The 141,894-nt window shown below is 38.7% G+C and overlaps 12 protein-coding genes, 1 long non-coding RNA gene and 2 pseudogenes across 16 annotated transcripts in view; 9 read left to right on the plus strand and 6 right to left on the minus strand.

Annotated features, from left to right (window-relative positions):
- Positions 1-1,146: 1,146 nt before the first annotated feature.
- LOC144639296 (uncharacterized) lies at positions 1,147-2,501 on the plus strand. The gene is made up of 2 exons (XM_078498591.1): positions 1,147-1,206; positions 1,843-2,501. The coding sequence occupies exon 2, from the start codon at positions 1,860-1,862 to the stop codon at positions 2,361-2,363; it is 504 nt and encodes a 167-aa protein (XP_078354717.1). The 5' UTR covers positions 1,147-1,206; positions 1,843-1,859; the 3' UTR covers positions 2,364-2,501.
- Positions 2,502-4,379: 1,878 nt separating this feature from the next.
- On the plus strand, positions 4,380-5,753 carry LOC144639437 (uncharacterized). Its single transcript, XM_078498767.1, has 2 exons — positions 4,380-4,456; positions 5,096-5,753. The coding sequence occupies exon 2, from the start codon at positions 5,113-5,115 to the stop codon at positions 5,614-5,616; it is 504 nt and encodes a 167-aa protein (XP_078354893.1). The 5' UTR covers positions 4,380-4,456; positions 5,096-5,112; the 3' UTR covers positions 5,617-5,753.
- A 10,274-nt stretch (positions 5,754-16,027) lies between these two features.
- LOC144639374 (uncharacterized) lies at positions 16,028-26,246 on the plus strand. Its single transcript, XM_078498683.1, has 2 exons — positions 16,028-16,113; positions 25,594-26,246. Exon 2 carries the CDS (start codon positions 25,611-25,613, stop codon positions 26,109-26,111), a length of 501 nt encoding a protein of 166 aa, XP_078354809.1. The 5' UTR covers positions 16,028-16,113; positions 25,594-25,610; the 3' UTR covers positions 26,112-26,246.
- An 11,766-nt stretch (positions 26,247-38,012) lies between these two features.
- LOC144637651 (spermatogenesis-associated protein 6-like) lies at positions 38,013-49,308 on the plus strand. Of its 3 annotated transcripts, none has more exons than XR_013567747.1 (12): positions 38,013-38,418; positions 38,556-38,696; positions 38,853-38,901; positions 39,008-39,055; positions 39,244-39,365; positions 40,052-40,171; positions 42,782-43,091; positions 43,771-44,117; positions 46,395-46,477; positions 47,172-47,261; positions 48,100-48,320; positions 48,397-49,308. XR_013567747.1 is itself a non-coding variant. In XM_078496711.1 (12 exons), exons 1-11 carry the CDS (start codon positions 38,371-38,373, stop codon positions 47,797-47,799), a joined length of 1,374 nt encoding a protein of 457 aa, XP_078352837.1. In that variant the 5' UTR covers positions 38,016-38,370; the 3' UTR covers positions 47,800-47,840; positions 48,100-48,238. The 3 variants fall into 3 exon arrangements, 2 of the variants coding, with proteins under 2 accessions (XP_078352836.1, XP_078352837.1); XM_078496711.1 differs by lacking the exon at positions 48,397-49,308 and adding an exon at positions 47,784-47,840 and having other exon boundaries at positions 38,016-38,418; positions 48,100-48,238; XM_078496710.1 differs by having other exon boundaries at positions 48,100-49,308.
- A 2,921-nt stretch (positions 49,309-52,229) lies between these two features.
- On the minus strand, positions 52,230-61,689 carry LOC144637655 (delta(3,5)-Delta(2,4)-dienoyl-CoA isomerase, mitochondrial-like). The gene is made up of 8 exons (XM_078496717.1): positions 61,551-61,689; positions 59,478-59,682; positions 56,071-56,159; positions 54,589-54,824; positions 53,918-53,988; positions 53,331-53,402; positions 52,621-52,771; positions 52,230-52,466 (listed from the first exon to the last, which is right to left on the minus strand). Exons 1-8 carry the CDS (start codon positions 61,576-61,578, stop codon positions 52,371-52,373), a joined length of 948 nt encoding a protein of 315 aa, XP_078352843.1. The 5' UTR covers positions 61,579-61,689; the 3' UTR covers positions 52,230-52,370.
- Positions 61,690-61,717: 28 nt separating this feature from the next.
- On the plus strand, positions 61,718-64,834 carry LOC144639128 (uncharacterized). The gene is made up of 2 exons (XM_078498378.1): positions 61,718-61,744; positions 64,074-64,834. The coding sequence occupies exons 1-2, from the start codon at positions 61,718-61,720 to the stop codon at positions 64,722-64,724; spliced, it is 678 nt and encodes a 225-aa protein (XP_078354504.1). The 3' UTR covers positions 64,725-64,834.
- A 1,906-nt stretch (positions 64,835-66,740) lies between these two features.
- Positions 66,741-67,921, plus strand: LOC144637657 (uncharacterized). Its single transcript, XM_078496718.1, has one exon. The coding sequence runs from the start codon at positions 66,869-66,871 to the stop codon at positions 67,538-67,540; it is 672 nt and encodes a 223-aa protein (XP_078352844.1). The 5' UTR covers positions 66,741-66,868; the 3' UTR covers positions 67,541-67,921.
- Positions 67,846-74,152, minus strand: LOC144637652 (F-box only protein 4-like). Its single transcript, XM_078496712.1, has 7 exons — positions 73,653-74,152; positions 72,814-73,025; positions 72,079-72,311; positions 71,673-71,745; positions 70,352-70,560; positions 68,703-68,869; positions 67,846-68,232 (listed from the first exon to the last, which is right to left on the minus strand). Exons 1-7 carry the CDS (start codon positions 73,893-73,895, stop codon positions 68,158-68,160), a joined length of 1,212 nt encoding a protein of 403 aa, XP_078352838.1. The 5' UTR covers positions 73,896-74,152; the 3' UTR covers positions 67,846-68,157.
- An 886-nt stretch (positions 74,153-75,038) lies between these two features.
- Positions 75,039-88,030, minus strand: LOC144637658 (uncharacterized). Its single transcript, XM_078496719.1, has 9 exons — positions 87,959-88,030; positions 87,846-87,880; positions 87,019-87,093; positions 85,968-86,059; positions 84,384-84,531; positions 83,647-83,754; positions 81,548-81,588; positions 79,752-79,855; positions 75,039-75,213 (listed from the first exon to the last, which is right to left on the minus strand). Exons 1-8 carry the CDS (start codon positions 88,023-88,025, stop codon positions 79,807-79,809), a joined length of 615 nt encoding a protein of 204 aa, XP_078352845.1. The 5' UTR covers positions 88,026-88,030; the 3' UTR covers positions 75,039-75,213; positions 79,752-79,806.
- Positions 88,026-93,007, plus strand: LOC144637660 (large ribosomal subunit protein eL37A-like). Its single transcript, XM_078496722.1, has 3 exons — positions 88,026-88,152; positions 91,267-91,402; positions 92,794-93,007. Exons 1-3 carry the CDS (start codon positions 88,150-88,152, stop codon positions 92,961-92,963), a joined length of 309 nt encoding a protein of 102 aa, XP_078352848.1. The 5' UTR covers positions 88,026-88,149; the 3' UTR covers positions 92,964-93,007.
- Positions 93,008-93,953: 946 nt separating this feature from the next.
- LOC144637798 (retinol dehydrogenase 13 pseudogene) lies at positions 93,954-96,216 on the minus strand (annotated as a pseudogene).
- A 5,382-nt stretch (positions 96,217-101,598) lies between these two features.
- On the minus strand, positions 101,599-108,557 carry LOC144638981 (uncharacterized). The gene is made up of 5 exons (XM_078498250.1): positions 108,188-108,557; positions 107,914-108,044; positions 105,471-106,053; positions 104,728-104,778; positions 101,599-102,792 (listed from the first exon to the last, which is right to left on the minus strand). Exons 1-5 carry the CDS (start codon positions 108,260-108,262, stop codon positions 101,635-101,637), a joined length of 1,998 nt encoding a protein of 665 aa, XP_078354376.1. The 5' UTR covers positions 108,263-108,557; the 3' UTR covers positions 101,599-101,634.
- Positions 108,558-108,657: 100 nt separating this feature from the next.
- Positions 108,658-125,795, plus strand: LOC144638980 (mitogen-activated protein kinase kinase kinase 1-like). Its single transcript, XM_078498248.1, has 17 exons — positions 108,658-108,901; positions 109,007-109,109; positions 110,836-110,910; positions 111,469-111,711; positions 112,439-112,552; positions 113,066-113,342; positions 114,061-114,148; positions 114,836-114,965; positions 115,225-115,428; positions 117,514-117,635; positions 118,126-119,134; positions 119,569-119,712; positions 120,335-120,497; positions 121,584-121,715; positions 122,616-122,758; positions 123,582-123,713; positions 124,600-125,795. Exons 1-17 carry the CDS (start codon positions 108,774-108,776, stop codon positions 124,744-124,746), a joined length of 3,354 nt encoding a protein of 1,117 aa, XP_078354374.1. The 5' UTR covers positions 108,658-108,773; the 3' UTR covers positions 124,747-125,795.
- A 2,251-nt stretch (positions 125,796-128,046) lies between these two features.
- Positions 128,047-133,559, plus strand: LOC144637663 (uncharacterized). The gene is made up of 4 exons (XR_013567750.1): positions 128,047-128,301; positions 129,277-129,351; positions 130,309-130,373; positions 132,500-133,559. It is a non-coding gene; the product is annotated as an uncharacterized LOC144637663 (long non-coding RNA).
- A 7-nt stretch (positions 133,560-133,566) lies between these two features.
- LOC144639129 (uncharacterized) overlaps positions 133,567-141,894 on the minus strand; it is a 12,266-nt pseudogene continuing 3,938 nt past the window's right edge. The window contains exons 4-9 of the transcript XR_013568064.1: positions 141,644-141,879; positions 139,068-139,177; positions 138,639-138,713; positions 137,003-137,106; positions 135,071-135,146; positions 133,567-134,250 (exon numbers count right to left, since the gene is read on the minus strand). The product of XR_013568064.1 is annotated as an uncharacterized LOC144639129 (transcript). The remainder of the gene's footprint in view (positions 134,251-135,070; positions 135,147-137,002; positions 137,107-138,638; positions 138,714-139,067; positions 139,178-141,643; positions 141,880-141,894) is intronic.

Here is a 141,894-nt window from a genome sequence, read left to right on the forward strand (position 1 = left end):
TAGTTAACTCGCAACTGCCAGATAGTCCGCATTTTTAGCAATTCAGTTTATATATAAATGTCTTTTGTCAGGAGTCATGGCCTCCTGCATTTTCCCAGTCAAAATCTGCCCAAATCCCAGTTCCCGTTTACTCTTTCAGGCCCCTCTGCCCTATTCTAAACTTTTTACTTGAGGTACCCCTTAAAATTCTTGGTTTTCACGTGACGTAATCAAAATTACAAAATCGCAAGAACCCTGAGTTTTTATCCTTCACTGGATATTAGACATTTCTTTTGATGATATATATTTTGTTGAACATTACACTGACTACACTGTAACGCAGTTTCAATCATAAAACGAAGATATGCTTAAAAAAATAAAAGATTTGCAAAAAAACAGCGACGAAAACAAAGTTTACGTGTACCCATAGAGAGACACATGTATTGTTAAGCGTGCACGTCTTTGGGCGACAGATACTTAGAAGTGCCAACTTCTCGAAACTTGAAACTGGCTTTAAGCAGCTGTTTTCCAACTCAAAGAAGCCGTTGAACAGTTAGCTAACTTCTGCTTTGACTGAAATGTCGTCATCCGATCCACTTTACAGTCTGACTGTGAAAAGACCACGCAGCCTGAGGGATCAATATTTGTCTTGAATCACAATAGCTGGCTAATAAAACCCCACCCGATGGACACGTTTTGTACTCTTTAAACTCAAATGCTAACAAAGGCATTCTGATCTTTAACAAACACCTTCCTACCTAACAAAAAACAAATCTGTTTCGTCATCCCTTTTCGTAGCCTCTGTCGTCTTTTGTTTTAAATTGGCATAGAATTGAGCGTTATTTTGGTATTCAGCATTAGCCCTATACGAGTTCTAAAACAGAAGACTCATTGTTAGTATTACACTCTCTCTGACTGTTTTTACTTTTGTTAAAGTTCACGGCATAACAAGTGAAAGTTTGCTCTGTTTTAACTAGGCGAAAATTCACATTAACGTTAATGTTTAGAAGCCACGTTACCCAAGATGAATGCAACGGGGCATGCTCTGTCTGCAGGTTCTTCTGTCATTTTTCCAACTTGATAGATGTCAATTTGATATCTTAGCGTTTCTAATTACAACCTTAGTAAAGCACAAAAAGCCACCGATCACATTCAGTTCTTCACAGAGAGCTTACCAGTAACGAAGTCTTATACTTGAAGATCAAGAAACAAGAAACCCACATTACGGTGAGTCATTTTTGAAGCTAGTTTGCATTTTTAACAGCAGAGTTATAAAGTAGCTCGCTTTTTCGTGGATAATGCGAAGCGAATACACGAGCCGGGTAAGTAATGAAAGCCGTCCGTTTTTCTGGCGAAAATTCCTACTGATTTTCTATTTTTGTTTCGCAATTTTATTCCTTCAAGACGGTCCATATAAACGACATAGAAATCCTTATAGAGACTCTTATTGAAGATCGTAAATTCCACAGGCGTCAAACATCATAAATCATTACTGTAGTCAAGATGCGCAATTTCGTGTACTCCTTTGCGTGCGTCTCTTACTCCTCGTTCTGGGATACAATTCGTTTTTTTTAACTTGTTTCATCTTGATATCACAGCCTGTGTATTTAACAACCGCTTGTTGGACTGAAAAAAGGAAAGGACAGGGAACGGTGTAAAACTTTGACGCCTTCTGTAAGCTAGATACATAATGCGAGAAAAAAGAAAGAAATATTCGTATAAACAAGCCCTTCTACTAATGTTCGACTATTCAATTGCTAAACATCAGCAGGACAAAGTTCGTCGCGATTTCTGAGGCGCAATAGCGAAGAGGAGCCCCATAACATCATGTCTTATAATCTTCTCATTTTTCTTCTGTCTCAGATCAAAACGAAGTGATCATGTTGTTCAAATTCCTTTTGATGTCCTTGATGGCCACCGTGCTGATGTCCGACGAAGCTTCAGCAAATACCTGTCCTAAACACTGGGTGAAACTCAACGAGTATCCAGTTTGCTTCGGAACCCGAGATAGCCAGTTCGGTAAGTTTACCGTCAAGACAAACATCGCCGTGAGCTCCCTGATGCTCGTGCACCGCTTAGGTGCGGTAAATTGTCAACATACCACTAAAGCCCGTGACAGCAACTGGGGATGTAATCGTACTAGCATTGGTGTCGTCCTAACAGACCATCAAAACAGCATACTGGCTCCACCTTCAATCGACAATGAAGGATGGTACCTTCTGCCAGGTTACACCTCCAACTCGCCAGTCCTCGAGTTCTGTCAATCGTTCTCTTTCTCCGCTAGCGACGAGCTGCGTCTGTGGTATGGAGAGGATTTACGTGGATCCACCGAGAGCAACAACGCTGGTACATCGTGCGCAGACGTGTATGGTCTTGTGGCTTAAACCAGCAGCCAACACTACGCTGACCCGATGCAGCGGCAAACCTCGAACAGTAAAATAAAATGGTGATTTTCAGTAGAGGGGACAGTTTTGTAGTTACTTGTTTGAAGGCATTAATAAAGGTACTCGAGGTGAAAAAAAGTTGTGTTAGTTCAGTGTCGTCTCCGAATACATTTTTTCCCTTCACAAAAACTTAAGCTTGCTTCTCTATTTAAGCACTCGCATGCAGCAAAACTCTGCAATCTGTCGTTTGGATGCGTTTGGAGGCGAATTACAAAGTAAAGCCATTTTGAAAGCAATTCAACAGCACCTGATGCATAGAAGTACAATTCTTTGTAAATATTCCCAAAATATTGAAATTAAACTATCGATCAAACTTTGCCAGAGATGACGTCGAAATATGCAGGAATTTCTCTCAAGCGTTCGTGACAAGAATTACTCTAACATGCATTGATCATAGAGTTTCAATTTAAATTCCATTGGTTAAGTATAAAAAAAAACACATTTATTTTCCAGCTGAAAGAAAGAGGGTAAAGAATCAACAAAAATTAAGAAATAAACAAAGAAAGAAAATGGAAGGTGTGTAAAAGTCGTAAAAATGTGTCCTAATTTTGGACTGTGTATATGCTTGAGAATGATAGTTAACTCGCAACTGCTAAATATTCCGCATTTTTAGCAATTCAGTTTCTATATAAATGCCTTTTGTCAGGAGTCATGGCCTCCTACATTTTCCCAGTCAAAATCTGCCCAAATCCCAGTTCCAGTTTACTCTTTCAGGCCCCTCTGCCCTATTCTAAACTTTTTACTTGAGGTACCCCTTAAAATTCTTGGTTTTCACGTGACGTAATCAAAATTCCAAAATCCAGAATCGCAAGACCCCTGAGCTTTTATCCTTCACTGGCTATTAGATGTTTTTAATATATATTTTGTTGAACATTACACTGACTACACTGTAAAGCAGTTTAAATCATAAAACGAAGATATGCTTAAAAAAATAAAAGATTTGCAAAAAAAAGCGACGAAAACAAAGTTTACGTGTACCCATAGAGAGCCACATGTATTGTTAAGCGTGCACGTCTTTGGGCGACAGATACTTAGAAGTGCCAACTTCTCGAAACTTGAAACTGGCTTTAAGCAGCTGTTTTCCAACTCATAGAAGCCGTTGAAAAGTTAGCTAATTTCTGCTTTGACTAAAATGTCGTCATCCGATCCACTTTACAGTCTGACTGTGAAAAGACCACGCGGGGGATCAATATTTGTCTTGAATCACAATAGCTGGCTAATAGAAAACCCGACCCGACGGTCACGTTTTGTACTCTTTAAACTCAAATGTCACTGAACAAATCCATTGTGATTTTTTCTCAAAACTTGCACGGCATTAAGCAGCTGTTTTCCAACTCACAGAAGCCGTTGAACAGTTAGCTAACTTCTGCTTTGACAGAAATGTCGATCGTAACCGTATCCACTTTACAGTCTGACTGTGAAAAGACCACGCAGCCTGAGGGATCAATATTTGTCTTGAATCACAATAGCTGGCTAATAAAACCCCACCCGATGAACACGTTCTGTACTCTTAAACTCAAATGCTAACAAAGGCATTCTGATCTTTAACAAACACCTTCCTACGTAACAAAAAACAAATCTGTTTCGTCATCCCTTTTCACAGCCTCTGTCGTCTTCTGTTTTAAAATTGGCATAGAATTGAGCGTTATTTTGGTATTCAGCATTAGCCCTATACGAGTTCTAAAACGGAAGACTCATTGTTAGTATTACACTCTCTCTGACTGTTTTTACTTTTGTTGAAGTTCACGGCACAACAAGTGAAAGTTTGCCCTGTTTTAACTAGGCGAAAATTCACATTAACGTTAATGTTTAGAAGCCACGTCACCCAAGATGAATGCAACGGGATATGCTCTGTCTGCAGGTTCTTCTGACATTTTTCCAACTTGATAGATGTCAATTTGATATCTTAGCGTTTCTAATTACAACCTTAGTAAAGCACAAAAAGCCACCGATCACATTCAGTTCTTCACAGAGAGCTAACCAGTAACGAAGTCTTAGACTTGAAGATAAAGAAACAAGAAACCCACATTACGGTGAGTCATTTTTGAAGCTACTTTGCATTTTTAACAGCAGAGTAATAAAGTAGCTCGCTTTTTCGTGGATTATGCGAAGCGAATACACGAGCCGGGTAAGTAATGAAAGCCGTCCGTTTTTCTGGCAAAAATTCCTACTGATTTTCTATTTTTGTTTCGCAATTTTATTCCTTCAAGACGGTCCATATAAACGACATAGAAATCCTTATAGAGACTCTTATTGAAGATCGTAAATTCCACAGGCGTCAAACATCATAAATCATTACTGTAGTCAAGATGCGCAATTTCGTGTACTCCTTTGCGTGCGTCTCTTACTCCTCGTTTTGGGATCAAATTCGTTTTTTTTAACTTGTTTCATCTTGATATCACAGCCTGTGTATTTAACAACCGCTTGTTGGACTAAGAAAAGGGTAGGACAGGGTACGGTGTAAAACTTTGACGCCTTCTGTAAGCTAGATACATAATGCGAGAAAAAAGAAAGAAATCAGTATTCGTATAAACAACCCCTTCTACTAATGTTCGACTATTCAATTGCTAAACATCAGCAGGACAAAGTTCGTCGCGATTTCTGAGCGCAATAGCGAAGAGGAGCCCCATAACATCATGTCTTATAATCTTCTCATTTTTCTTCTGTCTCAGATCAAAACGAAGTGATCATGTTGTTCAAATTCCTTTTGATCTCCATGATGGCCACCGTGCTGATGTCCGACGAAGCTTCAGCAAATACCTGTCCTAAACACTGGGTGAAACTCAACGAGTATCCAGTTTGCTTCGGAACCCGAGATAGCCAGTTCGGTAAGTTTACCGTCAAGACAAACATCGCCGTGAGCTCCCTGATGCTCGTGCACCGCTTAGGTGCGGTAAATTGTCAACATACCACTAAAGCCCGTGACAGCAACTGGGGATGTAATCGTACTAGCATTGGTGTCGTCCTAACAGACCATCAAAACAGCATACTGGCTCCACCTTCAATCGACAATGAAGGATGGTACCTTCTGCCAGGTTACACCTCCAACTCGCCAGTCCTCGAGTTCTGTCAATCGTTCTCTTTCTCCGCTAGCGACGAGCTGCGTCTGTGGTATGGAGAGGATTTACGTGGATCCACCGAGAGCAACAACGCTGGTACATCGTGCGCAGACGTGTATGGTCTTGTGGCTTAAACCAGCAGCCATTACTAAGTTCACCGGATGCAGCCGCAAACCTCGCACAGTACAATAAAATAGTAATTTTCAGTAGATGGGACAGTTTTGTAGTTACTTGATTGAAGGCATTAATAAAGGTACTCGAGGTGAAAAAAGTTGTGTTTGTTCAGTGTCGTCTCCGAATACTTTTTTCCCTTCACAAAAACTTAAGCTTGCTTCTCTATTTAAGCACTCGCATGCAGCAAATACTCTGCAATCTATCGTTTGGATGCGTTTGGAGGCGAATTACAAAGTAAAGCTATTTTGAAAGCAATTGAACAGCACCTGATGCATAGAAGTACAATTCGTTGGAAATATTCCCAAAATATTGAAATTAAACTATCGATCAAACTTTGCCAGAGATGTCATCGAAATATGCAGGAATTTCTCTCAAGCGTTCGTGACAAAAATTACTCTAACATGCATATTGATCATAGAGTTTCAATTTAAATTTCCATTGGTTAGGTAAAAAAAAAACATATATTTTCCAGCTGAAAGAAAGAGGGTAAAGAATCAGCAAAAAGTAAGAAATAAACAAAGAAAGAAAATGGAAGGTGTGAAAAAGTTGTAAAAATGTGTCCTAATTTTGGGCTGTGTATATGCTTGAGAATGATAGTTAACTCGCAACTGCCAGATAGTCCGCATTTTTAGCAATTCTAGTTTATATATAAATGCCTTTTGTCAGGAGTCATGGCCTCCTACATTTTCCCAGTGAAAAACTGCCCAAATCCCAGTTCCCGTTTACTCAGGCCCCTCTGCCCTTCTAAACTTTTTCTTTGAGGTACCCCTTAAAATTCTTGGTTTTCACGTGACGTAATCAAAATTCCAAAATCCAGAATCACAAGACCCCTGAGTTTTTATCCTTCACTGGCTATTAGACGTTTTTAGCGGAGCTCCTTAGCGTAGCCCCATAACCATAGAAAATTACAAGTAGAGGAACCATGTAGCTGAGTTTTCATGGTCATCATGGCTAGCGGCATGGTCCGCGGGCGCGTGCGCCGTACGACGAACAACGTACGTCTTGCAACATGGCGGCCATGGTCATCCGAGATTTTTAAAGGTCTTAAACGACGATTGGGGACAAGACAAATATAGACAACGGGTAGAATTACTCAGCGACACTACACAGCAAAACATCTGAGAGATTTATTATCCAACTGCTCTATTTTGTTTGTCTTTTTTCATGTATGAGTGTTTCGAAACCTCTATGCGCCTTTACGCAAAAAAATGTGGCTCTCATTCGATCGCTACACATGCCTTGGTCTTTGGTCGCATTCATTGATACACGATACACATAACCCGAGCAATTGACTTTATGGTCCTTTATCTTCTATCGAATGGATGATGTAGACGTTTCAGTTAGATATAAACAAAGTTATAGTGATTTGAAAACGCGGGAAAATTTGTTGCGCGGTGTTCACTGTGTAGGCTGAATGAAATCGCCAGTAAATGGAGAACTTTCTTACCGAAATATTTCTCGCACGATGTCCTAAAAAGTCATGAAATTGTGAAAACGAAAAAGGTTTACGAGGAGACCCGAAATAATATGGGTATGATATTCCTTGTGCAAGTCAAGTTTGCTGGTTTCTGTTGCTTGCAGTTGAATCTGCGGCTATCATGCATCATCAAGAATACAATAACTTTAGCTTAAATGATTGTGGTGAAACGAAGCTAACTACTGCATGGATCATGTCAGCTGAAGAAAGAGACAGGACCCTGATGCAAGGTAACAAACTGTACTGAATTGCTGAGCCTGCTTTTATGACAGAAAATGTTTTTTCTTTCTGAACGCAGTTTCGAGAGATTCTGTGTCGGCAAGGATTAGATCTTTCCGTAAAATACTTTGCCGCTTTCAGTCGCTTTAATTAACAAATAAAGAAGCCTCGACTGTGCTCTGTTCTCCCGTTCTCCTTCCCCTTTGAACGCCGGCCACGCAGGCTAGTAACATCACTACTCTTGTTTACAGCGGTCTCAAGGTCTATTGAGGATAATAACTCGTTTTCTTCTGGGATGTCTAGGTTAAACAGACAATTTTGCTCTAATACCTCAGAAAAACTGAAAGAAAAATTCGGAAAATCGTCCGCCATTTTTTAACCTTGCGGATGATGGCGTGAGCACCGAGCTTTGTACTCTCATAAAGCACGCTGTTTAGACCAATGGTAACGCTTGTTAGATTGGCACTTTATTATTGCGTTCGACGAAGGAGAGCGCAAGCCTAATTTTGTTTTTGCGTCCTGTGTCTTTTGAGTTGGTATGCTTTGTGTACTGTTATGCGGGATGAATCGAGCTGTAATGCGCGCGCAGATGTATGGACTCCAGATTGGCCGCCCCGATTAATTTTTGCAGGGGCCATTTCTCGGCCGGGAAACTGGTAGCCACAGATTGCCTCGATTTTATGCAAATTAAGATGGCGTCCCAAACGGAGCTTAGAAACATTATTTTGCTTGAAAAAAAGGGTTAAACACGTGTTTCCAAAATTGTATTTTTGCCAATTTTGCCATGGAGAACATTAGAAGGTTATCATCCAAGGTAACAGAGTTGTCTTCAGCCACCGAACGTCATAAAAAGAGTGGAAATCGAGTAAGTCGATGCGTAGTTTCGTACGGAGTTCGTTCGTAGGTAAACCAGCGTATTTTCCTGCAATTATATGTTGCACAAAACTACAAATTGTTAGAATTAAATGCATCGAGAGTGGGTATAGTACGGATCGAAATTGTTTTATCACTTCTTTCAATTTGTGATATATCGTTATTCCTAGAAACACTAGACGTTTTGACGAGGAAATCGTTGTGTGAATGTAATATGCGTGTAATGGATTAATAATAATAATAATAATAATAATAATAATAATAATAATAATAATAATAATAATAATAATAATAATAATGTTATTTATCCAGGGAGCTCACATCACCAAAGGTGTTATTCAGTGAGGCCCTGCAAAATAATAGTTCAAAATTAAAATTAAAAGATTAAAAAATAGTTAAAGAATTAAAAAAGTTACAAGATAAAAAATGTATAGTATTAAAGTTCACAATAAAAGGCATAGGATTACTGTGTGAATTATCTGTATTTTTAAGTACTTTGTGGAATTTTTTTTAAATCGAAGTAAAACTATTTCCAGAAGTTTGTGGAAGTTTAAATCTCGTTAGTGCCAAACGATAACAGGTCAAGTGAAATAAATAATTATTTTTGTGTAAATATTATATTTCATTCATTCTATGTTCTTTTGGCTCGTCACATCTTTCTCACACTTATCCTCCTCGCGTTTAGTGAGGTATAAGCATGGAAACTAACTTTGACATAAGGCATACTACTAGTAGGCCGATCATGTCGGTTTTTTTGCCACTGCCTGCTTACCTTGGGTCTATATTTTACCTATAGGTGGAACGCACTCCCCTAATCTCTGATTACTACTAGTAATATGTAATACATTTATGCTTACATGTCAGCTCGTGTTTGTTCCGCTGAGTTGGTTTTATTTTAGACTTATTTTGCTATGGATTTACTGATTATCTATAGGTGTAAGTTGATTTTCATCGGCCGCGCGGCCGTATAGAGTCGATTTCTAATCCCTTGAAGTGATGTTCTGTCAGATGAGAGTTTATTTCTTTATATTGCTGTGAGTTCATTTCGACTTTAAGCCGTAAATTCTCCCGGCAGAAGAAATTGTACAGTATAAGTGACGTTTTTCGAAGTGCTGAACGACGACAAAACAGAAAGCTCGAGCAAAATTTATTTAGTTAAACTAAACTTGTTCTGAAAATCATGTTTACCCCATCTAGCTCGAGAGCGCGAACTGTGAATACAACCTGACTTATATTTTTCTTAAAGTAGTTCAAACAATTTTTTGCTTTAGTGAAGTTCACTTTTCTGACTTTTACACTGAATGATTACACTGAATGAAGATGATTTAGTGTACGTTAAAATTTGTTTAAACTGTGCACACGGTAAGAAATAAAAAGCTAAAAAATGACCAACGATTTGATCAGTGTACCGATGTTTAATAAGACAAGAAAAGCAAGACGGGAATATTTGTGCACGAAATATATTGACGTCTCTTTTGTAGAAAGCAAAAAGATAAGAGGATCGCGAAACTATTTTCTATTCTTAGAAAGCAGAGAATTAACTCTTAAATAATTTTTAGGCCATGAGCTGTTCTGCCTCGAGATTATTATTTTTTTTGTACCGTATAAAAACATTCATTTTAACCATGATCGATTTAAATTTGTCTTACACCAATGGGCCAGTGTATACATTTTAATGTATGGTTCAAATTAGTGCCACTGAAACTTTTATTTAAAAAAAAACAACCCAGCCACTAGTAGTTTATGCGCTGACTCAATTCTCGGTTGTCTTTTGACAGCTTGTATTGCTGTGCCGTTATTGAAAATTGAACATCGGCTGCAGGCAAAAAATTGATTGAAATGTATATTGCGTAGAAAACCGTTTTTTTTGACTGAATCTTTCAAGGTAGAGTGCTAAAATTGGCTTGTAAGCTATTTAGATTAGCTGAACACTGCTAAACCCAACTTTGTTATAATATTTGTTCCGTGAGTACTAGTTTTCTCCTCTCTCGAACCAAATTGTTAACTAAATATTCCATTACCCCCACTGTTTTTGTTTCATGGGCCTTTAGTGTGAAAAATTAACATTGAAAACTGAACTAAACTCACTTAATTCTCATACGCAACTGTCGTGAGTGAAAAGCAATTGTTGTGTCTTATCACATAAAGATTTGAAAATAGCAAAAAAAAATGACGACAGAGTGGCTGTAAATGGAAAGAAAAGTTTTTTTTTTAAATGGGCAGGGAATATTTCATGTAGGTCGCACTAAAAATTATATCTAAATTTATTCCATTTTTACAGTCAGACAACGGATTGTACATTGGCATGCATAAATATTCTTTCCAATGTTTTCGGCAATTAAGTAGAAATAACAGAAAAACAATGAAAATCACAGAAACCAAGATCGGGGAAAAAATTTACCCAATCTTTAAAGTGAGTCAATATTTATAAGATCGGCTCCTTATCTTCATAAAGAAGATGTTATGATTTTTTTTTTTATCGAGCAGCATCTTGTTATTCAAATTTTGCTTTAGTTCTGTATAAAGACAAAGTCATTCCAACGTTTCTTTGCTCGAGAAAGTGGCGTTTGTTAAGGTGCTGGTGCAAAAGCACGTCATCCAGGGGGGAAGAACTCGAAAAAGTTTTGTACGGGGAGGCTCCGCCCGAAGATCCAACCCCTTACCCTTTTATATACCATTTTGATAGAAAAGGTACCCCTTTTGTATACCTTTTATTGCAAAAAGGCACCCCTTTCATATACGTACACGACATCACATTTACCTAAAACGGGAGTTTTCTTGTCATTTTTATGTAGCGCTTAATAAATTAAGACGATACATCCAAAAGTTGCATCTGCTCGAAATATTTAATGTAAAGGCCTTTTAAAATATCATTATGGAAGATTTCTCTACCCTTTCATATACCTAAATTTGTGAAATCCCTACCCTTTTATATACCTGGAGCCTGAAAAAGGTACCCCTTTCGGGCGGAGCCTCCCCGTATAGGCCATTATAGGGAGTACCCCCCCCCCCCCCCGGGCACGTCATACACAGAACTAACCATGCAAACCCTTAAGGTCTCCGCACGCGTGGGGACAAGACGCAGAGACAAGTCGCAGCAACAAATGGCAGGGGACGTTGAGAGGGGACATGTAGCAGCAACAAAATAACAATGTGTGCACACACAAGAAAATGTAGCGGGGATATGTTCCAGGAACATGTCGCAGCGACCCGTCCTCTCGTGTGTGCTGATTGTTTTTGGCACGCGCATAATGAACTTTGAAGCTGTTTTGTCCCTGCGACGTGTTGGGAGACCTTTACGTAGCACACTGATAGTACGCTTTGGTAATGAAATGAATTTATTCGAGATAAGTTCTCACTGTTTTTTAGTTTCACATTAAGCAGCATCGGCTGGAAAATAGGAAACCTCCTAGATAAACGCCGTTTAGGATCGTTGCGTGTTCCTCCCCCGTGTTCTAGTGGGAAGAAAAATTGAGTAAAGATCCCTGCGTAGGATGTTTGCGTAGGACACTAGAAAAAGGTCCCTCTTCAAATATGGACCATGGTCATCGCATCCTTGCAGTAGAACGCTGAAATGAGGAGTATGTTTTAGTGAGAGGAAAAATTTAAGTTTAAGCGACTATTTGCAATTGTTTGAGCTAGTGGTGTTCGTAATTTGGCCTAACTGTGTTCTTATTTCGTCTGCCAAATTTAAATTTGGCCGAAAGCAAAAAGTGTGCATGATGAAAATGTATCTTGCATGCAGAACTTGTGTTGGCGACTGCATCTTTTGAAGTGGTAATAGCTGACGAGTTTAAATAAATAACATATGTATTTTCTACTGGTATGCAGTCAATACAGTTCATTAACAGGTTTTTGGTTATTTATTTCGCTGTGTATGACACGCCGCTTGGGCGTGTCCCTTGGGTATCTCTGATTGGTTTGATAAGGTATTTATAGACTGTTCAGAGTTGTTCAGTCCTCTCGCTTTCGCATTCCATGCTGACATTGAAGTTGTAAACCCGCCCGCCCGCCCGCCCGCCCGCCCGCCCATTTCGTTTTTGTTATCTTGTCTTATTGATTGCTTGTCAATTTTATACATGTTTTTTTGTCCGAACAGAATGTGTTGCAGGTGTTAGTTTTTATTTCAAACAGCGGACAGTGGGCTAAGGACTGCAGGTTCGGAAACTTTTGCAGACTGCAGTAAAACTAAAGTAGTTGAACTTCCCATTAATTACTGGAGCAGCGCCGCTTCCACTAAGCCCGCCGGCATCAGGAGCACGCAATGATGGGGCATCGAAATGATATTGGTAATGTCGATCTGTTTGACGAATTGAATGAGGTAACACAAAAATCAGATATGAGCGTGAAGTTTCTACTAGACCAGGTGTGTTGCAAGTTATTAAAGGGCAGTCTGGGAAGAAATATTCATTTCTGTTATTTTTAGGCGCCTCAGAGATTATTGTATCAGTTGTTTTAGATGGTTTTCGTCTTCCTTTCAAGAAGATTCCCTCAGAAATTTTTCAAAAGCTATGTGTCATCTTTGCATCATTCTGTATTTGTAGATAAGCTATTTAGTGCCTTTACATTTTACCGGGTTGGCAGAAGTTAAGGCTCCTTCTTATATGGTTTACCCTTTAGTGTTTCGAATTAACCCTATGGAAGAAGAGATAAACATTTTTATGAACAAGGATTTAGTGCGTAAACGGGAATATCACTTTGCCCTATTCTAAAAGGGAGTATTTATGGTTTTGTTTGGTCCAAGTGGCTATTACCTATCACCTATATAGCTATTCACACCCTGATCATCGCACATTTATATTGTTAGGTTTTCGCTTGCTTTTCGTTAGGTGACGCTTAGTTTAGGTGTTTTTCTGTTTACTTTATTTCCATTTGGGTTGGATCTTTATTCCATGCCTCAAGTCGCTCGAACTGAATATTGAAGGATTTTAAGGGGGTCAACATTGTTCTATTCCTGGACGAGGAGAAGTTGATCCATATTGATTATTACTCTTGTGCAGTCTTAGATCCAGTTTACGGAAGTTCAGATTTATTTTTTAGCTATGGCGGGAAGTTTTAGTGGACCCTTGTTAATTTTCGAATGGTATAGTATAGAACACTATCTATAGAACAATTCCTATTTCGGATAGACGGTTATTTTTACTTCGCATTTCTGTATGTCTTCATAATTGTTTCAGAAAAAAGTTTATGGGGAATTGTTTAGCCTGGCTTGGGGGAAATTTGTTTCCATTGGTGTAGTATTTGAGGACATTTCCCGAATTATGACTAGTTATTACAACAAGGACATTGAGGCTGCGCAGGATTACGATTTCACTAGACGTTTACTTTGGCCCAATTTATTCTCTAAGAAAACATGTTGAGTATTGAAGTGGACTGGACAGGATGAATTTGAAAAGTCATTATGGATTGGCCCGTCTTATTGTATTGTTAGCTCAGATGCTAGTGCCACAGAATGTGGCGTCCATTTAGGTAACAGTGAACAAGTGCGCCATAATGATAACTGGGTGCATGTATACACGTTTGTGGTATGACTTGTCTGGAAAAGTTTTTGTCATTTCAGCAAGGCTCTTATGTTAAGTTGGTTTTAGATGGTTGTTCGTTTGCAGAGTATTACATTCGAGTAGCACGAAGTTGAAGTTTACATGTTATATAGCCCAAAATTTTCAGCTCCTATTGACAGCGGTGTCAAATTGTATGCTATGGTTTCCCGTACGGAGCTCGTTGTGAGGATTATAAAGTCGCATTATTTATACATAAATGGTTGACTAATTACAACTCATCATGTTTTCAAGCATTGAATATGGGTGGGAATCCCATATAGTGGTCTACTTTGTCAGTTTGGCAACAACTAGGTATGTTTTCACTTTAGTTTTTGAAATCCATGCAGGACTTACGGAGTGGATTTATTAATTCACTAGGTATTCACTGCTCGTATACATGCGAGGCCATTACCACATTTATCGTCCTGTTCTGGACCTCGTCTCGTTTTTTCCTAAGCTTTCAGAATAATTGCTCGTTTTGCAATAGATGGCAAGCTGTTTATAGTCTTTATAGCAAGAGTGTACTGGAACATCGGCGAAATACTGTTTTACTTCGAGCAGATTCTTTCATTTCAACATTGGAAGCTGTTTGTATAAAGTTTTCGCTGATTACAAGACCGCTGGGCCAGTTTCTATTTATGTTTGGTTAAGATTGATTGACGTTATCAGAAAGGAGGCGCTGGCCTGACTTTGGGACGCTTGTCCATTCACTCATCAGAAGGAGGCGCTGGCCTGTTTTTTGGACGCTTGTCCATTCACTCACCAGCAAGGAGGCGCTGGCCTCATTTTGGGTCACTTGTCCGTTCACCTTTCAGAAAGGAGGCGCTGGCCTGATTTTGCAGAGCAATTTGTCTGCATTCAGCTTATGTTAATTTATTTCAGTTTATGTGATCGCTCGCTTCCATGTAGGTTTATATGGATACAAATGCCTGTCACTTCTCTTTTTTCTTCATTATAGATGTTAACTATTCAAGGTTATCAGAGGAGCCCCCAGCTAGCAAGAAACCAAGCACGAAGGACGTCCTGAAGTTGTTTATGAAGGTTACTTCACAGCAAAAAGATATTAAAAAAAACTGAAAAAAAAATCGTCAAGTTCTTTATAAGATGCGGTATCTTGTCCTCATACTGTCTCAGTTTAGGTTGTATCGCTTTACAAGCCGCATGCGCATCTTACGTAGTTTCAAGTCTTATGCTGCTTTTATTTTGATTCATGTCCGCATTATCATTAATCATTTGGCCGGGTAGCTCAATTTGAAATAGTTTTTTAATAGCGGTTCAGCGTTTGTTAGGGTGTTTATCTCTGCTAATAAAATCATCGATAAGTATGCTGCTCCATCAACAAGCCTGAAGGACTTGCGCTTAGCTTGCATATGTTTGTTAGGTAGCGAAAGATTCTTCGAAATGATGTATTGAATAGTTTGTTACCTTAAGCTTAGCTTTTGGCATTTTGGCTGTTCATTCTAGTTATTTGTTCCTTACGTACATGTGGAAATCTACTGATGTTTACAGTGAAGGGACTAATGTTTAAATTAAGAGGTTAAAAACTTATGTAACTATATTATCTCGTCTCAACAACAGCCTAACATTATTGGATCAATAAGTTTTTTGTGGTTTTTCAATACCGTCTAGCAGAATGGTACCAAGCTGTTATGCGCAAGATGTAGGGAGCTATTGAAGAACTGTAAAGGATCTTACTCTGAGTATTTTATTGTCATTGATAGCATAAGCTCGAAGAAGCTACATCCGTGGTTAGAAGTAGCGCCAATTTATCACAACGATTACTTTTATTACATTGTACATATAATTATTTTGAAATAACTGCTCACCTTATCCTAACTGATTTAATAAGTATTTTGGCACTTCTATTTTTTCTGGTAGGCGTCAACATTAGCTCTAAACGTTCCTTTTTCACTGTATGAAATGTATCAATAAATGTCAGCTTGGATTGCCTGAGCATCCAACCATCATTCCCTTGGTGTGTATTTTTTGCAGTATTGAAGAAGAAAATAATTTACGTTCGTTTGAGCGTAGCGAATTAGAACGTAAGTACAACTTCAGTGGGAATAAATAACAATTTAAAATGGCACTGAAGTAACTTGATTCTCACATAAAACATTCGTGAGTCGAATTTAATTGTTTAATGTTCACCTTAAGGCATGAGACAAAATGGCTCCACATTGAACAATAACTGAAGCTTTTTTTGAGTATGGAGAGGGTGTTTCGCAACGACTGCCTGCTCATCCATAATTTTACAAGGTTTATAGCGTGTATCCGAGATAAGCTCTCATCATTCATCTGGACAAAGCGTTTCTGCTCGGGTATTATTTCAAAGTTCCAGTTTAGGAAAGGTAAAAGCTTCTTTTATATCGTTTTAAGTCTAAGTTTTAACAGTTAGACTTTGTTACAGGTTATAAATTGGTATAAACATTCCGTTTTTCAATATTTTCCATAATTTGCTAGAAAGGTAAACTGACTTGTGTTGGTGACTGCATCTTTCGAAGTGGCAATAGCCAACGAGTGTAAATAAATAATGTGTTCAACTTCAGTGAGAATAAATAACAACTTAAAACGGTACTGAAGTCACTTGATTCTCACATAAAACTTGCGTGAGTCGAGTACAATATTGTTTACTGTTTACCTGAAGGCATGAGACAAAATGGCACCACATTGAACAATAACTGAAGCTTTTTAGCATGAAAAGGGAGTTTTTCCAGACGCTGCCGACTCATACATAATTTTACAAGGCTTATAGCTTGTACTGGAGATAAGCTCTCGTCATTCATCTGGACAAAGCGTTTCTGCTGGGTCTCATTTTAACGTTTCACTTCAAGAAAGGTAAGGGCTTCTTTTAAATTGTATGAAGTCTTACTTTTAACAGTCGGAATATGTTACAGGTTATTTATTGGTATAAACATTCTGGTGTTTTTAATTTTCTGTAATTTGCCAGTAAAGGTAAACTGGGACCTTTTAGAAGCTAGCATGAATAGCAGAATATAAAATAAGTCGATCTTTCAATGGATTTCAGTCAAAGTATCTTCTCCACATCTTTAAGGAGAAGATCGTCCATTTTTAGCCTCTCAATACAAAACATGCAGAATTTTGGGGCGCATAAATCAAGAACAACGTGTCGTTCTAACAGCTACTAAAATATGTACAAATCTAGATGTGATTCTAATTTGTACCACTGAAATTTCTGGTAGATTCTACTTGCCTACTTGCATTTTATGCGCTGATTTTTGGATATCTTTCAACGGCTTTTCCCGCTATCAGTGAGTCGCAATTAAAAATTGACTTGAGGCGAAAATTGATTGAAATGTATATTGCATGGAAACTCGTATCATTGAATCAGTGTTTAAGAGTCATAAAATAACCCATTGAAGCCATCTAAATAAGACTAAAAATGTTAAACCGACCTTTGTTGTCTTATCTTTATTTTTTGAAACAGCACCGTTTTACGCCATCTAAATAAGACTAAAAATGTTAAACCGACCTTTGTTGTCTTATCTTTATTTTTTGAAACAGCACCGTTTCACGACAAATAGGTAGCAAGAAGTATTGTGTGCGCACCCTTGATTTGAGTTGCTTCGATCGCTTTACTGTGAATAAGTAAAGGCTAAAAAAATAACACAAGTCACCTTACCATATGCCCGGGCATATGCAACAAGCGTGAGAAGAGAACAATTGTTAACTGTTTAGCTGAGGGTTTTCAAAAGACCAAAACATCAGGATAAAATCGGCTACATATAGAACAATGAAAATAATAAATACTTTGTAGATAAGGATAGCAAATATTAATTTTTATGCGGCTGTTCATCACTCCTTAATTCGTATTAAAGGACGATAGACTGAAATCTAAGTTTTCTTTTTGATACAGTGCATTGGCAAGCAGTCAGGCTGTGAGAATGGCGATATTTACTTGAAAGCTATGCAACGCAATTTTCAGCGGTAAACATTGGAAGGAATAGTGTGACTGAAATGAGTGATAATAATAAATATGCAGATAGGGAGTCGTCCACAGACTGCCAACTCACCAATTAATTATACAAGGTTACAGCATTTGTGCGGAATAAGCTCTCACCAGTTATAAGATTAAATAGTTTTTTTTAAAGTTTCCGCAAAGGTACGAACTGCGGCTTACTTCAGTGAGAATAAATAACAACTTAAAACGGTACTGAAGTCACTTGATTCTCACATAAAACTTGCGTGAGTCGAGTACAATATTGTTTACTGTTCACCTGAAGGCATGAGACAAAATGGCACCACATTGAACAATAACTGAAGCTTTTTAGCATGAAAAGGGAGTTTTTCTAGACGCTGCCAACTCATACATAATTTTGCAAGGCTTATATAGCTTGTACTCGAGAAAAGCTCTCGTCATTCATCTGGACAAAGCGTTTCTGCTGGGTCTCATTTTAACGTTTCACTTCAAGAAAGGTAAGGGCTTCTTTTAAATTGTATGAAGTCTCACTTTTTAACAGTCGGAATATGTTACAGGTTATTTATTGGTATAAACATGCTGGTGTTTTTAATTTTCTGTAATTTGCCAGTAAAGGTAAACTGGGACCTTTTAGAAGCTAGCATGAATAGCAGAATATAAAATAAGTCGATCTTTCAGTGGATTTCAGTCAAAGTATCTTCTCCACATCTTTAAGGAGAAGATCGTCCATTTTTAGCCTCTCAATACAAAACATGCAGAATTTTGGGGCGCATAAATCAAGAACAACGTGTCGTTCTAACAGCTACTAAAATATGTACAAATCTAGATGTGATTCTAATTTGTACCACTGAAATTTCTGGTAGATTCTACTTGCCTACTTGCATTTTATGCGCTGATTTTTGGATATCTTTCAACGGCTTTTCCCGCTATCAGTGAGTCGCAATTAAAAATTGACTTGAGGCGAAAATTGATTGAAATGTATATTGCATGGAAACTCGTATCATTGAATCAGTGTTTAAGAGTCATAAAATAACCCATTGAAGCCATCTAAATAAGACTAAAAATGTTAAACCGACCTTTGTTGTCTTATCTTTATTTTTTGAAACAGCACCGTTTTACGCCATCTAAATAAGACTAAAAATGTTTAACCGACCTTTGTTGTCTTACATAGGCGTACGGGCCGGGGGGGGCAGGGGGGCTGCAGCCCCCCCCCCAAATTTTGGGCAACTCAGATTTTTTGGGCAGCAAGAGAAATTTGGGCAAAGCCAGTTTTTAAAGAAGTTTTTTTCTTCGAAGGGATAGATTATTCACACAAGACAGTGGTTGCTTAGCACCTGACGAGTTTCTGGTTAAAAGTGAAGGGGGTCATTTGTTGATATTCATATTTGTAAATTTTTACTGTTGGGCACTGTAATGCAAATATCTGTCACAGTTAAACACCTGATAAAGAAAGCTTCTCCGTGTTGCTAAATTTTACAAAATCGACGGCGAGATTCTGGAAGCAGAAAATGTGCCCAAGTTTTCGTCGTTTTCGCGGATTAGGCTACATGACTGTTTCATAAATACTTTTTAAATTCTAGCGACAATGCAAGAGAATGATCTATTTGATAAGTTTCAGAGTTTTCTTACGTGGTTCATATCCATGCAGTGATACCTGATACGTACATCGTGTTCTGCACAACGATCATTCAGTGCGTTTCACAGATTGAAAACTTACCTCTGCAGCACCTGATGGGACGACAACGTAAAAAAAACCCAAATGTTTCTCGTCCCCGCCTGCTTCATTTTTTGGGGCCGCCACTCTTTTTTTATTTTTTTTGTTTTTGGAAAAGTTAGAAAGAACAAAAACCAACCATGTTTACTTTCACTTTGTACGGAGTAAGACATGACTTTTGTCTGCGTTTTAATGCAAACTAAGGCCAAAACTTTAAATCCTCGTTACGCTAGGTCCGTACTGGATAGGTCAATTACCTTGCAGGATTTAATTATAAAGTTCGCTTCTGGCCAGGAGAATTTGACGATGGAGGAAAAAACCATCGATATTTGAACAACACGGGTATGAAATGCAACAAAATAATAAATAATTAAAAAGAACAAAAAATATGCGCCGGCCCGCTCTCTTTTTTATAGAAATCCGGACGAAAAACATTTATTTATTATTACTTGTCATCGCATGGGCATATTCCAACTTTGTAGTCAACAATGACATGGATCGTATTGTTAATAACTTCAGCCGTCGAAATGGTAGAGTTATATGAGCTCATATGATAGATTCTTATGTAAGAATTTTTTTCACTTCATTTGTAAGACTATGTTAGTGCATCGTTTGACCCTCGTTTCTTCTCGACTGTTTCGTAAAAATTTGGGCAACAAGCGAAAATTTTTTGGGCAAATGTCTCGCCGCCCCCCCCTGGCAAAAAATTGCCCGTACGCCTATGTTGTCTTATCTTTATTTTTTGAAATAGCACCGTATCACGAAAATATGTAGCAAGAAGTATTGTGTGCGCACCCTTGATTTGAGTTGCTTCGATCGCTTTACTGTGAATAAGTAAAGGCTAAAAAAATAACACAAGTCACCTTACCATATGCCCGGGCATATGCAACAAGCGTGAGAAGAGAACAATTGTTAACTGTTTAGCTGAGGGTTTTTAAAAGACCAAAACATCAGGATAAAATCGGCTACATATAGAACAATGAAAATAATAAATACTTTGTAGATAAGGATAGCAAATATTAATTTTTATGTGGCTGTTCATCACTCCTTAATTCGTATTAAAGGACGATAGACTGAAATCTAAGTTTTCTTTTTGATACAGTGCATTGGCAAGCAGTCAGGCTGTGAGAATGGCGATATTTACTTGAAAGCTATGCAACGCAATTTTCAGCGGTAAAAATTGGAAGGAATAGTGTGACTGAAATAAGTGATAATAATAAATATGCAGATAGGGAGTCGTCCACAGACTGCCAACTCACCAATTAATTATACAAGGTTACAGCATTTGTGCGGAATAAGCTCTCACCAGTTATAAGATTAAATAGTTTTTTTTTAAAGTTTCCGCAAAGGTACGAACTGCGGCTTACTTCAGTGAGAATAAATAACAACTTAAAACGGTACTGAAGTCACTTGATTCTCACATAAAACTTGCGTGAGTCGAGAACAATATTGTTTACTGTTCACCTGAAGGCATGAGACAAAATGGCACCACATTGAACAATAACTGAAGCTTTTTAGCATGAAAAGGGAGTTTTTCCAGACGCTGCCAACTCATACATAATTTTACAAGGCTTATATAGCTTGTACTGGAGAAAAGCTCTCGTCATTCATCTGGACAAAGCGTTTCTGCTGGGTCTCATTTTAACGTTTCACTTCAAGAAAGGTAAGGGCTTCTTTTAAATTGTATGAAGTCTTACTTTTTAACAGTCGGAATATGTTACAGGTTATTTATTGGTATAAACATGCTGGTGTTTTTAATTTTCTGTAATTTGCCAGTAAAGGTAAACTGGGACCTTTTAGAAGCTAGCATGAATAGCAGAATATAAAATAAGTCGATCTTTCAATGGATTTCAGTCAAAGTATCTTCTCCACATCTTTAAGGAGAAGATCGTCCATTTTTAGCCTCTCAATACAAAACATGCAGAATTTTGGGGCGCATAAATCAAGAACAACGTGTCGTTCTAACAGCTACTAAAATATGTACAAATCTAGATGTGATTCTAATTTGTACCACTGAAATTTCTGGTAGATTCTACTTGCCTACTTGCATTTTATGCGCTGATTTTTGGATATCTTTCAACGGCTTTTCCCGCTATCAGTGAGTCGCAATTAAAAATTGACTTGAGGCGAAAATTGATTGAAATGTATATTGCATGGAAACTCGTATCATTGAATCAGTGTTTAAGAGTCATAAAATAACCCATTGAAGCCATCTAAATAAGACTAAAAATGTTAAACCGACCTTTGTTGTCTTATCTTTATTTTTTGAAACAGCACCGTTTTACGCCATCTAAATAAGACTAAAAATGTTTAACCGACCTTTGTTGTCTTACATAGGCGTACGGGCCGGGGGGGCAGGGGGGCTGCAGCCCCCCCAAATTTTGGGCAACTCAGATTTTTTGGGCAGCAAGAGAAATTTGGGCAAAGCCAGTTTTTAAAGAAGTTTTTTTCTTCGAAGGGATAGATTATTCACACAAGACAGTGGTTGCTTAGCACCTGACGAGTTTCTGGTTAAAAGTGAAGGGGGTCATTTGTTGATATTCATATTTGTAAATTTTTACTGTTGGGCACTGTAATGCAAATATCTGTCACAGTTAAACACCTGATAAAGAAAGCTTCTCCGTGTTGCTAAATTTTACAAAATCGACGGCGAGATTCTGGAAGCAGAAAATGTGCCCAAGTTTTCGTCGTTTTCGCGGATTAGGCTACATGACTGTTTCATAAATACTTTTTAAATTCTAGCGACAATGCAAGAGAATGATCTATTTGATAAGTTTCAGAGTTTTCTTACGTGGTTCATATCCATGCAGTGATACCTGATACGTACATTGTGTTCTGCACAACGATCATTCAGTGCGATTTACAGATTGAAAACTTACCTCTGCAGCACCTGATGGGACGACAACGTAAAAAAAACCCAAATGTTTCTCGTCCCCGCCTGCTTCATTTTTTGGGGCCGCCACTCTTTTTTTATTTTTTTTGTTTTTGGAAAAGTTAGAAAGAACAAAAACCAACCATGTTTACTTTCACTTTGTACGGAGTAAGACATGACTTTTGTCTGCGTTTTAATGCAAACTAAGGCCAAAACTTTAAATCCTCGTTACGCTAGGTCCGTACTGGATAGGTCAATTACCTTGCAGGATTTAATTATAAAGTTCGCTTCTGGCCAGGAGAATTTGACGATGGAGGAAAAAAACATCGATATTTGAACAACACGGGTATGAAATGCAACAAAATAATAAATAATTAAAAAGAACAAAAAATATGCGCCGGCCCGCTCTCTTTTTTATAGAAATCCGGACGAAAAACATTTATTTATTATTACTTGTCATCGCATGGGCATATTCCAACTTTGTAGTCAACAATGACATGGATCGTATTGTTAATAACTTCGGCCGTCGAAATGGTAGAGTTATATGAGCTCATATGATAGATTCTTATGTAAGAATTTTTTTCACTTCATTTGTAAGACTATGTTAGTGCATCGTTTGACCCTCGTTTCTTCTCGACTGTTTCGTAAAAATTTGGGCAACAAGCGAAAATTTTTTGGGCAAATGTCTCGCCGCCCCCCCCTGGCAAAAAATTGCCCGTACGCCTATGTTGTCTTATCTTTATTTTTTGAAATAGCACCGTTTCACGAAAGTATGTAGCAAGAAGTATTGTGTGCGCACCCTTGATTTGAGTTGCTTCGATCGCTTTACTGTGAATAAGTAAAGGCTAAAAAAATAACACAAGTCACCTTACCATATGCCCGGGCATATGCAACAAGCGTGAGAAGAGAACAATTGTTAACTGTTTAGCTGAGGGTTTTTAAAAGACCAAAACATCAGGATAAAATCGGCTACATATAGAACAATGAAAATAATAAATACTTTGTAGATAAGGATAGCAAATATTAATTTTTATGTGGCTGTTCATCACTCCTTAATTCGTATTAAAGGACGATAGACTGAAATCTAAGTTTTCTTTTTGATACAGTGCATTGGCAAGCAGTCAGGCTGTGAGAATGGCGATATTTACTTGAAAGCTATGCAACGCAATTTTCAGCGGTAAAAATTGGAAGGAATAGTGTCACTGAAATAAGTGATAATAATAAATATGCAGATAGGGAGTCGTCCACAGACTGCCAACTCACCAATTAATTAATTATACAAGGTTACAGCATTTGTGCGGAATAAGCTCTCACCAGTTATAAGATTAAATAGTTTTTTTTTAAAGTTTCCGCAAAGGTACGAACTGCGGCTTACTTCAGTGAGAATAAATAACAACTTAAAACGGTACTGAAGTCACTTGATTCTCACATAAAACTTGCGTGAGTCGAGAACAATATTGTTTACTGTTTACCTGAAGGCATGAGACAAAATGGCACCACATTGAACAATAACTGAAGCTTTTTAGCATGAAAAGGGAGTTTTTCCAGACGCTGCCAACTCATACATAATTTTACAAGGCTTATAGCTTGTACTGGAGATAAGCTCTCGTCATTCATCTGGACAAAGCGTTTCTGCTGGGTCTCATTTTAACGTTTCACTTCAAGAAAGGTAACGGCTTCTTTTAAATTGTATGAAGTCTTACTTTTAACAGTCGGAATATGTTACAGGTTATTTATTGGTATAAACATTCTGGTGTTTTTAATTTTCTGTAATTTGCCAGTAAAGGTAAACTGGGACCTTTTAGAAGCTAGCATGAATAGCAGAATATAAAATAAGTCGATCTTTCAATGGATTTCAGTCAAAGTATCTTCTCCGCATCTTTAAGGAGAAGATCGTCCATTTTTAGCCTCTCAATACAAAACATGCAGAATTTTGGGGCGCATAAATCAAGAACAACGTGTCGTTCTAACAGCTATTAAAATATGTACAAATCTAGATGTGATTCTAATTTGTACCACTGAAATTTCTGGTAGATTCTACTTGCCTACTTGCATTTTATGCGCTGATTTTTGGATATCTTTCAACGGCTTTTCCCGCTATCAGTGAGTCGCAATTAAAAATTGACTTGAGGCGAAAATTGATTGAAATGTATATTGCATGGAAACTCGTATCATTGAATCAGTGTTTAAGAGTCATAAAATAACCCATTGAAGCCATCTAAATAAGACTAAAAATGTTAAACCGACCTTTGTTGTCTTATCTTTATTTTTTGAAACAGCACCGTCACGCCATCTAAATAAGACTAAAAATGTTAAACCGATTTGTTGTCTTATCTTTATTTTTTGAAACAGCACCGTTTCACGCCATCTAAATAAGACTAAAAATGTTAAATTGACCTTTGTTGTCTTATCTTTATTTTTTGAAACAGCACCGTTTCACGCCATCTAAATAAGACTAAAAATGTTAAATTGACCTTTGTTGTCTTATCTTTATTTTTTGAAACATTGAGCGAAATAACTATTCAAGCAGAGTGTCTGCTAAGGACTTCTGATGTAAACTTGCAAGATTGTGATGTCAATTGTGTGTGTAGAACATCACGTCATTCTAACTTAATAGCTTTTAAACAAGGTCCTTTTTATCGACTTCCGCTAGTTTTATCGTCCTAACTTACGAACTGTGTTTACATGTTAGAAGCCCCCTATATGGGTATTTCTGAAAAAAGACGCGACGATTACCGCGAAAAAAGATCGAAGCGAGGATTTTTAAAGCTTCGAGCCTGTGGGATCGTATAAGAGTAAACTTGAAAAACAATAAAACCAGACAAGAAACCCACTAAATGCAGTGAATTTGGTTGGTTTTTTTTTGTCTGCAGGCACGCTTGTTTACGAAACATTTCACGGGCGGGCATATAACGATCTCATATCCAACAAGCGCGAGTGGAATAATTGTTTTATTAAAAACGCCCAAAGAATTGCAATATTTAAACTCTTTAGCTGTTTTCGTTGACGCGTTTCAGTTACCATATTTGTGGTCAATGGTATATTAGTTCATATATTATTGCCTGTTAACCAATCAAAACGCAGGAATTGCAATATACCATTGCTAGTTTTTAATGAGGGCTGATAGCGCCCTTTGCAGATGAACACTATCGCGTCACGTGATCAATTAAAACCAATCAGAATCGGAAAAAATTTAGTGGTGAGCTATAATACATAGTGGTTTAATATTTAGTGGTGAGCTCCCATTCGGCGCGCGCGAGAGGAGCACCATAACATCATTTCTTGTAAATTTTCTTCCGTCTCAGATCAAAACCAAGTGATCATGTTGTTCAAGTTCCTTTTCGTCTCCATGATGGCCACCGTGCTATTGTTCGAAGAAGCTTCGGCTGACTGGGTTTCTCAATGGGTGAAGCTCAACCAGGATCCAGTTTGCTTTGGAGCCAAAGATAACCGGTACGGTAGCTTTAAAGTCAGTACAAACATCACCGTGGCCTCCTTGATGCTCGTGCACCAGTCAGGTGCTGTAAGGTGTAATGATGAATCACCCAATGATAGCAACTGGGGATGCGGTGATGACAGAATTAATGTCTACCTAACAGACCATTCCATTCTGGTTCCAGCAACTTCAGTCCCAACGGACGAGTACCAATTTTACACTATGGCAGGTTACACCTCCAACTCACCGGTCCTCGTCTTCTGTCAAGATTTCTCTTTCTCCACTACCGACGAACTGCATCTGTGGTATGGAGAGGATTTATTTGACAATGGCGAGTCCGACAACGTTGGTACATCGTGCGCAGACGTGTATGGTCTTAAGGCTTAAACCCGCAGCCAACACTAAGCTGACCCGATGCAGCCGCAAACCTCGCACAGTACAATAAAATAGTAATTTTCAGTAGAGGGGACAGTTTTGTAGTTACTTGATTGTTGAAGGCATTAATAAAGGTACTCGAGGTGAAAAAAAGTTGTGTTAGTTCAGTGTCGTCTCCGAATACATTTTTTCCCTGCACACAAAAAAGCTTGCTTCTCTATTTAAGCACTCGCATGCAGCAAAACTCTGCAATCTGTCGTTTGGATGCGTTTGGAGGTGAATTACAAAGAAAAGCCATTTTGAAAGCAATTAAACAGCACCTGATGCATAGAAGTACAATTCTTTGTAAATATTCCTAAAATATTGAAATTAAACTATCGATCAAATTTTGCCAGAGATGATGTAAAAATATGCAAGTATTTCTCTCAAGCGTTCGTGACAAAAATTACTCTAACACGCATTATTCATAGAGTTTCAATTCAAATTCCATTGGTTAGGTAAAAAAAACATTTATTTTCCAGCTGAAAGAAAGAGGGTAAAGAATCAACGAAAATTAAGAAATAAACAAAGAAAGAAAATAGAAGATGTGAAAAAGTCGTAAAAATTTGCCCTAATTTGGGCTATGTATATGCCTGAGAATGATAGTTAACTCGCAACTGCCAGATAATCCGCATTTTTAGCAATTCAGTTTATATATAAATGCCTTTTGTCAGGAATCATGGGCTCCTGCATTTTCCCAGTCAAAATTTCCTCAAATCCCAGTTCCCATTTACCCCCTTCAGGCCGCTCTTCCCTTTTTTAAACGTTTTACTTGAGTTTAATAGGCCCAGCCTAGTCCCTAGGCGTCCTCTCTTGTCCTGTAATCCGCGCGAAGTCTTGGATTGGAACGCACGAGAGAACGCCGTTCTCGGCGAGTCTCTCTCGGTGACGTAATGGCTCACAATAGGGTCCAGGGTTGACCGAGCCGAGAACGCCAAGGGACTAGGCTGAGTTAATTAGACCTTATTAAAAAAACTCAGTTGAATATCTCGTTAGTGGGTCTGTTGGAGATTTTGTGAAAGGCCCTTTTAAATACCTAAATAATATTTTCCCCTTCAGTTTCCTTTCCTATACTCCAACTCATGAAATCCTTAACTACGTATGGCCCTAAGGGTATGGTATTAAGCCGTGTTGGTATACGTTTTGTTTTCTGGCCTGAAATTTGGGTTTGCTGTTTAGAAAAAACTATTTTTCCCATTGACATCGGGGACTCTGGAGACTTTCTCAAATTTTTACCCAAACGGAAGCCATCTCTAGTTTGCTGAAAGCATGTTTTAGAAAAGTGTACTGATTGTAATCTTGAAATATAATGGCCGCTATTTGTTTTGTTTTTGTGTCACGTCCGAAATTACATATTTTGTTCTGAAATAGGCCGGGAGTCGGAGCGGGGGGCGGGGGGGGGGGGGGGGGGGGGGGGGGGGGGGGGGAGGGGTTTCAAGAAGCTACCAAAGGTAAACGTTTAGGAGAACGAGAAATGCTTTGGGAACAAAAACTTTCATGATTGTTTCTATAACTCCATAAAAGCACGGAGAAAATGTTCTCTAAATCTTTTAGAAAATAAAGTAAGCACCAAGAGGAGAAACAGCTGTCCACTGCTAGGCTGGGGCCCAGGGAGATGAGAAAGTGCACATACCGAGCGTAGGAGTCCAGCACTAATAAAATAATTATCTTTTAGAAAACACTGTGAGAATAAATAGAAATTAATCGTTTATTTCGATTATCAAAACGTAAATTCTCTTTACTCGCGCCTTCATTAAGGCTTGAAAATGTGCTGATCGATTGCTGGAAGAATCAGTCATTTTACAGTGAAATTGTTAATCTCTAAAAATTTGATGAATTGGGATACCAGTGAGTCACAGATTAGATCGCTAAGGTAAATTTCGGTGAATGAGAACCTAACTGCATTTTGTGTAATTTAAGCGATTTTACTTGAACCGGTATCTGCAGGCACGGCGGAGCCGGGGGGCTTTAGCCCCCTCAGAATTTCCCTCAGAATTAAGCCCGCGGATGGACTCGACTGGTCATGCGACTCGTCAAAAGTGACCATGATTTGAAACTATTGAAGAACTCTTCAATAGAACAATTCTGTGCAAGAAGCTTGCCTGAGCGAGGTCTGGTTTCCAAAACATAACGTTTAAATAGAAATCTCTCTTAACAATACATTTGTAGTTAAGAACGTCCCTTTAAGGGTTGGGACGGGATGAATTGTAGCCACGCCTCAAGACGAAAGTCTGATACCTTTCAAGGGTTTCTTTTCTAAATAGCCGACGTTCTTCCCGGTCACTTATATTTTTCATCCACTCCAGGTATCATAGATTAATTTATTTTGTGATTTTCTTTTTTCTCACTTCCTTGCAGATGCAGTTAGACCAAACACATGCTTCTAACGAGGCAGCAGTACATCCCATGGAACAAATTTGTTACAATCAAGCGATGCTCCAAAATTGCCCATTTTTTCCCTTCGCACGGGACACACTGACCACACACTGATGCTGAGAGAATTGGACAGTGTGGAACAATTTCAGCAAGAGACCGTGCAAATTGTGCCTTTCCTGTATTCTTGTACTAATCCAATATCACGAGGAGCGTTTAAGGTCGCGCGGGACACTTGCTCATTAATAAATTCATTAGCCAAATTTCTTGACGGAGTGCTATCTTGTAAAGATTTAATTCACTACATTTTGAACATCGATTCCTCTAAAATTTAACAAGGATATTCGGGGATGATGGAATTGCATCATGATTGTCCTTTTACTGAGAGATGACCGTTGTCTATGATGGTACAAGCCCTTAAAAGTTTAACTTCAGATAATGCGATTTTGTGTCCAAGTTTTCAGCTAGAACAGCGCACCAAATTAAAGGTGAAAGTTTTCGTTTTTGTTATATTTTTGCCCATGCGTTTATTAAGAGCCAAATAAACATATCCCAATTCAAAGCAACGGCAACACGCAGAGATATTGCAAGTTAAAAAATGCTTTTTTAGCTGTCATTCGAAGTGCCGGAAAAATGCGAAAATTGTCGGAAAAATCGTGACGTATATTGTGAGCCGCCGACCCCAAAATATTCGCATCGTTCTTTCTCTTCAGTATATACCAAAATAGAAGCAAAAGCCCAGAAGCCGGACATCAGCCATTTCTCCCAGCACTCCTTTTGTTAGTGCAGCGCAGGGACAGATGCGGTCCCCGAAAAAAGAAGAGGACAAGAGACGGGGGATCACAGAGGAAAATTCCTCTCCATCCCCGCACCCTCATTCCTTTTCCAGGCCCCAAACCAATTTTTTCACCCCCCCCCCCCCCTCCAAAAAAAATAATGTCCCCCCTAAAAAAAATTAAAAGGAAAGTTGTGATTTTTTGGGAGACCGAGATAGTGGGAAAAATGGAGAGTGGAGAATTGGGAAAAAAAGAAGCACCCGATGCACGTGCGATGACACAAGCCCCGCAGCCGATGTGCGGAGGAAGAGAGAAGCGCGAGACCAGAGTGTATGTCGCGGCGGCGAACGGCGCACCACACTCGTTCCATCCTCCGGATAAGCCCCCCGTTTAGGCCGAGAAAAATTTCAACATTGGAGTTTTAGCGTGCTTGTTAAAATGGCATTTTAAATTTCTGTTCATTTGACCTTTAAATGATTATATGCCATATGACTTCTAAGAGAGCAAAAGTGTGAAATCTAAACTTTGAAACGTGCTATCTTCATTTTAAGAAGGAAATTTAAAAATTCGCTCTAGACATAGCACAATAGAGTACACCAAGTTTATGTTCCTCGCGAATCAACTTTTGAAATTCTATATCGGCGGAGAAAACTTGGACACAAAATTGCAGGTTTTGAGGATTCCGAAGACCTTCCGAGTCATTCTTTACAACAACGTGTGATATATTCAAAGCTGTGAATCTAATTATGATAGTTCCCTATGTTCCAGCACACATGCACAAAGCTGAGAACAATTACTAGTAATTACTTCGTTGTACAAAAGAGTTTAAAAACAAACATTCTCATGAATATTTCGTTTGTTGTCGGCTTTAGTCGTCCGGCAGTTCGTGCATACTCTTTAAATAAATACATACGTACTAATGATTGCAAGGGTCCTGCGCGACCTTAACGTGCTTCGCAGCGTCATACCTGATTACTATTCCGAGAGAGGGCCAGGAGAAAGGCTCTGAAGAATCGAGACTCTCAGACTGGCAAAGCAGTACATTGCTGCATAACATGAATTATTAGCGACGAGTTAGAGCAGTTTTCAATTGAGTGTCGTAAAACCAGAACCAAAGTAATTACTCCGGCCAATCACAAAGAACACAGAAAATCCAGTGAACCAATCAAAACTCGAAGCAAATACATGTACCTGGCACGAAGCGCGGGAAAACGTGCGCGAGCAAGTCACGATTGGTTTTGGTTTTAGTTCTGATTGGCTGAAAAAGTGGCGCGAGTTTTTTAAGCCAATCACTGAGCGTAGTAATGCAAAACCAAAGCAAACGCAATTTACTTTCTACACTCAAGTAAAAACCGCTCTAACACTTCGCTTACGTACTATGCGCTGTTTCGAAGAACTCACAGTTACACAAGAACCGTTAGTGATAGAAAAAGGACTTTTATCAAGCAAGATTACACATTGTTTTAATTCATTTTTTTTTCTAGTCTCCAAAATTTCAATAAATGATAAATAAACAATAAATGGAAATTTACAGTGGCATCTTCCACATAGTGCAATTCTTCTTGAACCCACCGTTCCCAGATCGACCTGGAATTTAGTAGTGTTGGTTTTGTGGAGGGAGGAAAACCGGAAGACCCGGAGAAAAACCCTCGGAGCAAGGACGAGAACCAACACCAAACTCAACCCACATATGAATCGAACCCGGGCCACATACCCTGTAATCATTGAAAGCTAACTGCAAACAAAAAGGAAGCGACTCAAAAATTGTTTCAAAAGTATTTCGAATTTCGTGGCCGAACGCGCGCGTGCTCGTTTAGAGCGCGCAATTATCTTTTAGAATGCTGACGTTTTTCTCCATTATGACCATTTAGTAACCAAGGGAACAGTTTCATAAATCAAAAAGAGCGTTGTCTAGTTTGCTGAACTTCATTGCAGTCGCGATACCATTCTTTTTAAGGTATCAAAAGTGAGAAAACATGGCGAGGGTTCGACCTTTTGTGAGAGTTCGGCCACAGCAGGCGCGGCCAACTGCCAGGTACAATTTGAAGAATCTTCTCCTACGTTTGCGCGCTAAGTGAATACACGTTCACACCAGCTAAAAAGTGTTGACTCGACCACCAGAAAAACTCGTCATCCTCATCCTTCTTGAAAAATCGAGCACCATTCCACAGTTATTATTTTTTTACTTAGTCGAGTTTGCAATTCTTGTGTTAACGGCTTTCGTAACTTGTAGTGGCATGGCGCGACACTATATTGGGATAAACCTAAACTGTCTAAACTACCAGATTGTCGTTACTTTTACTTGAAAAAAATGTTCTTGATTCAAACTACTCTAGCTTCACTAATTTAGCTGTTTTGTAGGATTTTTCAGTTGTAACGTTTGTGGCATTTTGTACTGTAGACTGCGAGCGGTATATTGTTCGCTCTAAAATCAGTGGAAAAAACGCAAAAATAGCGAGCCAGCGCGACGTACGAGGGGCGAAAGCGTGAGCTGCAAGTAATCATTACATGGCATGTAATCATAATAATTTTTCTTGGACAATTCTGTCCAAGGGGGAAAGGCGCAATGAAGTTAACCCTATGTGAAGCACCAACCCGTGAAACAAGGCCAGACCATGACACCGGGAACTCCGTGCCCTTCTCTGTGCGATGTGTGTGGGTTCTTTAACGTCCCCTGCTGTCTGACCATACACTGAGTGGAGGAGCGGGGCCTCGGTTTTCCTTTCCGGTACCTCTTTCCCCCCCCCCGCCCCGGGGGGGGGGCGCTTCTTTCCCCCCCATCCCCCCCCTCCTTTCCTTTCCCTTTTTAAGTGATTTGACTGTTTTACCGTCGATTTTTATCAGAAGTTTTCCAGTTTGAAGTGTTTTGGCACAATTGCAAGTTCTTCAAAACAAAACAAACGGTCGCAAAGCATATCGGTCGAAGGTGGGCCTTTAAAACGAATAGATATTTCATGGTGACATGGAGGAGTACAATAGCATATACACAGGAGCCATAATTCCTCGTTATGGCTCCTAATATACATGATTAATTTTGTTTTGTTCTTCTCAAAGAAATAACGTTGTTGTAGACTTGGATTCGTTGGACGATATACTTCTACCCACTCCTCCCCCTGTGGAAGAGGAAGGAATATGGAAATTGGAGAGGAAATTTGTCAAAGACAAGAAGACCAATACTGTGACCACTTACATGGTCTGGGTGGTACGTAGTTTCAAATTCACTCATTCGTTTTTTCATTCGTTCGTTCTGTCTGTCGGTCGGTCGTTCGCTCGTTCCGTTCGTTCGTCGTTCGTTCGTTCGTTCGTTCGGTCGGTCGGTCGGTCGGTCGGTCGGTCGGTGGGCGTTCGTCGTTCGTTCGTTCTTTCGTTCGTTCTTTCGTTCGTTCGTTCGTTCGTTCGGTCGGTCGGTCGGTCGGTCGGTCGGTCGGTCGTTAATCTTCGTTCGTTCGTTTGTACTTTCGTTCGTTCATTTCCTCGTCCAATACAGAGGGCGCGCGGGTCGTACTGGGACAATGTCACCTCTAAAGATCAAGAAAATACGCGGATCGTGCGCAGCGGGGTACATACAGAAAAGACTGAGGGTCAATATTCTACCGAGCACGCTTGGGTGATAAGGGATTTATTACACGACTTTATGGTCTTTAAAAGATCTATCGAAACTTAACATACACGGCCCAATACTTACTTAAAAATATTGCACCAGCAATGAAGCATTCGGTTTGGATAATTTTAGTTATTGACTGTCATCTGTACATGACAAATATCTTGTGTTATTACCCGTAAATTTTTCTCGCGTGTGATTGGTCTTAATTAACACGATTTCGATTGATCTCAATTTTGCTCGTCTTCTTTTGTATTTCCAAAACAGAACGTGTTAGAAGACCAAGCAGTTCTCCCGGATGTCATCACAGATCCGGCGGCTCGAGAGAGAGAACAACTAAGGGAGGGTGAGTAGTTTGATGGTTAACAAAAAATTATGGCTTTATTTTTTGGTGGAAACAGGTGGAAAAAATATGTCTAGATAAAAGATGAACTAAACAAAAGTACATCATCTGAAAAATGAAAGAATGGTCCGGAAAAAAGCATTCCATTCAGTTGTATTTCTCTTTTTTACAATAATGAGGGACCTGAAAGGGTAAATGGGAACTGGCATTTGAAAAAAATTTTCACTGGAAAAATAGGATTATTTGGTCGCTGGGACTGGGAATCACAAACAAATAAACAATAGAACTGGGAAATGGGATTTGGACAAAATTTGGGGGCCCCCCTCAGGACCCTCAATGATCAAAATAGATTTGCAATTCTCTTTTGAATTCTCCACAACAGAGCGCATTGAAAACCCGTTCGAAGAAGAGCAACACAGAATACAAAAAGAAAAGGAGATGTGGAACCTTAAACAAGAGAAACGACTGTGTTCTGCGTGAGTACCAGATCAGGCCACTTAACATTAAGCTAAAGTAACTTAAAAGGCAGGAAATTTTATAAACACATTTTTCGTCAAAATGACGAAAATGAGTTTTCGAAAGCATTATTACACTTCTCTGATCTGAGAAGAAGGTTGTGGCCGATAATTTTTCATCCTCTTCGCTTTTATCGAAAATGCATCACGTGCTACATTGGCTGTACCACCTGATTACAATTTTTACATCACGTGATTCGGTCGACTGTAGCATACCTAACAAAAATCGGTCAAGAACTTTCTTAATTAAAACAATCAGTTCCTTTACGCCGCTTTCCCGCGCTTGTCAACGGCTACGTATTTTTCCGTGCTTCAGTTATGGCGCTCTATTTCTGATTGTCTCATGATAGGCTGGTAGTCCCTACTTTTTTCGCGCCTTGACTCGCCCTGCCTCGTCCCCATTTTTCGCGCGGTCATTTTTTTACCGCTTTACGCTCGACGGACTCCGCGAACGCTCGATGGATTCTGCGAAAAAATAGGGACTGCTCGTAGTTTATTTACGCGAAAAAGTCAATGTGTACGCTGTAAATACCGCCTTTAAAATAGTGGTAATAGTAGGCTGAGTAATATTTGAGTAACCTTAGAACTCAATTAAAATTAGCGTTTTTGTGTTATTTTTTCCACAGATTGAAGAGAAAGAGACATGACTTTTCTAAAGCGGCTAAATCAATGCCAAATAAGGTAATTGGTGTGATTAACAGCAGGATACATCAGTGTAGTAATACGAATTAGCCACTGTTACAATAAGCGTACAGGAAGAAATTCAGCAGATAAAAACTGTGGGTACCGTAAATGATCTAATAAACGCCCACCCTCAAATAAACGCCTCGTATCTAATAAAAGCCTCCGGCTGACGTGTAAAATTGGAATTAGACGCCACCTCTAATAAACGCGCCTGTGTCTAATAGACGCCCCCTCTCCCTGCAAGTATCGCCACAAAAACATAGCAAACGCTCCACAGAGTAAAATAACGCAATTTATTTAGTTTCTTGTTTAACTCGGACATTGAAGAGACCAACGATACCAATTGCAGCATGGTTGAACTTGATGACGATGAAGACACCAATATCGAACTATGAGCGGCATCTCTAGGCTTTGTATTAGTTTCCTACTCACAAGCTCTAAGCGTATTATTTGATTGTTGACGTTGTTACAGTTAAAGTGAAGTAACTAACATCTCTCTTAATAAACGCCTCGTGTATCTATTTAACGCCCTCTCTAGGACCCCTAAAATTTAATAGATGCCCCGGGTATTAACTTGATCATTTTTTGTAAACAGTCGCCTTTTCTAGTCGAACATCAATTTGTTTTAAAATTACAGTGATGAATATTACAGGAGTTTCATCATAATAATTTGAACCAGTCAATTCCGTTTTCTATGGCCGATGGCACACAATGGGTTCTCGTATTTAAGGCATTCCACTGTACTACCTGTACAACTCGACCGCGGTCAAACGACAGAAATATGCAAAAAATAAGAAAAGTACTGCAAAGATAAGGTTTTAATTTTCACAGTTTAAAGTTCGATACATTACCGGTATCCTAAGGGTTTACTAAGTTTTTTTGAGCTTTACTAAAAAAGTTCTACGTGTTTGAAAATAGCGATATGCGGACTTGTCGGCGCCATTTGTCAAAGCACTTTGGTTCGGATGCGAAACATTTAAAAAGTAAAACACTCGTTTACTTGAGGAAATGGGATTATGCTTACACTCAGCAACTATTTTTATCTATCCTTGATTCATACTAACACTTCAATATGAACAAAAAACGCCGAAATGGAAAGAAAAGCTGCCTGAGACGTTTGACCTCGGTGAACTGTACAACAACCCTACTATGGTTTGATGAGTCAATCTTGTTGCTCTCGTTTCAGACGTCCGGTGACTGTGTGTCGCATTGGTATCAGTACAAAAAGGATGAAAGCCACATTAAGGTCAGATGTAAAACTGTTCACTACACTCCCTGTTTCCCATCTTCTGCCCATGGCCTTTTCCCTATCAAACCTCGTCCCCAGGGTCTTCTCCGCGATATGCTGCGAAGGCAGTCGTATTTCCAGCCGTCGCTGCTTTCCGCGCGACGGTCGGAAATACGACTGCATTTGCATACTATCTCAGCCACATTTGATTACTTTTGAGACCGCTGATCAAGGGAAGTTAAGGCTTTGGGCATAAGGTTTACGTTGGTGCCATTTTAAAGGGGCTTTGTTACGGATTGTACCTGAGTTTTGAACAGCCCAAATTATTATTTGTGTCGCAGGAAACCTAAAAATAATAGTCGAGGTTTATTAAAAATTGCTATACAGTAAACACCCGCGTGTAAGAACCTACAATTTTCTAAGTTTGGCAAAATAGGTTCTTGTATTTGGGGGTAGTAATTGGTAATTTAGGCTAAGTATGTTCTTAATAAGGTTCTTAATTTCTAAGGAGGAGCCATAGTTTTTGATTGTACGAGAAGAAAAAAAAATGGGTTTGGTCCTTTATTATGCAGCATTTATTCATAACTGTATTGCTTCAAGCCTCATGCAAGGTCCAAAGAAGACAATTACAGTCTATGTGAATCTGTCTTTTCTTTATTTGTAAATACAGTTTGGGATGTTTTGTTAAAAATGTTCATAAAAATTTTCTATAACCCACATATTAGAACCTGCTGAAATTTGCTTGGCTAAACAGGTTCTTATATTTTGGGGTATTAAAATGGCAAATTTCTGCCAGCAGGTTCTTAAACCACTAGGTTCTTACACGCGGGTGTTTACTGTATTAGAGCACTGAAACTAGCGGTAGCTTGATTTCTATCCGCAACTTAAGGTGACCGTCTTTCTTTAGATTTTAATAATAATGTTTTTCATGGGTTAAGTTGCCTACCACTAATTTTAACAGTTTAGACCAAAAATCTGCAAAATCCCCCTGACGCAGCTCCTTTAACGTCATTAGTCTTAGGGACGGACCATTATTTTCTTGGAGGGGGGGGGGGATGAAAAATTTTCCTCTGCAAACTTTTTTTTTAGTTTATGCACCTCTGCAAACATTTTTTTTCGAAATTCTTACTATTTTTTGTTATACATATCGTGTTCGCAAACAATTTATTTTGTCTTTCCAGGCCCTGCAAACAATTTTTTTCAATATTTTTCACCCCCCACCCCTCCAAAAAAATAATGGTCCGTCCCTTACTCCGATCGGAAGGCCTCTAATAAAAGAATTAGTACCTCTTAAAAGGCTGTGTTCACACTCAAAAAATAGCGTCGTGTTGACACACAGAAAACCAAAGTACCCAAGTACCATTGAGTGCCCCAGTACAAGGTGTTGACCTTGTACTCGGGCTCGGGCATCGTGCCTGAATTATGGCGTGGGCACTTGAAAAATAGTATGTTCACATTTGTGCCCAGCGAGAATCGTACTCGAGCCCCGTGCCCAGACACCAAGTGTGAACACAGCCTTAAAGGTGGACCACAGAGAGCAGGGCTTCCTTTGAAAATTTCCGATGCCTCGAGGTCAGAGTAATCAGTCAGGAAAAGAGAAGTACGTTATATTTTTCAATTTTTGTGGTTGATAGGTTCGATAGCCTTTACCTTAATGCTTAGAAGAAATGAAATGTTGTTGTTGAAGTCGTTGTCAGCATTCATGCTTATCGAAAATGGATAGCTTTTGTTGAAAACATGCTTTAATTTTTAATAGGCATGTAACACTTGCATCAAGCGAAGAAACGACAAAAGAAAGCGAAAGCGGGCCAAGGAACTACAGGAAGATGAAGAGACTGCCTCACCACCAAAAAGATCCAAGATGGGAAGGACCATTAAAGTCCCTCGACGGTTCTGTAAAGGACCCGAGGGACGTCAGCTCTGAGGGCCCGTTATAGGGGCTCATTGGGGGGGGGGGGGGGGGGAGATTTTTCTTGCCGGAAACTGGACAAAACAGAAATGGTAAGTGCATGTAACATACAAAATTTAGTGACGTAACAAATAAAGAGAAAGTGTTTTATCGCATTTCCAAACACCGAAAAGGGAGTTAAAAATTACGACCTGCAGAGAAATTTTTGACAAACTTCGTGGCGTTTGGAAAAGTAAATTTTCCAACGCTTTTTCATTTCAGCTTTCTAATTAACAATTTGACTACGAGCCGGTTTTTTTATGAGCAAAATTATATAAGGATTGGTTCAATTTTTTGAATAGGGCGCCCGGGGGCACCCCCAAACCCAAAACTAACGAGCGTTAAGGTTAGCTTGCCAAAAGTTACTCGGCGGTAGAGGGGTGGGGGAGGTTTTGGGTTTAGGAGTTGTTGTTACAGCGTTTGCAGCGTTTTTTTTTTTTTGTTTCGTTTGTAAACTAAACTTATGATGCTGCAGTGTTATGTAATGTAAAATGTAAGTTAAAGTAGTGTGATAATGTAGCTTTTGTTGTATATTTTGAGTGATTCAATAAAGTTTTTCAAAACAATAAATCAATAAAAAGTTTTGGTCGGGGGATCGGACGGGAAATACGGGACGAGGATGTTTGTCAGTATTCGGTCAGCGGTAGTCTTCATAAGTTTAGCGAGAGGCCTGGTGACTACCGCATTTTGGCGTCCTTGGCAGCAAATCTCTTCGAAGTTTGTGTAGCTTCTCCGTTAGTTTTTGCACATTTCCTTCCTCAAATATGCCACGAAAAGCTCTTACTTGCACTGTAGAATTAAATATCTATCAGGTAGGTTGCAGATCAAGGTAAATTTCATTCAAAATACGAAATATAAGGGATATGTTATTGTTTACATTCTTGTAATTGGTGTAGTAAATTGTAAGCCTGCCGTTACAACTGCTTTTAATTTATGATTTCTTTTACAGATAACATGTCCAGGGACACGGCATTTAAACGACAGAAACATGCTTTTTCTGTCGGTTTGTATTCTGGGACAGACGAAGCGAACGAAATCAGTGTTCGCTTCGTTTCCTCTTGCATTGAACGAAAGGATGTATTTTGAAAGGGTGAGTGAAGCGATTGATCGATTTAATGCTCGGATGCATCTAAAGCTTCATCTCAGCTGTTCCGCGTATAAATTATTAAACATCTAATTTAAAATTTCCTTAGCTTAATGATTCATCGTGTAGATTCCTAACGAAATTCTGTTTCGTCTTTCCCAGACGTTTGTAAATGCAAGAGAACCGACACATGTAATGGGTATCTTAGAAGGTAAGGAAATATTTTTGTTGTTCAAATTATTAATTAATCTGATTTTTGAGGTGCCTTAATGCTTCCATGAAAAATTGTTTTATTGTTGTGTTTTGCTGATTTGCAGATGAGCATGTGTTATTTGAACTTGTACAGTACTCTGATGTTTACAGAGGTTAGTTTATTATTAAATTCAACTGTTGAAACCTTTTATTTAAAATATCCTTGCTTTATATTCCCCTAGCTGATTTTCACATTTATCTTGTAACGTAGGTTTTGAGAGTTTAATGGTATATCAAGATAACCATAGTTTTTTCTTCAAATTTATTTTTTTGTGTTTTTTATTTTTATTTTATCTGGAAGGTGGGAAAGTTTTGGCTCGTTATGAGCAATCTGCTAGAGAATTTCTTTATCCGACGCCAACTTTGACAGGCAAAGATGGTATGGACAGGGAACTGTTACTGAGCCGAACAGTTCACTTCACTGTAAGTCTGTGAGAGTCTGTTAAGAAAAAGAGGATGTAGTTTTAGCATGCATAGACAATGAAATGGGTCCCGATTTCTCAAACTCTTGATTTCTCAAGCCTCCCAAAAATTTGAACGAGAGGCTGACTGGTCCCCAGTCATCTTTTGAGTCCGTCATGCGTCTAGGAGCCTGGAGCAGGGCTGCAAATAACAGTTGGTCATCATACATTGGCCGACCAAAATTTGCTCATGTCCAACGGAATCAAGTGTGGTCATTCATGATGTCCGGACAATTTTTTATCATAAATCATTTTATGGCAACAATGAATAAAATTCAACCTTTGTTTTTGGTGTTGTCCGACCAAAATTTTTTGTCTGACCAAGATGGGGTCTTAGTAGGACATACAGTGTATGCCCTTTCAAGTGAAAAAAATTATTTGTAGCCCTGCTGGAGGGAATCATGTAAAGGAAGAAGCGTCTTGTAATTTTCGCATAAGAGACGACTGGGGATGGGTCAGAACCAGAAGTTATTTCCCTTGGCTTTGCTTCCCATAATCAATCACTGCAATTTTATTTTCGATTTTTTGAACTCTCCAATTTCTTGAACTTATTTTTGTTTCCCTTAGAGGTTCCAGAAATCGGGATTCCACTGTAACTTGCATCAAATTTAATGTACTTGTTTTAACTTTTGTTATTTCAAATTCCAGGGAATTGATCCAAAGTTAGAATTTTCCTCAAATTCTACAATTCAAGAGACAACTGTTCCTGGAACTTATGCTGAGCTAACTAGTGTTCGGCATAATGAAGAATCTGCATCTGATTCTGAGGTAAGATAATGTGTACTCTATTAAGTCTTGATGAAGAAAGAGAGGCACGGTTGCCTAATACCGTATTTATTCGATTAAGTGCCCTGGGCACTTATTAAATTTTTGGACCTTGAGACTGGGCGCTTATTTGAGGTGGGCGCTTATTCGAGGCTGGGTGCTTATTAAATTTTCACCATTTTTTGCAAGCAGTACACATATTTTCCACAGTATTCTATCTGTTGCGGAGGGGAAATTTAGAGACACTTTTATTGTTGTGGTTAATAGGTCTTTATCTGTTACTTCTGATTATCTATTTAGGGTTTAAGTCTACAAGAAAGCTTTCTTTGCTGCTGCCCTGTTTTTTTCTAAAATATACATCACAGAGCCTCGAAAGAGGGCTGTTGCGGAGGGGAACAGAGAAAATGGCGTTTTTTGTTTTTAAATTTCATTCTCAAAATTCTCTGAATTCTGAAATTCTTTTCTGTGCCTAATAGGTTTTTGATTTTCCTCATTGTATGTTTATTAGAAAGATCACAAAAACAAACTCAAATGTTTAGTGTTTTTCCAGTGATGCAGAATTTAAGAACATTGTTCGCTGTTGCGGAGGGGAAAATTTGTCCTTTTCAGTATTCACAATAAATGAGCAGTTAAAAGATGGTGATAACCCTCACATTTTGATAATTATTATTACAATTTCACAAATATCTTCAGCTTTAAAACATTTTTTGGCAGTTATGGGTTAACATGTGCTTTCTATGAATTTTACGAAGTAAAATAAAAAAACAGGTATGAAAATACAACTGATTCATACGCGTAACAAAGTAGTGTCAATGTTTAACAGCAAACACCCATTGATAATTGAACGCTTCTGGAAAACAAAAACAGATATGAGCCTGGTATGTTCCTGCTCATGATCATTCCAAAATTGTACGTAAAAGGGCAATTGCCTTTTAACTAAACTGGCCCTTAAATACAGCTTACATGTTGAATGCGTGTAACAATGCAATGCCTGTTAGTGCATATGCACCTGTAAGATACTGTAAGGTTGTAAACTTTGGTGAGAACATGCTTTCTCTTGCTAATATGAACACCATTGTTAGTTAAATCTCTCTCAAAAAAGATTTTGTTCCCACAACAGAATTCCCCTCCGCAACAAAATTTCCCCTCCGCAACAGTATTTCCCCTCCGCAACGGTATTTAATCATTTCTCTTAACTACAGCTTAAAACATAAAATCTCTTTGACAGTAATAAAACGTAACCTTAGCCCCAAATTAGAAGATGTGAAAACATGAAGTTGATTTTGTAAATTACAAGCTGACAAACAAAACTTTTAGGCCTTAAAATGTTGCGGAGGGGAAAACAGCATACCGATTGTTGTCTGCTGCTGACACACTGAGAGAAATATCAATTTTGGGTAATGCTAAAGTTACTTTGTCTTAAGTAGTTTGTCTCCCATACCATTTCAGCAAAATTCCTGTTTTCTATTTTTTACCAGTAAAACATATTACTTTCCCCTCTGCAACAGCAATTATCACTATCAATGGTAATTAATGATAATTTATGCACAAACAACAATTGACAATAAAAAATATTTATCATTTTAATAAATTCTAGCTAATATGCTATCAATTTGCCTGGAATTTGAGTAAGTTAAACAAATTTGATTTTTCAAATTTTTTGTCCATAATACTGTGGAATGACCCTGAAAGTTTCTGTGAATAATCAAGAAAGCTCAGTCTTCGGGATAGTCTGTTGGTAGTAACTTAGTCAATTTCACTTCTCTTATTTTACTTCTCTTGTGCACTTCACTTTTTTTAGGGGGAGGGGTGGGCACGAGGCTGGATGCTTATTAACTTTTCCTTCCTACAGGGTAGGCGCTTATTCGAGGTGGGCGCTTATTTGAGGTTGGGCGCTTAATCGAATAAATAGGGTAGTTATATGGTGTACTGAACTACCGGTATATAACTATAGTGCACTGTAAGTACTGAACTCTGGATCAAGCTGTCCAGGTTTGAGCACAGGCAGGGGTCATTGTGTTGTGTTCAAGATTGGGCAAGACACTTTTATACTCTCACAAATATGCCTCTCCATTACAATAGGTTTATAAATGTATATATGGGTACCAGCAAAATGGATGCTCAGGTGTAACCCTGACAATGGGCTAGCATCTCATTCAGGAGCGTAGATTGAAATACTTCAATAATGCATTGTGTGGTTCCAAAAAATAACCATACCCTCCCCATGGAGCATCATTGGAAATTCCGAGGGGGGCAGGGTGTCTTAAAGACAATAATTTTAAAGGGAAATATGATCCTAAACTTGAATTTCCAGAAGGGTGGAGGGGTTTTTAAAAACCAACAAAGCCTCTGTGGGGGAAGTATGGGTATTTTCTGAAACAAGCACATTCAGTGAAAGTTATGACTGAATGCTTTTGTTTATTCAGTTAAACATTCAAATAATATTTGCAAGTCAAAGAGGTGAAACTGCTCTGGAGTAGCATAAAATTAGTAATCAAAGTAATAAAATAACTTGTTTTAGTGAAACCCTTCAGCCAATTTGATTGTAAGGGAAATAATAACTAGATTATGATGAAATTAAGACTTGCTTTGACTAGTGCTGTTCTTTCTCAGACTGACACCAGCTCAGAGACAGAAGAAGAACTTATTGTCACCCCTACTCCAAGACACCATAATCACAGTCTCCATGCTAAGGAGTACCACTGCATCTGTGAATGCCCCAGGCGACCAGAAAATTCCGGGAGAGTTACCTTAAGGTCAAGGTCACTGTCACCGACACGCAGACCAAAGTCAGCCACACCTTCTGTAAGACCTCCATTTAAGGCTGGGAAGGCAGATGAGAGGATCATCTCTCGCCGGCAGTTTTTAAACCCTGGTCGGTCGAGGTCGCGGAGCAGAGCAATTCCTTTGGAGGGGGACCCTGGTAAGAACGGTCCTTTCTATGCTAGAGATGCATATATATACTCTATCCAGATAAATTATGCATCAGCTCTTTTATGCATCTGGGTTAAAAATGGAATGGAACTATCAGAGGCACTACATACAAACTGTACGACGTGTTTTAGTGTATCTTTTAAAGTGATGAAGTCAAAGAGATGAACTTGTCTATTCTTGATGGATAATCCATCTGCCCATATAAAGACCAGCATCAGAGGAATTGTGTGTCTAAATGGTTATTCATCTTAGCATAAAGATGGGCGCAAGATGGATAATTCTATCTAACTATTTGCAAATAAGTTCACTTTGAATGACAAATTCAGTTTGTCTTGATGCATAATGTTGGGGCTTTCTTAATATTAAGATGCATATTAACTGGACAGTCATACTAAAAAAAAATTGTCCAAGTTTGTCCAGACAGATTATATATATCCCTGGCATAAAATTGACCAATGCTTGAATCTGAAACAGAGAAAATTAACTGGTGATTGTGTAAATTGATTGCGACTGACTTCAAACTGGGAAACAAAGGTAAGCTGTCAGTTGGTTACCCCAGATGAGCAATATGACCTAGTTTCAGGCTACCAGTCCCATCAGTCAATAATAATATTATTAAAGAAAGTTTTCTTAAAAAATACTTATATCTGAAGTTTTTCTGTGTGTAGCACCTTGTCCAGACTGCAGAGTCCCTCACAAGGATTGCGTTGTCTGCCAAGCATACCTAAAAGTCTATGGCAAAGACTTTCTGAAGTATCGATTTGGTCGTGTACCACACAGGAGAACTACCTCAACACCAGCTTACACTTCGTTTGCATCTGAGCCACCAAGGGTCCGTGCTCGTCTTCCTGATGACGATCTACTGAATGAATCAAGGGCTTACAGTGAGCCTTTACCAAGGAGCAGGAGAATATTTCCTCGAGAATCCAGTCGATATGGCTCTTATCTTGCACCTTCCAGCCAAGAGATTCAGGACCGGGTGGAGAGACTAGTGAGAAGGCATTCTCCAGTTCCTGTAAGTAGTCAGAACTTGTTATATAATTCATCTTAATTGCAACTAAAGAGAAACATCATTTATTAATAAATAAATACACTTGAAACAATGTGAGGCGCGGTGGCCAAATGGTTAGCGCGCTCGACTCCGAGTCGAACGGCCTGGGTTCAAGGCCTGGCCGGGGTGCTGCGTTGTGTTCTTGGACAAGACACTTTATTCTAATAGTGTGTCTCCCCACCCAGATGTATAAATGGGTACCGGCGAATTTACTGCTGGGGGGTAACCCTGAGATGGACTAGCATCCCATCCAGGGGGGAGTAGCAATACCGTATTTACTTAAATAAGCGCCGCCTCCGAATAAGCGCTGCCCTCAAATAAGCGCCGCATTAAGGACAAAAAAGTTAATAAGCGCCACCCCCGAATAAGCACCGCAGTCCCAATGCGGCGCTTATTTGAAGAATTTCGTTTAGCTTAAAACGGCACTACAAAGCTACTCTAAAACAAGCTTGAACATTTCTTTGCATCAAAAGCGATGTTTTGCAGTTATGAGTGATTGTTTTATCGCTCGCCAATTAGTTTTTCTATTCAACACTCTTGCAATACGTAGTTCAGTGTAAATGTTGCGAAGGCCGCAAACTTTGCCACGACAGCTAGCGCCACTTCTGTCTCAGCAAGAGACAAATACTGACAATCAAAAGACGCTCTTTTCAGTAACTGTAAACGATAAGATTCATTGTGGCGTCCAAATTTTTAATAAGTGCCGCCCTCAAATAAGCGCCGCCCTCGAATAAGCGCCGCACTAACTTGAGACGCGAAAAATTTAATAAGCGCCGCGGCGCTTATTCAAGTAAATACGGTACTCCTAGTCGCTTAAAGTGTATATGACATGAAAAATATTTTCTGCTTATTTAAAAGACCTTTCGAAATACAGAAGAATGGTGTTTTTCTTTTCGAAATATCTTTTTTCGTTTCAGAGATATTGACATTTTTGTATTATGCAAATTAGATCAGTGATGACGTCATAAGATTTGCAACTAAAAAATGGTAAAATACTGAATAAAAAATATCTCTGGAAATATTGAAGCAGTGTTCTTGAAACTTGGCACCACAAATGTGCATCACAAAAGGAACAAAATGACACCCTTAGTATTGTTGCCATAGCAACTCTTTCAGCTCCAGTCTCTCTCTGTCAAAAAGACAAATATCCCCATTTCTGACCTCTAAAGGGAGACAAAGGGTCCTGCTTAGAACAGACATAGTTCCCATATTGTCTTAATTCCCATCATCGGATTGGCTGCACTAGATGGTTCTTGGTTTAAGACAAAAACTGGGAATTTCAGTTTTTATTGAGACAGCACCAGCGGCAAAACTGTTGTCATGGCAACAGCCCTAAGAGTGTCATTTTGTTTCTTTTGTGATGCACATTTGTGGTGCCAAGTTCCAAGAACACTGCTTTGATAGTTTTAGAGATATTGTTTATTCAGTATTTTACCAATTTTTTAGTTGCAAACCTCATGAGGTCATCACTGATCTAATTTGCATAATAGCAAAATGTCAATATCTCTGAAACGAAAAAAGATATTTCAAAAAGAAAAATGCCATTCTACTGAATTTTGAAAGGCCTTTCAAATAAGCAGGAAATATTTTTCATGGAAACCGGGATAAGCTCCGGCTGTATGGGCCACTTGGCTCGGACACAGACTTTACCTTTTTTTACCTTACACTTGAAACAATAGATTGCCTCTAGCTAATATTACTTAGGCAGTGAGCAATGCCCTAGGTCTTCCACGTGTCTTTGGGACAAATCTAAAGTATTCAGAAACCTTTTGATGATGTTAGAAAATCTTTGGATATTTCCGAAATCTTTGGGTGATCTTCATTGCTCTTGGATCATCTTTGGAAATCTTGAAAGTCTTCAGGTTATCTTTGAAAGGTTTTGGATGAACTTCAGCTGTCTTTAAAATAGCTTGGATGTCCATTTAGCACTTCTTCAAGTTTGTTTGTACTTTCTTTCGAGATTGTTGATGTAATTTGCAATCATGTATCGGTTAATCTTGCATTCCTTTTTTAGCCAATCAACATTCAGTATTTTTGACAGTGTAAGAACTCTGAGTTCTCTGGTTCTTCTCCCTCCACAAAAACCAACACTTCCAATTTCCAATTTGATCGGGAATACATGGCCCCACAAGGTTTTCGCTTTTGACCCAACCATGTCTAAGTTATGTCTAGAAAAAGGATACAGTATACTGATGCTGTACAATATATTGCATACTTAATTCCTGTATGGATCTTTTTCAGTCATACAGCTCAAGACGATTTGTAGAAATATCAGATTCTGATGATGACGACAATGATAGTTTGCTTTCTTTACAGGAACTAAGGTAAGAACTGTAGTTATATTGAAACATTTTGTCATATTGAAATGTTTAGAAGAAAACAGTAAAAAATACAGGGACAAAGTTAACCTTTTGAAGTGTTACAAACAGTTGAGTTACAAACTTGGAATGCATGTTGTTGAACGCACATAATTTGTTGGTATTTTTTTCTGTCTTAGTATATGTGGTGTATATTAATTTCTCCAGGGGGGGGGGGGGTTACTCGGGATTTCAAGTGATGAGGATGATCCAATGGGGGCAAAATTCAAGACCCCCAAAAATCCCGAGGGCTTCCAACATAACTAAAAAAATCCCTAGATCAAAAATTAACCCCTCAAAAATCAACAGCAAAACACGTTTGTTTGCACATAATTCGCAGAACTACGCAGCTAAAGCACTTCCACGAATCTCCAGAAAATCTTTCGATCATCCCCGTCACTTGAAATCCCAAGTACCCCCCCCCCCTGGGATTAATGAACTAATAATGTTAATTTTTATCTACATGTACATGTATTTCATCTGCTTAGCAGTACAAAGTACCAAATCAACGTAAACTTGTACATTAACATAAGTTTCTTTGTGCTCTTTAAAAAGCAACCTTACTGAAGCTAATGATAACTTTTGCACTTACAAAATTAGTGAAACCTGGTGATCGACTTAACAGATCCTGAACTTGTTGAATTTAAACATCTCATTTCAGATCTGAAATAAATGATGCCAGGCTGGAGTCTTTAGATAGATCATTTGAGGACCCTGAACACCCCACACTAGGAACTAGACTAGATAGAAGGTATACTAATAAGATTTAACACATTTACTAATGCAAAACTTTCTAGGGCAGTTACTAATGACTTATGTTGTTGAGCTAAGATGAACGCACAGTTAGTCAGTTAATGGCCGCTAACTGCACTGCACATGATCAACAAATTGTTTGTCACTGCTCGATCGCTGGATTTAAGGCTGCCACTTTCTTCGTTGTGGGGGCATGGTGGCTGAAAGGTTGTCACACACGACAGGACAAGCTAGTCCCTGCAGCTATAGTCTCTGCAACAAGTCTCAGGGAGAAGGCCCTTCGTGGATTACCCATTTTTTTTTTTTTTTCAGAAAATCTAGTCACACAATCATGTAGGTACCAAAATTTGGCTCAAGTGACTTGTTCCACAAAATATGGTTGGCACACACATGGTACACGACTCCTTGCAACTAGTTCCCAATATGTAAACTTTCAAGGGACTTGTTGTAGTGTCATAAAAAGATGATAAAAATTACAATTCATTAATAATGGGAGTTCTTTCTTGTGTCAAATTTTCAGCCTGCGAGGTTATTGACATCCAAGTTATACAGAAATTGATTGTTCTCCTGTGTGAAGGTGATTTGTCACATTTTCTTGTCATTTTGGGACATGGTTTTCATAAATGATTGATTTCTCAAGGGCTGGTTCATTAAAGCCTCACTTAACAAAATTTAGCTATCTGATAATAATAAGTCCAGATCTCATCACACAGTAAAGTTGAAGAAAATTGTCTTGCAAGTGGAAAATTGTTTTACAAAAATAGGGGTCACTTGATAAAATACAATTTAATTAGTAAACATGTATTAACTTAAAGTGTTTTCAATTGTCTTTGCAGCCTAACTGTCCCTCTATCAAACGACTCATACTGGTCCAGTCGCAAATCAGAGTTCACGGGACGTTCACATCGACGTGTGTTTGAAGACTCCTTACAAGAGATATATGGGAATATGTACAACACTGCAAAAGAACCTCAGTATTAAGAGAAAGACATTTTTAAGCAAAATGATATCGTTCAATGCAGGCATTTTAGTTGAGCATCTCAAAAAATCAGAGTAAGTCACAAAGGAACAAATCACAGGATATCTGGCTAGTCAGAAAGGAGCCTGTGTAAATGGGAGTAAAGCTTTAGTAGACTCGGAAGGGAAAGGAAAGAAAATCAAAATCCTCTGTGAGCTTCTGTGCTGAAATTCAACATTTTCTGAATAATCCTTACCATAAAAATTTTGATAAGCCTCTACCCGAAAAGAAAGTTCCCAAAACTGCCCACTTCCAAATATAATCCCTTGGGACCTTGGGACACATTACCCCTCCCCCTCATTCATTGGGAAAACCCCTCCCCTCCCAATTCCTGAATATAATCCTGTGGGCTTATATTGGGAAATAACTTCTCCCCCTCCCAATTCCCGAATATAATCCTGTGGGCTTATATTGGGAAATAACTTCTCCCCTCCCAATTCTCGAATATAATCCTTTGGGCTTACATGTATATTGGGAAATAACTTCTCCCCTCCCAATTCACGAATATAATCCTGCGGGCTTATATTGAAAAACAACACCTCCTTAATCCCAAATGGGAAACAACTCCCCCCAAATACAATCCCTTTGGCTTTTATATACTTGTCCTTTGGGACTTCTTGGAATTTTATGGTAGTCTATCATTATCAGAAAATGTTGGATCTCACCGAACCATCTCACCAGGCCAACGCATGGAATAAGGACTCACATTTAGTAAGCAGAATTGCTTTTCAATTTTTTTGGTCCATTTTGGTATCTGCAACTGATGTGAGTGATGTGAAATTCATTGACAATTGGCTAAAAATGTTTGCATTGCCATCAAATTTAAACAGGATTGACATTTTAAAGAAATTGTTGGTGTACAGTCTTGTACTGTAGCTGCGACTTAAGTTAGCTATTTCACTCGAATTTGAAACGTGTATTCTTTACTCTGACTGTATTTCCAGAAAAGCAGTGTTTTCCAACTAATAGAGAAATGAGTTTATATATGTATGCTCTACATCATTGTGAAAGAGGAGAGGGGGAACAATAAGACAAAAAAGAAGAAAATTTATTAATACTTTGTAACTGAGACTGAGGTTTTAGCTTATGCTACCAGTTTTAAACTTACAACATTTACGGTACTTATTCGTATTTGCATGTTTTACTTGGAATTGATTTCTAATAATAGTTTTACTTGCAAAGATTTTAACTACATCAAGAAAACTTTTTAAAAGCATTTTAATCATAAGTTATTACAAGAATGATTGTCTTAATAAACAAAAGTTTTAAATTGTATTTGCTTGTTTCACTTTAATAGCATTCATTCCCTTTAAATCGGTGTTACTTTCAAAGATTGGTTTTGGTACACCTGATTTGATTCGGGATGAGAAAGTGGCGGGAGATTTTTTGAATCACTTATGCGTAGCAATATATTAATGCAAAACCAAAGCAAACGCGAATTACTTTAGGGTTAAAGGGGGGTTTTTTTTTTTTTTTTGGGTTTTTTTTTTTTTTTTTTTTTTTTTTTTTTTTTTTTTTTTTTTTTTTTTTTTTTTTTTTTATTTTTTTTTTTTTTTTTTTTTTTTTTTTTAAATTTTTTATATTATATTAGGTCCCCTGACACAGGTGAAAATCGCTCATGCACACCAAGCTTTTTGGAAAAATTTGCGCCCCATTACCAGCTCTTCCTTGTGAACACTTCATCGAGTGCGAAACGAATACAATTTTATCCCTGACTCTCACTTTTCAAGTGTATCTTCAACCCTTTAAGGAGTTACAAAAGGTCTCTCAAAACCTGTCAAAACACGAAAGAAAACGTCACCAATTATCAAACAAAAGGCTTAATCTGAGCAAAATAAAAGCTCTATATGGTACATTGCTTGGCCCGTTCTCTGATCTGTGAAACAATGCAAAATGACCAAATTCTGCAAATTTTGTAGAGCTTGAGCGTCGACGGCTGAAAAACTCTCTCTTAACATATTAGTATTCAGCTGGAGCTACAACACGATTTCCAAATTAATTCCTTCTCTCTCCCCTCCCCTTCTCCATGTTGAGCTCACGAACATATTGCACAGACAATCCTTAGCCACAATGGGTTCAACATTGAAAGGGGAGAGGGGGACCTCTAAAAATGTTTGCAAGCGCCATTGAGAAAGTTTAAGCGTCGAGTATCCGCATTTTTATCTTCTTAGCGTGAGTGTTCCAACTATAGTAAAAACCCGCGTGTAAGAACCTGGGGATTTAAGAACCTTCTGGCAGAAATTTGCTTTTTTAATACCCCAAAATATAAGAACCTGTTTAGCCAAACAAATTCCAACAGGTTCTTATATGTGGGTTTAACTATTTATTTTTTTTTTTTTACCAAAAACCAAAAAGTACAGTACTGTATCATTGATCAATTAAATGTTGTTGGACTTTTGGCAACATGCATAAATAAATATTTATAATGAAGAACAGACTAGATTTTATACTATTTTCTGATAAACAACCACAATATCTACTCAGTAGAAATTAAGAACCTAATTAAGAACCTACTTAGCCTAAACTGTTAATAAGTACCCCATAATACAAGAACCTGTTTTGCCAAACTCTGAAAAAAGTAGGTTCTTACATGCGGGTTTTTACTGTACTTTTGTTTACAGTTGTCCCTACTAAACCAATAGATACAATGAATACTTCTGTATAATTGCCAGATTCTCAAGTAAAATATAAATTCATTTTCCACTTCACTAGGAGTGGTCTATCGCAGGCTTTCCCTTCTGACTAATTCGCCCGTACCCATTTATATTAAGTGACTTGCCCGAAAACACAACACAATGACCCCAGCCAGGGCTCCCTCCCTACCGTTTCCGACTGCAGGGGCATGTACAATTGTCCACAGGACAGGCAAACCCAACGATGGTATTTTACTATAGGTGTTGGAGCACCGTTTTTACGTTATAAGTTTCCTTTCTGTGCGTTTTAAAGCCTTATTTTTAAATGCTAAGAAAAGTGTAGCTGAACTTTCTAACTTCAGGAAATTTTAGGGAACGAAATATTATTATCCGAATTATTTTGTGAGCCGCTGTCGCCTTCTTGAAAATCGTAGCTGGCCTTTTTTCGTTCCCAAAACGACATTTTTCTCTCTCCGCAAACAACAGGCATTACTTTCGCCATGTCATGAAAGTTTGAGCTGTAGAAATCTCCAGTTTTTAATCACACTTTAATCCGAAAATCGTACGCGATTATAGGTCTTCCGAACAGATATTCACCGAAACGGTCTGTTGGGCCCAGGGGGGGTACTCGGGATTTTAAGTGACGGGGATGATCGAATGGGGGCAAAAATCAAGACCCAAAAAAATCCCTAGGGCTTCCAACATAACCCAAAAAAATCCCTAGATCAAAAATTGACCCCTAAAAAATCAACAGCAAAACACGTTTGTTTGTACTTTATTCGCAGAACTACGCAGCCATAGGCACTACCACAAATCTTTAGATTGTTTTGAATACCCAAAAACATCCCTACTCAACTCAAAAAAATCCCAGAATCCGAAAATTTCAATCCCCAAAAAATCCTTCGATCATCCCCGTCACATGTATTTTCAAACCCTGAGTACCCCCCCCCCCTGGGTGTTGGGTGCTCTTGACTGGCAGGAGAAATCATATCCCCGCAAAACTTTGATCCAACCTTCTGCTCCATGAACTTCAATGAGTTGTATTGTACCTGTCACAATAATCCCCAATTACCCATTGTACTCAGTTTAGTTTAGTTTTGAGTAGAAGGATTTGTTCTGTTAGTTAGTTTTAAACGGCTTAGCAATGGCCTTCTGCTCGGAGATGTCAAGGTTAAAAATAAATAAGCGCCCCGTCACGAATGAGCCCCTTGTCTCCAATAAGCACCCTCCCTTCAACTGCCAAAATAAAAATAAGAAAATAAGCACCCCGGGCATTTTTTCAAAACCCTCTGACAGTTCTTAATACATCTCCATACTTTGTACTTAAAGTAACTTGACGCAAACTTTATTTGATTCCAGGAATACAAGAAGGTAAATAAACAATAATAAGTGAACTTATTGAGTGCTTTTTGAAAGCATTTCTTTTGAAGTATAATGAATATATGCTTGAGTTAGGTTAAAGCTTAGAAAACACAGGGTCTTCTTTGGTCATTCCAGCCTGCACAGCTTTCAGAATGTCCTCGCTTTGTAACATAGCCATGTTCCATGTGGCCTAAAGGAAAAAACGTTAAGTTAGCTTTCACTATATTAGCCTGCGAATACAGCCGCCTCTATATAAACCTGGTAAATTTCGTTTCAATTGTTTCTTTTCATGTGTTCACGACAGTTCACGAGAGAGAAAGTGTTGATGTTCGTACTATACCCACCATATACTCCAAGCCCTGCTTCACTGAATGGTCTCTTGAGAAATTAAGGTTATGTTTGATTCCTGACATGGCAATAGGACTTTTCTTGGCTATTTGACCCGCGAGTTCCAAAGCATCTTTCACTAGGCTGTCACGGTCTGGACTGATTCGACTGAAACAGTTGAAAAAACACAAATTATCAGCACTTTTGTTCCCCGGGAGGAGGGGGGCAATCAAAAAAGTTTATTATGGGGAGGCTCCCCCCGAGCTTTAACCCCTTGCCCTTTTATATACCATTTTAAAATTTTTTTTACCCCTTTCGTATACCTTTTACTGAAAAAAGGTACCCCTTTCATATACCTGAAAGACTTGGCATAGACTTAGAACAGGACGTTTTCTTATTAATTTCATGGAGCGCTTAATAAATTAAAATAATACAGCCATAAATTGCATAAGTTCGAAATATTTTAATTAAAGGCCATTTTAAAAACTTAAATGACAGATTTCCATACCCTTTCGTATACCTGAACTTGTGAAATCCCTACCCTTTTATATACCTCTGAAGCCTGAAAAAGGTAGCCCTTTCCGGGGGAGCCTCCCCGTAGGCCATTATAGGGAGTAACCCCCTCCCCCCCCCCGGTTTTGTTCCAAGGAGGGAGAGTGATAAGACATCAAGAAGAAACCAGGGAGGACAGGGGAGCTTTTCAAGAGCATCAAACACTGACACACACCTCACAAATCCGAATTTCATGGCTTCTTCAGCTGTAAAACGTCTACCAGTGAAGCAGAGCTCTCTTGCAAGGCTAAAAATATGTGTATAAAACAGTTAGCTTTTTCATTCACAACATATCAAAACTAAAAGCAATTGCTAATCATTTTTGAAATCAAGTAAAAATCATTATTATATAAACATCAGTGAAATACCAGGAATCCCGCGAAAAAATCATATCTCACAGGAAAATAACATGTTATTTTCACATGAAGATATCGATTCGAAACATTTTCTGACAAGTTTGCCCTGTTTCAATCTGAATGAGCAAAGTATGATATTAAATCGAAAGATCTTCGGATCTCCCGGCAACTCGGCAATCCAAATTTTCGGAAAAGTTCGGAAAATGTCGGAATCCGCGACCCGGACCCGAACCGAAATGCGCAACCGGAAAATCGCAAAACCAGTATTATAGTTTTTAATAAAAGATATTACATAATGAATTTATCTCCCAATCGATATCCCACCGTCGCTCGCCACCGTAATATGTGAACAGAGATAAATTTCATATCTCCGCGCAACCATGTAATATCCTCTATTTCCTTTCACCTGTCATTTCCAATAATTCTTGGAAATTTTTGCAAGGTACCAAGATCTGCAGCTAATCCAAGGTCAATTTCCTTCAGGAGAGAAACAATATTATTATTAATTAATGATTATTTTAATAAATTAATTAATAATTATTAGACTCATGAAGGTACCTCCTCAGAAACAAAATAGGGACCATTAGTAGTGTGCTACATACTAGGCAGCTTTATACTTAACGGAAATTCAAATGCGGAAAAAAATAAGCATAGATCTCTGTTGTCACTTATTATTGACATTTTTCTCTATAATTTAGTGCACTTTTTCCAGAGTATAAAGTACTGAAATCGTACTTATGCCATTTCCAATGCACACGAGAACTCAAAACATTAAAGATGGTAATAATTTATTGTGATTCTGTCTGAAAAAAAATGAGGGTCAGGGGCAGTTAGTGGGGGCGACAGGCAGCTTATCGCAGCTTATCAGGACGATGGGATTTTCAGGCGAAAGTTTACCTCGAGAGAAAATCCGTTGTCCCGATAAGCTGCCTGTCGCCCCTTCTAACCTGCCCCTGGGTCTCCGAGGATGATGGATGGACAGACATTATTGGGAGGGAGTGAGCAAAGAAAGAAGGGAGGGCTACAATTTTTATAAATAATGGCAGAAAATTGTTTACCAACTGAAGCTAAATGTACCTTCACTTGAAACCATGCATCTGCTGAACAAAGGCGAATGTCGCAGTTAGAGACCATATCAACTCCTCCACCAACACATGCTGAGTGCACTGCTGCTATGACTGGCTGGGGACATTTCTCAATCACAAGAAAGGATTCTTGAAGGTATAGGATAAGCTTTCTCAACTTATGAGCTTGTCTGGAAGGATCAGAACCAGAAGTCATCAGATCACTGCCCATGTCCATGAGATCCAGGCCTAAAAAATTCAACAAATTTTATCACATCCTTTCAGTCGATCCCAGTCTCAAAATATTACTTCTCCTTACAATTTACTCTAGATTTTGTTTAGCTTGTTGTGAGAAATTGGTGATGCATCCAGACTATGCAATGTTCTTTATTCTGACTTGTAACCTGTCTTTTTGCCTATTATTATATAAACATCAGTAAAATACTCTTCGAAAATAACATGTTATTTTCACATGTAAATATCGACAACTCTGACAATTTGCCCTTCATACTGAATGAGCAAGAAGATAGTCGAAACATCTCGGATCTCCTCGCAATCTCAGCAATCCACGGAAAATGGAAAATGTTCGGAAACATTCGTACAACCCGGACCATTTCTCAAATCCGGAAATGGGAATCGTCGGAAGGGGATATCGATTTGAACACGAGAAGATAAATTTCATATCTCCGCGCAACCACGTAATATCCTCTATTTATTTTATAGGTAAATTCTGCAAACGAGCCTGGTGCCCATAAAGTTAGAGCTCATCCTGGGTTCAGTAGCATGAAGTGAAGAGGAATATTTCTATTCTCCCTGGATGGGATGCTAGTCTTTCACTGGGTTACCCCCCAGCATTAAATTCGCCGGTACCCATTTATACACCTGGATAATGAGAGGCACTGTGAGAGTAAGGTGTCTTGCCCATAATGATATAATTATGTTTGTTAAATTGTGAATCGATATTATGATTTACAAAACTTGGATGTGTAAAAAATTGATTCTTGACTCAAAAATCAAGGAATAAATGTAGTGACTGATACGTGGCTCAGTTGTCAAAATCAAATATACTTTAGTGATATTAAGTACGGACACTTCAAGTCCCAGAGAACCACAAGTTGTTTATCTCAAACTCTATAGTATAGGTACGTCCATGACAGAGTCCCTCCTTGGGGTGGGGGTGGGTGATCCATGTTCCCTTGTTCCCGAATAAAACCCTTGTGTTCCCTTTTTCCTTAAAAGTATTTTCAATTGCTGATTTTTGTGATCCCTGTTCTCTAAAATATCAGAAACACAGCTTTTTTTTTTTTTTTTCCCAGCTTTATTTTGCTTTGTTCCCGTGTTCCCAATTTATTTATTGCAATGTTCCATTGTTCCCTGAAACCCCCGGGAGGGGCTTAAGTCAATACTCATGGACACTCATCTCGGCCCCTTAGTGCATTAAGAAGTTCTGTACTATTATACAGAGGTTAATGTAAGTTAATGTGTCTGCTATAACCTGCTGTGAAGACTTTTCCTGCTCCAGTTAACACCACAGCTCTACAGTCAGAGTCATCTCCGATCTGTTGAAAGCACTCAATCATTTCCCTATACACAGAATAACATGTGACTCATACTGATAACACTGATACTTCAATCTATAATATCCTGTGAGTGATAGTGATATCCTGTGTTGTACCATTTACACTTGATGTTTTATGTCCTTTGTGCTAAAACTTCTAATCTTAAGAGAATTCAAAAATATAGAAAAAAAAATAGGAAAGAATCTGTTTCAGATAATATCAAAGCTGTGTGCTTTTAACAGTCAAGCCTGTACAGTCATGTTAAATACAAATGAAACCGTTAGTGTGTGACCAGTCAAATGAAAGCTATTGAGTGGTACAATAGAACCACGGTAACTCAAACTCGGATAACTCGAACACCCCCCTTACTCAAACTAATGTCCATTTCCCTTGGATTGTGACCCCACTTTTCAGTTGTTTTTTACTCACTGCAGTTAACTTGAATTCAGAAAACTTGAAAAACCCGGCTAACTCTGACTAAATTTGGTTTCCCTTGATCAAAATTTGGGCAAATTTACCCTGATAACTGGAATTCTGGTTCTTGCAACTCGCCATGGATGCCCATTGATTAGAGCAACGAGCAGATCACAAATTTCAATTTGACACTCACAGTCATTTTCCAATCTTTTCACGAAATTTATGATTGTGTTAGAGTTTTGACGAGAAAAGTTTAATTTGCACTGTACTGTATACTGAAGTGCTGACAAATCAGTAAACTATCAATTATTAACTTGGCAAATTAAATATTCAATCGACCCTTGATAATGTGGTACAGTACTGTTTATTATGTGGTACAAGTGGTTTAAACTTCTGACTCTGTTGATGAAACCCCAGTGTGAAGCCAGTAAAATGAAAGCTACTGAGCAGTACTTTCATGTGGTACTGTTTAAGTATAGACCCAATGCAAATATGGCGGCCGATAATTTTCGGCTCCCAGAAAAATCATTTGTCAACAAAATTAAATTACTCTATCTAAAAGATAGTCTCCCTCGCAGCCGTCTTTAGTGTCGTCACGCAACAAAAATTCCTCCCCACAAACGGCTGCTCACATTCGAACAAAATTCCTTTCCGCATTTCAACCAATCACCATTCGGTTCATATATCTTGGGAACCGTGCCCGCCAAAGTAATCAACCAATCGCATTGCGTGTTTTATCTTGTAGTTCTCAGTTCAAAATGTCGAAGAGGCTTTGTTGTTAGCAATACATTTCAAATTTCGAGCTTAAATGCAAATGCGTTGAGAACCATTTCGATTTTCCGGCGATTATTCTGATTTGTTCATGTCTGGACGTGAATGTGATCTGCTATATTCAGCAACCAGCGAGTTGTCAGTTTGCAAAGTCGGCTATTGGACGGCTTATAAGACCTTATAACCTTTTAATTGGCCTCTGATCATCTTCAAGAGCTTAAAACTGAATTGATGGGAATCTTTAAGGATCAGAAAAATACCAAAAACGAAACTCTTATTAAGAGTCGAGAAAGACAATGAAGAAACCACGGCAGCTCCATGCCGTGGGAAAGCTTCGAAATCAGTTTACAATTTCTGATCAATACCACTTGACAATGACTTGATACAGGAGAGACTTAACCGAAACCCGTAGGTAGGTTGACAAAAACATCCTTCTTTTCCTCGACTACATTTTGTAATTACTGTATTTGCTGTGAATTCGTAATGTTATTTAATCCGCTATAAAAACTTTTAGGAATGAATAAAATATTTCAATACACGTTGGCTGCTTCAGTACATGTTTCAGTTCGAACGTTTGATCTGAATCAGTGTCTGTCGTGAATGTTCCGCAAAACTTAAAATACTGCAAAACATTTTGCTCTGTTTCAATTAAGACCTCCAGAACCGCAATCTTTCGGGAAGAAGAGACAAGAGTACGAAAATAATAATGATATGTGTCGATCCCCAATGCATACTTCGCCATGCATGACTTGTTATAATGAACTGGCGATAAGTATTTTTAAAGTTTATCCCAACACAAATTTAATGTAGTCAACTTAACTCTTTTTACGCGGCAAAGGCGGCATTTAAAACTTTTTATGAGACGCATGGTCTTTGCTTTTAATTCTTCTGCGTTTGTAAACCGGATAAAACTGAACGTTACCGTGGTGTACAGCTCTTTTCAGAAAAATAATTTATCCGAAGCAGACACGCCAGACAATGTAGCGCCGCATGTTGACCCGTTGCTAAATAAGCTAAGAGATAAATGTTTGCGTGTTTCATTTGTATGCTGTTTTATTGGAATGGTCTGTGAAGCGAAGCCCTTTTTCATAACTTAACCGCAGAAGGGTTTAATCAGCACCAGTTATAGAGAGTTGTGGCTGCGGAATAAAACTAATTTCACTGTCTATTTATCATCAGAACTTGTTGCGTGCGTGCGAAATACATGGGATTTAATGTCATTTGAAACGCAGACTTGCAGCATGATTTCAACGCCGCAAAATTACAGGAGTTACTCTGTGTATTTGATTAGTTTCTGCTCCAAATTCAAACCGAAATAACATTGTCTTTGTAATCATGCAAGTGAATTAAAAATACGCTGTAGAGAATTTTAAAAGCTGACACAACAGTCCCGTGAATGATTCTAAATGCTCGGTGATTTCGTTGATATCGAATGCATTGTCAATATTATTGGAATGTTTCAAAACGCGTTGACAATGTTTTGAAAATATATTTAGAAATGAATTGCAACGCTTTCTGGTTCGGTCGAAAAAAATGCCAACGTTTTCTAAACGCATCCAAATGTTCTTCTCTACAACAAACCAGTTCGCGGGAAACACATGTTGATTAAAATCTCCTGTGCTGTGATTGGTCACATAAGAAACAAAGGGAAAGGAATGTTGTTCGAATGTGAGCAGCCGTTTGTGGGGAGGAATTTTTGTTGCGTGACGTCACTAAAGACAGCTGCGAGGGAGACTAACTAAAAGATAAAGTCAAAGTAAATCAGTGTATGAAGTTTAAAGGCTATACGTTCATCTAATGGGAAGTTACAGGGGGATTTATATGGCCAAAAACATGAGAACGAGGCTAGGCAGGCCAGGGTGACTTTTTTGAATGAGTCATAACTTTGCAGCCTTTTAACCCAAAACACTGAAACTTCTCAGAATAGCATAATATTTCATATATATTTAAGCGCCACCATCAGTGTTTTAAGAAACTTGACCAAACAACAGAAATGAATGACAACCATTTTTGCATAAGGTCTATGCTGTACAAGGAAAAGGATGATCTTGGATTTAAGACATGAAGGCAGGGAAAGGTCGTGACAGTACGAGACAGGGTGGCTTGGAGGAAGATCAATGACTCCATTCTCCACGAGTAGAGAAGGAATGCTTACCTCCAAAATGTCTTGTTCATTGCATTTCTCTTTTCTGGTCTGTTCAGCTCCACCTGAACGACATGATCTTGAGGCTTAGACACAGCAAGTGTTTCAAATGTGTAGGAGCTTGTACTGTTCATTCTGTTCTGTGTTGCCGCTAGCAAAGCTTGCTTTGGTTTCAATGCCACACATGTGTTTGTTTGACGGATGCAAATTCCTAAAACTAAATATAAGAAGCAAAAGTATTAAATCGACCGATAGTCGACTAACATACAACATACAATATGTAAGATATTCGGCTGATAGTTCGTCGACACTCTGCCGAGTATTAACCTTCTATCGGCTGACTGACAGCCAAACTGACTGACTGACAGACTCTCTATAGTTGGCTGATAGTTACTCAACACTTACAGTCGGCCCATAGTCAGTCGACACTCGGCAAACAGTTGGCCGATGTATCAGTCAATTATCAGCCAAGTGTCAAATAACTATTGGTGAATGACCAAGTATTGGCTGATAGTCGATTTACACTGGGTCAATGGTTGGTTGATATATTGGTTGATTATTGGCCCAGTGTGGTTGCCGACTATCTGCCAATTGTCGGTTGACTGTCAGCCAAGTGTCCATTGACTGTTGGCCAACTATTGGCTGACTCTCAAACAACAAGTTGGTTGACTCTCGGCCAATACATCGACCAACATATCAGACACAACTACCTTTAGTAAACATGATCCCTTACTTTAAAATAAATAGTTTGTTGAAAAACATGAATCAGAATCTTTCACTGGCTGCACCCCTACTAGCCTGCGTTGCAGACGAACAAAACCCCGGTTATATCCGTCTGCGAATTAGAGCACAAAAGCTTGTTCCGGCTCCCGCGTGTTACCAGGGATTTCTATAATAACCTCTGATTGGCTCTTGAAAAGGGCTGTTCTTTCGTGCGCCGTTATTGGTCGAGTGGATCTTGTGAAACCATAGTTACGCGTTCGATGAATACCAGATACCAGTTACACTGAGGCATTCTTGTCGTATAATTTGTATATTTGCCGCTCTGTGGAATTGGTCATCCAATTTATTTCGCTTTTCACTTGTTAAGAAAGGGCACTTTATGCTGTAAGCTGTATAATTTATTTGGAGGCGTTTTAGGTGGCGTAGAGCCATAAGACTGTCGCTTTAATAGCAAATGTGTAGAGGTCATAGTCTGCACGGCTTTTCGTTTGTATATTTTGACTGTTTTGACACCTCTGTGTTAAATTTGCCATATGTAATTACTTTTGCGGTTAGTCTTTAAACATTCATGTTTGCAAGATATTTTTTGAGCTCTCGAAATATTTGCTCTGGTCCTAAATTTTCCTTGAAGATGTCGACTACTTGCATTCTGCATTTGTAACGCCGGGTTCGGCTGTTTGTTGTGTTGCAAGGTCATGGTGCTTCTCATCACTGATGACGGATGGTTCGTTGTGTGACATTCTTTCACCACAAGACAATGACCATTTTGCTTTTCAGTTGTGTTTGCTTCTTGTCCTTATTGTTTTCTTTTTTATCAGATAGTTCGAACCAGTTGCTTTTTACTGCTTCAAACGTTTATTCTCACCGATCTGCCGTGATCGCCGCAAGTTTATTGTGTATCTGTTATTCATCAAAAGTGTAACTATGGTGTTGCGAGATCCATTCGACCAATCACGGCGCATGAAAGAACGGCCCTATCGAAGAGCCAATCAGAGGTAATTATAAAAATCCCTGGTAACACGCAGGGAGCCGGAACAAGCTTTTGTGCTCTAATTCGCTGACGGATATAACCGGGGTTTTGTTTGTCTGCAACGCAGGCTACACTCCTACATGTAAGTGAAATCACAGCTGTGTGATCATACATGTCCTATGTGTTTGACTGTCATGTTTTGTCATCCTACTAAATCAAAAAAATTTTAGAGATAGCTAAAAGTCCTAAAAGTTTAAAGTTAAATGTGAGGGAGGGGGCGTGGAGGGTAGGGGTGTTGATGTGTAGTCAAATCGGATTCTTTAACTAGAAAAATTAAATGGCCAATATTTTTCACCTTACGGTTACAGTTGATTTAAAAATTGAGAACTCACTTCTTCCTACGTTTAACCGGGAAAGCATCTGTACCAGTTGTCGTTAGGTAGCTGTAAAAATATTATATCAGTTCAGTTCAGCTCGTTCGCCATTTTGAAACTCTGCAAAGAGAGTAGGCCAGGCCGCATAGCCTTGTAGCCTCGTTCCCAATGTCATGTCATTCAATATGGCGGCAGAACCGAAGACATTTGACCAACAAGCAGCTATTTCAAAAAGAAATAGTGTTTCGTTTCCTGATTGCGGAAGGGTAAGAATAGTGTAACACTTAAGGAGAGGTGGGTTTGGGGTTTACTTTAATTTGGAGAAGGTCCTAGTGTATGTTAAATTTGCCGAATTTATGCACGAGTGCAGAATGAAAAGAAGAACTTCATATTCAGTAGTAACTTAAATTCTCATTTTACACCTACTGTCGATTTTTTGTAAAGGAGACATTACGTTTAGCTTTCAAGAGTTCAAGTAACACATAAATATTTCTCTTTATAGAAATAGCATATGTCTTTATCTCCAAATTAAGTTAAGTGAAGGGAGCTTGCCTTATCGTTTTTACTCATCCAGTGGAAATTAAAATGATTTTTTTTATTTCTGCAGAACACTTTTTTGCTTAAAAATGGCACCCGATAGCATAACTTTGGATGTTACATGAATGGAAAAATAACTTACAGAAAATATTTAAATATATTCCTATCAATGTGGGGAAACATGAAACCACAAGAGTAAAATGCAAGATCAGAGTAATGCAATTAATTTAAATGGTTTATTTTTTGAAACAAACAATCCTTAAATAAATCAGTTCCATAAATAAAGTGTTTTGTGACTACTGATCTCTGATAAAATGCAAAACAACACTTTTATCGAAGATGAAATTATTACCTTTTGACAAAAAGCTTGAGGTATATACTTCTCTGAGTTGATCACATGCTCAAATCAAATAAATGCCAAATTCATACAAACCAAAACCCTGGTCGACAAGAACAGAGATAAGCACACTGTTTCGAAGCCATTTCTTTAAAATGAAATGCCTGTTGTCACTTTACAAAGACACGTAAACAACCAAAGCAAATTAATGTAAAAAGCTACCATACACAGATTTTTAACAAGGATTTTTAATTAAGCAAAATTCAAGTTTAAAGAAAGTTATATGTTATATATAGTCGTACCAGGATTGTATTTTGCTCGATCCGCGCTGCACGCTCTCCCGGCAAATATAAAATTATCTCCACAGAATAAGACACAGCCAAGTTGCATCTGTTGTCAGTGTAACAGCCTTGCATTGGTAACACTGATAATAACGATTTGCATTTTTGGCGATACTGTGGAGTTTCGATCAGACCGCGATGGCTTTGAATAATCCAAATAATGTTTATATCATTAATTTAATCTCAGAAATCTGCACCAGCAGTTGCAACGGTAGTTAATATTGAGCGTTACAACATTTAAGGAGACGAATTTAGTTCGACACGGCAGTTGCACACCTTGCTATACGATACTGTCCATACAAAATTTAAACTTTGAGCAGAACTTATTTATCAACTTTCCGTGCAGACTCGAATGTTTTTGCGACGCCGACGTGACACTGATCACGCAATTCCGGGTACATCCACGCGAGAACCCACGCAATTTTGCGTGTATTCGCGCTGTTTGTGACGTCGAAGATGCCGTGAAATTTTCCTGTACAAATAGAATAGGGCAATCTCCCACATTTATACATTCCTCTGTTACATGAAGTGAAATTAACTTTGTAAGTCACCTGCAAATATGCACTTCTCTTAATTGTAGCGCACTTGCTCTACCGTGCGATCAAACACGAGATACGCCAAGTCATCCCGTTTTTCTTTGCGCTTGTAAACACTGATTGGTGGAAATTTACTTCCGTTTCAGAATAATATTAAACGCTACGAGAGCTTTCTCTAGTTTTCTTACAATACATCGCTTTAGTCAAACTTAAAACCATTGCAGTCGTTAGATATTTCTGTTTCCAACGAATCTAAATTTGTTTGGTCATGCTGAGGAATATATTTCCGTTATTTGAAGAACATGACTGTTTTTACGAAATTAATTGCCATCGGTCATACGTATTTACTTTGTGGTTACGACCGTTCTTGTGATTGGATAGCAGCCCCCCGTGCGAGCAAACACGACAAGTCATCCCTTTTTTGTTTGCGCTTGCAAACACTGATTGGTGAAAATTTACTTCCGTTTCAGAAAATCGCTAGAATGTTTACTTAACAATTAAACGCTACGGGAGCTTTCTCTAGTTTTCTTACAATACATCGCTTTAATCAAACTTAAAACCATTGCAGTTGTCAGATATTTCTGTTTGCAACGATTCTCAATATTTTTTTATCATGCTGAGAATATCTTTCCGATATTTGAAGAACATGTTTTTACGAAATTAATTGCCTTCAGTCAAACGTATTTACTTTGTGGTTACGACCGTTCTTCTGATTGGATAGTAGCCCTCACTGTGTAAATAGTTCACATCGAAGCCAAAATAATACCGTATCGTTTCTGAGGAAACGAAACAAAAATTATACCGAATTTTAGCCTTTGGAGACAGCCTCACGACGGGAAATATTGGAGGTGAGCTAAATGAAGCCTTGGACAAGCCTTACACAATTCATCTTTCGAGGTTACTTGGGGAAAATCATCGTAATGCTTCGTTCGAGGTGGACAATAAAGGGATTTATGGTGAGTTAGTTTGTGGTCAAATGACAGAAAGATTGCCAAAGGTTTTGAAGGAATACGGACCGTACGATTTAGTGATTATTCTTGGAGGAACCAATGACATTATCGAAGCTAAGAAAGGTTTAGAAGAAACCCTTTTCGAAGGGATCAAAAGGTTACATGGTGACGTCACAGGTCAAGGTGCAAAGTGCATTGCTCTCACGATGCCAGAAACCGATGTTTTCTTTAAAGATTATGGGAAAAAAGGTTTGTCTTGGGTCAAAGAAGAAGGCGAAAACATTCGTGTGATAGTGAACGACAAATTAAGGAGATCCGAAAAGGAATGTGGTAACAATATTATTCTGTGTGATTTGGCAAAGAAGTTTCCTCAACAAGGCTTGAGTGACGAGGATTTGAAGAAATTCTGGAGTGACGGGTTGCATTTTACAGAGGAAGGCTACAATAAAATGGCAGAAATAATCTATGAGGATATGAAACACTTTCTCTAGCTGGCATTCAGAGAAACATAAAAGAAATGACTTTTCTTTATCTTCAATTTTATTTGCCTTTACATTATATAATGTTGATTTTATTGTAAAATATACACTTCTTTCATTGACATCATAGTTATCATTTGTGCCAGTAGACACATAATGCACCTATCAGTGGTTTGTCCCAGGATGGTTCAGCCTTAGGGGAATTGGACATTTTCAGGTTATAACATCTCAATTTCCCCACCCTTGGGTTTCCATTGAAAGTCAAATTCCCAGCCTTGGCCATGTCCTTTTCACTTTCCAAGATAGGGACCGAGTCAGATTTTCCACCAAGAGGGCCATTGGGGATACCAAAATCCCTTCCCAGGTATAGCTATGTACTATCAAATTCCTGTGGGTGCCCCCCCCCCCCCATCCTGGGGCAAACCACTAATAGGCACATAAGGTCGCTTAGACTTTCTCAAAGTCTGCATCTCATTTCTTTTTCTTTGGATCCCGACTTCATTGCTCATGTTCTGCACTAAGAAGAAGCTATGAATAGAATATGAAAAAATATTTCTGTTGAAAGTGCCAGTATTTGTTTCCAAGTCTGATCATGTTTATTATCGAGTAGTCCTGTCCAGTATGCCATATACACGGTATTAGTCAGTGGCTGGTCAATAAATCCACTAAATTATAGTCAACCCATAGTCAGTTCCATTTGGTCAATAGGGGCGACTCTATTCCGCGGAATTATGACAGAATGTCACTAGTTTGCTTGTGGTTAGCTTCACCCTGTAGCTTTTACTTTGGTATCACTGTTCCGATCCCTCATTCTGCCATTCCGCTGAATAAATTCACCCGTCAATAGTCGGCTGATATATCAGTCAATTATCAGCCCAGTATAGTGTCAAATGATTGTTGGCCAAGTGTTGACCAAGTATTGGCTGATGATGGGCTGACATTGGGTTAATGGTTGGTTCGATATATCTGTCGATTATTGGCTATCTGCAGAGGTCAGTCAACTGTCAGCCAAGTGTTCACTGACAGTTGGCCGACTATCAGCTGACTCTCATACAACATGTACCGGTAAGTTGACTATCGACCCATATATCGACTAACATATCAGTTGCGACTACCTTTAGTAAGATGATCCTATACTTTTAAATAAATAAATATTTGTTGACTAACACGAATCAGAATCTTTCACTGGCGGCACCCCTACATAGTATATGAGATCAAACTACCTTTAGTAAGATGATCCTATACTTTTAAATAAATAAATATTTGTTGACTAACACGAATCAGAATCTTTCACTGGCGGCACCCCTACATAGTATATGAGATCAAACTACCTTTAGTAAGATGATCCTATACTTTTAAATAAATAAATATTTGTTGACTAACACGAATCAGAATCTTTCACTGGCGGCACCCCTACATAGTATATGAGATCAAATAGCGTTTTGTGATGCTTTTGTCAGCCGGCCTCAAACACAGACCTCTCAACCTCAAAACACCGAAAATATGCAGACTGGTGTGAAAAAATCTGGAGATTGATCGACCGGCAAACAAAATCAAGTAAACACAGGTTCTGATTAAGAGAAATTGTTTTTTTTCCTGCTGGTGTGGACCTGAACAACAAAAAATGCGAGAGACTGGTATTGATGACCTTATTTGGAACAGGTGTTCTAAATCTATATATGGTCATGGACTGTGTTTCCAGCGAGCAAACAGATGAAGAACTGAACTTTAGACCACAGTTAGTAGACTATGTTTAGACCAGCTTAACTGTGTATTTGCACAGAATTGGCGCAAGAAACTCACCTAATCAAGCCAAAAATAAAGGTTTGAAATGAATTTATCGAGAGATTGGCAAGATTTCCGCACAGCCCCCCACATTAATTATGCATACAATATTCTGACTGATTCGTTCTTTTCATGTTTGCTGTTAATGTATAGTGATAGTATGAAATAGTTGCATACATAATTAATGTAGGGGGCTGTGCTGAAATCTTCCCGAGAGATTTGTCTGTCTCGTCGTGAGACCATGAGATTGACCTGAAAACCGTGAGTCTACTCTCACGACAAAATCGTGAGACTTGTTCGCCATTTTGAAATTCAGTAAAGAAGTAGGCCAGGCCGCATAGCCTAGTAGCCTCGTTCCAATGTGATTCAACATGGGGGCAGAACCGAAGACTTCTGACCAAAAGTTGTATAGAATTTTAGCGTTTGGAGACAGCCTTACTAAAGGAAGAATTGATCTAAATCAAGCCTTAGGCAGACCTTACATCATTCATCTTTCGAAGTTACTGCGGGAAAATCATCCTAATGCTTCGTTCGAGGTGGACAATAAAGGGATTTATGGTGAGTTAGTTTGTGGTCAAATGACAGAAAGATTGCCAAAGGTTTTGAAGGAATATGGACCGTACGATTTAGTGATTATTCTTGGAGGAACCAATGACATTATTGAAGCTAAGAAGGGTTTAGAAGAAACCCTTTTCGAAGGAATCAAAAGGTTACATGGTGACGTCACAGGTCAAGGTGCAAAGTGCATTGCTCTCACGATGCCCGAAACCGATGTATACTTTAAAGATTTTGGGAAAAAAGGTTTGTCCTGGGTCAAAGAAGAAGGTGAAAACATTCGTTTGATAGTGAACGACAAATTAAGGAGATCCGTGAAGGAATGTGGCGACAATGTTATTCTGTGTGATTTGGCAAAGAAGTTTCCTCAGCAGGGCTTAAGTGACGAGGATTTGGAGAAATTTTGGAGTGACGGGTTGCATTTCACAGAGGAAGGCTACAATAAAATGGCAGAAATAATCTATGAGGATATGAAACACCTTCTGTAGAAACATAATGCACCTATCAATGTTTAGCCGCTGGGGGAGGGGGGGGGGAGGCTGGGCATAGGCAGGAGATATGACAGCAATTGAATACCATAGTGGGGACGTTTGACCGTTTTAATGGACTTTCTTACGGCATTTTATTGAAGTTTGGTGACTCTTTTGAACATCCACAAATGCCCAGGGGTTGGGCATTTGAAAAGAAAGTCTCAGCTAAGTTCAAATGCATGGCCTATGCCCCCCCCCCCCCCCCCCCAGTGGCTTAACATTGATAGGTGCATAAAAGAAAAGAATTGTTCTTAACTTCAAAATTATTTTATTTACATTTTAATACATTATATAATGTACAATTTTATTGTAAAATATACACTCCTTTCATTAACATCATTGTAATAGTCAGTATCATTGTCGTCATTATCTTTGTTCTTGCGCCTGTAGGTGCATAAGGCTGCTTAGACTTAATTTGTCCAAGTCTGTAATTCATTTCTTCTTTTTCGCATCCCGACTTTATCGCTTATGTTCTGCAGTAGGTCCTTTCTGCGCAGGCACACTCCAATAGTGTGGATTAGGGTCTTAAGAATATTATTTACTATTGTATGGTCCCTGTGTAATATGCAGAGCTTTCAACTTGATGAATTGAGCAACCATTTAATACCAGACAGAACTCCATCCAGGTTTTCAACACAAGCTGCATTGACCTAAAAAGTGATAACAAGCTCTGTTACAATTAGGCCAAAGGTAAAATTAAATATGTCATGTGTATAGTATCTGTCTTATATCATACCTATGGGATCTACATGTGACCTGCATTTTTTTGAAATTTTTTTTTTTGTTGGGCAAAAAAACTCATACTGTCTCACTTTACTCGGCTCTACCAAAAAAGGTGAGGGAGTGGGGAAGGGGTGTCAGAGCCTTGGAGTGAAGGGGGTAGGAATTCTATAGGAGCTTGAAAAGGAGGACAGACAGTTGGATTCCCAAAGTGGCAGTAGCTAGAAGAAATAGGAAATTGTTTTAGTTTTTAGTTTCTACGACCTAGGATGGTACCAGATATATGAAAAATCAATTCTTCCCTAGCCTACAAGCATAACCTCTTGCTGTCCAGATTAGCAAGATTTCAGAACCTGAAAATGAATTATCCATTGGCAAGCAACTGAAACAAGACACCTACCTGCCATGGTCTGTTAAGTCTTCTAAGCTGCAGAAGCTCTACGACAGTTGCACAGGACAATGAAGTTGTGGTGGCTGTTGAAACACAAGACAGCACTAGAAGAGGGGCTTTGGCTTGCGTCCAATTCTCATTCATCATGGCAGCCAGTTCTGTGTCTCCAACGTTCACTGTGTGAAGAGGGTTAGAAATATATTTGGTAAGAATAGGGATCATGTTGGTTCAGGTAAAATCAATGTTTGACTGAGGGAAAAGAAACTACCATATTTATTCAATTAAGCGCCCATGCAACCTTGAATAAGCGCCCACCCTGAAGTTAGGAAAAGTTAATAAGCGCCCAGCCTCAAATAAGTGCCCACCCCAGGGCTCAAAATAATTTTTGGATACTGACCGGTCATGTTGACCGGCCAAATCAATTTTTGCTCGGTCATGTCTCGTTTTTGACCGGTCAAAATATTGAGTATTTTCTTTGAAGCAATAGCCTATTCTGCCAAAAATTTCGCCTCATAAGCTAAAGCACTTGTTGTTAAAGAGTATCAATAAGGCTTAAATGTTTTGATCGCTAAACGTGTCATTTTATTATGTTCGCTTTTTGAATTTCCATTTCTTCTGCGTTCTACTCTACATAAAACAAAATGCTCAGTAGCCGTAATGTTATGTTACTCTGCAAGTTTTACATTATTTAACGACTTACGAGTGGAGGCGATCTTGGTTGTAAGCACTTTACTGGTCTTTACTACCGAACACTAAAATAATAGTATTAATAGCAGACGTTGATTGATGCCATGTTCATTGTTGTCTGTTTAGCGTATTTACAGACGTGGATGTTTCCTGTTTTTATTTAAGCAAACCACTAACAAATCCGCGTGACCGTCTTATCTGTATTCTACAAATTTGTGACTGCAAGAGCTTGCTGCTATGATATGAAATGATTTTACTGTAAAATTTCAAGAAAAACTGCGAATACATTTTTTTTGTGTTATTTATTTGAAAGCCGTGTACGTGACCGGTCAAAATGACCGCCCAACCAAAATTTTGTCCGGACAAATCGTCATTTTGGCCGGACATTGTCCTTTGACCGGCCGTTATTTTGAGCCCTGCCACCCCCCACCCTACAAAAAAAGTGAAGTGCGCAAGAGGAGTTTTGAAATTGACTAAGTACTACTAAGAGACTTCCCCAAAGACCAAGTTTTCTTAGTATTTTACAGAAACTTTCAATGATCAGTGAGTTAAAGTTCTGCTTTGGTACATCTTCATGTTTTTGTATTATTTATTGTTTTGTTACAAAATAAACTTACTTCGATTCCCGTCCGGGACTCAGAATTTTTCTTTGTCCCATGCTCATGTCATTGTTGGAAAATTCATTTTCATTCAATAAACATACTATTTGCTGAAAATGGTGAAAATTTAATAAGCGCCCAGCCTTGAATAAGTGCCCACTCTCAAATGCAAGGTCCAAAAAATTAATAAACGCCCAGGGCGCTTAATCAAACAAATATGGTACTTATGCGAGTTTTGGTATGAGTTATCAGGAGGTTTGGGAATTATGGGCTCAAGAAATCAGAATTTCACTGTACTTGCAAGGCATTTTTTTCTGACAGGTTGACTATTCATTGACTATTGTTTTTTTTTGTCTCACATGCCATTCTTACCCCTTTTAGAGTCTGCTGAAGAATCCACAACATAGATAAACGCATCAATAGTTTTGCATAGTTCCTTGACTGGATGGCTTAAATCAGTGTCACTTTGTTGAGACTTGTTGTCATCCTCATTATCATCATCATTATGTGCACCTTCTGTGGGGGCCAACAGTTTGCTGAATCTTTGTTTGCCAAGCTGTGCGTTAGCTTCTCTCTCTTTTCTGAAATGGATTTATTGAATGTTTAGTGTTTGGAAATTATCAAGAGAGTGCATGTACACCACTTAATGTTACCGTAATGATTCGATTTAGCGCCCGGGGCGCTTATTTACTTTTGGCACCTCAAGGGAGGGCGCTTATTCGAGTCAGGGCGCTTATTCAGGACAGGGCGCTTATTTAATGTTTTTGAGAAACAACCAAATGTTCAAAACAAAATTTTAATAAATACTAAAATAACTGACAATAACATTAACTGTTACAGTAACAAATTGTTGAAAGTTCAGTTACTGTTAAAGAATTGTTCATTTTAGCAGTAAACATATACATGTACGGTACGGTGAATGTTCATGAGTTTATCTAGTCGACGTCGACGACTTCAGTAGGGGCAGTTATCCGCAATAGGGGGCGCTTATTAGAATAGGGGCGCTCATAAGAATAGGGGCGCTTATTAGAACGGGGCGCTTATTGGAATAGGGGCGCTTATTGACAAAAACACATTCGAAGGGGGGCACTTATTCGGAAGGGGGCGCTCATTGGAAGGAGGGCGCTAAATCGAATCATTATGGTATGTGATCCAATCACTTACAGCTTGCCAAAATCTGGTTACATGAATGGCATGGTCGAATGTGAGAAACAATGACTGAGCTTCTTTTTGAGCAAAGAAGTTCTCCTAACAAGTACTGTATGAAGTGTGTGGAGACCAGAAAGGAGAATTTGTATGTTAATATTGGGGTGGGGGCCTGGGGGAAGTAAGGTAAGAGGTTTAGGTTTTGCAGTGCTACTAATGAGCAGTTCCAAGAAATATTCGCACCCACCCAGAAGAAGCTCATAACCAAAGAAGCTCATTGGAAATTCCAAGGAGGGGGAGGAACATTCTAAAAGCCAGAGTTAAAAAGGGGCTGAACTGGAATTTCCAGAGGGGTAGGGTGGGGAGGAGGGTTAAAACCAAAAAACCTTCCATGAGAGGTTACTATTTTTCAAGAAATTATAGCACAGTGTACTTTTATCACTAATATCAAACAAGGTGTTAAGAAGAGAAGTTAGAAGCATAATTTACAATTGATAACGATGATGATGATGATCTTTATTATAATTTATTAAATATGAGGACTTACTTGTTTGATGCATAGAGTGTAATCAGGTTTAGTTCCATGTTATCAAACTTCAAGCAAACTCCAGAACCAATACCTATACACAAAACAACATTGTATTATTAAAGTTTGTCTTAAAGTATCTTCTATGTATAATATTCTAAGGGCTGATTTAAATGCTGGGTACAGCTTTGCCACGTGCAACAAGTCGGTGGCATGAATTTTTTCATGTAAATTAAACTTACAACTTGCACATGATTGTTGCATAATTGAAATGAAAAATTGTTGCAGAACTTTGAAACATTTTAAAACCCTACTATACAATTGCATCATCAGTCAATGCTGTATGATCAAAGTTGCATACTACACAAGATGCATATGGCAAAGCTGTCTAAATCAGAATTACAACAAAAGAAAGATCACTACATACCATCGAATTGTCCAGGGAACATGCCAGTCACTTCAAATGGTGATGTTGAGTCCCAGAGTAGTTGATGCACAAGACCTTTTGTATCAGATTCTAAACCAGGACCAAACATGACCAAGCGGGGTGACTTTCTCTTGAAAAATGACGACAGATTCTGCAAGTTATAGAAGACAATCGACTTGAAAGAATCCCTGGTCCTTCTTAAAGATCTACATTCTGGACAGCATCTTAAGTATCTGTAGAAAAAGACATAAAAAATAAAGTCAACTTTGTTAAATGAGCGTAAGACTAAGAAGCCTCTGCAACTGTCAAACCTGTGGTTTTTGGGTCAAAGATTGTGGATTGGAAATTGGAAATCAGTTGGTTTTGGGGGGGAATGAAAACCAGAAAACCTAGATAAAAAACCCTTATCATTGCAAGGCAATGCATTTTGCAAAGATCTAGATAACAAAACTACATAAATTACACTTTCAAAGAAGTGGTTTGAAATAATACAAGGATGATTGGTTGCAACAGATTGAAACAAATTGATCGCACTCCTTATGTCAAATTATCATAGAAATGCATTGCTTCCATTGTACGAAAACATAAGAGGTTAAAGTTAACCCGAGATCAGTTTCAAAAGAATGGGGCTAGCTGAAAACTAAACTAAGGGAGGGGCAGGGGGGGGGGGGGGATACAAACTCTGAAGTCTTAAATATTCTTTAATGTTTTATCTGATCCTCTTTGATGACTCACATTTGTTTCAAAGTTAAATCAGATCGTGCCTCCATGTAAGTTGATGGACATGACTGATATCCCATAGTCCTCCACTTGTGCATGTTGCGCTGCATCAAGTTCATCCATAATACCTTATCCTCACTGAGCATGCTCCAGTAATGGCATGTTAACGCAGCAGTGCAAACTGATCTTGCATCCAAGTATGAGAATATTTTAAGTTGCAAGTTAACCTGTTTAAATGATACTACATGTAAATGATCCACTACTGCAATCCCCTTTATATATAAATCCCAGTTAGGGAAAGAAAAACTGAATTTACATATATTTAAATTATTTATACTTTTACACATTTTTTCTATTTTTACCTTAAACCTAGCTATATAAAAGCTGTTTTGGAATTTTTATTTGGATGATATCTCCAATTTTACTGACTTTACTTTGGCAATTTTGATTTATTTATGGTGGTGTTTTAGTAATACTGATCGCATGAATTTAGAATATAAATTTTAAATGTAGGGTTTTATTCAAGAATGGTAAAAATAAAAGGAATATTTGAGGGAAACTTGACTATACATAATTGTTAGCTGCTGTAAGATGAAAATTCTTTGGAGTTCTATCACTGTTTCCTGGGTAGCTATTTGTGTTAATTTTCAGCTAATAGGTTCCGCACACATTGTAAATGACACTACAGCATCAAAAATTTTTCTGATTAAACCAAGGCGAATCATCTTTTTAGCTATAAAAGTGCATGATAATTCTCTGCATAGCTCGATCTATAGAGCGACAAACTTCTCATCTTACTGATCGTACTCGTGTTTAAATAATTATTTCATTTGTGTTTTGCAAAAATAACATACCGGTAGCTCTTGGAAACCAAGTTCTGAAGTTGATGGTTCCCTGACAATTACTCTTTTCCCAACATCAGCCCTTGCCTTCGAAGGTTGTACAGTTATTTCTTGCATTTCTCGCTCCATTATTGTAGTTTGGTAAAGCTTGAGTAAATACTTGACTGGATATGTTGCTGCTTCGAAAAAACTCTCGGACTCCGTATTTAAACCGGAAATCAAATTCTGTGCCGACTCGTCGAATGTGACTCGCATGATTCTTTCAGTTCTGTGTTCGCTTCGAACTTTTTTTCCTGCAGTGGTTTTCACTAAGCTGTGAGCGTGGATGGAGGCGTTTTGGTGGCTGACGCTGAAATTAAAGAGTTTTATTTTGTTTTGCAAAGTTTCAGCTGCTCACAGGCCAACGCAAATTTTATCGACGTGGCAGTTTACATCAACTTCCGGTCGTCACGCAAACACGTAATTTCTATTTTTAGCTGCGACTGGAAATATTATGTAACTCCACTTGACGTCTACTACACCTATCTTTAGACTGCTTCAGTGTCATTTTTAGGACGATTTCCCCTTGTTTCGTAAATAAAATGATCTAGATTTGCTTCAAGACGATCGTCTTAATCTTGTTCCACACGGAAGTGATATGAAACGCAAGAATTTTGACACGAGCGAAGTCGTTTCGCATTGACCAGCATTTTGACTCACGCCGATGCATTTCTAGCATTCCATCTAAAGAATTAAAGTGAGCGATATGGGGCAAATCTAACCGAAATTGTGTTTCTTATTTTAAGCATTGACCAGTACCATTTCAGACGAAGTGATATGGAGCGAAAAGAGCGTTGATCGAATTTGTGACTTTGGAACTAAATCGATTGCGTGACAATTTTGTTGGTAACGCAAATCGCGCGCGCTTTAGCCTAACAACCTGAAACGAGAGGTGGTTCAGAGCTAAGCGCAGAACGAAAGAGTCATTCCTGTTAGTGAAGACGTTTATTATGTAAGAGGGCTATTTCCTATGACATCATCATGGTACAACTGATTGGTAGTTGCATGACCTTGTCAATCAAATGAATTGGCAAAGCAAACTCTGCTCCAAGCCTGGCAACTTTCCAGTGGTTTCTGTAGCTTAGTAACAAATGACTAGTGGCAATATACAGTGAGTGACAAGGGGACGTGGGTCAAGACTTCCTGCTACCTGTACCTTTCACTCCTGATTTATGCCCCTGCTAGCCTCCTACGGGCTAGAAACGCGTGACGAGACCAAAGAACGTCAGCGTAGGAGGCTACGCCCCTGCCTGGTTACTGCCCTCTTTGTGCTAAAGTTCCTCCCTCCTTTACATCCAGATTCCTGCCTCATGTTCCCCCCAACTATCCTGAGCTCAACAGAGTAAATACCACACAATAATTATTTTTTTTAACTTTTTTAATTTTATACATGCATCGCTTTTTTTACAAGTATTACAATATGCACAAATTATTAATAATTTACATTTTTTTCTTTGTTTAAGGTACTTGCTCCTCCAGTCTTTACAGTGTGGTATTTATATACAAACATTTAGTTCCTACTTGCAAGAAGAACCTGAAAGCATAAAAATAAATATTGATACAATTATCCATCAGAAGACTTTTTCAAGGTTGCCATGGAGTCACTTGAAAAAGTTGATTTGGTCGATTTGGGGTCATAACATCCTCAGAGACCCAGGGGCAGTTGGTTGAGGCGACACAAAGTAAACCAAGCACTGATTTTCCTGCTCAGTTTACTACTTCATGTAACTTCAACCAACTGCCCCTGGGTCTCCAAGAATGGGGACATAAATGATTTAATTAGTTTTGCATTGCATTTTTCCTGAAGGTGAATAATTTTTTTAGGACAATCAAACTGTAAACAAGAATATTTTTGGAGCAAGCTGTACTTCAGTTAAAAGAAAACTGTCAGGAAAACTGAAGATACCGTAAAAACCCGCAGATAAGCCGCACCTTTTTTCCAAAAATTTTCGCTCGAAACCGGGGGTGCGGCTTATCTGCGGGAACATTCGGAAAAGGTGCCGTAAATTTTCGTGGACTGATGCTAATTTATGGAAAATTATGTAAATTAATATTACATAAAACTACAAGAGAGTACCGGTCATTGCTTTTGCAAGTTTGACAGCTCCTATACTGTTTGCAGTGTCGACAATGGCCTATAACTTTAACAGTAATATTGATACTTTAAGAGCGAGAAAATACCACGAGTATTCACGAGTAAGATGGCCAATTGTTTCTTTCTCATTTTGCACTTCGATGGAAAATTTGTCGAACTGATTATGAAACTCTCTTCATGTAACGAGTTTATCTCCAATAGATGGCTCCCAAATCTCCTTAATTTGTCGATATGATAGCCACGAAACCCGAACGCCTCCATCGCCATCTTGTTTTGCTTTACGTTCTCGTCCTAGTCCCATATTTCGCATCCGATCAAATGCCTGGTTACTAAGCTACGAACGTTCTGCAAACGCAAGTTGTTGTTCAATGTTGTGACACAAAAATCTATGGAAAAACTGCGTTGAATGAAGAAATACCTGTCAACAAACGCCAGAAAATGATCACCCATAATATGTCAAAGTTGGTTTTCATTATATTAAAGAGCTCAAATTGTGGGTAAGACTGAAGTATTCTCTGTTTCAATGTTCATTGAGTTTACGTTCGATGAAGAAGACTTCCTAAAGACTCAACTTTGGATTTTTGACTCGACTTTGGATTTTCTTTGATTCACTTTCAAAAAACTTTTTTTCCAACATTTCAGTTGTTAAACTCAGGGTGCGGCTTATCTGCGGGTGCGGCTTATCCGCGGGTGTTTACGGTACTTTTTGTTCTGTTTTCTAATTCATTTAAAGTGCTACTGTGATGAAATTAGTATCTTTCCTTTTGTGGCCGTTTTAACATATTAACAAGTACACTTTATGAGAAGAAAAACGCTTTTTACCGAATGGTAATGAGGTTATGTTATGGGTCGCATTTTCTCACTCGAACACTCACTCACTCGATTCTGATATCAAACCGCAATTAATTTAGCATTAAAACGAGAAACGTGCTGACAGAAAGGTCCTTTAAACGCATTCAGCACATGTCAATCAAATCTCAACCTCGTTCCAGGGTCTCTCTCTTTCAGGGAACTAAATTGAATTTCACAAAACAAATCGAAAGAGGATCACTTCCACTTATCCTCTGGTGATAAAAGAGAAAAGAATTCGCTCAACGAAGCCTCAGAGCATAGGCTATCAATTACCCATTCACGTAAGAAAACATTCAAAGACGCGTTTTAGTAAACACAACATTCATGCACGTTTTTTTTTTCGCGTCACATCATCTTCGTGTCACGTCATCCGTTCTTCATCTTTTTGAGTCGTGCAGAAACGCGCATCTTTCTCTCAAATTTTAATGGCTGCTTAAAATAACGCTATACGTGCTGGCAGAAAAGTAAACATATTCACAAAACAAATTTACTTAATGCTAAAAAGGATCAAAGGTTACACTTAAATATTTTTTGTGATAAAATAGAATTCGCGCTACGAAGCCTGAGAGCACGAACCATCAATGACGCAATTCCCATGGAAATTCACAGGGAAATAAAGTGAGATTGTGTTACATTATTGAACGCTTATTTGAAGAAAAAAACTATCAATGACCCATTCACGCAAGAAAACATTCGAAGGCAAATTAAGTGAGATTGTGACATTACTGATAGCACCAATGAACTACATATAGTTACGCTTAAAAACTGTTAAAATTATTACGCTCGCCTTGTGACGTGTTTTAGTCAACACAACATCCACGGCACGTTTTTGTTTTGCGTCACGTCACCTCGTGTCACGTCATCCGTTTTTCATCTTTTTGACTCGAGCAGATACACGAAGTGCTCGGGCGTATCTTTTCTCCCAATTTTTTTTCGCTGCTCAAAACTAACGCTATACGTGCTGACAGAAAAGTAAACATATTCACAAAACAAATTTACTTAATGCTTAAAAGGATCAAAGGTAATACACTAACCGGTAAATATTTTGGTTGTGAAAACTGAATAGCGCTACGACCCCTGAAAGCACGAGCCATCAATGTCGCAACTCACGTGGAAAAATAAAGCAAAGTGAGATTGCTTTACTTTATTGGACACTTATTTAGAAAAAATGCGGAGGTCGGCACTTCATCCATCGAATTACCATGAGGTTGCTCGAAGAGCCTTTGATTATTTTTTTCAAATATCTCTTTTCTTTCCAGAGATATTCAAGTTTTTAGAATATGCAAATTAGCAAAATGATGACGTCATAGACTCAACCAAATTTCCATCAAATATGAAGAAAGTGATATCTCAGCCAATTTTTATCACAAGTCTCTGATTTTTTGCAGTACTCTTCTGGTAGTTGTGTTTCACAATTTGAAATTAACAATTTGGTTACCATGGTGACATACTAGGTTCCAGATCCCCTGGATGCTAAAAGCTTTTCTGGCAGATTCTAGCATTCTTTTTGATATTTGCCAATGATGCTTTACATGGGTGATTTGGCAAGCATATGAAAGAATTTGGCAGTCGTCTTGGCTGGGTTACATTTTTTCGAACTAAAATAATAAAATATTAAAAATAAATTGCAAAAATAAATTTTCCAACTGAAAGTGTGTTTTCTGTAGCACTATAAGTCTGCCAAGTTTCATTGGTCTCTGCAAAAAAATGACTGAGATAATTCAATTTTTAACTGCGTTGCGCAGTTCTTGCTCTGCAAGCGGTTTTTTTTTTCTCAGTGACCAGACTGATGCCCCCACTCGGCCAGGCTCGGGTCACGCAAGGTTTAAAAGCTAGAAAAAACTTACCAATGGTAATTGGTAATTTTGAAGCGTTTTACTCAAAGAAATTTCTAAATTTTCATGCGTCAAAAGAAAAATATATTTCAGCGGGCCAGAATCTGTGAATAAATACCATTACGTTGGTGTAAAAGAATGTGCTGACATGACAAATTTCACTTTCGATCGGCTAGACCTCGAGTCACGTAATTTTTCAAAGCTATTATCAGCTTCCTTTCAAATCTTTGCGAAGCCATTAATCTTTCCTTACAAAATTCAGTGTGAAGTATTTTGAAAAGTTTGAATCGAAAAAAATACTAAAATTTCACGCTTTAAACAAATACGCTTTAGCGGGCAAGAATTTACATTTATTTACATTACGTTTGTGTCCTGGAATGTGCTGGCGTTAGCAAATTTTTACTTTCACAAGGCACTGATCGGCAAGAATCACGCAATGCTCTGAAAGGTTTAAATCTGCCACAAACGGAAACTAAACAAATCCTCTGGTCTAAACTTAGCATGTTAAGTGTGAAATGTTTGACTTTTTAGCGTTATTTTTTTTTGGAGCTGTGTCATCTAGAGGATTTCTGAAATCTGATGGAAAACCACTGAGACAAACCCTGACTTGCAAGGGTTACATCATTGCTAAATTAATTCCCCGGGGAATTCCCATTCAGCAAAACACAGGTCTAGTGTTTTTCTCAAATTTGATTTAATTATTTGCTCCAATATTACATTTTCGGAGCTGGTTATTCAATCTTTAAAGGGTAAATCAAGACAACACTGGATGCTGATTTAAAAGATTTTTTTGTTTCACGGATCAGGATCGTGGCAATTAAATTTGGCCAGCATTAGCATATAAGAAAAATATTTAATTTCGGATGGAACTAGTCAACCATGAAATGTCACGCAAGGTGTTTTCTTACCATCTTGTTTGTCAGTCTCAACATTGTTCGACGCAGGTAAAGGGGATAAGGGGAGGGGGGTGCATTTTTTGTTCCCCCCACATGGCTCCCCTAAAGTGCTCACGAGACCAGCGCAGTTGTAAGCTCTAGGAGCTCTTGTTGTACTTAACACAAAATTGGGTTGAGTAGATGACGTCATCAGTCCACTAATTTGCATATTTTGCGATTTTTTTAACCTTGAATATCTCTGGAACTAAAATAGATATTTGAAAACGGAAAACGCCATTTTGAATCTTTCGTTAAAAACTCCATAAAACGACTAAAATATCCAGAGGTGAAAATTTGATCACAGTAGCACTTTAAGAAAATACTTGCAGATATTTTTCTTAAAAGTTCACATCACCTTATTTTGGTATATTCATTTGTTTTTCCTGTTTCTCCTGAATCTAATAGCAGTGTTATGAAACATCTGAATCACTGGAAGACTCGTAATCCAAACCTAGAATACTGAGTAGATACAATAAGAATTTAATAGATCAGTAAGGTGTTTTGCATTATAAACACTCAGATATTGGGTATTACCTGGCTACCCAACACTTTTGACAAAATTATCATTATGATAGCAAGAGCTTTGACCTGTGGATAGGTTCTTTTTAAAGGTTGGGGCAAAAAGAAAAAGGTCATGAACCAAGGGCCTTCAGGGTTCAAAATAGCAGCCGGCTGTCGGCGGTAGCCGGCAGTTTGACGACACTTGCCGGCTACTTTTCACCGAAGAAATAGAAAATATCATGCCTTGATCAGCCAACTGAAATCAAAGTTGCGGTAATGTTGAAGAAAACATTTCATATCAGAAAATAAAGCAGCTACAGGGCTAGAAAGTGCGACTCACTGGTCGCTAATGCGACCAAAATTTCATCTTGTCGACGAAAACTGCTGGTTTTGCGATTTACTTAGTCGCCAAGATGAATAACGGGCCGCCCCACCTTCTCAGGTATTGTGTCCCTCCAAAAAATACATTGAAGATCTTATTTGCTTCTCAAACATTCAAAATAAGAAAAGAAGTCACATTGCTCCAATCCATTCTGTTGCTTTGCCGTAAAATATTCTATCACTTCGGAAAACTTGCAAATGGCCGACTGTGTTTGAAATCGCCCCAGAATGCATCTGGGTACGTCATGTATGCAGATGGATTGTGTCCCTTGAAAATGCATAGCTCTCTAACAGCCGGGAAAAAATGAGCCTTGACAAAAAAAGCCGACAAATTCAGGCTTAGAACGAAATTTTATTTTGAACCCTGAAGGGCAAACTGGGGTAAGGCATATACCCCCTATGCACAGGACGTATCCTCTTATCCCTATCTCCCTAACCCTTTCCGTTCCCTCCTGCCCTTCCACGGCTCCATGCTCACTGGCTTGTTAGGTATATCAAACGCAAAAGAAAGCATTTCATTAGATTTCCAACACTTCAAAGACTACAGACTGGTAGTCGAAAGCTCGTTTTCATCATATTTTTAACCAGAGATTGCTTTTTATAGTTTTACTAAAAAGAGAGTTTAAAATTCAATGCACAGATGATGAAAATGATGCCCAACATAAACAATAAAATTTATTAAAACAGTTTTGCACAAAAACTAACAGCTCTCCTCAGATTCTTTCATTGCAGACTCACGTTTTACTCTTTTTGAATGTGTGACTGGAAAGAAGACATCGGTTGGCACTATATTGTATTATATTTTATGGCAAGGTAGCCTTGAGGTAAATCCGAGAATTGTGATTGGTTCTTTCTTGGTCGGGATTTTGCAATATGGACCATTTCCATGGAAACAGTCATAAACTGTGTATTTTTCTTTCAAAAGGTAGCAAATCAAAACTTGCAGCTCAAACGAGTGCCATATAATAATTTAAAACTACTTAAATACTATTATAAGTCTAACCTAGCTTGCTAGAGCCGTACTGGGGAATATTGGCCCTTGAATGAACTAGATCTTGTTGACATTTGGAGAATCAAAAACCCTTGGTCGTTTTTGCACGGACCTCACTGCGCTCGGTCGGTACTGACATGATCTTGAGCCAATATTCCCAAGTACGGCCCTCTTGCTCGGTTAGTAAGAGGTTAGTAAATTATAATACAGTAATAAACAACAGTGCAAACTTGTCAGTAGTATTCATATTACCGGGGGGTATTTGTTACATAACTTACTTTTTTGGTTGAACATCCACATGTTGTTTGGAATCATTATCCTGCAATAAAAAATATAAAATTTACAAAAAGTCATGTAGTTTCAAAACCTTAAAAAAACAACCAGCAAATGATTTGTAATACCAATCTCCACATAGAACTTCATCTTATAACAAAACACTCATCATATAGCACATTCAATTTATACATCGCATGGAGGGCACATAACATAACTTAACATAACATAACATACAGATACGAGATCTAGAGAAAGGTGTGCCCCCTTAACCGAACCCAACACATTAATTCATCACCCCCAAAAATGCATATTGAAGTTAGAATATATTGAAACATCACTAAATGCTGAAGGGCATAACCTCCATTGGACTAGAATCTAATCCAGGGGGATAAGCAAGCTTCTCTGTAGACTTGCCCCAAGTCGCTCGTTTTTTCTTTGCATGTATAGTTACTTAATAAATAAAATCGCTTTCAAATCAAGCACGAAAGCCACTTGAGAAAAATCGCCTTTGAAATTGCGTGCGAGAGATCGCGCGGGATTGATTTCTGTGAACGTGCGCGAAGGAAAACAAATGACACTTGCCGAGGAATGGCTCGGAACGAGCGACTTGTGTCACTTGCAGGATATCGATTCTAGCTGACGTTTTTTGCCGCGAAAATATTGCATCATTTTGTGTGCATTGAGTTCACTTGGTTTCTTTTATCGTGTTGACGTCAGCTTCGTTCGCCGTGTGCAGCTGACGCGCGCTGTGGCGTGTGATAAAATTGCGATTTTCTTCCCTTTTTGTGGGAAATCATACTTGAGACCCTTGATTGCTCTCTTATTTCTGTAAGATTTAAAGTGTATATGACATGAAAAATATTTTCTGCTTATTTGAAAGGCCTTTCGAAATACAGAAGAATGGCGTTTTTCTTTTCGAAATATCTTTTTTCGTTTCAGAGATATTGACGTTTTTGTATTATGCAAATTAGATCAGTGATGACGTCACAAGATTTGACTCTAAAAATGGTAAAATACTGAATAAACAATATCTCTAAAACTATTGAAGCAGTGTTCTTGAAACTTGGCACCACAAATGTGCATCACAAAAGGAACAAAATGACACCCTTAGAATTGTTGCCATAGCAACTCTTTCAGCTCCAGTCTCTCTCTGTCAAAAAGACAAATATCCCCATATCTGACCTCTAAAGTGAGACAAAGGGTCCTGCTTAGAACAGACATAGTTCCCATATTGCCTTAATTCCCACCATTGGTTTGGCTGCGCTAGATGGTTCTTGGTTTAAGACAAAAACTGCGAATTTCAGTTTTTATTGAGACAGCACCAGCGGCAAAACTGTTGTCATGGCAACAGCCCCAAGAGTAACATTTTGTTTCTTTTGTGATGCACATTTGTGGTGCCAAGTTCCAAGAACACTGCTTTAATAGTTTTAGAGATATTGTTTATTCAGTATTTTACCATTTTTAGAGTCAAATCTTGTGACGTCATCACTGATCTAATTTGCATAATACAAAAACGTCAATATCTCTGAAACGAAAAAAGATATTTCGAAAAGAAAAACGCTATTCTTCTGTATTTCGAAAGGCCTTTCAAATTAGCAGAAAATATTTTTCATGTCATATACACTTTAAAAGGGGCAGGCATAAAAGAAGACATTTGCAATGTTTGTTCTAAAACTGGTTTAAACTGCCGATGTGAGAAGGAAGCAAGTCTGCTCAAAAGGTAAAAAGTTAAACGCAAGCTTGTCTCGCGAGTAGCGCGCATTAATTAAGTTGGCGGACACAGCGCGCACAGTAATTTCGCGCGCAATACAATATGATTGACATAATCTGGATGGCGTCACAGGTAGAAAAATCCACCGGTGACGCCACATTTCAGAATTGGCGCGCTGCAGGTGAGACAAGTCGCTCGTTCCACCATGATCCTCCGCCATTTTGTTTCTCATGCCCGCGCGCGCCCTCCGTTTCCCTATCTAGTGGTCTCCTGCGAATCTAACGAGCGACTTGGAGAAAGTCTAGCTTCTCTGATTCCCTGGTTTAAAACAGGCTTCTCCTTCCCTAATTTATTTAACAGTCAGAAGTTAGATGTGTTCATGAAGGTTACCTCATTCGCTTTCAAAGCCTCCTGTGAACCATGTAATGTGCTACAGTCTGTAAGCTCGTCAGACTTGCCACAATTACCATCACTTTCTGTGGTGTCAGAATTTCTCACCTAGTGTACAAATAATTATTTTCAAAGAGAAGTAGGTGAAAATAAATTAGAGGCAGAGAGCACCCCCAGGTTAAATTATATTTTCAAAAGGCAGTGTATATATATGACTGCTTGTACACTACAAAGATGCATTTGTGTAGTATCTGATCTATGGGTTAAATTAAGCAAGAACCAATGAAACACTCTGCACTGTGCTAAATCATCGGCAAACTATAAAAGCCTTTTTTCATTCCCCTGCTCTTTTACATATTAATTCCTCTAACTCTAATAATCCCCCTGATATAAATTTCATATAACTTTTAACTATTGAGTTCCCCCCTATAATTCCCAAAATTGTACACATAATTATGTAAAATAACGATAGCAGTAGTGATGCAGGTCTCATAAGCTTGTAATTCTGATGGCACTCTGTGACAGATCCCTTGACCCAAAAGAATACTGAGCGTGTAAATTTTCAACCCAAAAAAATATGTCGGACCTCCCCCCCCCTCATGCATATTTCGAGTACCCCCCTGGGTCAAATGGTAGCAAGTCATTCATATGGGAGTCAACAGCTGTTGATGCCTGACCCACATAGATGCAATATTTTTTTTACAGGAAAAAACTAAAATTAATCATTTTTAACAAACCTCATTTTCCAACAATGGAGTGCAAATCTTTTTAGGTTTCGTTTCACTTTGACAGCTCTCCGTATTCTTCCGTTTACTGACATATCCTCTTGGTTGCCATGGAACTCCTGTCGTACTTGGATCCAACTCGTAAACCTTTTTCACAAATCTGTTTATAAGAAAATCACAGACTTTTCAGTGAACTACAGTAAAACACTGACTGAAATAGCGCTTGAAATTAAGTTAATGTTTTGTTTTAAAATCATAATTTAAACAGAAGATAGCTTACATACATACATACATACATACATACATACATGGTTTATTTGATAAAGCAGGTTACAAAATAATTGGCAAGACGTTAAGTCCTGATGTGGACCTGCACTATCTAAAATAATAAATTACAATAAGATCCTATATAATACATAATCGAAAATTTATTTACAATATCTGAATAAATAATGATAGGTAAAATAGATGAATTAATAACAATATACAGTAAAAAGATAAATGAATGAATAAATTAAAAGTATATGAAGTCCAGAGATTTGTTAGAAACGCAGCAAGACGCTTTAGTGAAACTGATAGATTTTAAGAGACTCTTATTTGCCTTAAGTTTTTTCTTGAAAGAATCAAGGTTAGAGCAAGACTTGATGTCATCGGGAAGGATATTCCAAGATAGTGCAGCATGATGTTTAAAAGAAGATCTTCCCACTTCTGTTCTTGGTCTATCAACCTCAACATTTAAGGATTTTCTAAAGTTATAAGTAGACTCGGGTTTCACTAGTAAGTCCTTTAGAGGATCGATGCTATTTCCATGGTAAATATTGTGCGTAATAACTAGAAGTCTCTTAATGTAAAATGAAACAATTGGGTTCCAATATGGAGCGTTCCTGATGTAATCACTATGGATGTAATGCGGTAGACTATTAATAATTCTTGTTGCTCTCAAATGAATTCGGTCTATATCATCTAACAAAGCTGGAGAACAAGATCCCCAGACTGCAATACCATATAGGACACTGGGGATGATTGTTTTATAATAAATAGTTTCCAAGACTGGTTTTGGTAGGAACTTTATCCGTTTGCCTGGGCTCTTGCCCATCTGGCAAGTGAGCATGAGAAGCTACTTGCCCAACTGGAAAAACTTCTTGTCCAGGATGACTGGGTGGGAGATTTTTTCAAGCCAGCAAAACTCACTATTTCCTATTCTTTACAGGATGTTAAATTGTGTTGATTGGTTTAACAATTGTTTGGTTAAAACTCTCCCAACCCTTCAGAAATTCCAGTTTAGCTTCATAATTTCCTTTCAAAATTTTGGCTTCCAAGACCATCCACTCTCAGAATTTCCAGTGACCTTTCATGGGGTAGCCTGCGAACACAGATGTATTTCCGGCTGTTGTGGTGCGTGGAGAGAAACGAAAGCTGGAAATACGTCTGCGTTCGCAGGCTATTCATGGGGTGAGAATGGATAGTTTCTGGAATCACACATTCTTATTATTCCCTCTCTTGACAATTATGTATGTATTCTACACAATTGAAGGAGAAAATAGGTTTTGGCCATTCTTGTAGCTAATTACAAAGTTATTAAAAACTACCAATTACCTCTTATATTCATTTTCAAGTTCTTCTACTTTGTTTTCAAATTCTTTTATTTTTGTGTCAGGATACCGATGTTGTCTGGCTCCAGAGATTTGCTATGAAATAAAAGTTCATTTATTTAATACACCACAGCTGTAAAAGGTTTCTTTAAGCCAGCTGGATCAAAGATTGTTGTACATGTATCACTCTTGCCATGCCCATACAACTAGCTTGAAATATTTAATTATTGCTGTTATCCCTGGATGGAATTTGCTTGTCCATTTCAGGTTACCCCCTCTAACACTTTATTGAGTTTTCTGGTGTTTAAATAGAACCCATCTGCACCATTACAGTCAACTCTCGCCATGCGGACACCCCGCTATTGCGGACACTCGCTATTACGGACAAAATCCAGATCCCCAGCGAATAAGGTTTGACTAGAAATGACTCCCGCTATTACGGACTCTCGTTATTACGGACACTAAACGACGCCCCGAGCGTGTCCGCTTTAACGAGAGTTGACTGTATGTGGAAGTGCAGAGGCCTAGTGGTTAGTGGACTGGACACCAGGGCCCAGTTATTCAAAGGGTGGATAATATTATCAACCGGATAAAATGCTATCCAGTGGATAAGTGTTAACAAAACATACTGCACTATCCACTCGATAGTGATTTATCCGGTGGATAGTGTTATCCACCCTTTGAACAACTGGGGCCAGATTGAGAGGTAGACCTATTCCAAGCCAGATCACTGTGCTGTGTTCTTTGGCAAGACACTGAACTCCCACAGTGCCTCTCTCCACCCAGGTGAATGGATACCAGAAATTTAATCTGGGGGTAACTCTGCAATGGACTAGCATCCCATCCAGGGAGGTGAAGAAAATAGTTTTAATCGTCAGTCCCTTGATGTCATACTTATGGAAACAGGGATAAGCTCCTGCCTGATGGACCACAAGGCCCAAGTACACTCTTAGGTGAAGAGAGGTGCTAGGAGTGAAATTCTTGCCAGCGAACATAAAGATTTCTTTTTACAGTTCTAAAGTGAAACCACTAAATTACCAAATGAGTTTACTTACATCTAAACAATAATCCATTTCTCTTTTTATTCCAGGGATCCATCTTTTGACTTCTGTGGCACTGTTTAATGAGCGCTAATAGAAAATGACAAATATTGATGATGGATCAACCATCAAGCCATTAATAGTATCTGCTTAGGTTTCTTTAGATTTCCTAAGGGACCGATCGTTAATTACGCCCCAGGGGGGAGGGGCGGCGGTGGTTTTCAAAAAAGTGTAGTGTTTCAAAACTGAACCCCCCCAAAAAAATTTTAGGTAAAAATTATACCCCCTTCCCAATTCTTGTTTGAAAAATGTACCCCCCCCCCCTCAAAATAGCTCACCTGCTTCAGCAAATTCTACAAAGCTTCCAGCCGCTACGGCCTTTCTTTCTTTCCATTAAACATCCCATGCTTTGTAGAGAGGCATTTGTGTAGTGGCAAATAACGCGAAAAGATCGAGCAAACTGGCGAGCATCTGGCGAGCAGCCGTCTGGGTAATTTTAAAGATGGCGGATTGAGAGCTAGGTTCCAGGCTCAAGCGCCACCATGTCAAACAACCCTTCCCTCGGGACCTGAAATCGCGTCAAATTCTTTTCTTTTGGGATCGAGGATAGATCACTGACGCCAAATTCCCTAGACTGCTGTTGCTGTGTCATAAAATTTGACCCCCCTCATGTTTTTTACCAGAGAAAAATTAACCCCCCCAAAAGGGGCTTGTTTTAAAATTGTACCCCCCCCCCTCCAAAACCACCGTCCCCCCTTGGGACGTAATAAACGATCGGTCCCTAACTTGAACTGACTTATTTTCGAAAAATTTTCAAAGTCATGTGATACAACAATGCTCACCAAATGGGGTCTCTTTGGATTTTTTTCCAGTTCCTCTGCAATCAAACATCGTACAAAAGATTTTAAATACTTCCATTAGGCAATTATGATTCCAAACATATGTAGAAGTTAACCTTTTTGCTGTTTTGCTAGCCATAATCGATTAAGTCCTATCAGCTTCTTTTCGCAGTTCCGCGCCATCTTTGTTTTGTACACTAAATACTGCAGGCTCAAACAAGCTGACAGCGCGGCCAGCACGGCCTTGTGGGTATGTCTGCTCTGCCTGGTTCCCCAGCCGTCCTCTCTTTTACGGCCTTATCAAGAAATGGTGAGTTTTTCGTATTCCTCACGTTAAAATCCATTTCCATCTCGTTATAGAACGACTGAAATTCAAATCTTACATGCCTAGATTAATATATAGCATCATTTCCGTCAATCTGTAGCGTGATGTTTTGATTGAATGTCTTGACGAGATTTTGTGGGTGAAGTTTTGTTTCCGTCTTGCAACGAGGTTCTGTTTTGGAGCTTTGGACATATAGTGCGTTGTACTTATTCTTCACAAACTATAACTTTCACATAAGAATTTTTGGAAGGCCGAAATGTGAATAATTAAACTAAGAGGCAAAATTAGCGACTTTTTGGGAAGAAACCTCTCTTTGGTTGAACACAGTTTTGTGTAAGGTGGAATTTCTTTTACATCCAACTTTGTATGGTACAGTCTGTTGCCCAGTTTCCGGCCACTTTAGTTTGTAATCGCTATAACTTCTCATTTATCTACGGAAAGTTACTCAGTTTTTGGTCAAAGACAGTTCATTTACTTACCTTAAAAATGTACAAAGATTGGCTGCGCTCGCCAAGTATTAAAGAAATTATGCCATTTTTTGCAAAACGAGTAAGTTGCCCAGTTTCCGGCCAGGTGTTCCAGTTTCCGGTCATCGAACTAAAACATATTTTTCCCTGCAACCGGTCGACTTAAACCGACTTGTCAGTTCCTTGGCAAATGAAAAGTTAGTTTCAATATCAGTTTATTCGACTTTGCTTTCTCGTCTGCCGTTTTACGGAATATTTCCTCGTCAATGACCCGTTGGCGTTTCTTTCGCTTATTAGGATGTATTGGCAGCGTATACATATAAACGTTGTAGTTTGTCATGCTATGCTTGCTTTAGCTTCTTTGGTACTCTTTGCTACATTTTCATTTCATTAATTTCTCGAGCATGAGATGCTAAAATTACACCGCTTCTTATTAAACCGTGAACACTTAAAATATGTCTGGAATGTTCTTTGTCTTTTAACCAATCACATGCGAGAACTTCAGACCGCAGAAACCACATGGGTTTCCATCGGTCACGGAACAATATTTGGTTCTCGTTTCGCTCCAATTTACAAGTAAACACACTAATTGTAATTCCTTCCTTTTTGAGAACATTCACTGCTCCACTGAAGAATAGGTTTGAGTGATTTTTTTTATAGAAAAAATTGAAAAACCAATGCGCCCGACGCTACGATTTGCCCCAGTTGCCGCCAATTTTCAAAAATTGTAACGAATTCGTATCTGCAGTTACCGTTCGCCTGATGGCATGTTACAATTTGTACTGAGATAAGCTTGCATTTTCCGGTTTTTATCTCACCCCAACTATTGTAGCAGACCTAAACACTGATAGAAGGAAGGTTTGTTTCTTCGATAACAGCGAAACGATAGCGGGAAGGAAAAGCGAAAATCAAACGATTGAGCGATTGAGGTGTTTACTTTGCACCAATCACGCCAACATTTTGAATAATTTTCGTCTGGAGCCTTTGCAGTTTGCAGTCTTACGATCACGGAACCTCTAATTGCCTAAGGGTTGAAATCGTTTGCCGAAATAAATCGAATCCCTTGTTCTACCGAAAAGATTTACAATCAGTAACGAAAACTCCACAATTTTGTATTTTATATTCGGTTTATCGTGTTTACATCTTATGTCTAGACATGTCTACAACATACTGCATGCACTGAACCGTATATCGTCGCTAGAGAAACCGTCCTTTTTTTCTTTCAAAAATCCCTGAAACCATGTTCTGGATGTGGCCCTCGATACGAAAGAATAGCAGTTCTTTAAATTCTTAAAAAAGACAGAGCGTGTATCCTGAAACAAAATAAGAACTAAAGTTGCTCCGTGACCGATGGAAACCCATTTACTGTTTGTGGTTTCTGCGGTCTGAAGTTCTCGCATGTGATTGGCTAAACACAAACATTCCAGACATATTATTTAGTGTTCACGGTTTTATAAGAAGGAGTGTAAGTTATTTCACTTAATAAACATGATTTTGAACAACATGCTACTTGGTGGCCGGAAACTGGCACCGCGAGTCCAAATCTTTGTTCAAACTCTGACTTCTGAAATTCAGAAACAGCTGAATTCTGGCTTGTGACGACAGAACCCCTAATAAGTTTCATCTTTACTCTAAATTCTGTCAAAAAATTACTAAGCTTCTCGAAAAATTTCCTACGAAATGAGCTCTTTGTTTATGTACGGTAGCTTTGATGTGCAGTGAAAAGCGCAAAAATTAGTCGCTTAACGTTTACTCGCGTAAACAAAGCTCGACCTTTCTCGGCCGTTTCTTGTCCAAAAAGCCTGCCAAAACCATCAATTTGTAGCTGAAATGTTCCTTTTTCTGTTGCAAAGGTTCGGTGGACGAAAATAAAACATATCTACAAAAATAACCGACGAATATATTTTTTGGCCGGAAACTGGTACCGGCCGGAAACTGGGCAACAGACTGTATGATAAAAAAAAAAGCTATTTACTTCATGGCACAAGTCTTCATACCCATCCATAGCCCCAGAACCTTTTAACAATTTTCTTGACTAGTACAGTATGATTTAGCAAGGCTAGGCAAATATTAGTTGAATTAATTCCAACACCTTCACTGGATTTTCAGGTAGCTTCAAATCATTTAAACCGCCGACCGGTTAGCTCAGTTGGTAGAGCGATGGATTACAGTGCGGGAGGTCTCGGGTTCGAGTCCCAGACCGGACCAACACTCAGGGTCTTAAAATAACTGAGGAGAATATGCTGCCTTTGCAATAACATTCTGCAAATGGTTAGATATTCTAGTCTTCTCGGATAAGGACGATAAACCGTAGGCCCCGTCTCCTGCATCTTCAGTGTAATGGTCAGCAGGGGAAGTAAAAGAACCCACACACTCATCGTAAAGAGTAGGGCATGGAGTTCCCGGTGTTGTGGTCTGGTCTTTGCCCCTTGTACTGTGCTAACTGTGAAATGCTCGGAGATATTAGCTGTATAAGCTACTCTTCAAATCCGAGGGTAAACAAAGTGATGATGATGATGATGGTGACACTACCCCTTTAACTGCACTTTTAAATCCAGTCACAACCATGAATTCTAAGTATTATTAGTATTATTATTTCTAAGTGTATTATTATTATTGTGTTCATACACAGACGAAGGGGACATCTAGTTTTGGTAAGCGCCACAACAAAACACACACACTGTGTGTGCGCTGTCATCGTTCAGCATACCACATCCAGAAGAAACGATGTGCCTCCTGTGGCTACCCAGCTGCTAGGACCAGAAAATGTAAGTCATTTGTCTACCTTATTGTTACTTATTTCCGCGGGACTTAATTTTCATGATTTTTAAATTGTCGTGAAATTCAAGACCCACGCAAATTTATTCTAAATATTTCTGGCGTATTTTGAATTGTTAAATGTGTTTTTTGACCTAATCGCAAAAATTAAATCCCACAAAATATTCACGCAGCACTTTCGCGAAATTAAGTTCCCGCGAAAAAAAGTAAGAATAAGGTACTTTTTTACAGCAAGGTGCCCAAAAGTGTGACCACTTTTTATTTATTCACATTCTTTCGTGCAGATTTAATCCAATCAGAAGTTAACTGCAAGCTATCCACGGCTTTTGATTGGATTAAATCTGCATGAAAGAATGTGAAAAAATTAAAAGTGGTCACACTTTGGGCGCCTTGCTGTAAATTACTGTATGAAAAAAAAAAAAATTAGAAAGTACAACATAAAAATAATGCAGGAATCGATGCTTAGACGGAGAGGTGGGTACGGGCCTAGCAGCATTTGAATTTTTTGCAATTGTTTGGTCAAATTCCTGACCCTTGGGTCTGGAAAATAGTACAAATTTTATAAAATATCCACATCTGGGGAAAACAAAACCATGTAATGACTTGTATTAAAAGTAATGAAGTAATTTCAAATGTATGTTTTTAACTCGTGTTATCAAAAGTAAACAAAAGAAGATTAAAGTTGAATCAAGTTACCAAAAGCAGAAGTGTGCAAATGCTGCACCTTTGCCTGTGCCCCCAGCCCCCCCCCCCCACCCCCTCACTGTCTAAACAGTGATACTTGTCTAATGTTCAACATTGTTGGGGGAATAAGTACAGTTGATGGTGGTGACATGCTGTTTGTCTGAGCTTGCGGTTTTCATCTCCAATGTTGTTATGCCTTACTCCATGGTGGTGCAGTGGATGCCCCCCCCCCCCTGCCTCCCGCCGTCTTTCAGCCACTCAGTTTAAAAGCCTTTTCATTATTACAGCTACCTTAAATATTCAAAGAAATTATGTTGGCTTTGAACCTTCCAGAATTGTTTTAAACTTTGCAAAAAAGTTGTCTGTTGAGATTCTGATCATTATTTGATTTAAAACTGGGGGTCATCAAGCTTGTTTTCAGTAATAAACACTAGATGAAATGTTTTTTTTTTATAGAGTATACTGTTGCTATAGTAACTAGTTATGTCAAGAAAATAACCACTTTTTATACACTTTAACTTGACCTTGTACAATACCATAAAGTAAAAAAAAACATTGGTAGTATCAACCAGACAACATACAAGTGCTGGAAATCGTTGTCAGCCACCTTAAGTAGATAAGGTGCTACTGTGTTATCTCTGATACCTTGCTTAAAAGTGTTTGACAGCCCTGAAAATATTGTATCATTTCCTTTCAGTTAACTGGAGCGTCAAGGCAAAGCGCAGAAAGACAACAGGAACTGGTCGTATGCGCCACCTCAAAGACCTTTACCGCCGCTTTAAGAATGGGTTCAGAGAGGGAACTGAGGCCACGTCCCAGAAGAAGAAGAGTGGTGCCGCCCCTGCGTCCAGTGCCGCTAGCCAATAAGGAAAAGTACATGTAATAAAATTGTTTTCTTCTAACAAGGAAAATGTTGTCTTGCTTTGATTTGATGAACTGGGAATTTACTAACCTCCTGTCAGTTCGTGTTAACAATAATTATTATTGTGCGTGCACGTTTGAGATCACCGCTTTTCTCTTGGTGATGGTCAGCATCAAGAATGCAGACTCATTAATGATTGTTAGCCAATACTGTAAAATTTCGGTCATAAGCCCCTCCCCCCTGGCTTTTATGCCCCCCTGGTTATAGGCCAGGGCTTAAAGGCATTATTTTTTAGAGGGGGGGGGGGGGGGGGGGGGGGGGGGGGGGGGGGATAACTGGAATTTTACAGTGTAAGCTTTGTGCGGAATAAACTCCGAGTCTCTGCACAACAACTGGAAGTCAATGAATCGTTTGGGAGCAAATTAGAGGTGGCTGTATTCGCAGGCTAAGAGTCTGTGGTCTTGGTCACTATAATATTGCTATTGTAAATATTTAAACTTTCTAAAATCAACTTTTACGACTCGTGTTTAATAAAATGAAGATGAAATATTTTCGCATTGTTAAGGTTTGTTTTTATGCCATTTTCTTGGCGATTTGTAGCGCGCAGGAGCAGTTCTAGGAGTGTAAGTTTTCGACTCGTGTATAATACAAATATTTACACAAGGCGTTCAACTTACATCGACGAATCAAGTATTGCCTCTGGAATGCAGCCGAAAACATTTTTCTCAACTAATTTTCATCAGAGATCTCAGACCTCGAAAGAGCAGTCTTCGAGTAGTTTGGCCTAATTTGAGTGCAAACCGTTCACGTTGTTGTTCTTTAAACTAGCTGGAATATCAGATTAGGTCGTAAATTTGCCGATTTACGATGATCTGTACCACCTACTTGTTCAGGATGTTGTCTGCACTTATATGAACTGTACCACCCACCTACTAAGCGATCTGCTACAAATCGCCTAGAAAATGGCATAAAAACAAATCTTAACAATGCAAAAATATTTCTACTTCATTTTATTACAAATACGAGTCATAAAAGCCGATTTTAGAAAGTTAAACATTTACAATATTACCCTTATCCAATGGACAAGAAAAATGTGGGCTCTGGGAACAAGATTTGTGGGTCAGCAGTCAATTGATCGTGAGCCCAGAGCCTGCCTGCTCCTTGGTCAGCAGTGTGTTGCCGGGACAGACATCTGGGAAAATGAAATGAATCATGCCAGAAATTCTGGTGTTCTGTTTTTTTATTGCCTAATAGCGAGTTGAGTTACAGTAAAAGACTGAAAGTGGCAGGCCGGGACCAACATAAGATGTCTATCTTGTAGAAGTGTCCATCTGTGAGAGAGTTGACTGTATGTGACCACTAATGACACAAATATAATAAAAAACTGGGAATTAACAGACGTGACGAAACACGTCATTGACACTTGTTAGAACCAATCATTGTTTAGTATTTTATTTTAAATTTTTCTATTTGTAACAATCCTTTTACTTTTCTCATTTGTTATTTTCCGCCCAGCCCCTGAGGAAGGTTTGTTTTGCAAACCGAAATATAGGGCAAAGTTTGTTTCAATATATTCTAGTGTTCTTTCTTTTTATCCACTCTTTATTTTTGACTGCTTTAGCCATCAGGATCAGTTTGCCGTCTATATATTTTACTAATGACACATGTAGGCATGAGGATAATTCCTCAACCTACCGGTACCTTTTTTAAGTTGTACATGCATGCTATAAAAGATAACTTATGGAAATAACTCGGTCTGTACAGGTGACCCTATTTGGCAGAATGATGGAACAGTGATAGTATATTGCCCTACCCAACCAGTTAAAGCTAACCACAAGCAAACCAAACTGAAAGCCGACTGCACGCTAATCAAATAAAAAGCAAACTGAAAGCAAACCTAGGTGAAGGTAACCTCAAGCAAACTAGTGAAGGGGGACAGGGGGGTGGGAGAAAAGGGGCGAGAAGGGGAGAAGGAAGGGCGGGAAGCGGGATTCCTATGGTGGCGGGAACCAGGAGAAAAAGACTAAAATTTTGCATTATTTCGCTATATTTCGCAATAGATATAGGACAAAGAGAAGGGAACCACTAGGAAAGGGGGGAGGGAGGAGTAAAAGGTACGGGAGGCGGGAGGTTCAGAACCCTCTGTCCCCACCCGCAAACTAGTGACATTCTGCCGAATAGGGTCACCCTCCGGGAATGACGTTGAAAGCAGAACAGTTTTATTTCTCTAAGCCAACCAACTTCAGGCTAACATCCCACAACTTCCTAGCTGCGTCGTCATCTTGGGCAAGCTTAGAGGGATCTTGAATGGCACAATCTGCCAGATATTTGCCGCTTACACCTTCCATTTCTTCTGAGACTGCGCAGTAAATACTCGTCTGGGCTCCCTGTTCAGGGGTCTTGCATACATACCAATGGATTGGTGTAAACACTACACTGGAAACAATAGAATGGCGCCCTAATTCCGTTCTGACTGACCCTGGATGGACTGCATTGGCAGTCACGTGGGTACCCTCGAGGCGTTTGCTCAGCTCCCGTGTGAAGAGCACGTTTGCAAGCTTGCTTCTGAAATAGGCCTCCCAGGCGTTGTAATTCTTTTCACAATGGATGTCGTCAAAGTCTATGCCTGTGGATGTAAACTTATGACCCAAAGAAGACACGGTTATGATACGACTCGGCACAGAACGTTTAAGGCGATCAAGGAGCAGCATGGTTAGGAGAAAATGGGCAAGGTGGTTGGTCCCCATTTGCATTTCAAATCCATCCTCAGTCTTCTGAAAATCGCAACCCATCACACCAGCGTTGTTGATCAGTATGTCTAGGCGAGGCTCGCTGTTCAGGATCTTGTCTGCAAACTTGCGAACTGAATCTAAAGAGGCCAGGTCTACCTTATCAAGGAAGACGTTTGTGCTTTCACTTCGCTCTTGTATCTCCTTCAGCGCTGCCTTGCCTTTCTCCATGTTGCGGCAGCCGATAATAACTTTCGCCCCTCGCTTGGCTAAATCTATTGCAGTTTCTTTGCCGATGCCGGTATTTCCGCCTGTGATAACAACTGTTTTGCCTTTCAGGCTTGCGTTGCTGTGGCATCGAGGCCCTTGGAAGTATCTTTTACCAGCATAAAGGGCTACAATTGCCGCTACACCGACTGCAACTTGTGCCGCCATCTTGTTTGTTTGAGCAAGTGAGTCAGCAATATATAGCAAGGAACACGAAACGACGGTCGAGGGGAACGTGACCCTGGGAACGATTTTGGAAAGTGACCTGTTCCTGTTGTTGTGAACGAAATCACGCGATCACGTACGTCCAGGTTCAACATAGGCATGCAATGCGTGCAAGAGTTATCAGACTTCTAGAGAATTTGACTTGTTGCTCTGATTACCAACGTAACATTTCTAGTTATATTACGTAATATTATCACGCCCTAATTACCTAAGATATTTAAGTTACCTTTTTGTAAATTATCATTACATGATTATTTTCTTGAAATAGACCAAAACTGAGTTTTTGCAATGATATTATTTCTCAGCCTTGCCTTCTTCATTTTGTATTTGAAATTGGCAGATGGCTCAGCATTGCGGTACAAAAATGATTTTTATAGCGAAATGATTTAAACTCATGCATTAAAAAATAACAAAACACAAAAAGAAAAAAAAGAAAAAAAAAAACAATTTACAAATGAGTAAGTTCTAACATAGCATAACATAACATAAGTTATTTTTTATTTTAGTTCTGAGTACAAAGTCGTTGCAAACGTTCGCCTAAGCGTTGAAGCGATTCTTTTCTTTTTTTTCCTTTCGTTTTTGGATGTATTGAACTGAGTGAAGTGAACTGAAGTGTGGAAAGCTTGACATGATTTGTTCTGGCAAATCCTTATTTGTCAGTTTGCAGTTTTCGATTATTGTTCCTTATTTAATTATTTTCCGAATTCAACGGCTCATGACATAGTCACTTTGATTTTTTTCGCTTTTCCCTTTCCTCTTCTCTTATCTTTTAGCTGCAGTTGTTGGCCTCCAACTCGGCTTACTTTCGTTCAAAAATGACCGAAAAAGCGTCAACGAGACGGGAAATCGCTGCCAAAGGCAGTAGCCCCAGACTGTTTTTCTTCGCCCTTCCCAGCCTGCCCCTTCGCCCTTCCCAGCCTGCCCCGCAATCCTCGTCTCATTCCGCCCCAGTCTTTTATCGCCTTCAGGAACAAATAAGTAGGGACTGGGAACGAGTCTGCAGTAGCCCGGTTTCAGGGCAGGAATAGGGAAATTTTTCGCCGAGTTTTTCACTTACATTTCTAAGCATTTTCGTTCGTGTTTCGAGCTCTCTCCTTTGGGTATCATTTCTTGAGTTTTTTCCTTCTGTTTAAAGGTGATGACGTTAGAAGTGGTATCCAATGCCGAATGATTTACATAAAATGTGTCATCTGTAAGGCCAAGTTTTAAAAAAAATGTTTCTTGTCCAGATTCCTATGAAAGGCGAGCGGGCGGGCACATTTTTTTGTTATTTCCTCCATCGTCAAATTCTCCAGAAGCGAATTTACAAATGAAATCCTGCAAGGTAATTGACCTATCCAGTACGGACCTAGCGTACCAAGGCTTTAAAATTTTGGCCCGAGTTCGTGTTAAAACGCAGACAAAAGCCATGTCTTACAGAATTTTCAGTTGTATTTAATTAAAGAGAACTTTGTACAAAGCAAAAAAAACGTCTATTGGTTTTTGTTCGTTCCAACTTTTCCAATAAGAAATAATAAAAAAGAGAGGCGGTCCCAAAAAAAAGAAGGGGCGAGAACGAGAAACATTTGTTTTTTGGTTTTTTTTACTTGGCCTAATATCCATGGTTTGTAAACTCGAGATATCGCTGAAAAGATTTTGAGAAGGAAGCACTAGCGAGCACTCGCGTGCAAAGCTCTGGCCAAACGGACGCGTAAGTAGTCGCAAGTTCAACTTGCATACAGACTTGCGTTGGTGGCCAAACGATTGCAAGTGCACGCAAGTTGTCAAAAAAGCCATTTCAATGCTACTGCGTGCGCTGCGATTCAATAATAAAAAAAAACACGCGATGACTTGCGTTGGGTGGCCAAACGGTGAAAAACTTGAGTTGACTTGCATGCAAATTTGATCTCGACCAATTTGTGGACTACATGATGGTGACATCCATTGATACTAAATTAATGTTCTTTGTGAAACCTTCGCCAGTTTTTCTATTTCTTTGTTTGCATCCTTTAAAATACGATTTTAACAGAAAAGGTAAATTTCTATTATACTGTAAATGATCTAATAAACGCCCGGGGCGTCTATTAAATTTTTGGGGTCCTAGGGGAGGCGTTAAATAGATATGAGGCGTTTATTAGAGAGAGGCGTTTATTTCAATTTAACAGTAACAACGTCAACAAAACATAGGATGGGTAGTTTTCTAGTGAAGTAAGATACATCACAGAGTTGGTGAGCAGGAGACTAATCTAATCTGCGCTAATGCAAAACCTAGAGATGTTGTTAATAGTTCGATATCGACGTTTTTATCGTCATCAGGGTCAACCATGTTGGCGTTGTTGGCCTCTTCGATGTCCGAGTCAGGCAAAAAACTAACTTAATTGCATGATTTTACTTTATGGCGCATTTCCTTGGTTTTTGAGATGATTCTTGGAGGGGGGCGTCTATTAGACACGGGGCGTTTATTATTACGAACTTTGCACTTCAGGGGAGGCGTTTATTTGAGATTGGGCGTTTATTAGCTCATTTACGGTACCTTCGACAGAAAATGGTACCCTTTTCACATACCTAAGGTATAAGGTAGAGTTACTGCTTTTCTTTTCTAAAATTTTTCACTTGAATGAATCGTCCGTCCGATGGGTCTGTTCAAGGTAATTTGAAAGACCCTTTTAAATACATAAATGGCAGTTTTTCTTTGTCTTTTTTATACACCAACTCATGAATCCCTACCCTTTAGGAAGTATTTTTATTCAGGTGTATTGGGTATACCCCCCCCCCCCCTTCTTGGCCGACCCTGAAACAACTACCGATGCAAACACTGAACCCGAGTGCGTATTCAGTATGACCTGGCTGAAACGCCACACGATCTTGTACCAGACTCGTACCCAGTCGTTACTCGTTTTTTCGTTTTCGCTACATTCGAAGAGGTTGATGGGAAGGACATAGAAAAAGTAAAAATAAGTTCGTCCTTCCCTTGATGCCTTGCACGCCGCTCAAAAAGCAAGAGAAGCGACTGGGTACGAGTCTGATCTTGTACTTTAACTCATCGATGGCAGCCACAGAATGCAGCCGAAGTAAATAATTATCATATTCCATGCAGTGCACGAGATAACAAACACGTCAGTCTCCTGTCTTTGGTTTCTGCGTTTTTTTTTTTTTATTAGGGTAGCAAAATGAAACAATTTTCAGGGTTCGACCCTGAACGTTTTGCTATATAAGTGCACGCTGCAACTTGGATAGGGTACCTTAATTCTATCAGGTAAAATTGCAGTGCATCAGTGGAAAAATGGTATAAGCAAAGTGATTTTAATATAAAGAGTTGAGATTTTGTTGGCCGTTATTTGGGTCGTTTACGCCATACAGTGGAACTCCGCCTTACGGCCACCTCGTTAATACGGCCACCTCGTTATTACGGCCACTTTTGTTTGTCCCGGCAAAATGCCCTTACATTTTCTTATTATAAAACCCTGTTAATGCGGCCACCCCGTTAATACGGCCAACGGCCACATTCTGAAAACCCAACCTGTATAATCCTTTATAATTTTACCCCGTTAATATGGCCACCCGTACCAAATATAGCCCTTAATAGTTGACCAAATGCGCTTTCGAGAGTGATTTCTCATGCCCAAAGAGATTGGCTGAAATGTAGAAGAAGCCGAACGAAAGTCACTGATTTTCTTTTTCAATATCGTGAACTTGAAAGTCAATTGATGTTTTTCATGTACAGTATTATAAGTCAGAAAGGTAGAGACCTTTATTTTGAGATAGCCTAGCCTGTTCACGTTTCCTTTTTTCAATCCAATAATATTCAGAAGTACAATTGTAATATGTATCTGTCAAGATGTCACTTGAAGTAGACCAGCCATGAAATTTGACCCTACCCCGTTAATACGGCCACCCCGTTAATACGGCCAAATTTCCATGGCCCGTTGGTGGCCGTATTAGCGGGGTTCCACTGTACTTAGCTTTTGTTTTTCCCTGATAGGGTGTAATTTTTCGGTTCTGGGGACAGGGTCAGGGTTTTACTGGAGTATCCCACCACGGGGGGAAGGGGGGGGGGGGGGGGAGAAATAGGTTTTTTTTTGGGTTTGATGGTAAGGTTGTAAAGGTAACGAGACCAACAGATTACACGACAGAAATCAAAGGCTCATGGTAACCTCATGGTAATTCGATGCCGACCTTCCCATTTTTTTCCAAAGAAATAAGCGTCCAATGATGTAACGCAATTTCACTTTATTACTAGCGTTCAATACCAACGTGACACGAGATGACGTGACACGAAACAAAAACGTGCTGTGGATGTCGTGTTAACTAAAACACGTCACACGGCAAGCGCAATAATATTTTTTATAATTTAAGCGTAACTGCATGTAACATCAATAATGTCACAATCTCACTTAATTTGCCTTTGAATGTTTTCTTGAGTCAGTGGGTCATTGATAGGTTTTTTTCAAATGAGCGTCCAAACATGTCACTTTGTTTGCCTTTGAATGTTGAATTTTTCCATGGAAGTTGCGGCATTGATGGTCCGTGCTCTCAGGTTTCGTAGCGCGATTTCTATTTTTTCATCACAAAATATTTTAGTGTAACCTTTGATCCTTTTTACCATTTAGTAAATTTGTTTTGTGAATATGTTTACTTTTCTGTCAGTAGGTATAGCGTTATTTTGAGAAGCGAATAAAATTTGAGAGAAAGATGTGCGTTTCTGCTCGACTCAAAAAGATGAATAACGGATGACGTGATACGAGATGACGTGACGCGAAACAAAAGCGTGCCATGAATTTCGTGTTTACTTAAACACGTCAGAAGGCAAGCGTAACTGCATGTACCTTATAGCTGCTATCAGTAATGTCACAATCTCACTTCATTTGCCTTGGAATGTTTTCTTACGCAACGGGTCACGCTCTGAGGCTTCGTTGCGCGAATTCTATTCTCTTTTATCACCATAAGTGCAACTGATCCTCTTTCGATTTGTTTTGTAAAAATTCAACCTTGTGAAAGAGATAGACCCTGGAAACGAGGTTGGAGAATAATTTGTTTTTGATTAACATGTGCTGAATGGCTTTTAAAGAACCTTTCTGTCAGCACGTTTACCGTTAATACATAAACTAATTGCGGTTTAATATCAGAATCGAGTGTTCGAGTGAGTGAGTGATTTACTGGGGACACGTGACTTCGAGAATGATCACTACACCTCATTACCATTCGGTAAAAACTAAAAGGTTGGGTTAGAAATAGGAAAATCATTAACAGTTAAACCGCAATACCATAGGGGCAACAGATAGCATTGGGTTAATTTACGAACAAATGTTTGCGCTAGGTTTCAAAGGACTGTCTTTAGTCCGTGAAGCGTGGCCTGACTACATTTTGGTCTGAAATGGGGAATATCCCGCCACCCCAACACTTCACCCGGGAAACGGATCAAAGATCATAGAGATCATAATAACCGTTTATAAGAAAGCACATTTATTTTAAATCATTACTCTGAATGTTTTCTCAAGTATAACTGCTGAATGTCCAACTGTAAGTCACGATTCTGCTGCGCCAAATCTTCGCGAATCTTTTTCCTCAGAGCCACGAGGGCTTGAGCCGGCGGTAAATTCTTAGGCAACTCCAAGGATGATTCCGACACGATAACTACAGGCGAGGGCGATCTGTATGGCTTCCTTGGAAGCGCTGTGGACGATTTAGCTCGTAGCGGAATTGTCCCGTCTTTGAGTGGAGTTGTAGTTCTTGTAACGGGAGCTGACCTTGGGCAGCTTGCAAACGAAACTCGCTTTCTCGGGGAGCCATCTTGGATGACATCCACGGGTGTAGAGCACGCGGAAATTTCAACTGAAAAAGCTGGGAATTCCTCATTTTCAATGAGATTTCCATCAGCTTCTTCGGGAGTCACACTGACACTGAGTTCAACCAACGTTTGTTTTTCTTCGCTTTTTTCATTTTGTGTGTTCACATCGTTGTTGTCTTCAAGCAGATCTCCATCAAGTCCCTCTGAAGTTGGGATTTTGATGGGTACACAATTGGAAAATCGTGATTCGGCCTGGAGTCTTGGAGTGGACGGTGGAGCGGGTGGTGCAGTATGCGGCCGTCGCAGCTTTTTAACATCCGTTGTCATGTCGTCTTCATCCGTTCGAGATCTTTCTTGACTTGTCTTGGGCCGAATTTTCCGGACATGATTATTAAAACCAACTTTTTTAGCTTCATCAGTTTTGATACAAACAGGTGTGCTGTTTTCGAACTTTTCTTCTACCTTTTTCTCTCTATGTTTTTCTTCAGCGATGCCAACAGTTTTCACCGAAGTCGCTTCTTCATCTTCGAAGCTAACTTTCTTCGAAACCTTCTCCTCAATGTTTTGTGTACGCTCTTTCGAGGTAACATTCGCACCACGTTGAGAACGGCGTTTACTGTCCGTACCGACAACTACGTCTTCTTCAGACCTAGTATCCTCAACTTCGACAACAGTAATACATTTATCGCCTGTGGAAACCAGGTTCCTTCGATCTGGATACACCCAACGTGTTCCCAAACTAAATTTGTAAGCGGGTGAATGGTTTTCTTCCTCATTTCGTTTGGGATCTTTCCCCTGCTCTGATTTCCTGTCGTGAAAAATAACTGGGTGTGTTTCACACAAGCCCTGCAAACAAACACAAAATCATTTATTCAGTAATATGCGAACTGATTAAAAAAGTATCACAAATTTTCCTCATCAACATAAAAATTATTTGCTTTCAAATGATTTTTGAATTCCATGACAAATATAGTTCATTTTACATAATAGTGAACGTTTCCAAATTTTCAAGCAAGTCAACGCTAGCTAACGCTCTATTCAACATATTAAGTAAACAGCTTCACGAGTGAACAAAAAATTTTCTTTTTTACTCACTCTTTTTTGCGGTGAAATCCCCTTTTCTTTCCCCTCCCCCCCGGCTTTTTCGAAGGTACCACCCCCCGGGTGGGGGGGGGAGGAATTTTCCCGCCCCCCCCCCCCCCCCCCCCCCCCCCCCCCCGGGCGGGCCCTGGGGGGGGGAAGGCCGTGTAAGGTTAAATTTATCATGACTTGAAATTTTTCTGATTTTGATCTTTGACATCGTTACCTTGATTTTCCATTTTGTTTTGGCCAAACAAAAACACTGCACTGCGTACGACGAAACATTATTGCTTGTTGGAATGCGTGCAAGGGCATAGTTGCGTAACCCTCCGCACGCATTGCAAGCCTATGACACCGTTTAAAAGCTTGCACGCGCGTTTGCGTTCTTGGCAATGAGGATTGGAAACCAACAGAAAAATGACAAGGCTGAGTGGCATGATGCGTTACGCTACAAAACTAAATAAAGGATGAAAATGACCAGTTTTTGCTGTTTTATTTGTTTACTGGAACGATTAAGAAACTTTTGTTCTTTTTTAATTTCAGGTAGTAACAAGTGAAGAAAGAGTATTTTTGAGTAGAAAAATTCAGTCTCCCCTGTCCTGACTGTCAATATGGGGCCACTAACAGGCTCTTACTATCCTTTGTATGTGCAATCAAAGGAACCATAATGAAGTCAGTGCCGGATCCAAACCTTCAGATAAGTGGGGGCCCGATCATCCAGACCCTGGAATAAGGGGGGAGGGGGCTTTTTCTCCCTGTGGGCCTCTGTTTGGCCTAAAAATAAGGTGGGCCCTCCCAGGCCCCTCCCCTGGACCTGCCACTAGAAGCTTTAATGCACTCTCTTACAAATAGAGGATAGTAAGACTGTGATAGTGGGTTGACCATTGGAAGTTACCATGGTGACCTCTGTTTAGGTAATGTTTAAAAAGCAGACTGGCAACTTCATTATGGTGGGGGGGGGGGGGGCAGCATTCATGCATTGTATCTAATGAGACTTAAAAATGTCTTATTTTAAACTAGGACGTAAGGGTTTCATTTTACATTTATTTTCTTAATGGTAATAAAAAGCTGAAGAAGTTTACAAAATGCTACAATATCAACATTTAGATATTAAGACATTTTTAGCTTATGAATTTAAATAAATTTAAGGTTTACCTTTTTTACAGTTTTAAAATGAGAGAACGACTTTATTCTGATGTCGTGGGTCCATCAGTTGACACAGTTCCATCTGCAAACACCTGACTTTATGGATCAAAATAAAAATTATGCAACCTTTATCCTAGCTGTTATGAAGGAGTTTGCAGAGGTATGGGAGGCAAGGGCTTAGATTACTTATAGATTGCTTTACTTAATACAATTTAATTTCAAGTTGACAGTTAAAACTTCAAATTAAATGCTCCTTTTACATTAATGAAAGCTTAGTGACAGTTAATGGATATTTTAATGTTTTCTGTAATCATGAACAAGGATTCATGCCAGATTCTAAAACCAATGTTATTCATAATTCATCATTTTAAAACAAAGAATCAAAATGAAATGGTACTAAGTTCATAGCATTTACAAATTCTTTGGAACCTGTCAAAAGTTACTTTTCTCATGAGCAGCTCACACACAGGGGGTGACAAGCCTAAGTAGGTTCTGTGTAGGAGGCAAAGCAACTTTGCAGGATTAAGAGAAAAAGTATATGAATTGGCCCTTTACCTTGGATGATGAATCCTCATTTGTCTGCAGTCCAGATGAAACAACACAAGCCTATCAAAACATAACATGTTATGTAAATACCGTAATTTTAAGCTTTATTATGTAATTTCTTTGGACAGGGGACTTATTAGAAACGGGCTTATGAGTAATCAAAAAAGTGTGTAGTAAATAATTGAGATGGTAAATTTTAAGCTCGGTGATAAATAATGAAGATGAATTGTTTAATAATGACACAAGCATGGGACAAAGAAAAAAATATGAGTCCCCAACAGGAATCAAACCCATGGCCTCCCAGATACGGGTTGTTACCTCCCTGCAGGTACTGATTTACCATCTTTATTATTGATCCTAGCAGTATGCAGGACGCGTGCCACTTATCAACCTAGTAAATGGCCCAGCTCACAACGAGACTCTCAGACACGAGTAGCTCAGTTGGTTAAAGCGCCCAACCGGTATCTGGGAGGCCATGGGTTTGATTCCTGTCGGGGACTCAGATTTTCTCTTTGTCCCATGCTCGTGTCATTGTTGAACAAATAATTATTCATCGTCATTATTTAACACAGAGCTTAAAATTTACCATCTTCATTTTTCCCATATATCAGTAATGTGGGTACATATAAAAGAAATGATAAAAGTCGACTTTTTAATGCATTGATTAGTGCTTTTTAGTAACACATTTTTACAAATTTCAGTTTATAAGATTTTATGTGGTAACTTGTTTGAAAAAAGACGGACATACTCACATTCTGCCAATTTAGCTGTTCTTCCCAGTTCAGTGGAGCTGTTCGTTTTTTCCCCTGCTTCGCATTTTCTTCACCAAGTTCTGACATCATCTCCATTTTCTTCTCTGTTCTAACAACACCATTTTGACCAACCCTTACTTCCAGGTTATGTCTCAAAAGATTTGGCACACTTTCACCTTTCTTAACATTAACTGAGTAACACAAGGGCTCCACGTTCTTTGCATCACATGCAAATGAATCTATAACACCAACACTTGTTGCTTGCGGCAGGTTAAACCACGCCATGGGTTTATATTCAGATTCTTTTCCATTGAACTTGCCAAAAACGGATGCGGTGTGTGAGATATCAGTTTTACCACTTTCACTTGTTACTTCTGTGTTGTTAGACAGTGTACAGCTCGGACACGATTTAGTTTTTCTCCGCTGTGTCTTGTCTCTTTGTCCATTTGTAATAGATTTTGTTGTGGATGGTTTGAATATTTTTTCTTTTCCTGCTTTCTTTTGATGTTCTGAAGCTGTTGATCTGGATGCAGTTGATGCAGATGTTGAAACGCATTGTGAGGATGGAGTTGCACTGGATGTTCTAAAATAATTATTGGAAGAAATGAGTGATTCATACACCTATCATTTTTGAGCTGGAGGTGGGGGGTCATGCATTTTATGTTTATATGACCCACATGTGCAGATGGTCAATAGAGCCTAATTTCAATAAAACATTGTTATAAAGTCCACTGAAATTTCTAGTAATCCCCACTATAGGCAGACCAGGGTTCTATCTAGGATTTATCGTTTGGAGGAGAACTCTTAAGTGGCTAAGGGCTGCGAGCTTCCTTCCTTCCTTCTGGGGACATGCCCCACTGAAAATTTTTTGAAATGGATATGCACTGAGATGCAATCTGGTGCATTTTGAGACACAATAGCTCTAATCACGGTTTTCGACGCCATCTTGACGGGTAGGCAAAGCAGCAGGGGCGGATCCAGGGGGGGTGGATAGGGAGCCCCCCCCCCCCCCAAAAAAAAAAAAAAAAAAAAAAAAAAAATATAAAAAGAATAAGGACAATGTTTTTCCAAAATCGGAGAATTTCGACAGCCTGTTTTACGAACTTCTGGCTTAATGTAACAAAACATGTGTGTATAATTTAAAAAAATAGATTCCTTTTAGCTTTCAAGAGTTGTTTTAACCTTGCTGGTCAGGAATGATTTTCTACTCCATTTACTCCTTTTTGAGTTTTCTTACTTTGCCAAGAGCTACAAATTTCCACGCACGTGGAAACGCATATCTGTTCTTTCCTGTAAGTTCGTGGCCTGTCAACTTTAAATTTCAATCACTGTTCATTTCATAAGAACTAGACTTTTTCTCCGAAATATAACTCAAGGTATATAAGTTGAGGAAGGAATATGTTGCCAAATTATCAAGGAAAAACAGTGGTTTAATAACTTAATTGACAGCTGTATAACGCTGCTCAGAATTGCCGAAATCACGTCTAAGAGGCTTCAACTTTTCAAAATTTTCTGAGGGGGCATGCCCCCAGACCCCCCTAGGGGGATGGAGCCTATGGTTATGAAATATGGGCCTGAGACCTAAAATAATTTGCACTCCCACTTTCAAAGAACTGCTTAAAAACCTGAAACCCCCCCCCCCCCCATAAAAAACCGGGGCTTAAACAATATAGTAAACAAGAATATTGGAAAACAGCCACCCCCCTTTGAAAAATCCTGGATCCGCCCCTGAGCAGGTAGAAATTACAGTGTTTGTGTGGGAATCTGATGGCAAATATCTTCTACAAAAAGGCCTATTAGTGTCCTTAGACAGGGAATACTTACCCGGTACTTCATGTACACTGGCATCGTCGCGTCTGGATGAATTTTCTGATATACTAGTAGTTACTTATATACTGTAATGATAACAATATTTTTTGCCCAGGGGAAGCTGGGCCTTTTTTTTTGGGGGGGGGGAGGCTTCTACCCCTCAAATACCCTAGATAGAACCCTGCAGACATTGCAATTATATTATTGCTGTCAAATACCCTTCCTATGCCTGACCTCACCCCCCCCCCCCCCCCCTTGCTTCAGCTGAAACATTGACAATACAATATAGAAAATTGTCCATTCAAGGATATTGTTTCTTCTGGATGTAGTACGTAATTCTATGAACGATGAAGGGGAATCAGAATATCCCATACATCTCTGATCTCACCACTCACTATTTTTCCAGTGATTTGTCCCAAGTGGTCTCTTATGGGCAAATTGTAGCCTGCGAGCAGGCTCACCTTGCCTCAAAATTTTCTCCCAAGTAGAAACATACTGTACTTGATCTGCTCGATTTTCAAATTCAACTTCTTGGTTTTATATTTTGGGTATCTTTCTAATTTAGCATCGGAAAATGGAACTGTCCATTTCTTATCCGCCATTATCCTTGATCCAGCGAAACTTTATATGTTACCTGACACTAGAGCGATAACTGGGTGAAGTCTTGTAACTGTAGGAAGATTCCTTGTCAGTGTCCCGCAACGATCGCTCAGCTTTTTCTCTGGCAACTTTGAGTTTAGCTTCTATGCTAGCACGAAACCGCCCCTAGAAGTTAATAATACACAACGTAAACAAACTGTGCGAAAAAGACAACAACGTGTAATTAGCACAATTACGGAAACAGAGCAACGAATAAAACAATTTTAAAATAGCTAAATTTTCCGCCTCGATCAAGAAGGATACAGTACCTTTGAGTGTTTGTAGTAGATCCTGTCGGATATCTTGTCCAGATCATTTAGAGTACTAATACATCTTGAAGCCATTAGTTCTGCGTGTAAAACATCGTTAAGCTGGAGTGTATACTTAGCTTAGTAACAAATACTCTTCGCACAGTAGTCTGTGAAATTCAATCCAGTTTGAATCATCTTTCAGTTGCTCCAAACATGTTGTCGCGAGTGTGCAAAAATCGCGACCAAGATCACGTAATTGAACTGAGAAAGTCTTCCACAAATTCTATATGAAATGCAAATAAGAAAAGACTAATTAAAAATACCGGCCGCTGACTTCAAAAACGCAAACAAAGCAGCAAAGAAGTTCGTATTGTTTTCTTGTCGACCATAGCGACGGAAATGGTAATGTACGTGTCTCGAAGTAGCTTGCCATATTTGGTAAAAGGTAGGCGGGAAAACGTGACAATTCAAAATTTTGCGCTGTGATTGGTTGGAAATGATGTAATGCATCCGCTTTGTTCTCCCGCCACACGGTCGAATTCCTTCCAGTGGAACGAAAAGAACGCGAGTAAGTGAAGATTTTGGAAGTGTATCTTCCGTTCTAATGGCCGCCCAGAGCCCAACAGATGCAGTTCTACCACAGTGGAAGAAAGCTGCAAAACAGGGGAAAGAGATGCCAAAACCAGAGGAGGAGAAAAAACCTACAGCGGCGAAAATAACGGAATCGACGAAGTGAGTTCTACAGTGTGTACAAAATCGATCTTCTTCGTACTTGAACGAATTTGTTTTCAAAATAACCGATCGGCGTTTGAAAAATATTGCTTGCTTTCTTATCAGGCCTATTTTAGAGGAACAAGCGCTTCTAAGAGAAAAGCTGAAAACTATGCCAACGTGGAAAAAAGATAAAGATCCGGCATTGAAGAGAAAAACACAACCTATGGTGAGACTTGTATCTTGCAAGTGGCCATGATGCCTTTGCTTTTATAGTAAGGTCGTATATTGGCCCCTTTAACTGAATTTTTTGCAGTTTAACCGAAATAGTACGTTTTATACTAAATTTATAGGTGTAAAATTTATTGTTTCGTAATTTACTTATGTGGTATAGTATTTCACTCGCTCACGCCATACGGTTCTGACAGGACTGTATCGATTTGTTGATGTTTTGGTTGAACATAAGCTTATGCGTGCGGCGTTCAGTTCTCGTGCCCCAAAAAACATGTGCTTTTTCCCAAAGCAAACGAATCGAAAATCTACGGATATGGGTTGAACTGCCAATTTCGCTTTGAAGAAATTATTAAAACTCTAACTTACTCTAACAGAAATCTAAGATGTAGTTAAATCCATTGTACAACAAATTTAGAAGTTCACATACTATATTGTATCAAATTCAGTCAAGTGTATTTATTGTTATCATTTCAAAATCGTAATGTAAAGTCTATTTTTATCTTAAAAATTAATATCATATGAAACACACGAAAATGTTACAGAAGTTTCGTGACAAATGCTATTGCTCTACCTTTGATCTTTATTTTTTATTTTTCCACATGGAATGTTGTTTATTTTCAACTGCCGTTTGCTCAAATTAAACTGGTTAATTATTAATGACGTGTTGACATGTGATCTGTGATTTCTATCTCTAATGTCTAAAGTTTGTTCCTTGAAATTAATTCTCCTTGAAAATTATAGCTTGTTAGACTTGCATACATTCCCGGACTGTGTCGAAATAACACATCTGCGAAATTGCGAAAATTTAAAAAATCTCTTCTGACAGTCATTGTACATCAGTACATCAAATGATAACGCTACTAACTTTTTCATTAAATACAATTTTTAATTTTGCAAGGTGACAAAATAATTGTAGTGTCGCAAAAAGTTGTGGTTGTGATTAAGCTATACCGTAGTTATTCGGTTACAAGGCGCACGGTTTTTTCGAGAAAAATTTTTTTTTTTTTTGGGAAGTTTTTTGGAAATTTTGGGGGGGTTTTTTTTCCGGGTTTTTTTCCCCCAAAAAATTTTTTTCCCCCTTTTTTTTGAAATTTAAATTAAAAAAAAAAAAAAAAAAAAATTTTTTTTTTTTTTTTTTTTTTTTTTTTTTTAAAAAAAAAAAAAAAATTTTTTTTTAAAATATTTTTTTTTTCGGGAAAAAAAAAGTTAAATAATTCCTTTTTAAAAAATAAAAAAAAAAAAAAAAAATTTTAAAAAAAAATCTTAAAAGGGAAAAAAGAAAAAAAAGAATAAAAAAAAAAAAAAAAAAAAAAAAAAAATAAAATTTTAAAAAAAACAAAAAAATGTCATTTTGGAAAGAGAAAAAAAAAAAAAAAAAAATATATGTAGTACTGGTGTTGAAGGGCGAGTTTAAATTTAATTCTTAGCTGAGAAGCAGTAATATTTCTGTTTGACAGCCGATTCATTATCTCTACTATCAAATTCCCATCCATAATGTTTGTAAATCACCATTTTGACTATTTAAATGCAATGAGAAATGATTACAGCTCAAAAACATATCCAGTTTATTTTCTTAACAGCAACTCTAAAAATTATACTTTTCTAATAATTTCAGGTTTTCAAATAAGTTTTGTTGAATGTAATATGTACAGTTTCTTACAAAGATCTCGTCTCTAAGATTCATTCATTATATCACTTGTTTTAATGTTTTACAATCCTAGGTAGCCAGGCCTCCTTCTCCTGGAACATCTGCTAGTACTAGTGCCAGGTCCCAAGCAGCTCAGTTGGGAGCAGTGGTCAGTCATTTTGCATTTTGTTCTATCTAAAAAAGTTTTTCTGGATTAAACTGGAAAGATTATTATTGGGTTAATTTAACTCTCTGTTTTGAATCCTCAATCTTATTATTCACTTACCTTGAAAGGGCAGCTTAAGAAAATATTCATACCCACCCCTTGGAAGGTTGCTGAAAATTCAGAGGGGGTGGGGTCGGGTTTTTTTTTTTAAGCCAAAATGTTAATTAAGGAAAGTATGAAGTTGAACTAAAATTTTTGGAGGGTTATTTGGATAATTTCTGGAACAACACAAGCAACATTGAGCATTTGTAATTTCCACTTATGAAGTACTTAGCAAAATAGTTGATTGGAATTAAATTTCGTTCTTCATTCCTTGATTTTGGGTGAGGCTCATTTTGAGAACTGAACTTGGAGTAGAAGAAGACTGTCTGAGAAGTTTAGTGGAAGAGTAAAATTCATATTCTTTATAACCAGTAAAAATAAATTCAATGCCATATATTGTGAGGAATGCTTGCCCAGAATTAGCTGTTGTTTAACAGTCATTTAATTTCTGCATTGCAGCCAGTGAAAGTACCATCGCCTCCAACACGCCGACGCACACCTGGTAACTCACCTTCCAATTCTGTGTCATTCTCATTTCCACGGAGCTCATCGCCCATACCTGAAGTTTCAACTGAATTTAAGCGCAAGGTAGAGAAAGCCATGCGAGCAAGGCTCTACCTTTTACAACAGTCTGGACCAAACTCCTTCCTTATTGGTGGAGACTCACCAGATCATAAATTCCGTGTCATGATTGGACCACAGGTAAACAAACACTTTGTATAGATCTCTATAAGTACCCTTAGTCAGCTTTGGCCTAATAGCCAGTACACTTTATATGTGGTTAAATGTAATTTAAGCTAAGTTAAGCACAAAACAATGCTGGTCAGCGGCCTCCCCTGTCGTGGACATGCACAGTGGTTGGGGCTTTGCAGGGGGTTGTTTTACAGCTTGACTTTTGAGGTCCACTTTTGCTATTTCAACTGTGCTTGGAGACTTCGCTCCCTGCCCTCCCTTTCCTAGAGCTCTGGTAAGTATGAGGCTAGTATCATGGTCCCGTATCAGTGTGTTGGTGCCTGGTGGTTGCTGCTAACAGGGTTGTCATGGTTACCCTAGGCGTTCAAAAAGCCAACAAAATGTAAGAGGAGAGAGGGTTACCCGTGATGAACAAGGCATATTATCTGAGGAGGGAAGGGAAGGGAGAAGCGAAACTCCCAGTTCGTCGATGGAGTTGTTTTCTGTTAATTTACAGTTGTAGCCCAAATGTGAAGCAGTTGGGCCATAAATTGATGGGTATAAAATGAGGATCTGTAACTTACTGAATGGACTGTTTTTCACACTTCATTCAAGCGGGTGGGAAGCTGGCTGTACCATAGAATACAGCTTATAAATTGACCAATCATAGAGTGCATACTCTGTGAGATAAATTTTAAACAATTTCTTCTAAACCTTGTCGTGCTAACACCAGTTTATTATTGTCTGTTATTTTCAGAGTTGTACTTGCACAAGACCACATTGTGTTCACCTTCTTTTTGTGATGTTAAGAGTCTTCAAACTGAAAGAAAATGATCCTCTTTTGTGGACCCTGAAATTGAAGAACTTTGAGGTAAGACTTATTTCTCCTCCTAGTCAAGGCTTAAGGCACTTTTTCACTATTGTCAGAGGGAAGTGTAACAAATGGTCCTTCAAAAATTACACATTACAGAGTTCAAGGTAAGTTTTAAGGGCAAGTGTTAAACAAGGATCTCAAACAGGTCAAATTGCTACTGCTCCCACCAAATCATTAGTCAGAAATTTTCTGTTAACTTGTCAGGTCAGGTAGCCAACAACATGCAGTTGGGTTGTTGACCTGATACCCCTCTCTTATCTGAAATACTGATATAGCTGCCAAATTTTACTAGACAGTCAAATTTCTTGAGTCTTACCATCTTAATTTTTTTGTGCTGCTGTCACTGAGCCTCCATTCTTTTTTGCAAGCTAAGAAAGTTGTGGGGTTCCAGAAAAGATTATATTAGTCTCGCCAACTTGATCAACGTCTTGAATTTACCAATCGCCACCCTTAGAGGTAACTTCTAGTGAAGGTTTGATCCTTTAATTCTGGTTTGAACTTTTTCTCAAGGTTGAAAAGTTGCTCTCCAAATTCCACGCTCGTGTTAAGTCACGCTTACAAAAGGACACAAGTGGCCAGATGAAAAATTCCAAGTCAAGAGGCCAAAGAAGCTTGCCGCCATCACCAACACCAGGCACATCAAGCAGTCTGGGAGGGATGTCACCTCTGCCACGTGAAGATGAAGAAGTGTGTCCAATATGCCTGTTAGAAATGGTGGAAGGAGAAAGCTTGACAAGCTGTGAAGATGGGTGCAACAACAGACTGCATCAACACTGCATGGAAATATGTAAGTATTTAAGAGTATTGTACCAACCAATGATCCGATACAAAGCCAATCTAAAACCACTTACAAAGGTACATGTATATTATTAAGCTCAGGGCTTGTAACCAGCATTTTGTGGTACAATGTAGGTAAGGTAAAGTCCGCATCGTGCCCAGTGGCCCATTAACTTGGTTTCTGTACAACCCTCCAAGTTTAGACCATTTAAGTTGCCATGGCGACTAAAATTTTGGAGCTGGCGACTAAAGTGTAACTTGAATTTAGCGACTAAAATTTTTCATTGGCGACCAAACCTGAGCAGTCGGTGGCCAAATAGCCACTAAGGAAAAAAATAAACTTGGAGGGTTGCTGTAGCATGAAGCTACTAGAGATATTTCAATCTACTCCCGCCTGGATGAAATGCTAGTCCTTCGCAGGGTTAGCCCCCAGCATTAATTGCCAGTACCCATTTATACACCTGGGTGGTGAGAGGTACTATCAAAGTAAAGTGACTATTGCCCAAGAACACAACTCATTGACTCAGGCCAGGCTCAAACCCCGACCATTCAATCCGGAATCCAGCACGCTGGCCATCAGGCCACTGCCCCAATCTCCTAATCAATGTTGGTTACATATTATTGTCCCGTTGAAACCCTAGTTTTTTTTTTTCAAAAAAACAAAATTTCAACTTCTAAGTTCTGGCGTGTTGAACTTATAGCATTGTTCATTTTATTATTGTTAATAGGGGCTAATGAGTGCAAAAGACAGCGAGAGCCACTGTTTTGTCCACTGTGTCGGAAGCCTTGGTCATCACAGACATATGGCACAGAAAGGTATTGTTACTAGTATGCAGTTTTCAGCAGTTCAAAAAGTGCTTATCATTGTTTATCTGGCTTGGGTAAAATAGTAAAATTTCTGGCTGGTTTAATCGCTACTATTTTTTAACCACTGCCATAATTATAGGGGGATCTTTTCTGACGTATTTATTAACATCTCACATTAATTTTAGAGTTTTAGTACCTGAACAACAACAGATGCACATATCATTTATTTCGCAATGTATTGATTTCAGTTTAATTTTCGTTATAATCACTAAATGCGAGGATTTTAATCTTGCATATTATTACATTTGATCTTTTGAAAGTAGCCCAAGGATTTTGTGACACTCTGTCTCCAACGCATGCTATTTGAAAGCCGATCTTTTGAAATGAATGGCACGCTTGTTCTACTTCAGTGAGCATTAGTCCACACCTAGCGTTATCCCGGTAGCACTAATCCACCTCACCCACAACTACGGCATAAGTGTAGTTCAAACACTACATTAAAAAGGAAAAAATATGGGAAGACAGAGCATGACTTGTAAAATTCTTTAATCATAATGAATTTGAAAGGGAACAGATTGCAAACTGTAATATGCCTTTAAATGTTGTAAAAAGGGTAACATTTGAAAACATTTTGTATAAATGTGTGGCAACTCTTGTCATGAAGTTCCGAGAGTTTTAACTGTTTTGTTTTATTAGATCTTTAAATCACAGTGTACGATCTGAGTTTCCAAGTGTAGCAGTGCCGTTAGGAACAGAGGAGGTCACTTTACCACATTCAGACCCAGTCCCTGCAGCACAGGTGGAAGTGGCAAAACCTTGGATTGAGGTTCGTATATAAGACTGTATATTATCTAGTATCTCTCTGCATGCATTGCAGACCTATGAAGCTAGATAAGTTTAAATCTCACATATTAAAATTCAAATTTATTGCATAGTGGGAATTAAAGTGGCCTTATGGTTGGTGTGCTAAGCACTGATCTGATCAATGTATTTATAATTCAATGTCTTATTTGTTCATTAACAGGATTAGCTGAACTACTACCATATAATGCATTCTTGTGATTAATTTTCATACTTTCTTACAGGCATTTGGAGAGAACCTTGTTTGTTGCTTATTCTCTCGCGAATGGAATGTGCGAGAAACAGCTCTGCGCCGCCTGAGTAAGGACATCAACACAGTGTTTCAAGAAGGAAGCAGTGCACAGAATATGGCTGCCTTTGAAGCATGTTGTTCCCTCTTGTCCATGATGTGTGGCGACCCTGTATATCGAGTCTACGTGGCTGCACTGGTATGCATTTATTCCTGAATTCAGTTCTTCATGTGAAATATTATTACACAATGTGGGAGTGAAAATTTACATCTATCTCACAAAATTGATTTTGAAAAAAAATTTTGGTGTTAGATAAATGTAATCAAGGACTCTTTGAGTGTTAAGATTTTCTTCTCAAACTCATTAATAATTCATGAATTGACTAGCCGATCAGGATACGCCAATTTGGTCAGGTGCGTGTGGTTTGAAAACCCAATGAAGCACTGGACAGAGGCCTTTCCACGATAATTTGATGAAATATCAAACTCTAGAGTTTGAAAAAACATCAAACCCTTGTGATGCGGGGTTATCGTAATTGAAATATTAATGACACAAACACCGACTGAATAGACAAGCTTCTGTTTTTACGGGTTAAGTAGAATCACTCTAAAATTTACGTTCACAGTGCTAATGCAATTCAGAAACATTTCTGAACATCTCGCAGCGATCAACCACTGTTTTTATTCCCAACCGAGTTTTAGGTGAACAAATTTTGTGAACCAATATTTTAAAGACAAACCATCCAGGTCCTCCAACTTCTCTTCAAGACTATGCATGCGGTGAACATCATAATCCATGAACACACTTCCCAGGTCAAGTGTTTGGCAAGTTCGATTCTCAAAACCTCAACGGCTCACTCTTCTTTCTTAAGGAATTCCTGTTTAACAAAAAAACAACACTACAAAGCAACTCTAAAGCAAACCTAGACATTTCTTTCCATCAAAAGCGATGTTTTGCAGTTCAGAGTGATCGTTTACCTCTCGCCCATTTGTTTTTCTATCCAGCATTCTTACAATACGTGGTTTTGTAAATGTTGTGAAAGCCAGTGCGAACTTTGCCAGGATAGCTAGCGCTACTTTTCTCTTCAGCAAGAGACGAATACTGACAGTCAAAAGACGCTATTTTTGATCACTGTAAAAGATTAAATTCTTTGTGGCGTCCAAATTTTAAGCGCCGCCCTCGAATAAGCGCAGCACTTGAAAGGCGAAAAATTAAATAAGCGCCGTAGCGCTTATTCGAGTAAATAGGGTATGCTTTGACTGCGCAAGAAAGGAACTTTCTTGCACATTTTTGGGCGGCCGAAACCGGCGATATTGGTCCTCAGCTAACCCGTCCACGTTTCAAATCTAGCAGGACGCCACTGCATGCAAATTGAGGCGGCTTGAAGTAAATAAGCTTAGTTGTGAAAAACACGGATCCTACATAATCATCACAAACTATGCCCTGATTAAACAGAAGATAGCAACAATTTAATGTCTTCGTGAATTATATCCTTTGTTTGCAATTAGGCCCCGATTGCAAACTGTACGCTAATTAATTGAATAATATATTTTGTTTGCAATTAGGCGTCGATTGAGAAGCTATTTCAAAAACTTGTGCTTCCTGTTTCATCCGGGTTTCCAAACGTTCAAAAACAAAAGCACTCTGCCTACGGCTTCGTGCTTTCATCAGTTTTCTCGTGTTTGGAAACCCCGATGAAACACTCGCACTCGTTTTTGAAATATTACTTCTCAAACAAAGTCTTTTTATAGGAGAAGGTAGGGATTTAAACGCAAAGAATTCATAGGGTATTGTTTAATTCCCAGTTTCATGTTCACGCAGTGTGACAAGTGCCACAAGTCCAGGAAAAAAAATTGGCCAGCTTAGTTCTGCACACACTGCTATACTAAATTTTACAACAACAACAACTTTTGTGTTGACTTGCAGTGGATTGAGAAACTGAAAAAAATTGCACCAACTTGCATGCAAATTTGAGATTCATTGACAGAAGTTAATGACAAAGTGCGAGCCAGGAAGTCATGCAAAACCATTCTGGTTAGCCTTAATAACACATCGGTTAGCCTAAATAGCACTCCAGTTAGCCTATAGTTAGAGCTCTCAGGTAGCTGGTAGTAAACCTTTATATTGGTATTAGGGATTTCTGGCTCACATGCTCACCACACACATCAGTGTAGATACATGCAAGTCCTGACTTTAAAGAATCCTGTTCAACACAAGCCAGTTGTTGGCTTGTCACTATAGTAACATTGGTGTCAATAATATTTAATGTTGATTATTTTTCAGAGAACTCTTCGTGTATTGGTGATGCATATGTCATACTCAACACAACAAGAAAAAAGGCAGCTTCAGAAAAGTCTGTTTGCTGTTGTGGAAGCTGTGTTAGCAAAGTGTGCAGACTCTAATAGGTAGGCTATTAATTATTTTGCTGCTTTTCCTCCAGGCTCTTTGGTTCTTCCTGATAAACCTGCAGCTTGTGTGTGTCGCTAATTAGACTGAGAGCTTTAGCAATGACGCCAGCGACACCAAAACCAAGGCCTGGTGCAAAATGAATTCTAATTTTACTAGAGAATCTCACGATTACCCAGAGGTATTCAGTGTATCTATTGGTTTAGGAAGTAGACTAAGCTGAATATGTAAAGAAAGCATCATTCATCCCCAAATAGAAATACAGAAATTTAGCTGTCTTTGTTCACGTTCTCCAATATACGCAATACTTGGTCATTTCATGTTCTTGTTTCGCAGGGAACAGTCAAGAAATGTACGTAATTATTTTGCTAATTAATCCTTTAGTATGGTGACGTTCTCCTTCACGTTGCCGTCGTGGTTTGCTAAAGCTCTCTATTTTTTGCCAGGGGACTGCAGATTTTATTATTGATGTTTCTTGGTCTTTTGCAGGCGTATCAGCACCTTGTCAATACAAGTTCTGTTGGAAATCTGCAAGGATGAATCTGGAGACTTGGCACTTGGCAAAATGCTTGGTGAAGAACACACACCACAGCTCTTGGGAGGTCTATACTTCATTTTAGCTTGCATTCTACGAACTGTGGCAGAGTATGCAACTTGGCCTTGGTGGCTGGGACGGCTCATGTTTTTACGGAAGCTAATGGATGAGTATGTGAGTGAGTTTGAACTCTCAGCTGACTGTCCGTCTGTCCAAATGGACACTGCTGGTGTTTTGATTCAGGGAAGGATCGCAAGTATCAGTGAGGACCCAAGTGAAATTTATCATGATAATGTAACTCGTCTGATGTCAGTGTTTAAGTTTACTATGCAAGCTACACACTGTTCACACAGCAAGGTCAGCAAGCTTGCTATCGCTGTCCTAATGTCTTGCACTTCTTTAGCGTCTCATGCCCCGTCTGCATTTAAACACATCAAGAAAGTTGTCTCTAAGCTCAAGCCTTCTCAACGCAGTGCTCTTCATCGTCAACTTCACGCTATATCTAGAGTCAGCTCAGCTCCGTCACATGGCAGCGACACCATTCGTAGTGTTGAATCTCAAGTAAGCGTTGATCCATCACCTTCAGTTGCCAGTAATCGGGACTCAGCAATTGGCAGCTTGTCATCAGCAGCATCAGATGATGAAACAGACAATTTTTCAGAGTCAGAACTTTTTCAATCCATTGTGGACACCCTAGAAAGACCACAGTCTTTATGTCTGTCACCAAATACATTTTCTCCCGATAAAGAACTTAATCTTGACTGGTCCAGGTCGATAGAGGACTCCCCTAGGATGCCTCCTGTAAAGTTAGCACTCGGAAAGAAGTGTCAGGAGATAATTGAGCAAGAGGAAGCAGAAGCCGTTGCTAAGGCCATGGCTGTCTCCTGGCAGGACCGTGGCCCTTCTAAGATAGCAAGCCTGGATTCTGGCGATGAAATGGTTATTATCTTCACACAACCAGAGGTGAGTTTATCACTTGATTGTTTTCCTAAAAAATATAGTACATTCTGATTAGTCAATACAAATTCATTTCTGGGTTAGTTATTTGTGTTCACTGGAGTTCAAATTAGCGACATGAGTTGCTAATTGTCTGCAATAATTGATCATTTATTGTTCTTTTCTGGGATCATATCCAAGTGAAAGAACAGTCAAAACATACCACTGTCCATCTGTCTGTCTGTCTGTCTGTGTTACAGTGAGAAATGGGGAGCAAGTTGATAATAAGTTGATAATCACAAACTGATTAATGGCATACACACGTGACAAACAGAAAAGTTATTATTGTTTCATTATTGCAAAGTGAAAGAGTGTATTCTAGTGCTCAAACAGATGTTTAAAGGCGGTATAAGATTTTATTGAAGAGAATAGACTTTGACTGTGCATCATCTGTTCTGCAGTCCTTGGAAAAGGCAGTCAACTCAAAACATCTGTATTTGGAAGGAGTTCATTGGAAGAAAGGAGAGCTGTTGGGGACTGGTGCTTACTCATCATGTTATGCTGTTAGGGATCTCATGAATGGATGCCTTATGGCTGTCAAACAGGTATTTACCTTTTATTAACAGGTTGAACAAAAAATACGCAACGGCAACAAGAACGCCGCCAAACAAAAGGTTTAATGAAGTAAGTAAGTTATACATATTTGTACTTTTTTAACGATCCTCTGCAAGGAAACAACAATTTATTAAAAATTCAGTAAAAAGAAATTCACCAACAATTCATCAATCCATCAAAAATTAACTTTAGTAATGTAAGCAATGCAATTATACATTTTAATGTAACATACCAGCGACTGTAATTAATGCATTGTTTAACTTATTGTAATGTAGTGTTAAATATATAGTGTGTTGTAATTTAGATACGTATGTATTGTATTGTTTCTAGTACCATGTAAATAGCTTGTGAGTGTTGTTTGCAATAAAAGTACAGTTATTTGAAGAAGGTGGACTACGATATGACCGTGAATTTTTTGTGTTCCTGCACTGTATCTAAAATTGAACGTTGTCATAACTGTACATGTTTAGCTGGTCCTTGTTGTTTAAAAACTGGGTAATACTCTCCCGTTTGATGGCGTAGTTGATTTTCTCCAGTGTTTATGGAACAGTATTGATAATTTCTTGAGAATGTTACTTAAGCTTAATGAAGTCTATCTTTTACTACCCGTAGGTTTCTTTCTGTCGTAATTCGACTGAGGAACAGACCAAAGTGACGCAGACCATTCAAGATGAAATCTTTCTGCTTGGAAGGCTGCAACATCCACATCTCATCAAATGTTTGGGTGCAACAAAGCACACTGGACACTTTAACATCTTTTTAGAGTGGATGCCAGGTATGATTGATGTTACTGAGTGAATCCCTGGGGGTGTTGCCTGTTTGAAATGAAACCTTTGTTGAAGTTAAGTGTCTTAAGAGGTTGGCACTTGAAGTAAGTGGAGAAGTGGTCGAAGTCAAATACTCGGAAAAAAGTTTCGACCCCAAGGGAGAGAACAGGAACTGTGTCACAGATTTTTGACAAATTTGGACAAGAAAATGGCCACCCGAAATTGATTGAAAAAAAAAAGGCACTTAAAACAGTAAAGGAACATTTCAGTAACACAGCAAATATAAAAGATGGTACTAGGGGGAAAAATTGTAGAAAGTGAAAAGGATAGCGATATGGGTTTTTGAAAAACTGTTAGGCTGAACAGTTCAAAGTTAATCTCGTGTTATAAACGTTTGAAGTTGTCCTTCAGTAGCATCTTCAGTAAACAGGGCTTGAGACTAACTTTTTAACTCACTGGTTTACTGGCTAGTGACATGTCAGATTTTACTAGCCAAAAGTAATTTTTCACTAGTCAGGTATATTGATTTCTATCAAGAACTGTTGACTTTTCCGAGTTTTTCACTAGCCAAAGTGGCTAGTAGGAATGCTAAACCTATTAGCCAAAACCTAAATTTTAGTAGCCTTTGGCTAGTTGGCTACCGTTAGTCTCGAGCCCTGGTAAATGAGGAGTAAAAGGGAAAAAAACGTAACACAATATGCAGTTGTTTAAGGCTTAACTTAACCGTTTGCTCATCTTGTTTGTTTGTTTGTAACTTTTAACTATAACGCCCGGGGGACATGTTTGTAATGCAACTATGTTTTTGTCATTTAGTTTTTTAGAAGTTATAAAACAGACTTAACAGTCATCACATAGTCCCTTTAAGGTCCCAGCGACACTGTTATGTTTTCATTCAACAAACAGTCGTCAAAACATGTATTTCAGTTATGCATTTTCACTTTCATATTTGGCGCACACGAAAACAGAAATCTCATCAGGCAGAACAACTTGTTTGGAGATCTAAAGTTTACTAAAGGTTTATACCTGAAAACATTGCTCAACTTCTTCACTTCAAGAAATAAAATCGTTGTCTAATTTCTTTTCCCATTTTTTAGGTGGGTCCATCACAAACCTGTTAAATAAATACGGTCCCTTCGATGAAAAGATTGTTATTAGCTACACAAGGCAGATTCTACAAGGAGTGGCTTACCTGCACCAGAATCAAGTGATTCACAGAGATATTAAAGGTAAATTAACTCGCTACTTTCAAGAGCTTCCATTTAAAGCAGCTAACATAGTAAACAAAGCAGGAAATAGGATAGAAATTTTTCCCATCCAAGTTATTGTAGTTGCCTAGTATAAAGCAGTTTTCAACTGAGTGTTGTAAAACCAGAACCAAAATGATCACTCAGACCAATCACAAAGGACGCAGACAATCCAGTGAATCAATCAAAACTCAAAGCAAATACATGTAGCCGGAGGGATGTGCGCAAGTGAGTCACGATTGGTTTTGGTTTAACTTCTGATTTGGTTCTTTAGGGGGTCGGCTCCATATGAGGATTGGGTTCCTCCCTGCTGACACCCTCAGTTTTGTAGTATCATTATTGTTTTCTTTTTAAATTGCAATAAAGTTATTATAAATAAATAAATTTAAATAAATAAATAAAAACAATTACTAAGCATAGTAAAGCAAAACCAATGCAAACGCTATTACTTTTGACACTCATATAAAAACCGCTCTAATAATAAACCTTCACTAATGGCCCCCTTCCTTTGACAGCACGGAGGTAAATTCTATGCCCTGGGGCCTAGGGTAGTTGCTGTGCAGTGTATGTGGATAAGTTAGGAGAAGTCTGCACTCTAGCCTAGTTAACCATCAGGCTGGAACTTATCCTGATTCCCATGAAGCTACTTCGAGTATTTATATTCCCCTCTGGATGGGATGCTTCTCCATTGCTGGGTCAGGGATTAGTTAAGCTGTGCGGAATAATGCAATTGACTGATGCCCAATGAATACGTCTTTTTACGATTTCGCGTTTATCCTGTACTGTTAGGAGGTGGGTCGATTTTCTCTAAGTTTTCTTCTTTATTGTTTTACCACTATTAACAATGGCTCCTTTCTGATATATATATTTTTTGATATTCAGGGGCAAATATCTTGGTGGATTCTTCAGGCCAGAACATTCGGTTAGCAGATTTTGGTGCGGCAGCGAGGCTAGCAACACAAATCACTGGTGCTGGGGAATTTCAAGGCCAGTTGCTGGGAACGATCGCCTTTATGGCTCCTGAGGTGTGTGTGTGTGTGTTACTCCTTAACCTTGCTTTTATGGTTAAACCTTCACTCCCAAAATGCCCTGGTTTCCGATTCTTTATTGCGCGATTTCCAATCCTAGTCAAAGGCCGACCTTTCCCCTTAACCCCCTCCCCCCCCCCTCCCCCCACCAAAAAAAAAAACGAGCGAATGAAACGCAAAAAAAAGAGCAAACAAAGAAAGAGACAAGCCAATTCAGTTGTTTATTTAACAATTATCCTGCGAAATCGCGCGGAATATCGCCCGATACTTAGCCGACGAGGGCGTAGGCCGAGTTGACTAAAATCAGATGATATTCCACAAGACTGAGAAGGATAATTGATATATTATTCAAATTGTCAACGAAAAATATTTCGCAGCTATAAAAATACCGATGTTATGTAGCGCTTTGAAAGACTTCGGACAAATCTTTACAACCTACTTATATTTAACAATTATCCTGCGAAATCGCGCGGAATATCGCCTGATACTTTTATTATTCAACAAATTGTCAACGCAACACATTTTGCAGATAGAAAAAGTGTAATTATGCAGTGCGTTACAAGACTTTGGACGAATCTTAGCAACCTACGTATATCGCAGGATACCTGTTATGTACGGATGACAGATAACGTTAGCATTTTGACCATATATGGGCAGTGCCCGTAAAAGGATATCTGTTATGTACAGATGATGGATAACAAGGGCTTTCTGTCCATGAGGTCTTGGTTTTGCTCTTGATGAATTTTCTTGCATTTAATAAGCGGGAAACAATGAGCAATTCACAGCTTACTGAAATATTAACTGGTTTGTAACGTGCCAGGTGTTGCGTGGAGAGAGCTATGGTAGAAGCTGTGACGTGTGGAGTGTTGGATGTGTTATTATAGAGATGGCTGTCAGTAAACCGCCGTGGAACGCTCACGAACATTCAAATCATTTGGCACTTATCTTTAAGGTAGGGTGAAGTATTTCAATTCATATCTAGTAAACATTGAGTGAATTTCTGTAGCTGGGTGCCTTTTGGGGTGGGGCTGAGTGGGGCTGCTATCCCCATGCCCAACCCTCCTCATTTCTCATCCGGGCCTAGTTATGGCCTGGGAACTACAGATGGTTGGTTGAAGGCGATGTGTCAGGAATGGTGCAGCGTGGAAATTTGAGCCCAATTTTTTTTTTAAAGTTTTGTGTTTACAATCCGTCCTAAATCTCCCCCAGTTTAGCCATCCTTGTTTCATTTTTGTGTATTATAATGTTTTTTTTTTACTTAACTAAAGTACTATTTTGACGCTGTTGTCGATGTTAAGATAATTTTCTTCTTCACAAAAAATTGCTTGATCCAGAGTTTTTTGGTTCGTAGAAACAGTGCCATATGCCGGTTTTAACCCCCATCCCCTCCGTTTGATGGGGCTCATCCGTTTGCTTACGAAAAAAGAGTATTCCGGTTCTAAGCCTCGTCGGCCACTTACTAACGGCCCCAAAAACATTGTATTTCAAATAGAAATAGCCAATGATTACATTAGCAAGGAAAGTTTAGATTGAAACGTTCATTCAAAATGGCTTTCAACAACATATCGCTTCTTGGAGCCTGAAGTCGTTTCCTGTTAAACCGGTTTTCATTAGGCCGCTTATTCCCCCCCCCCCCCCAATATATCCCCCCACCCCGGGTGCCAGAGGTTTTGCTTGCGCGGTTTCCGGTGTCGGTCATGTCTTGCCCAGGGTAGCCGCTTATGAACCACCAAGGCATTTTTCGTTTCTGGAAATGATAGAGTAAACATTCTGCCTGTGTTCATAAATTTTACTTGAGTAATCTCACAAATTTTTTTTCTTCTTTGTCTTTTTTGTAGATTGCCTGTGCTGAATGTCCACCAGAGATTCCAGAGAATCTTAACCCAGCGCTTCGAGACGTGTTGCTGAGGTGCTTTGAAGTCAAACCAAATGAGAGAGAATCGGCGATGGAACTCCTCAAACATCCACTTTTTACTCAAATGTAGCGACAGCAAAAGTGCGCAGTACTGTTTCCTGAAAAGGCTGAAAATGTTCACTCGGGCATATGCTTTGAGTGAATGTATATGGCTGTTGTGTTAAGTCGTGTTCGTGAGCGCCAATAAGAGCGCAAACTTGTTAAGAAATCCGAGGAATTCCGAGTCGTATTGGCCGATCAGGAAACAGTACGAAGCTTACGCCATCTTGTCACCTGTTGCCTAGCAACTTGAGTTACCCTGAGAACTTACGTTAATCACAAGATATTATCATTTTATTATTAAATATTCGTCAGAGCTGTTATAAGTAATACCGTGCGTATTCATACACCAAGAAACTACATGTAAACAGTTGTAATGAAAAGCTGTATAAACTGTTATTCTAACTTTTACTCTATCTTCAGAAAACAACTATTTTACGTCAGAAAGAAACAGTTTTTCTCTAAGAACTTTTTCACATTGATTTTATCAACTCTTTCTATAAAACTTTTCTTGTTAATGTAAATACAGATCCTTTTTCTTATATACATACATGTGAACACTTTCCTAAAAGTCGTCTTTCAGTAGATTTGTACGTGTTTTTGAGATGTATAGTAAAATAAGCTACAGAAGATATGAAATATATATTACTTCGTATTTCTTAAGGAAGGATTTTTAGATAACCAGACTAGTTTTATATAGCGTTTCGTTTTAAGAATAGCTTTAAGTTTCTTTCCAAACTCGAGCTGCGTGGTCAGCGGTAGGTCACCCTAGGAGCGAAGCCTGGTTACCAGCTTCGCTTGTAGTACCAGTTGCAGTTTACAAACGTTGTGTAACAATATGTTGAGTTTTTAAAAGCATGCGCTACCTTTTAATGGTTACATCTATAGTACTTTTTAAAGAACATTTGCAAAATGTCCTCTAACGACAAGACTTTTTGAGCACTGTCGGAAAGAAATCTTTAATGTTATGCTGTTGTGTTTTTAAATTAAAGGGAAAGAGCCTAAAGGTTCTAGAGAATAAACTAAAACTAAATACTTTGTCTTTAAACTCCAGGTATTTGGCATGTCTCGAAATAAAAAGCTTAAAATGAGATAAAGCGTGATTGTATAATAAGTGACCAAATGAACTTGAGAATAATTCCACAAAAGCGAAACTACTTTAGATAGTGGAGAGTGGGGGAAAAGGGGGGGGGGGGGGTATGACCTTTCCGGTTCCTGGTAGCTTCTTGTACCTTTCACTCCCTGTTCCCGGCCGCCCTAAGTGGCTCCCGCCTCTGTGCCGTGACTATTTCTATTAACCTGACATTACCAAGGGAAAAACTGTGGTATTGGAAAATATTGCACAATGTTGCGAAATTATTTCAATTCCTTCTGATGGCACCCGCCACCTTAGGAATCCTGCTTCTCGCCTTCTCTTCTCCTGCCTCCGTACCCTCCCGCCCCCCTCCTTTTTTAATAACCTATCCAACAGAATAGTCCAAACTTGCCTAAGAATCGCGCGAAGAAACGTAACAGTGCAGCAGCACTGATAGCTTCTTCTAAGTAATCAAAGGCTCTTCGAGCAACCTCATGGTAATTTGGTAATTCGATGAAGTGCCGACCTTCGCATTTTTTTTCTAAATAAGTGTCCAATAAAGTAATTCAATCTCATTTTATTTGCGTTTGAATGTTTTATTTTTCCACACGAGTTGCGTCATTGATGGTTCGTGCTCTCAGGTTTCGTAGCGCTATTCAGTTTTCACCACAAAAATATTTACCGGTTAGTGTATTACCTTTGATCCTTTTTAGCGTTAAGTAAATTTGTTTTGTGAATATCTATACTTTTCTGTCAGCACGTATAGCGTTATTTTTGAGCAGCGGATAAAATTCGAGAGAAAGATACGCCCGAGCACTTCGTGTTTCTGCTCAACTCAAAAAGATGAAAAACAGATGACGTGACACGAGGTGACGTCACGCGAAACAGAAACGTGCTGTGGATTCAAGCTGTGGATGTGGTGTTAACTACAACACGTCACATGGCGAGCGTAATAATTTTTTAACCGTAACTACGTGTAACTCACAGCTGCTATCAGTAATGTCACAATTTCACTTAATTTGCCTTTCAATGTTTCCTTGCGTGAATGGGTCATTGATAGTTTTTTTTCTTCAAATAAGCGTTCAATAATGTGCCTTTGAATGTTTTATTTTTCCATTGGAATTGTGTCATTGATGGTTCGTGCTCTCAGGCTTCGTAGCGCGAATTCTATTTCATCACAAAAGTGTAACCTTTGATCCATTTAGCATTAGGTAAATTTGTTTTGTGGATATGTTTACTTTTCTGTCAGCACGTATAGCGTTATTTTGAGCAGCGAATAAAACTTGAGAAAGATGCGCGTTTCTGCACGACTCAAAAAGATGAAAAACGGATGACGTGACACGAAGATAATGTGACGCGAAACAAAATCGTGCAGCATGAATGTTGTGTTTACAATAAAGACGCGGTAACTGCATGTAGCTTATAGCTGCTATCAGTTATGTCACAATCTCACTTCATTTGCGTTTGAATGTTTTCTTATGTGAATGGGTCATTGATAGAGTATGCTCTACGGCTTCGTAGAGCGAATTCTATTCTCTTTTATCACCAGAGGATAAGTGTAATTGATCCTCTTTCGATTTGTTTTGTAAAAATTCAACCTTGTTCCCTGAAAGAGAGAGACCCTGCGGAATGAGGTTATAGGATAATTTGTTTTTGATTGACATGTGCTGAATGGCGTTTTAAACAACCTTTCTGTCAGCACGTTAATGCATGAATTAATTGCGGTTTAATATCAGAATGGAGTGACGGAAACACGTCACTTCAAGTTCGCGAATCATCACTACACCTCATTACCATTCGGTAAAAATGATAAAGGCCAGAAAAAGACATGGAGCTGTAGCAGCCACGCGGAATAAACAAGAGATTGCATCAGGAATGACAGGGCCGTCCCATCACGTCGGAAGTCATGACCAGGCACTCAAGAAGGGTCGTTATACAGCCGTGCAAAACGCATATAAAGGTCTATAAAAAAATCTCGTGGTTTTTATTTTAAAGTTCAAATGAACAGAAATTTCAAAATGCCATTTAAACCAACCAAACACTATGAGTAAAATTTCAAGGAATGTTCAATATAATTGAAGTCTCCAGAATTTTTTACCCTTTGAGACCAGTGTTCATTTGAAACACCGGGCTCTCATTTTGAAGATTCAAAATCTCCCGCATTTGATTATAATGTGAAAAGAACCAATAAAATGGTCGCATTAAAACGACACTGAAAATTTAAATTGTAAATTATACATGTGATAAACTGTTTGTCATGTGGCGTTTTGATGTTGGACGTTTGCCATCCATGTAAAAGTTTGGAAGCAAAAATCCATCTGTTTCCACGCTTATTGCTAAGGAAATGTTTCATGCTGGCTTCAATTTGGGAGTGCTATTGCTTCGAGCTGTAACGAAACACAAATAACTGGACAAGAACTTCGTTTCAACCAAGTCTCGCGAGCACATGATTCGTTTGGACAAAGATGTCGCAATGTGCTCACAGCAAATGGTCCTCGAGTCCTCTGCAAGGTAAAACACTATGAAACTCATTGATTTCGTTGAGGTATCTTATGGAGTATTTTCTCTTGTAGAGCGTCCATGCAAATTACGCACAAATATAGCATGTCTGTATTTGTAACTTGCAACTAGTAAACCGAGACATATTATTATATAATGCAGTATGTTGGTCACAATCTGTCAATCTAGCAATTATTTTACAAGATAAGTCCATTGTTGGAAACAAATAACGCAGTTAAGTTAGTGAGAATATTTTTTTAAAATTTTGGGAATAAACTGAATCGGTAGGCTATTTTAATAGCGGATCGCGCAAGGTCTAAAATAGAATGCAAATGAATATAAAACCGCCACGAGGTTCAAAAAACATCAGCGTGTTCTGAGAGAAATAGAAGGAATCTAAGCGAAGTTTTCGTTTAATGAAAGTGTTATAGAAATACTGACCGGCTGCTGAAGAAAGTGTTTTAGGAAAATCGTCCGCAATTTCGGTTTGTTTGTCCGAGTCTTGTCTGAGTCGTGACGTCACTCGTGCGCTTCGCGATTGTTGTACCGCCGTCACCAAAATTTAGAGCGCCCCCAATTTAAATTTACAAACGTCTGTGATATTTATTTGCACATTTCACATATATCAGCCAAAAACCTTCCGATTACTGAAAATATGCCTAGGCTTATATTTGTTCCAAAACAAATGTTTGTTTGTTTGGCGTATTTCCATGAGGGGCTTATTTTTTAAATACGGAGTACTTTTGTTGGAAGAGGGGCTACATTTATTGTGAAGAGGCTTATTTTTGTGGAATCTTTTTATATTATTCTCAGTTTCGGACATGTAGTGTAATGTAGGAAATTGTTTCGGACACTTGGCCAAATTATTTGTAATTAATTTGTAAAAGGTGTTTTTCAGTAACGTTATTTGCTGTGCACAAAATCAATATTCCTTGCAAAATACGGCACCGTTTTAATCTCACTTTTCTGATCCTTTTCTATTAACAGGACAGAAACGAAGCCACAGAGGTTCTTGCAGTCTGGACATCCATACCCATCACGTGACTTGGACGATTTTATCAGGTAACGCTAAATTGTTCCTTCCTTATTTATTCCTTCCTCTTGTATTTAACCTAATTTTTCGCAAAATAATTCCATTAATTACAAAATAGAGCGGTTTTCACTTGAGTGTTGAAAGTAATTCTCAATTGCTTTGGTTTTGTATTAGCACGCTTAGTAATTGGCTAAAAAACTCGCGCCACTTTCTCAGCCAATCAGAATTAAAACCAAAACCAATCGTGATTGGCGCGCGCACGTTTTCCCGTGCTTCGTGCCGGCAACTTGTATATATATTTGCCTCGAGTTTTGATTGGTTCACTGGATTTCTTTGTTCTTTGTGATTGGCCAGAGTAATTGCTTTGGTGACACTCAACTGAAAACTACTCTTATTGTGGATTTCCACTGACGCGTAATTTTTTACGTGCGTAAAAAAATTTAGAGACAATGTATGAACGGCTTGTGTACACGTTTACGCAAGCCGTTCATACATTGTTTCTAATTTTTTCACGCACGTAAAAAATTACGCGTCAGTGGAAATCCAGCATTATAGTGGATTTCCACTGTCGCGTAATTTTTTACGTGCGTAAAAAAATTAGAGACAATGTATGAACGGCTTGCGTACACGTTTATGCAGGCCGTTCATACGTTGTCTCTAATTTTATTCACGCACGTAAAAATTTACGCGTCAGTGGAAATCCACCATTAGGGTCAAACGAAGTTTGAAGAATTTGCACGTCGCCGCAGACTTAATTGTTCTTAAAATTCGGTACAAAAGTATTAACGTCCACCAGTTTGACATTTGTTGTTGAGCTCGATTCCCGGATTAAAGGGTCCGGCCCCAAGCCCGGGTGTTGCGCATAAACTTTAGTAGACCAGCCACACCAAAAATGTTCAGTACACAGGGGTACTTGTAACCAAACGCCGTTTTCAGAGAACCTAGAACATAATTACTTACGTTGTTTTATTAATTATTTTTTGCAGATTAACAAAGTGCCATGTAAGAGCCTAAGACTGAATTCCATCAAGATCTTGATGAAAACACGATGGTGAGTAAATTTTTTCTTCTTGAAACTCTCAAATTCGGTTGAATAAATCAAATCTTGTTCGCACTCAAAACTGGTGTCTGATGGGTCCGTTTACACTAGTTCTCGAACAAAACTGAATTAGGATTTGTTTTAATAGTTACTTATGATAATCGCACGATGGAACAAGTAAGGGCAGTTTGTGACTTTTTGTACGGCTTCCATGTTTCTGGCACCGATTTTCAATCTTTTTAAATACTGTAAAACATATCTAATACCGAAGCGCATGAGGCCTAAAAATAGATTGCAAATGAGTATAACCGCCACGAGGCTCAAAAACATCAACTTGTTCTGGGAGAAATGGGAGAAGTTTAAGCAAATTTTTCGTTTTATGTAAGAATTTTAGGAATGCCGGCTGCTCATGGACGGCGGAGCCGGGGGGGGGGGGGGGGCGGCTGGCCCCGAGAATTTACGAAAAAATAAAGAGTTAATAAGAGAAGAGGGCTTACAAGTCACTAGTCAGCTCTCCCCCCCCCCCCCCCCCCAATTGGAAAAAAGCTTCGCCGTCCCTGCTGCTTTAGAAAGTGTTTTAGGAAAATCGTCCGCCATTTCGGTTTTTTGTCTGATCTTGTCTGAGTCGTGACGTCACTCGCGCGCTTTAGAATCCAAAAGAACAGTTCATCGCAGACGTGATTACAGCGGCAACACAACAAAACACATCAAATTATTTTCAAACATTTTATTGATACCAAAAATAACCTTGCTCCTAAACACGATAGTCACGATAGGCTATTGGCATTATAATACTGTTTTTTTTTTCCTGATCGCTTACAATTATGGGGTTTTTCGTTAATATGCAGAAAGCTTGAATGCTAAATCTTTTCCAATTTGCCTATTTCGATGACGTATGCATTCTCTCTCATTTTGGTTGACCTTGAATGAACTTCACACGCAGGTCACGATCGCCGCCATGTTGGTTTTCGTATTATAATGCAAATTACTTGTCAAGTGGGTAAACAAGTCGGATTAAAATGCGCTTATATGCGACAAAATCATGGATGGTTGTCGAGCCAAAATATCTCAAATACAATAAAAAACTGATATACTAGGAATATATAACCCACCGATTAATTTTCGCGCGCGCTCATTGGACAAAACGTATCATGTGGTACAAAATCGGAAGACGTGTATCAGGCAATATACCCCGTCCGATTTGATATCCGTGGCCCGATTTTAAAAGTACAAAATAAACGAACAAAGTCACCTTTTCAGCTCTAACTGTTTAATCAAATCACAGTGTATAAAAAAATACGTAAACCGATCAACGTGCATTTATTTTCAATTTATATCACTCGAAGTTTTTTCCTTTTTACCGGTGGTAAAGCGCGTTGTAGACATTAATTAGCCTGCGTAGCTGGCGGTATTGTTGGGTTTTAAAGCGCCCACCAGCAAGCGGCGAAGCCGCGACAACGAGCGGCGCAGCCGCGAGTAGCTTGGGGAGGAGAAGCTTCTTCCCCCCAAGCCACTCGCGGCTGCGCCGCTCATTGTCGCGGCTTCGCCGCTTGCTGGTGGGCACTTTAAAACCCAACAATACCGCCAGCTACGCAGGCTAACATTAATTGGAGGGTTACAAAAGAAATAAACCCTTTCTGGTTTGCTGGTATATTGGAGGATAATGCTCTTGGCTGAAAGATTCTCCTCAAAATTTCATAGTTTCCCTCGAAGCTTCGCTTCTCGGCCAACTGTTCATTTTTCGGACAATCTTTCAGCCTCGGGCATTATCCTCCAATATACCAGCCGCCTAAGGGGTTTATTTACTAAAATATCTTGGGGATTTTTAAGTTTGCTTGAGTCTTCATAAATCAGGTGATTAATTGCGCATCATAATATACGACCAAAATAGCGGCGATCGTGAATACAACAAAATGTAAATTATTTTCTCACACGAACCTTGCAACCGATGGCAAATGATTTTGAATGTCATGATTCGTACAAGTTTATAAAACTATTATTTTACATTCCATTGCCAAAATCTCCTAAAATTTAACACCCTTCTGCCTGTAACCAACAGATACCTTTAATTCTTGTTTACTTGTAAAATGATAAAATTAACAAATTGTTTACGTGAAATTCTGTCATTTTTTCCTCAGATTTTCGCCAGCTCAGGATTTCAATGGATTACAGAAGCAAGCTGACGAGATGAAAGCTCAATTACTCCTGTACAAGTTTTCTTTCTGTGCTTCTTAGGTAAATACCTTAAGGCCAATTGAAAAAAGTTTCTCGTCCAGATTTCTTTAACAAAGAGAGAGGGCGGGCGCTTTTTGCTATTTGTTATAATCGTCAAATTCTCCATTGATTTGACAAAATTCGTGAACCAAACATATTTTAGTCAGTAATTTGTCACTAAATAACAAAAATGAGCAAGTATCCACTGAATTGTCTTAAAAGTTTATTCGATTCGCTCGTAAACAATTTTAAAAAAATTAGATTTAAACTTTTGGAATGTATACATGGTGCAGAAACTTTTCATTTTTCAAAGGGTTTTCTAATGTTTTGCACGGGTCTACGTCTTAAATATTGCAAACTTTTACCTTCATTGAAAATGTTTTCGTATCCTTTTTTTTTTGATTGCCAAAAACGAAACAAATCAGCAGAAATTGTTGCTTTTTCTGACTATTTTGCAAATTACGATTGCAAAAGCCAAACAACCAAAACACTTAGTTTTTATTTTTTAAAATTTTCCAGCAGTCGTTTTAAACTATACAAATATTCTTGTGTAACCTGATTGCTTTTTCTCGACTATTTTGCCAAATACTTATTGCAAAAATCAAATAGCCAAAAAAAATTAGTTTACATTTTTGAAAGTTTTATGGTGGTTGCTTTTCGCACATAAATTGTTAATTTAGTTTAGTCTGATTTGCCAACCATTTTCGCTTCAATCAAGTCTTACACTTAAAAAATATGTGTTCAGTTTTAAAAGCAATATTTTGCCTTCAAGGTTTTTTCATCAATGTAATTACACTTAGACTAAATATTATTTTGGCGAGTTTGCCAATAGTTACTTGTTTGTAAAACCAGGAAAAATCTATTTAAGTTTTTTTGCCTTTGTGTTTATTTTCATCTTTGTAATTACACTTAGAAATATAGTTAGTTAACGCTTACTACTCTGTACATAATATTCTTGCGATTAAAAGTAGAAATAAAGAGATACTTGCTATCAATAAATGAGTCTTGCTTTATTTACAAAAAAAATTAAATTCTGCGCTTTTGAAAGGGGCCTGGAAACTAGTCAGAATATAGGCTATCTCTTTTTATATTTTTTGCCTATGGAGGGTTGCCGATGCGGGAAAAATTTCTGCACTTTTAAACGGGGTCTAGTATCAAATCAGAAAAAAACCTACCTTTTGATGGGTGAAATCTGCTGTCAACGCACAGATTTTTCCCGCCAAAAGACTTAGTTTATTTTTGACTCAATACTAGAATCCATTTAAAAGCGCAGCCTTTTTTTCCCGCCAAAAGACTTTTGTTTTTTTCGCTCAAAAAGCTCCTTTCAAAAGCGCAGAAATATTTCCCGCCAAAAGACTTAGTTTTTTTCGCTCAAAAAGCTTCTTTCAAAAGCGCAGGAATATTTCCCGCCAAAAGACTTTTTTCGCTCAAAAAGCTCCTTTCAAAAGCGCAGAAATATTTCCCGCCAGAAGACTTAGTTTTTTTACGAACCCGTAAAAAGGAGAAAATTATTTTCGAGCCAAAAAGCGCTGTCCGTTCCTCGCGAAAGAAGCACTCAAACTTTCACTTTATTTATTCAAGGTCTTTCCCTGACGGATCTTCATTCGCCGAAGGCCGGTTTGCTTCATTGTGCAGCTTCTATGTCGTTTCACAGCACGATTGACTTCTTTTGCTCCTGTAATATAAACAAGAACAACATTAGAATCATCCACATAGATTGAAATTAAGTAGTAAAAAATAGACCTTTAAATAGAAGTAAACGAACAAAATGCACTGGGCCGCGAACAAAATGCTGCTAGTGTACGCAGGATCTATGAAAGACCTGATCAGCCAACAAATGAAAAACATGAAACGTGAAACTGCAAGGCTGATGGAACTGCGTAGAAAAATTAATGCGGCAGAGGCATGATAGAGACCAATCCGAGAGTCAAGAATGCATAACTGTAGACAGCTGGTTCGGACTCTTTAGTCCTCGTCAGTACAGTATAATGCCCCAAAGAACAGAATGTGCAGCCAACGCGAGTCAACTGTTACAATACTTGTGCGCCCTCTGCTCGTGGTAGTGACACCAGATAAGGTCTCAAATTCGAAATGTCTGTCCATGTCTCTGCCGCATTAATTTTTCTACGCAGTTCCATCAGCCTTGCAGTTTCACGTTTCATGCTTAAATAGAACACTCAAATGATACAGTTGAATCTCGACAACTTTTTCGATTCCCCTCCAGGTTGATTTCTGATCAATTTTACCCTTAATAACTCGAGCTGCCGATATGTCGAAATTGTTATCGATTTTCCTTGAAGGGTTTGAGTTATCGGAATCCAACTGTATTTTGTATCTATTAGCTTTTTCTTGATTATAAAGACTTCTTGACTATAAAGTTTTTGCTTGTTTTGAAAACGGCCGCAAAATTTGAATATAACAATATGTGCTGTAAAATTTAAATTTGTTGTCTTCCAAGAAAAACACAATGGCTATTATAAAAAAGGTATTGTTACCTCTTATTTAGGTTAAGTTGCACTGTAATGTCTTTTATGAAAAATTAACATAAACTCGAACGTCGTCTGCATCAATCTGCAAGTGCGACAGATTTAAAACGTTTTTTGAATTGGTTCAAATAATCTGTGGGACAAACGTTACAAAGGAAATCAACTAACATCTCCGGGTCTGTAGCACTCATAAGGCCACAAGTACTCCATTTGAAGTCGTCAATTCTGTATTAATTTTGAAGGCGCGTTTAGCGTATGTCTTGCCAACGAGATACTGATATTGGCTGCGGTCACATCTAGACTGCTAACTATAGTTAGGACGGCGTTAACTATAGTTAGCTATTTCGGTAATGTGACCGCTTCTCTGTTCGCCCTAACTATAGTTAGAAAATTTACGCCTCGCTGATCCAAAACAATACACACTAACTATAGTTATACCCAAGCAAGGTTCATGGGTTAGTCTTAAGTTTGCAAACGAAAAGCCAATCAGAATGCGACAATTCTTTTCGCACGTGCGAGATGAACATAAATATGCAAAACTAGGCGTCAAGGGAAGGAAAACAAGAAAAACAACATGCCAAGAAATTACATATCACCAATGTTAGCAAAAATAAAGCTTGAATTCTTCGGTTTCTAGCATCCTTACTTCATTTAATTTTCTTCAACGCCGAAATGCCGTGCAAAAATAGAAGAAATAGATGAACAACTGGACACAAATAAACAACAAGGGCTGTCATGAACTAATTTAAATACCAATTTATTCACAACCTAATCAGAACTAACTATAGTTAACTGCATTGGTGTGACCGCAAAGACGACAGAAAGCACTAACTATAGTTAGGTATGACGTCACGTAACTTGAGACTAACTATAGTTAAACTTTAGTTACGTCGTAGTTGTGACCGCAGCCATTGTCCTATTTAAAACAAAAGGAGACTTCAACTTCGTGTTCAATCTAAAATGAGAAAACTGATTATTACAACACAAGTGCCAATTATAAAAGAAATCTGCACACAAATCTGAAAAAAAAATATCCACTTGGGCAAAATCGATGGTTATTTTGTTCCCGGCTTTAATGCTTTCCAAAAATGATTATTTTGGACAATTGTCAGGCAAAACAAGTTTTATTTATTACAAAAACAAATGAAATTTGTGACAAAAACAGGACGGTTGTTGCATTTTTTAAATTTTTACTTCGTGCACAAGAAAATTTTCACCTCGAGGCTCGATTAGCGGTTCGTCCGAACGAGCCTCCTAAACATTACAAAAACTGGTTTCTTCGAAACTACACTAACAATAAGAAAAGGCTGTGAGGAGATTTAGCGCGCATTTGGCCCCCGGACGTACAAGGCGACAATGTAACAATTTTGAGAAAGGGATTAAACTTTCAGTAGCTGTTCAATTATACATCGGAAAAAGTTTGTTGGGGGAAACGTTTTTCACAGGGTAATTCTTTTGACCACCGCAATCATGTCTTAACATACGAGTTTTCCCACATTTCAAAATGTTCCGATTAAATCTTCGTTCTAATGATATTTTTTCAAGTTTCAACCAAAAGCTCTGACTAACTGACTGTAAGCATTAACCTAAGCGTTCAACCGCCATTCATTTGTTTCCAGTGGCGTCGTCCAACTGTACAACATCGGTCAAACACTTTCATACAGATTTCGATAATTTTTCGAATAATTCATTGTCTTCTTCAAGCTTGTTTAGCCCAGTTAAATGCTTCGAAAGGTGAACGATGCTTGGCGTATTATTTCTCACTGTAGATTTGTAATTAAGCTGAACTTTTTTGCTTTGTTGTGATCTGATCAAACGCGCGAGTCACACCACCCCGTGACGTCATCTGTGCGTCTGTGCTTTAATAGATGACAGGCATCAGCCAATCACAATGCGCGCATCAGCTCGGTTATTGTATAATTAACAATTTTCAACACATACCTTGAACAGAAGAGTTTTTCAATGATCTGTGAATCCTTGGCGTCTTGTTAGCTTCAACCACTCTCAGGGATATTACCACATCCAATGACGATCAATTCTTTGCCTACTGGAAATATTAAATTCTTAATGTCAATAATTGTAACAATAAAATAAATAAATAAATAAATAAATCGAATTGGATTTGAAGTGTTGGTTTTTCTGGAGGGATAAACCAGAGAAAAAGGAAATAGCTTTGTCCCCCTGAAGAAGGCAGCATTGCCGAAACGTCGGGAAAAGTATTTTGACTACAGCGTAGTATTTTGTCATTGAACCCAGAGAAAAACCCTCGGAGCAAGAACAAGAACCAACAACAAACTCAACCCACATATGACACCGGGTCCGGAAATCACATTGGTGGGAAGCGAGCGCTCTCCCCGTGCCCCCCCCCCCCCCCCCCATATAGTGGATATTAAATATTTAACCTTTACGCAATTATAACAATTTGCCATATAATTTCTTTAGATTGTAAAGTTAGCCACCCCTAGTTTTTCTTCGTAGTTTGTCTTACAGTATATTCAGGGACTTGTATGTTCATTCAAAGCATCAATTTCATGTTCATTTATGATCATTTGTTGTCAACGGAGGACTGCATTTTGCAGTCAATGTATTTTTGTGATGTTTCGTGTTTTACATCGTTATCCTTTAAATGCAATTTTCTTTCGATAATATAATAATCCCACCCCAGCCCCCACCACACTACTTCCTACCCTTCCCTCTCCCCCCCTCCTCAGACAATCTGTTTGAGGAAAAAAAAAAAACTCAGCGCTGCCTAGGCATACATTTTCCTTTGGCTTGTTCCGAGAATCAACTGTTCTATTAACCTTCAATTCTCCTAACTTGTCTACATAAATTTCTTACAGTATACTTAGGGAGAATTTAGCTGGTATGCGCTTTTGTATTGAATCTTGACGTAAAATTAATGTGCATCAGTAAATTACTGAAGGAATTAAAATTTTAGTATTTGATTTGTCGATGTACTGTCTAAGGGTCTGTTTATATGGAGGAGAGTTGTCCCTGGTACGAGGGCTACCCTTTCCCCAGGCCATCTTTGCCGAGTGTTTATATGAGAAAGTCCACGTCAAAACTTGGCCCTCTCGGTTCAAAAGACTGGCGAGAGTTGTTTTAAAACATTTATTATAGTTGCCTTTTCCTAAAATCAGGAACGCTGAAACATCGACCAAGACCAATTTTTGGACAAATTTACCGCCGACTTCGATTTTAATTTATCTGCAATTATTTTTTGGCCGATTATAGCGTTTGTGCTTGCTCCGTATGTGTCAACTTGTCCCTGGTAGGCGAGGTGAAAATAACCAAACTGTTTATATGGAGAAAAAGTTGGCTCCCTCCCCAGGGTCACCCTACCTTCAAGGCGAGTGACCCTCCACCCAGGGCTACCCTACCCCCTGAGCCAACTTTGCAATTTCTCATGTAAACGGTACGCAGATATTTATAAAGAAACGTACGAAAAGCGCTCTCGCACGGGGTGGCTCGGTATGGTGGGTAACCCTCTTACCAGGGACAACTCTCCTCCCGGCCCTATAAACGGGCCCTATTTAAAAATACATAGATTATCTCTAGTATTCAATTACTCACCTATAAAGGTCAGACGGCCGTGGTCGACGTCACACAGTATGTCTGGACCGGACCATATCACTTCCCTTCTTGAACAAGCCTAGAATGATACAAAAATAACAAAACAATTCAACACTTGGACAGCTTAACATAAAGAAGAACTATTCTAAAACATTTCCAAAACAGTACTGAAAGTGGATCTGAAACGTATTTCAAACTCAAAACTGCGCGCCTCTTTCTAAAGACTATTTCTTGATTGTTGTTGATCTAACATTCACAATAAATTATGGTCAAATTTTAATGTACTTAAGGAGAAAAGCCCGTCTCTTGCATGCACGTTTTTGAGAGAGAGAAGCTTAGTAGTCTTCTAGCTTTAGTAAACTACTCCAAGAATACGCAACAACTTGATAAACAACCACGGCGGTGCGAGTTCTAGCAGACTTAACACGTGTACCTCAAGTTTGTCCAAAGCTGGTCCTTCAACGTTGAACGTATCGTTGTTTCCGTCCACATAGCGTCTGGCTTTTGGAGGATATCTTTCCTTTTGTAACAAACGTCTTCTGCCTTAGCCAAACAAAATATTTTCCATTTCTTTGCAGATGTAAACGAGTGACCATCACCACGAAACAAAAACATGGAAGATGGCAAACAAATCCCGCGATGAATAATTAGCAAATTCAGAAAACCCGTATGGTGAAGTACATTTGCAATGTAAATTGTCTTCCATTTTCCCGCCAGAAACGTTCGTTATTCAAAGGGGTATTGTTTTAAGCAAGAGAAAATAAGTTTTAAATTAATGTTTTGCAGTTACACTTCTGCAGTCGACTGCCGGGAAAAATGTAGACACACTATTCTTTGATACCGCAAATGATACTGGTTTACTGGCATTTTTAGGATCTTAAGCCGTGTTTACACTAGGCCGAAACATGATTAGTCTGATCACGAATGAAACTTGTTTCGTCGTGAGAAGTGTTCACATCAGGCAATGCATTGTGCGAATCAGTTGAAACATGATTGTTCTAGCCTGATCATGATTGAAACTACCCCACGAGGTAGTTTCAATCATGATCAGACTAAACACGTTAAAAATTGCGGACATGCGGTGAGGAGGCGAGTGTCCAAAAGCTTTAAAATTGGGCCTTATATGAGACCAAATGTTTATTTAAAATATGAGCTGATGAAGCGATATAACAGGAATTATCGGCGATGGGTAGAAAGCAAAATATGTGGCAGAATATCGCCACGAAAGTTTACGACGGCGGATACAAACGAACAGCATTCTACTTTTACCGAAGATAGCGCAAATACCGACAATACTGTCTCCGTGCTAATCGCTTGAAAGCCCTGGTCCATTGAAGGGCTTGATAATAGACAGAAAGACAAAGATTTATAGGAAAATTTATTGTAATTTCGAGCTATATTTTTCGGCTTAAGTGTAAAAGATCTATGCAAGAACCGTAAAACCGCATAAATTACACACCATACTTGAAACGTGTTTGAAACTAACACCTAATGTGAACAATGCAATAACAGGCATGTTTAGGTGAAACATGTTTCGTTGAAACATGTTTATTCTTAACATGTTTCGGGTTAAATGTGAACACAGCTCTAGAGAGACACCTTTAAAATGTATTTATTTATTTTAAAAAAAATACTTTTCATCGCCTCCATGTCTGCAGGATTTAACACTACTAGCTAGTCCATATTTAACACCAAGGTGCTTCCATTTAACAATTTAATGCCTCATTGTCTTATATTGTCATATTTCATTGACATAAATTTAAAACAACATGGAAAGAGAACATCCGCAAACGTTCTTTTCCACGCACCAGACATTATGCTTTGTCACGTTTTATACGGTGGAAAATTGTTGAGTGACAAGAAAAAAAGCTTGCAATGTAAGGTTTTGTTTTTCATTAATTTTACGGGTATATTCCAAAAAATTATTACGAAAGCGTCTTTCTTTTTTTCATTTTCAATAATTGCCTGCCAAAGACTCCTTCAGTTCTATTGTATAAACTTTCTAATCAAGTCCAGTTCTTGTTGACGAGCTTGCGTTACTGTGGGCGGGTCCTGAGGGTTGGAGGCTCTGGACAAAAAACAATAATCATCAATTAACTTTATTATAATAAACTTAAGTCGACTAATTAACTACAGTAATGCAGCATGCTCCCCGGGAAATTTTCATTTTCGGTCTTCTGAAATGACTAGAAATGCATCTACGAATGTCAAACATGCTTAAAAGTAATCAATTTATACCAATGAAAAACAGCTGTGATCAAACGCGTCAGCGGATAGACCAGAAATTATTAAGCTTTTATTACCTATTGCTAGCTTGCTAGAAAAATAGGTAAAGAAATGTTCCTCGCAGGGAACTTGCAGCATGAATGGTTAAACAATTATTCTGTGGAGTTTCATTACAGAAACGGTGCGATGAAAGTCAACCATCCGTCCTAGTCATATATATTTTCTGGCTCACTCCAGAAATCTACACAATGAATCACGTTCAAGATATAAAAGATTCAGCTTGATTAACACACGCGCTGTTTGCTGGGTAAGGAACATTACCAAGGAGGAGATGGATGGTGGATTGAAGTAGCCTAAAATAGTTAAAAAGTTTATTTGTTAAAACAGGTGCCCAAAACTTTGTGACCCTCCCCTTATCGTGGGTCCAAAAACATTTGGACCCTCCCCAAATGGGAGCCCAAAAAATCTTAGCCCTCCCCACAAATTTGCCGCCCCTCTCCCCCAGTAATTAATGACCGCTTCCTAGAGAGAGAGAGGCACTAAACTGGAAGTGGAGTGAAGTGCCAGGTCATTAAGTCAGGTTTGTGCAGTATAAACACACATCTTTAGTACACACAAGTTATACACTGAGTACGTTTCGGATGGTCTTGATATTGATCGAAGATGCTAACAGGCAAACAGCTCCACAACTCAGAAACAAATACCAAATAAAAATACCTCTCATGAGATCTGGTGCCTTTTTGTCCTATCCAATACGTTTATATAAACATGTTTATCTGTCACTTGGACGCTTCACCCCACCGCCACACACACCCGGTGAGATCAGCACATTCAATGTACTCAGTGTCTGGATCAAGGCAAGGCAGTGTCCCATTGGTTCCACTGTAAACCATGCTGTGACTTCAACCAGACCTTGAAGCTTGGATGACGCATAAGCCATCATTTTATATGCCACAGGGTACCCAGGCAACTGGACAAGAAAGTTTGTGAGATATGGATAATCACCCAGTTTTGTGAAACTGGTATGAATCCAA

Source organism: Oculina patagonica, chromosome 14 (assembly GCF_052425735.1).
Source record: "Oculina patagonica isolate OP01 chromosome 14, crgOcupat, whole genome shotgun sequence".
Taxonomy (NCBI): Eukaryota; Metazoa; Cnidaria; class Anthozoa; order Scleractinia; family Oculinidae; genus Oculina; species Oculina patagonica.

Coding starts and splice junctions, on each gene's coding strand:
- LOC144639296 (XM_078498591.1), top strand. CDS start 1,860: ATGTTGTTCAAATTCCTTTTGATGTCCTTGATGGCCACCGTGCTGATG.
- LOC144639437 (XM_078498767.1), top strand. CDS start 5,113: ATGTTGTTCAAATTCCTTTTGATCTCCATGATGGCCACCGTGCTGATG.
- LOC144639374 (XM_078498683.1), top strand. CDS start 25,611: ATGTTGTTCAAGTTCCTTTTCGTCTCCATGATGGCCACCGTGCTATTG.
- LOC144637651 (XM_078496710.1), top strand. CDS start 38,371: ATGCCACGAAAAGCTCTTACTTGCACTGTAGAATTAAATATCTATCAG. Junction 38,419..38,555: donor TAGAATTAAATATCTATCAG/GTAGGTTGCAGA, acceptor TTTCTTTTACAG/ATAACATGTCCAGGGACACG. Junction 40,172..42,781: donor AATCTGCATCTGATTCTGAG/GTAAGATAATGT, acceptor GTTCTTTCTCAG/ACTGACACCAGCTCAGAGAC.
- LOC144637655 (XM_078496717.1), bottom strand. CDS start 61,578: ATGCTTTCCCGGTTAAACGTAGGAAGAA. Junction 54,825..56,070: donor AGGAAAAGTCTTCACAGCAG/GTTATAGCAGAC, acceptor TGAATTTTTTAG/GCCTGGATCTCATGGACATG. Junction 52,467..52,620: donor AGCAGGGCTTGGAGTATATG/GTGGGTATAGTA, acceptor TTTTTCCTTTAG/GCCACATGGAACATGGCTAT.
- LOC144639128 (XM_078498378.1), top strand. CDS start 61,718: ATGGCGGCAGAACCGAAGACATTTGAC. Junction 61,745..64,073: donor CAGAACCGAAGACATTTGAC/CAACAAGCAGCT, acceptor GAGGAAACGAAA/CAAAAATTATACCGAATTTT.
- LOC144637657 (XM_078496718.1), top strand. CDS start 66,869: ATGGGGGCAGAACCGAAGACTTCTGACCAAAAGTTGTATAGAATTTTA.
- LOC144637652 (XM_078496712.1), bottom strand. CDS start 73,895: ATGCGAGTCACATTCGACGAGTCGGCACAGAATTTGATTTCCGGTTTA. Junction 71,746..72,078: donor GTTCCCTGGACAATTCGATG/GTATGTAGTGAT, acceptor TTTTGTGTATAG/GTATTGGTTCTGGAGTTTGC. Junction 68,870..70,351: donor TTCAGCAGACTCTAAAAGGG/GTAAGAATGGCA, acceptor CTCTTCACACAG/TGAACGTTGGAGACACAGAA.
- LOC144637658 (XM_078496719.1), bottom strand. CDS start 88,025: ATGGCGCGGAACTGCGAAAAGAAGCTGATAGGACTTAATCGATTATGG. Junction 87,094..87,845: donor ATCCAAAGAGACCCCATTTG/GTGAGCATTGTT, acceptor ATTTTCTATTAG/CGCTCATTAAACAGTGCCAC. Junction 81,589..83,646: donor AGGCTTTGAAAGCGAATGAG/GTAACCTTCATG, acceptor TTTTTATTGCAG/GATAATGATTCCAAACAACA.
- LOC144637660 (XM_078496722.1), top strand. Junction 91,403..92,793: donor AGCTGCTAGGACCAGAAAAT/GTAAGTCATTTG, acceptor ATTTCCTTTCAG/TTAACTGGAGCGTCAAGGCA.
- LOC144638981 (XM_078498250.1), bottom strand. CDS start 108,262: ATGGCTTCAAGATGTATTAGTACTCTAAATGATCTGGACAAGATATCC. Junction 106,054..107,913: donor AGTTATCGCTCTAGTGTCAG/GTAACATATAAA, acceptor TAATTATTTTAG/AACATCCAGTGCAACTCCAT. Junction 104,779..105,470: donor AACAGCTAAATTGGCAGAAT/GTGAGTATGTCC, acceptor ATGTTTTGATAG/GCTTGTGTTGTTTCATCTGG.
- LOC144638980 (XM_078498248.1), top strand. CDS start 108,774: ATGGCCGCCCAGAGCCCAACAGATGCAGTTCTACCACAGTGGAAGAAA. Junction 108,902..109,006: donor AAAATAACGGAATCGACGAA/GTGAGTTCTACA, acceptor CTTTCTTATCAG/GCCTATTTTAGAGGAACAAG. Junction 121,716..122,615: donor GATTCACAGAGATATTAAAG/GTAAATTAACTC, acceptor TTTGATATTCAG/GGGCAAATATCTTGGTGGAT.